Source organism: Liolophura sinensis, chromosome 10 (assembly GCF_032854445.1).
Source record: "Liolophura sinensis isolate JHLJ2023 chromosome 10, CUHK_Ljap_v2, whole genome shotgun sequence".
Lineage (NCBI taxonomy): Eukaryota > Metazoa > Mollusca > Polyplacophora > Chitonida > Chitonidae > Liolophura > Liolophura sinensis.
In genome coordinates, this window is record NC_088304.1 from 21,288,592 (window position 1) to 21,423,795 (window position 135,204).

Sequence of the window (135,204 nt, forward strand, 5' to 3'; positions counted from 1 at the left end):
ACTTATGAAATATGCAGCGTTGAAAAAGCGTTATAGGCATTAATCTAGGTGCCAATTTAAAAGATCTGCAAAGAAATTTTCCCTTATTTTTCCAAGCCTATAAAGACATTTTTCGTGCCAATTAGATTGCACCGTTGTTTCTATCTGTTATCTGTAGCTGTTGCATCCATACAGCTGACACACCGGTTATCATTTGAAGGCACAGTTTTGCTTTGACCTGAGCAAATTGAAAATTGTAACATTTTCACCAAATCATTGGTTTTTCATTGAGAGTTCATTGTATAGAAATGTAGTACAAAGAGGCCAACTTATTTTCATAATTAGGTGAAGTGTGTCCGGGTGCGCTAAAGACGGCATGGCGCTGGGGGATTAAAGGAAAATGGCGGCTAACCATTGTTTCCGCTGATCACCTTTTGTCATCAGTAAGTTTCCAACTGACTCTTTAAGAAGTTCTGTCAGGACTAACTCAGTGACGACGTGGCGAGGAGTTAAACATCTTGCAAAGTGTCACTCAAACCTCATATAAATTGTTTGCTGGCTCTCAAGCTTGCATTACGCTTTCTTATGCCAAGCAGCAAACCTCGATACAATTGCCGTCTTACACTTCTTGCCATGGATTCCAAACACTTTCAGTTGTTTGCAGATTTGCGGAAAGCAGAGCTGACCTTTCAAAAGGCATGCGAGCAAATTGTGTTTTTCAACAAGCACCTCGACGATCTCCAAATCCGATACGACCGTGCCAATAAAGAAGGAAACAAATCATTCCGCTACAGCCTTCGTCTGAAGATAGCCGCCGGAGAAGGACTCAGAAATGCTTACTACGAATACGCCTGCAATAAAGCTGATGTCATCACCGCACTTCGATGCAAACTAATTGGACAAGATGCTCACTACGAAATAGACTCCGACATGGACAGTGAATAGGACAACATGTAAAGTTCATCTGGCACCTCGCCTACATTCCACCAAAACGGCTCTTTTCAGAGCCACACAAGTCTTCAAGAAAAGGAACTTTGTAATCTGAAAGCATAGACAGAACACAAACGAACATGTATTTATCAAAGCACAACAATAAAGTCGCACACGCCAATAAAAATCAAAGAAACAAAACAGAAAAGATAAATACTTTATTACAGCAGAGTAGTCGAAGTGTATGGAAAGCCGCTATGAGAACTTATCTCGTTTAGTGCATTTTAAACACAGCAGAGTTGTGGTTTATAAAAAAAAACTGTGGCCTATTAAAACTGTGCAAAGCCAAAGTACACAAACTAAAAGACGACTCAACAGCATATCCCTGCGTGTTTAGAAGTATCAATTGCGTGTATTGCTTTGACAAGTACACAGACTTTTGCAGGAAATATAACTCATGTCAATGTGGGTGAAATTTTCAATATTTGGTTTTGTGAGACTACTTATGAAATATGCAGCGTTGAAAAAGCGTTATAGGCCTTAATCTAGGTGCCAATTTAAAAGATCTGGAAAGAAATTTTCCCTTATTTTTCCAAGCCTATAAAGACATTTTTCGTGCCAATTAGATTGCACCGTTGTTTCTATCTGTTATCTGTAGCTGTTGCATCCATACAGCTGACACACCGGTTATCATTTGAAGGCACAGTTTTGCTTTGACCTGAGCAAATTGAAAATTGTAACATTTTCATCAAATCATTGGTTTTTCATTGAGAGTTCATCGTATAGAAATGTAGTACAAAGAGGCCAATTTATTTTCATAATTAGGTGAAGTGTGTCCGGGTGCGCTAAAGACGGCATGGCGCTGGGGGATTAAAGGAAAATGGCGGCTAACCATTGTTTCCGCTGATCACCTTTTGTCATCAGTAAGTTTCCAACTGACTCTTTAAGAAGTTCTGTCAGGACTAACTCAGTGACGACGTGACGAGGAGTTAAACATCTTGCAAAGTGTCACTCAAACCTCATATAAATTGTTTGCTGGCTCTCAAGCTTGCATTACGCTTTCTTATGCCAAGCAGCAAACCTCGATACAATTGCCGTATTACACTTCTTGCCATGGATTCCAAACACTTCCAGTTGTTTGCAGATTTGCAGAAAGCAGAGCTGACCTTTCAAAAGGCATGCGAGCAAATTGTGTTTTTCAACAAGCACCTCGACGATCTCCAAATCCGATACGACCGTGCCAACAAAGAAGGAAACAAATCATTCCGCTACAGCCTTCGTCTGAAGATAGCCGCCGGAGAAGGACTCAGAAATGCTTACTACGAATACGCCTGCAATAAAGCTGATGTCATCACCGCACTTCGATGCAAACTAATTGGACAAGATGCTCACTACGAAATAGACTCCGACATGGACAGTGAAGAGGACAGCATGTAAAGTTCATCTGGCACCTCGCCTACATTCCACCAAAACGGCTCTTTTCAGAGCCACACAGGTCTTCCCGAAAATGAACTTTTTAACCTAAAAGCATAAGTAGGATATACACGAAGATTCATTTATCAAAGCACAAAAATAAAGTCACACCCATAGAAAGACAAGTTTTCTTTTTTAGCTCTTCCCATACATAACGCTTCTCTGCGTAAGGTAAAACTGTGGACATTTGAAATGTCCAAGCCCACAGAAATTAAAAGACGATATATTGCCAATACGCTGACTACTCTTATGTTCGTCTGACAGTTGCATTTGTAGTTTAAGGTGATAACTAAATTTCATCTTGTATAAATTGTATCGATTTAAATTATATTAATAGTGAAAACAAGGATAAAACAATCCTCCTGGAGTTGTGAACCCGCTTTTCCGACTAACGTATCATGTGCACATGTTGTAAATATTTGATGGGCTAAAAACTGATATCAGATAATTTTGACCATATGTAATCAACTGTAATATAATAAGCAGTGAATACTCACGTACAACTCGTTTCTGATATTTTAAATACGACTCACTGACCCGCTATTGGTATCCGAAGAAATGGTTTTCGAGTTGCGAATCAAGCTTTGTTTTCAATACCATGAGACTGAAAGGATAAAGATACTGTTATTGATTATTCTAGGGGTTTTATCACTCCGTTATCGGTTTTATGTACAGAATGCTCCAATCCTGACCTACATAACCATAGATTAAAATATGTGTGATTCGATAAATATGTGCTAGGGTCAGCAGCACACATCAAACAATGTAGAGCAGTAAACGTAATTTTTTTCGGGTAAAGAAAAGAAAGATTTTGTCCTTATAAAATTGCTGCTACATATTTTATTTTCCTTTAATTTAGAAACCTGTTAAAAAAAATTTAAGCAGGTGCTTTTATGTGCGCGATTGGCTAGTTGATTTGAACGGCATTAAACCAAATTACTTTTTTCCGCCGAACCAGTCCTTTGCCGCTAAGTAAATGCTCATTTGTCCTGAAGTAGGTAATCGTACAGTATGAACCTTAATCATATACCGCTGAAATGTTCATTAAGTGTCTATCAAACAGGCATCCAGTGATTTTGTTGTCAGTTCTGGTTCGTACTTAGATATGAAAGCAATTGAAGTCCTAATCCCGAGTGGCCGTTCCACTTGTCTTCAGTGTCCATTAACAATTGTCCAAGACATGTGGAAAGGCATAGGCTAAACTGAAGTTTCGGTGGCCAAAGCAATAATATGTTTATGAACTAGTACGTCATTACTTATTTAGAAACGTAACACATCAAAACTGCCACCAGAAAACATCTACACAATACTATGCAACGACAACCACATCCACAAAACATGGGATTTCTTTCTGTTTTATGTATCCTAAAAGAACATCTGCGGTCCGAAAGGAATTGTGTGCAAATCTGTTGACTTGTGTATTAACAGAGACTGAAGATATTTGCGGCGATCTATCTGCGGTGATCTATCTGTACAAATAAACAGGTAGTGGAGAGTGCCGTCAGTCTGGTGTGAGTCTGCCACATTCACCATGGCAACAAGTAGGCAATTGTTAGCGTGCGAAACTGCTTTTTTGTACGGTATTGTGCTGTCTGCTTTTTGAACACGACTATCTTTATGTAGCCTCAGATACACCACTGGGCTGGAGAGGCAATGGTGAAATCTCCACAAGCACAACACCCGAAGGCAAGGTCAAGGCCTCTTCCGGGAGCAATTTACATGTACTCTGGGATACCACAAGACTCTAACAAACAACAAGATCACAGCAATACCTCAGCAAAATGGAAATTTAGTGGGCCATTTTTTCCATACAAGAGTACAAACGCCAATTTCATCAAAGTGGGACTTGGAACGCCCTTTACGGACTACGAATGGTATATGAATGTCGAACTTGACGCTTATATTTGTAACACAAAGGCTATTATAACCAATGGCTATTCTCTAACATGGGAAAACACGGGAATTCAGCTATTCTGAAATCCAGTGGCTATCCATTTGAACTGACCGCCACAAGATGATTCCTCGCCATGGATGTTACCAAATTTTTCTGAGGTCCCAAACATCTTTGTAATAATGCACATATATCTGAAAAGGGTCACTGTATTGGCGACCGTGATCCTTGTCATTGTGACGAAATGTGCCACATCTACGGAGACTATTGTCGCACATATTCATGGTGAGTTCGTGCCCACCTATTTCAGATCGTATTGTAGCTGATAAATGTGAGAGGCGGAATATAAACGGCAAAGACCAAGCCACCCTCGTGTCTGTATTGAGCTCCCAGATCACCTACAGGAACGAATTCTGTGCTCATTGTTACAATGTCCATAACGCACACGCTTGGAGGCATCATGTTGCCTGTAAAACGAACACATCGGTGAAATCAGCCAAGTCAAAGGCCGATCTGTGGCGTCGTGTGTTGGTGGATAAAGGTTGTAACACTGAGTCCTATAAACCCGATGATGTAACTCCAAGGGAAGTGTTTCCTTTCTGAAGTGGACAAGTGGGACGAAAATCCAGAGCCTGTTATAGAAAACCTCTGTTTGTCCTTTAAAAACAGGGTGGACTATTGTGGAGATGATCCATTTTATACCATACATAGAACATATAGAAAACATAGATATAAATATTGTAGCGGAATTTAAGCAAGTAGGATTTAAGAAATAAATTTAACGCAGGGAAGTTTCATATATTCATTTCTTAATGAATTTTCACGGAAGTTTTGTTAAGATCGTTGTCTGAGGCCATACTAACTAATTTACAAAGTCAATATTTTGACAATATAGCGTTCATTTATTCTCGTAGGAAGTTTTAAACTTAAGTTTATCTGTTTCATGGACGAGTGATGTTGTTGTTGTTGTAGTAGTATCGGCGTTCCTACATATTTGGGATAATTATAAGTATTTTTCAGCAATGTAATGATGATAATGTAGAAGTTACGAAATTCTATGCCATTGCCTTATCTGAAAAGTATTTACCTTCTATTTTCGTTCCTGTTTCACACATAAAATATGATATGCATTGTCCTCAGTTCAACCTCGAAAGCAGAAGTTTGTGTTGCCGCCATTTTTGTACATTATGGTCATTAGGGTGTCTGTAGAACCCGCACTTACAGGCTTTTAGAAAGCGGACCAGGATTTTCCCACCACAGTTTGAAAAGGAATTTATCATTTAATACCCTTGTGTGGAAATTGCTTATACTTTTTGAGTAATATGGATAAAAATATGGACTTTTCAGACACTGACATTTACTATTTGGCTTCAAAACAAAGCCATTATTTTGGAGTTCTTTGGTTGCGATCGCGATGACGTCATCGTGTCATCTGTGTTTACAAAGTGTCAAAAATGTCTCTTGTGACCAATCAGAGTCTCCTGATTCGGTTCATAGCTCCTCTACACCATGTGGAAATGTATAAAATAGGCGGATTTTTCAGCGTCTGCAGATGGCCTTGGAATTGCCGAGAGTAGTCACCAAATTGCTGACAAGCGTTCGCAGTAAGTAGCTATTTTATTGAGAGTGGGAAAATTCTTGTACCGTGAATTGGGAAATAGTCCCAGTATCAGGAAAAGTGATTTGTGATCCAGTTTGAGAATTCAGAGACAGTTGACACTTGGTGGGAATCAGTCCAGGAAGCCGGAATACAGTGTCAAAAATCTGGGAATTTTCCCAGTCCCAAAATTCTGGGACTCATCAGTCTCAAGATACCTGAGAATCCAGCTCCAGGCTCAAACAAGTGGAACTTGTCTGAGATATCAAAAGTGGACCACAGAGACTATATACCAGAGTAAATCAACTGAACTTTGGTACCATAATTTGAAGCAGGAGTCTCATGAGACTTTTTCCCAGTCCCAAAATTCTGGGACCCTCCAGTCTCACGAAACCTGGGAATCCAGCTCCAGTGCCATGCAAGTAGAAATTATCTGAGATATCAAAAGTGGACCACAGTGGACTACATACCAGAATAAATCAATTGAACTTTGGCATCATATTGAGACAAGAGTCTTGTGAGACTTTGCCTCATATGACACTCATCTGGGGACCTCTGTCCCATATGACACTTAACTGAGACTCTGTATCATATGACACTTAACTGAGACTCTGTATCATATGACACTCAACTGTTTGGTACTTGTGTCAACTGCTGGTTCCTCCTCGTCGTAATAAACATTCATCATCTGATTCACTGAAAATCTGTTGTTGGAGAACTTTCATTTCGTAGAGGAATTTCAAATCTCATGCGTAAGTCATACTGGATAATAGCCCGAGTTCAGGGAATGTTATGAAATCGGATCCAAATAGTAGCGGCGTCTCCGAGTTCAGGGGAAAGAATCCTGATTGTTTGTCCATTTAACAAGCTTCGCTCGGCACGTTAAATATCAAACAGGATTAAAGTGATTGAATGGTGTCGCACTCATAGGTACCTGCATGCTTGAGAAGACATCGGTAAGAAACAAAAGCACATAAGACAAATACCAACAACATCTGAACCGCTACAATATAGAAACGTATTTTGCGCTGTTTGTCAACGGAGAAAAATTGAACAAAACCCATAGGCTGTTCCGAATGGAGTCACCGGCATCAAGGTCTTTGAACGTGTTTGTTGGATTTTAAACCCAAGATTCCGGACAGCCAGAAGCGTCCTCGAAGGAGTGAGTGAGTGAGTGCTTGGGGTTTAACGTCGTACTTAACAATTTTTCAGTCATATGACGACGAAGGAGTGATTAGAGTGCATGTAATGTGCCTCCTTGTTGCAGGACGGAATTCCTCCGCTCTTTGCTGCTTCACTGAGACGCCTCATCATGGCAAGAAAGGCAAGAAAGCCGCCCCGCCCGAGTTATTATACCGATACGGGTCAAACAGTCGTTGCACTATCCCCTTTACTGAACGCCAAGTGGGGAAGTTACAAATTCCTCTCTTAAGCTCTTAGGTGTGACCTGACGCAGGATTGACCCTGGATCTACCGCCTCCCGAAGCTCTACCAACTATCGGGGCGGATCGTCTTCGAAGGAAATTCGCGTGTGCAGAGCAGTTTCTGATCCTTTTCTCGGTTGGTCTCGGTTTTCTCGGTACATTGTACATTCTACTATGTAGAGATTTTACTAAAACTGATAAGTACAGAACGAGTTGTGCCAATCTATACATGGTTTTATTGATATCAGCTTTCGAGAGCATCCACTCCCATCATCAGATATTATAGACACAAGAGTTTGCATGGACAGATCTTCAAATATATACACAAGTAAATTCTGTTTAAAGCTATGTACAGTAACTGTCTACTAAACAAGGAAGATATAGAATAGGTGTTTAATACTAAACACGTTTAATACAACAGCCATACTGTTGAACAGAAGGCAAACTGGTTTAGCTACAACTAAATGGTGGACAACAATAGTGACTAGTTGAACATTTTAACGGGAGGGTCGGTTTATAAGGAATGTTTCTTTGCAAGCCAGGTGAGAACATTTCGTGGAAAACTTATTCATGCTACAAAAGTTTGAGGCTGTGGTTTTCATTGTAACAATGTTCTGCCACTGCGAACTGGCTACTGGACTTGTCTAGAATATGGTGTTCAGCAAATCGCGCTTATGTTTATTTTTCATGAAGCGGTATATTTATAATTTATTTATTTATTTGATTGGTGTTTTACGCCGTACTCGAGAATATTTCACTTACGCGACGGCGGCCAGCAATATGGTGGGTGGAAACCGGGCAGAACCCGGGGGAAACCCACGACCATCCGCAGGTTGCTAGTACACCTTCCCATGTACGACCAGAGAGGGTGTATTTATAAACACTTCAGACTGAAAACATCAAGATTATAGAGATATGTTTGGCAGAGAGAAGTTTGCTGCTTAATCCAAGAGACAAATAAGATGCTGTCTTTAATTCTACAACCCCGCTTTGGTGTATATCTTTTAAAAGATCCACAAAGTGTTTGGCGAGTTTGTAGTTGTATGAACCACAAAGCAGCAGAATCGTTCCGAGAGGAATATCGGCTTTGTGAACTATAAGTAACCCTTACATAACCGAGGTCCGGGGAGCAGTGGGCCATAAGTTGCCATACGTCTCCTGACTAATGACGTCATTTCTCTTCAGGTTACATAGAAAATTGCTCACAGATGCCCTCTTCTTGATTGTGTTTTGACTTGGTAATTGTCTGAATTTGGATGTGTCACTGCTGATCTGATACATTTCATTTAGATGGGTACATTTATCCATTACGACGACCCCATTACCTTATCCCGGTTTTGTGATGATGATAGTTGCATCCAGGCTAAGCCCTTGTTTAACTAGTCACTATTGTTATCTACAATTTAGTTGTAGCTAAACCAGTTTGCCTTCTGTTCAACAGTATGACTGAAATGTGTTCAGTATTACGCACCCATTCTATATTTTCTTTGTTTAGTATACAGTTATTGTACATAGCTTTGAACATAATTCACTTGTGTATATATTTGAAGATATGCCCATGATAACTGGCACCCGTTTCAAGACGTTTCCTTCAGATAGCGCGCCTTATGACAAATAGAACCCTTACAAATGAATGGTATTCATCATTGTGTTGCTTCAAACTCTTCCGGGATTTTTTTTTTCTCAAAAATGTCAAGGGGTATTTACGACGAACTAACTGTTTTGCTACGTCGGTTTCTCAAAGCAAGACTTCAATCTCTCCATTTTTCTACAACCTATCAGCGACATAGCTTTGGACAAGAACCGGAACACTTCAATAAAAAAATGAACACACTGACATAGAGACAACAACAAAAACATAAGCTTCCACTAAAGACTATTTCTCCAAAGCGATTAAGGACAATGGTAGGCTTAGTCCAGTCTTAAGTCATAAAATTTACGACGTCACCATTTCTCGTAGGTCAGTCGTAACATGAAAAATTTGCAAATATTTTGGCAAATATGGCCCATAGACGCTATACATACTGTGTATTTTACAAAGGAACGAATTACCAATAGCGACAATGGCAATACCAATGCCAACTTAGTTTGAGTATAAATCAATAGTTGTGAGACTATGGAATTTTGTTGATTTATTTATTTGATTGGCGTTTTACGCCGTACTCAAGAATATTTCACTAATACGACGGTAGTTGCGGAATGTAACTCTCTGTATCGAGCAACTCCATTCCGCAACTCATACGATGATGACCAGCATTATGGTGGGAGGAAACTGGGGCTATAAAATTTGTGCCGTAAAGCTAATATATTAATCCTCATTTTCTCTATCGAAATGTTCTCTGTATCAAGAGCCTTTTTTTTTTCTTGGGTTCAATTACATTTAGCACCGACAAAGATTAATATGAACAGTAAATTTGGCCATAATCTGAACGATTTGTTGCGTTATGTACAAAGGAGGTATGAAAACCTTACTTTGATGTTTGATCCCGGCGATATCAGTTGATACATGTATCAGCCGTATGGTTGTAATGGATGACCGGTATCATGATTTGATGGACTTTGTCCTCGATCACCTGTTTGTAAATTCAGTGTACCTGTATAATGTAGACATACATAGACAAAACGGTCTGATTTATTTATTTATTTATTTATTTGATTGGTGTTTTACGCCGTACTCAAGAATATTTCACTTATACGCCGGCGGCCAGCATTATGGTGGGAGGAAACCGGTCAGAGCCCGGGGGAAACCCAAAGCGCAGGTTGCTGGAAGACCTTCCCACGTACGGCCGGAGAGGAAGCCAGCATGAGCTCTACTTGAACTCACAGCGCAAAACGGTCTTTGAAGTGCAGTGAGTATCTAATATAGGCCTACTTAAAATTTCGTGAGAAAGTTTGCCAAATGTCATTATTATATCACATGTAGTTCTGGGTCAACCCCTGTAGCGACACTATGGCGTCTCTATACACTGTACATTGGCCTACGTGATATCAGCCACTTGCGCATAAACCACACAGAAGTATGGGTTGAGTCCAGAAAGATACTCAGCGTATATTGAACGTTTTTGTACATGTATGAAAACAACTGATAAACAACTAAAAAATCGTGCTAATGAAGACAATTAAAGGTTGCCGAAAGGCAAAGAAAACATCAGATGAGAGACAATTAAACACTGTGCAGGAAAATAGTTCGATTTTTTTTTTAGTATTTTTGCAACCGAGAAAAATGGTTCCAAAACATCAGATTCTACAGTGGTCTGCATGTAGTGTTCAGATGGTATCAGATACGTCACACCCACATTTGGTACCTAGAGGAGGATGCTCGAAATGATTTCTTTCACGTTACATTGAAAGCATCCGAAGACCTATCTGTATGTGCATGATCTGTTTGTGGCAAAAAAAAATATGGTGATGTGACGTCACTAGTCCTCATGTGGTCAGAAAAGTCCACCGCAGAATCTACAGTTTCCAATGAATTTTAATAGGTTGAAAAAATGCTTCTTGGTCTTTTATCTGACGTAGACGAGTTAGGGTTTCTTATGCCTTTAAACCAAAATCATTATTTATAACAGTATTTCGCAATACATGTGCGACGAGATCAGCCAATTACCCAACATACAAAAATGATGTTCATGTGTTTTTTCCTCTCCAAAGAAAAATCGAAAAAATATTGAAATCCACATTTACAACTAACTTTCGTACCCTTTCATCTGAATTTTACCTAATCTTTGTGTTTTTTATTTTTCATCCTTAGAGATAACAGTCACAGAACAATACATTAGTGCACATGCACTCTACTTGGTGATTTATAGATATTACAGAACAACTTGATTCATACTAATGATGCACTACAAGTTCAAAATTCGAGTTAAACAGATTGCCTAGAGCATCAAGCTGTGGCATACGCTGGCGCTGTGGCTTTCCTCTCGCTTCAGCTGCGTTAGGCCGATCACCGCTGAGGTCTCGAGCTCGAATCTATTCCTCGCTGTGTTCAGATCAGTTAAGTGATAGGCCTAGCGGCGTTGTGGGTTTACTGGTCTTTTGACCGCTGTTGTGCAAATGCAATATTGTGAGTACGGGTATTTAAAAATATCAAATAAATAAATGAAGAAATAAATCATGTACCGGGGTGAAAATATTATGAAAGTACATGTAGGCCTACATGTATAGTGCACAAGCTATAGCCTTTCTACGGTTTGAGGGATATTCATTTAGGTCTAATGTCAAAATGTCAGCTGACGGCTGTGTAGGTTGATATTACTGTACTTTGAATTGCAGATGTACATGAGTAGGCCTACTGCTCATAACCTATATAACGATGTCTAATCAGACGGTGCCTTTTTTTTTTATTGTGTATGTGTTACTTGTACGTGTTGACATGAGTGGAACAGAAATAACTATACCACATAAACTAATGACCCACAGCTGATGCACATGGAATAAATAGAATTCACTGAAGCCGACGATCTGATTGGTTAATCGTCATACAATGACACTGGTGCAGTGGCGTGTGTCGAAGTTATCTCCCTTTGGAATGTAGCTCGTCAATCATTTTGTCTAAAGTACATGGTCTACCTCAATTCAGCGGTCGGTCAATCTCACATCGACACTGTATTCGACGATACTCTGCAGAGGTCTCCGCCAAAATGCCCGTGATTTACGTCGACACAAGTTTGCGGGACGGTGCAGTACCGTCCGATTTCGAGACAAAGTTTACAAAGGTGATATCCGACGTTCTGAATAAACCGATCGAGGTAGGTGTAAGCTGTAAGTTCAGTGACCGGGTTATGGTGACCTATATAATAGGCGTATATCCAGCAACGGCCATCTAGATTTCTGTTCATCGCCAATGTACGAGCGTCGTAGTATATGTGGGTTGCACTTTGCTTGTAATCAGTGGGTATACATGCACATGGATGTGGGATAGAATTTTGTAGGCCTACTTATTAACGCATTCTGTTATACAATTTGTACATGTTTTTCGGCACAGTACCGGTAAGTAAAATAAATTTTCAATGCACATAGGGGCCTATATAGTCTTACAACTAATGCGTTACTTATTAGTGATGATAGAAGAATTCATAATTTGGAGCATCCGGAACATTAGGTGATAAATAAATGTGAGCTAAATGTGCGATTGTTTGCTGATTATTACAATTTAAAGTTCTACTTGACACTGAAACTATGATTTCTGATGGCAAGATGCATTGTGATTACTTTCTTCTTGTACAATTTTTGTTTCCGTGACAGGAAGCCCACAGTCTGCTATTAAAACATTATAATTGGCAACAAACGTGTTTATAAATTTTACAGTATTGTATATATTTTTTGTCTGTAGCATGTAGTGGTTTAGTACGGTCCACATTTCTGACTTTCGTAATAATCCTACTTGTATGTGCCGTGACATTGTACAGCGTCGAGGTAAAGGCGTAAACGACGTGCGACGTTTATGGGTGTGTGTACACGTGCGTGTCTATTTGACGGTGCATGTGCTTGAGCGTTGTCGACAGCTTAATGTCATCTAAACCTTATAACCTACGAGCGAGGTCCACCTGAGCGTCGTAAACCGCTTATATTCACACCAGTTCCCGGCAAAGAATGAGAGAGGGGTATCTACAATCTCCCTTTTTACAAGACCTCCTGACAAATCATGCCTCAGGTTCGAATCCAACTTTGGCTTGTTCAAGTTAAATATTTTTACACCCTTCAAGTGACCACAAATCCGGACAATCACTGATCAAATAAATAAATAAATTCAAGTAGAGGTTTATTTGCCAGGGACACTTATTTAGAAGATTAACTGGAATAGCCTGGTATGATTCTTCCATTGACGTTTACCTCATTGGGGTATACCTCATATTTGACTATTTCACCTAATTCCGCATCTTTTGGCACCTGATTAATGTGGGTCAGTGTTCAATTGTTCAATCAGCTTTTCTCAATTTACATCGTTCTAGACATCGATGACTGGGCGAGGTTGTCTGTTTCTATACCCAGCACCCACCAACAAATTTCAATTGGGCTTTAAGACGATTTGATCATGTATAGATCTGTGGCTTAGACCTAAATGTGATCTAAAGTATTAAATATGGTATTGTAATATAATGACCTTTTAATTATGTATAGTAGTGTTCGTAATTGGTTTGATCCATCAAAGGATACAGGCCGGTCCTCAAAGTTATGACAGCGGAGCGGTGAATTAGTAAACGCGGATATGGTTTAGAGCCCAGTGCCAAGTGTGTGCCGACTTCCCCTGTGGAAGTTTATCAGTCTGGATCGAGGAAACCGCAGTGCTTGTTGGCCAAGTGGGTTGGTAAAGGGGGCTTGTACAAACGGGAGTGTATATGGCTTCGCGCATGACTGTGGACCTACTTGCAGTTACCTTACTCCAAACCACCCATGACTCACTGGTCCACAGCCTCACCCTCCAAGATGCCAGTCAATCCCATAGTCCTTAGAGCTCATGCACTGCTCAGTACATTCCTTTCTGGGGTCTAACCTAGAAATTTCGCTAAAAAAACAGGTCGAACTGCACCTTATATTTAGTATGCACCTATTTCCTAAAACACCCGAAATGAAATCATATGTCGAAGATATGTCATATGAATCGAACTAGTCGAACCAACGTCCGTTATGTTTGGAATCTCTTTAAGAATGTAAAGGGGATGTTGGCAGGAATAAACTTTTTTATTATTTATTTTTATTGATTTATTATTTTACGCCGGTAAGTCAGAATTGATAATCTTCAAATTTTACGCCTACTGTTTGTTTTTACTTGATATCCCAGGGCAAGTCAGTGATAATATCGTGTGACATAGTGGATGAATACAAGCACATTTAACCACTTGGCCAAACCCGCACCCTGCGCATAATAGTGCATTCTGCAGCCAGTCACGCAACATGCCGTCCGTGCTTCCGAATATAGGCCTTATACTGCATTCGTTAGGACGGCGAAACGTACATTGACATCGCTATTTTGTTTTCTCATAGCAAAGAGTGAACCCTGCGTGCCACACAAACTGCGTTATTTTCATCACACGATCCTACATTTGGTTGGTCAGGTACAGCCTTAACGACAGCTTAATTTACCTGTAAACAGCATGCTGGTCTGCTTTTTTGTAAAGTTGTGAATGGGCTTCTCGTTCTGCAACACCCTGAAGCAAAGGTGTGTGTGTGTGTGTTTTTTTTGTGTGTGAATTGATGAAAAAATGATCAAGATAATCACCAGGAAAATTTGCATGTATCGATGCCTTGATGTGTCACAGGGCGCATTGGTCGCATTATTTTGACTAGCATGACGTTAAGATTGCCCTATAGAGCGAGACTCAGCGCTTCTTTGTGGCTGGACGTTGTACTGTACTATAAGCCACAGTGGCTATTAGTGAAGTACAGAGTCGAGCCGTAAAGAAGAAAAAATATTCTCATTACATTATCTTATCTATATTCTTGTAACTGTACACATATGTATCTACAAAACATTTGTCTGAATTATCTTTCAGCAAGTTTCCTCAGTTTTTGTCTATTTTTCAGAGAATTTCGATTATTCTGAAGACTGGTCAGCGGATTTGTAAAGGTGGCGATAGGTCAGAGCCAACGTGTGTTATAAAGATGCACGCAATAGGTGTGTTCGGGGAAGACAAGAACGCCGGCTACTCCAAGGAATTCTTAACATTTCTCACTAAGGAGCTCAAACTTGAAGCCAACAAGTAATTCCGATTTTTATGATTTGTTAATTTTAAAGCATATGCGCGGTGAACTAATTATTCTCTGTTTATAGATGACGTTGGTATAGGTGCATAAAACCGGGCGTAGATCGACCTGGCGACTGGAAGCAAAGGGAAGCAACTGTTAGCATACGATCGGGTGCTGATTTTAGTCGATCTGCACGTGCTTGCGAACAATCAGTCCTACTTTTCTGCGACCCCAAGCATCCAGATGAACTCAGTTGCGTCCATCTACGAGTGCTTGCGTCCAGTTGGTCACAGTTGTACCTAGTTGAGTCGATCTACGGGTGCTTGCGTCCAACTGGTCACAGTTATTCCCAGTGATACATTACGTGATGTGCTAGAAAATTTTCCAAGAAACTTAAAATTTTGAAAGAAAAGGCAACTCAAAGATATATTAGACATTCTATCCATTACATCCAGGCGTCGTGTACAAGGTCCCCACCCTCATGAACAGGTCACGTGTTCGAATCTGGACGTGGCTTTTTCGGCCGCGGCATAAAGTCAGGATGGTTGTCAAGCACCAAGCAAAGGTCGGTGGTTTGCTCAGCGTATTACCCATAAGCCTGACCGCCTCATAGGTGTACATTCTTGTGCATGGCGTTCCACACGAGTCATATAGTTCAATTATTTCTCGGTGTAAAATATCGCCTTTGTTGAGAAAAGTCCGGGATATATCGAGTGTTTATAAATAAATATCAAAGTAAATGAAAAATCGAACCCTGTAGAGTCACGGGTATAAGTAACGAGGAACGCGCATGTCTTATGAAGAAAAGCCTCTCCGCTCTCCAACCAGTCAGAGTAATAACACATCTAGCATGGTACACGATTTGAATTTTGTCTTAATTTCATACTTCATGACACACACACACACATCCTCTGTGTCCGATTACTTGGCAAGCTTAATGCACTGTTTTTGTTCTCTTTGCAGAATAACCATATTATACTTTCCCCTTGAAGGCTACATGACCAGCGGGTCCGTCAAGTTTCCATAACAACAACAACACCAAGCCTCATAAACCCAGTGATCACAGCAGAGGTGCGATTTAGGTCATTTTGTTCGAGCTGTTGTGCACAGACGGCATGAAGCAGCAATCCAAATAACACATGTGTAGCCTTCGATCTTTATATTATTCAATGATGGATGTTGAAATTTACGAAAATTCAGTTATTATGCAATGGAAATATGTCATTGATATTATTGCTCCGATATTCTTAGTATTCAGTATTTGTAACTTAATGTCTGAGTGTGGAATTGCTTGTTATTACATAGGCATTAAAGCAGTCCACTTTATTACGTCTTCTGTTTTTATTATCGCATCGATATTGAGTCATGTCCAGTGCCTAAGCGGGATACCTAGAATCAATACTGAGTCGTCCGACTCATTACCGCGGAAAACTTAGGGTCTATACTGAGTCAGGTCCGGCCTGTAGTCTAAGCGGGATACCTCTGATCAGTAAGGGGTCAGGTCCGGCCTGCAGCCTAAGCGGGATACGTCTAATCAAGAGTCAAGTCCTGCCTGTAGTCTAAGAGGGATACCTCTGATCAGTAAGGGGTCAGGTCCGGCCTGCAGCCTAAGCGGGATACTTCTAATCAAGAGTCAAGTCCTGCCTGTAGTCTAAGCGGGATACCTCTGATCAGTACGGAGTCAGGTACAGTCTGTAGCCTAAGCGGGACACCTCTGATCAACACTGAGTCATGTCCGGCCTGTAGCCTAAGCGGGGTACCTCTGATCAATACGGAGTCAGGTCCGGCCTGTAGTCTAAGCGGGATACCTCTGATCAATACTGTCAGGTTCGGCCTGTAGCCAAAGAAGCATACCTCTGATCAATGCGGAGGTAGGTCCGGCCTGTAGCCTAAGCGGGATACCTCTGATCAATACTGAGTCGGGTTCAGCCTGTAGCCAAAGAAGCATACCTCTGATCAATGCGGAGGTAGGTCCGGCCTGTAGCCAAAGCAGAATACTTCTGATCAATACAGAGTCAGGTCCGGCTCGTAATACCATTGCAACAGTACAAGGTTTCACCACTCGACAGATAAGTTTTCAGTAAAAAATCATTTCCTTCACCGGAAAAATTAACAGTCGTCATTTAAGTGAAATATTCACTGAATGGCGTGTAAAACACGAGTCCTGTTAAAACGCATAACCATACTCCTAACAGCGCATGTGTCGCCTTCTCCGTTTACTTTACGTTCTCTACGGTTACATCATTGCAACCACTAGTAAATTTTGTGGGTCACGGCGATGAGGCAGGAAGTGATTTCTTAAAAAATACACACTATTCGTCTCAACCTTTGTCTCCAATAATACTTTAAACACATGCATTCTCGTTATCTAGGGTATGTCCAGCATGATTCTAACCAAAACCTAACACAATTTTATTGATGAATGCTGATCATGTAGTTCCGCTGGAGGAGACAAGTGGTGAGGCTAAGTCTAAACAAGCCTACGTGCGTCCTACAGGCTCCAAAGTTCAAGCTTGTCTATTGGTGCATGGTAGTGATGTAAAGCAAAAGGAAGACAGCGACGCAGGGGCTGTATGAATGACATATGACTAACAACACAATCTTCTTTTTAGTATTTCTTTCACTACAGCGAGCACATTGCATACAGTAATTATTTATTTGACTTGCTTAACGTCTACCTCAAGAATATATGCCGTCGGTCAGTTTTATAGATAGAGGTAAACAGGGTGCCCAAGGTAAAGTACGGATATGCACACCATATTGGTGGAAGACAAATGGTCTTCAACGAATGTTTTAGAGATCACAAAAGCGTCACACGAGTGTAATCGACTGTTTGGTGTGCTATCACGGACATACAAACTGTGAGAGTGGGGTATTCACTTTAAAAACAAACGAAAGAGTGAGATCACTGTACAAAAAGTAAGCTGATCGTGTTATTATTTTTAGTTATTTAATCGGTGGTTTACGCCGTACTCAAGAATATTTCACTTATACAACGGCGGCCAGCATCATCGTGGGGCTGCTGGAAGACCTTTCCACGTCCGGCCGAGGAGGAAGCCACCATGAGCTGGGCGAACTCAAAGCAACCGCATCGGTGAGAGGCTCCTGGGTTATTGCGCCGCGCAGGAGTGCTAACCACCCCCGGACACGGAGACCCCCAGCTCAGCTTGTGATATTCCCGTTTTCTCGCAAACGTACCGCATTTTTGTGAAAATGTAGTGTATGCCGACATGCAAGGTAGTGAATCTATCTATTAGAACACGTTTCACAATAAGGATATGTGTCCCTGAACCTCTCTTAGGACTTGGATTTTGTCTAATGTAACTAATATTATTCAAATTAATTAATTCCACCTCACACAAAGTGTTAACCGAATATGTAAAATATTCCGTTTAATTTTTCAATTATGAAACTAGAACCCAAAGGCTGTGAAATGGGTCTGTTGCTCTTCTTCTGTTTTTATTTTTCTTGTAACTAATGACCAATTGTCTTCTAGTACAATTCATTGGTCTTCTCCACCCACAAAGGCCTATCAGTTATTCTGTCTGTAATGGAGGACCCGGTCCCACTTCATTATGACCTGACTTTAACGAGAATGCATTGCACCAGAACATCATATGACTGTAGACATTTTCCCGATTTTTTTTTTTTTTTTTTTTGCACCTAAATCGTTACCATTTCTATTTCTTCGGTAGAGTGAGTGTGAAAATCTTCAATATTTGTACAGCTGCCATATGTGGTAACAGATCGAGGCAACACATCAAAGCAAGATGTCGTGATACAATACATGTTTTGGTCCTTACATTGTATACTTGTATCTCAACAGTACAAATGCAGCAGAGGACACATAAAATACATGTACAATCTGTTAACCTTTTTTTCTCGATCTTTTCATGATTATACCCAAATGTTCATCACATATAGCAAACGTAATTTACAGCTCATTCCACAATTTAACACATAACTTCTTCAACAGACCATGAAAAACTTTGCATAATAAGATTATCGGCTTTCACGCAATTAGGAAAGTCAATTATTGGGCAGTAACTCAAGGGGTCAAGCAATGCTGCAGATAATTTTCAGAGGTAGTACAATATTCCCTACTTTTCCAATACACAGAGTCTGATTAAGCCTATCGCAGTACACATTTTTTGAAAATACTCAACACTTCACTATTTTGGGTCCACAGCAATACACCTGCACAGTGTACAGTTGGTTGAGTGAAGGGGATTGAGAAAATCGAAAGACACACATGCGCACACATGTGCATACATGTATAGGCCTACATAGACCTACATGTACCGGTACCATAGACCTACATGTACCAGTACAGAGATTCTTGTAGTCACATAGAGGACTCCAAGCATATGTATGTACACATCGATTGCCCAGAATTATGACTTGCCAAAACATTCTAGAATAAATTAATTATTTTAGGAATGAATCTGCATGACGCTCATAGGCCTACATTTATTTATTACACCTCAACCTGTAGGCCTACCCGGTTTATTACACTAACTGACTTGCTGACAACTTTATCTTCTCATTCTATTCTGATAGCAGGGGTTGCAGTATTATTTTATTCTATGGTAACTTGCCTAATGCGACTGGTAATTATTTTTTACATGTCGAAAAATTTCTGTATACACGAAAAACTGCCATTTTGGAATCAAAACATGATACGCTTGTCATATGCTAAACCTAAATCCTACACTAGAAGACAAAAAAATTATTACTTCTGTTGTATTTATTGGCAGTTTATAGTATAAATCTAAAGTGTTTCTGGACACTTGCTGTTCTCGTGATTGTTGTATTTCATTGCATTAGCTTCTCTCCTCAGAAAACACCGATACATGTACACATTGGAAACTGGATCCTCGATGACACTTTAACATAGCACAAATAACTCGGTGTACAATCGGTGTACAATTAAAACCATGCACTGGGAGCGATATTAGGAAGACTTATTGCAGTGCAGTAGAACTTGTTGTACAGCGTAATGACCCAGGAGCCGCTCACCAATGCGGTCGCTGTGAGTTCAAGTCCAGCTCATGCTGGCTTCCTCTCCGGCTGTAAGTGGGAAGGTCTGCCAGCAACCTGTGGATGGTCGTGGGTTTCCCCCGGGCTGTGCCTGGTTTCCACCCAGCACAATGCTGGCCGCCGTCGTGCAAGTGAAATATTCTTGAGTATGGCGTAAAACACCAATCAAATAAATCAATGCACAACATATAATTCCCCCCAAAACAATGAAGAAAACATCACGAAAGGAAACTAATATTTTACCATAACACACGGTCTATTTGGTTAAGTGCACTGACACGTCGTGCTCAGGTGAAAACTACTTCTGGCAATTTTTTCATGCTCTATAATGGGCATCTGGTGATTTTCACCAATAGGCCCATAAAAATGTTAAAACAAATTCCAGCTTTATTCCATTTACCGTACTGGTAATGACACGCGTAATTTAGCATATGCTGCTAACACATTTAGGAAACATCCCAGTTCTCGTGAAATGGTTGTTAAACAAATGCTGGTAACTGAAAATGTACAACGTTTTCCCCATCTGATTTACTGACAGATAACCCGATAGGGTCACTAGAATTGTACTTCTTACTGTGATCATCCCAGGTAGGTAAGCCCCAAGTAGGTTTATATTTTTGAGGCCTGCCTTTTTAATACACCAATTTATTGTAGAAACAGGAACAAGTGGGGTTCAAGGGGAGATAACTCTTATCATCATATCCTGTTTAACATGAATCACAAGGCTCAAAGATATAGGCGTGCATCAACTTTTTAGTTCATTTTCTTTCACAGCAGTTTTTAGGGCTGAACAACACACCAGTTACAATGGTCTCAATAATTTTTATGGAATTTTCAAAACCTGTATTTACATGTACGTCACAAATCCTTTGACAAGTACATATATTCATTGAACATACATGTGTCTACGAATCTGAATCTATAACATGCAATGTCTTAGTTTGACACTGGAATTCAAAAGTAATGAGTGAGTTGAAACGGCCAGTTTCTTCTCAAACTGATTACCACAACACAGCTTTTCACATAAAAGCTTCAACACAAAAATCGGCCTTTTTTTTTAATGTTATGGCACACAAAAATAACCTACATACTTCATGGCGCTATATGAATTAAGGTACTTTGTATCACGTGTTTATCACGACAAGGCTTCGTTATAAAGGTGAACTATCCTTGAGCTCAATGGTTAATTAATTGTTGTGACCTTACCATGGCCAACTGAAAGAATGGAAATATACATGCACATGTTTAACCATCACACACCATACAGCAGAGGTTCACGGCTGTCTTGTACATCTAAGGTTCATGGCTGGTGTACATCTAAGGTTCATGGCTGTAATGTACAGCTGAGGATAAGAACTGTGGTGTACAGATAAGGTTTACAGCTAAGCTGACAGCTAAGGTTCACAGCTGAGGTGTACAGCTAAGGTTCACGGCTGGTGTACAGATACATGCACATGTAAGGTGTACAGATACATGCACATGTAAGGTGTACAGATACATGCACATGTAAGGTGTACAGATACATGCACATGTAAGGTGTACAGATACATGTACATGTAAGGTGTACAGATACATGTACATGTAAGGTTTATAGATACATGTACATGTAAGGTGTACAGATACATGTACGTGTAAGGTGTACAGATACATGCACATGTAAGGTGTACAGACACATGCACATGTAAGGTGTACAGATACATGCACGTGTAAGGTGTACAGATACATGCACATGTAAGGTGTACAGATACATGCACGTGTAAGGTGTACAGATACATGCACGTGTAAGGTGTACAGATACATGCACATGTAAGGTGTACAGATACATGCACATGTAAGGTGTACAGATACATGCACATGTAAGGTGTACAGATACATGCACATGTAAGGTGTACAGATACATGCACATGTAAGGTGTACAGATACATGTACATGTAAGGTGTACAGCTAATATGCCCATCTGCAGTGCACAATTGAGGTGCTCAGCTGATGTGTACACCCGAGGTGCTCAGCTGAGTTGATATGTCATCTTTCCATAAGATATTCATTTTTCCATACTTTTTAGTCCACACCATGGCCTGAAAGAGGAGAGATGGTCAATATTTACCAGAAATAATGAAATTCAGCATATCCTTATAAGATAGAAGTTTAAAATGGCATATCACAGACAACGCACATATCATTACATCTGTGGTAATACTGTAGTACAAAACAGATTATAACCATGTCTGTAAGATGAAACAGCCTATACATGTGTAGATGAGCAGACTTTGGAATGCCATCAACCATGACAAACTAACTTACAAATCAAAACTGGTGGGTCACTCTACCGCAGAACTGTACAATTTTACCACAATTACCACAATACTCGTAAGAGATATGCTTAAACCTCTGGATTAACCCACTCTACCATGACTATCTGACATGTGCATTTACATGTGCAAATAAATGATTCAAACCAGGTGATTACAAGCAAATGAGTCAATACTAACTTACCATGCAAGTTTCCAGGTAAATTAATCCCTAACTTCAAGACTTCGCGGAATATTAAAATGACAATTCACTTCACACCAAACTGTCACATGTTGCTTCAGTCGAAATTAATAATGGATTACGGACACTGAACTATAATGTCATTATAATCATGTTTGCATTTCCTTCATTTTATATACAATGAATCACCCAACCTCATGTATGTGGAGTATCATGTTCACAGAATGACATTTCCAGGGGGAGATAACTCTCTCTTTGAAAGTACAACAGGCACAGAACTATAAAATTACTTCCCTTTGAGTCTTTTTAAACTGAAGGGTTTACTGCATCACCCCAGCCCAATTTTCTATTGAGCTCCAAGCTAATTGTAAGTACTGATCGCATTCACTAGGAATTATACACAGGTAACATTCTCTCCACGGGCCCCCGACAGATGGGACACTTCCTCGGCAGGGGCAGAGCCTGGGCACAGTCAGAGCACACGCATATATGGCCACAGTTCAACAGGATGATGTCACGCTCTTCTGTCAAACAGATGACGCAGTTGTTGCCCAGCTCTGGGTTTGAACTCACACTGCTGTCAGCAGCACCTGTGTTATGGGTTGTGTCATCATTTCTGCGACCACGACGACGTAGGCGTTCTAGGCGTGCTTTTTCTAACGCCTCCTGTTCCCGCGCTGCGTCTCGCTGCTGCTTCCATTGTAACATCAGCTTTCGAATCAACATCACAGAGATGGCTATGCCCAAAACTCCGAACACACCCACAAGAACTTTGTAGACAAACGCCTTGGACTCCAAGGTTTTGATCACCTCTGTCTTGCTCAGTGTGGTGAGGATATACTGCGCACCGTCTGTCGGGGGAGCCAACTTGATCTTCGAGGATTCTACCATGACTTTTCCAAGCCCCAAAAGACTTGCACCAACTGGCAGCATGTGCTCTGTTTCCTGGATTCCCTTTGTTACATCACCGAACAATCGATCAACGCCCCGGCTAAACATATTTCCAGAGTCAGCCTCGAAATGGGCGTGCGTCTCTGTGAGGTTGTCCAGTAGAAGGTCAGCTGATGTTGGGTCAACAACATGTACCTGGTGCTCGGTTTCACACATGTTGGTCATAGCTGTCTTAGGTAGTGACAAAACGAAAGGTACGGTGTTAATTGTGTCCCTGAGAATCTTACGCACATCAGACCTGCAGGAATAAACGACTGGAAGTCATCATATCAACAAGGCACTTTCAATTATCCAAATGGACTTCTCCAGAATATTCAAAATAGTCTGTTTTAATTTAAATACACATATCCAGCCAAGCTGCATAAAACAAAACAGTAACATTAATGCAGTATATTAATGCAATATAATGCAGTTACAAAAGCTGATGATCAACATAGGAATGTGATATGAAAAACTGAATCGATGACATTGATGAATACTCAAGAGTAAGAGTATTAAATACCTGCAGTACAAGTATAAGATACCTAGAGTATTTATTATTTATTTATTTATTTGACTGGTGTTTTACACTCAAGAATATTTTGACTTCTACTATGGCCGCCAGCAATATGGCGGGAGGAAATCAGGCAGAGCGCAGGAGAAATCCACACCAGTCTGCAGGTTGCTAGATACCTAGATTACAAGCATTAGATACCTAGACTAGCAGTATAATACTCTTAATCTAGGTAGCTAGAGTAAAAGTATTACATGCCTGGCTACATGTAGGTTAAGAGAATTAGATGCCTACAGCAAATTATTAGATACCTTTATACATGTAGATTAAGAGTATTAGATATTTAGAGTAAAAGTATTAGATACCTACTAGGTTAAAAATATAAGATACCTAGAGTAAGAGTATTAGATACCTAGAGTAAGAGTATTAGACACCTAAAGTGAGAATGTTAGATACCTGGAGTAAGAACATTAGATACCTGGCATGCTAAGAATAACTGTATTAGATACCTAGGGGAAGGCTATTGAATACCCTGGACACTAAGAGTAAGAGTATTGGATACCTACAGTAAAAGTATTAGATACCCAGAGTAAGAGTATTAGGTTCGAGGGGTAAGAGTATTAGATACTTACATTAACAGTATTAGATACCTAGGGTAAAAGTATTAGAAACCTAGATTAACATTAGTGGATACCTAGAGTAAGAGTATTAACTATCTCACCAGAATCCTTGCGTCCTTTTGGACTTGTGTTCCTCCAGGACCAAAGTCTGCACCACACCAGTGATGTCATCCTTGTACTGACTCCGCAGGACTCGACCAACAGGGGACACAACTCCCTCCACACAAGCATACGCTACATTTCCATCATGCTTCTGTAGGAGATCGTCCAACTCTGAACCACAGGTGACAGTCGGAGCAGACTAAAACAGACGTGACACTGTCCTTAATTCTTTATATTAATAAGCAGAACAAACAAATTTTGTTGATTTATAAAGACTGTAAATTGACAGGAAAAAAAAGAGAGAAAAATTTAAAAAAAACTTTTATGTTCCATGGAACTAAGGCCATGGTATTTTTTATTTGAATTGTGAATTGTAACGTCATACAAATATTAAATTTCACTTCTATAACGATAATTCAGTTTATAGTTGGAGGAACACAGAGCATTCCAAGAGCATCACTGGCCCTTGGCAATTAAGTGACAGATTTTCCCATATGTAGCATCCGGGTTTTCACCTGTCGAGTGAGCTTAGTGTGTTCACCTGAGCCAAATGATGTCCAACTGAGGTATGCAAACCTTGTACCTTAGCTGCAAGCATTTATCAACAACCAAACAAGCATATACATGTAGATGTAGAATACACAATAAATCCACACATTTGTTTACCAGAAATAAAATGCACGGGTAAATAAAAAAAAAGTTTAATTTCTGAGAAACATACAATATTTCATGTATAGCATGTCAGTCTTTTTCTTTGCTGGATGTTTATACAAATTTGTGACTTTCAGTTTCACAATAGTGTTTTGGCAATGTACATGATGGTGTCTATACTTGTACTAGCTAGGCTGGTCTGCATTGTGGCCAACTCCTTTTCTTATACTGTCGTAATGTCATTGGGAGTCTAGACTCTCAAAGTACTCAACTACAGTCTAGGTCGATTGTCTTTGTTAGCGAACAAGTCTTGTGGCAATAAAAGACAATGACCTAAAGACATGCTTTCCGCACTATAATAAATTTATTCTGAAGTGAGTAGAGGCATACAGTGGCGGTGTGGTGGGTGCAGAAAGCAGACCTTTAGGTTGGTGTCTTTTACTTGAACAAGAGTTTAATAACGAAGACAATAAGCCCAGTCGGCATTTCAGGAGTCCTGTGAGTTCATGCAGATATGCATGAGACAGAGTTGGGGTTCTCACAGGCTAACGTAGCTAAAAGTTGAGATTTTTCGGTACTTGCTAGCCTGAACAGACACCTTACATATCCACATGTCAACCCAATGGCGCCTTTACCATCTACCACAAAAATCACATCTTTTGGCAGCATTAGTTTGCGAGAGCCCCCATCCTGTTTTGTCCTAACCTGCGTGAACTTGCGGTACTCCTAAAATACCGACTGGGCTCATTGGTCTAGACCCTTGCTGAGTACGAAATTAACACAGTTAGCATCGAGCCTCCCAACGATGCTACGTAAGTATAAGAAATTTTGATTCTTTCGGGGCTAGTCAGTACATGGTGACATTTACAGACAGAAAACACCACACATTACTCGGTCACTCGGTTTGACTGTGCTAGTATCTCTCAATAGCATGCAGTAGCCCCATGTAGCCTGTAGCTTCCGATCCGTCTTACAGAATAGGTACCATTATGTTACACTGCAAGCCTATGGTCAACGATGAGCAGGATCGTTTGATGTCGTAAACTACACTGAACGCCTACAGGTTGCATCATATTAGTACGTAAAAGTGAAGGTCCAGTCCAAAGAAACCTATTTTACAGAGAGACAATCAGATATTCTAGTTTCGTTTTCATTCGTTTGTTTTCCCCCTTCAGATAGTATAAGCGTAATGTTGCCTGGCGGTTTCGTCGAAGACGAATTGACGAAAGTGAAAATAGCAGACGCGTGACTCCTTGGGTGCTACCATAAAAGACAGGGATGCTTACTTTGACCTGTACAACCGCTTCGTAACATCTCTTGTACACTTTATAGAATATGGCAACCAAGGCAGCGTCTCCGATGAGACAGAGAAGTTCTACTCCACTGGCAACCATAGTCATCAAACACAAAATTTTAAAATAAAACTAAACTCAAATTCCGTGTCAGAGTTTCGAAACAAATCCTTCGGACGGGTGTTTATTTACCCCAAGCGCTAAAGAGTTCCGTCGGGGGGGGATCACTCTGTAAGATAAACTCATGAAGTCTGCAGTGTGAGCTATATAGCTTACGTGAACGTAAACTGTGAACTCGGCTTACACACTGATACATTACTCATTATAGGGTATAATAATATGGTATGTTATAACACTACCATATGTATGCATATTAAACATTTAATCTCTAAGTTTTCGAATTATATTGATTTGAATTCTGCTGATATTATATTGGGTGTCAGGGGTCGTAGGAAGCAATTTCAAAGTGGGGGGAGGTGGGGGCAAGAGTCCCAACTAAAAAGGCGAGGGTCCAGGGGCCGCCAAGGCCACGGAAACTCTGAAGGAGCTATATGGCCTTAGAGACGATTTCCCGAATCTTAGATATGCCAATTGAGGTGTTACTGACTACTTAAGTCTGCCTGAAAAAGATGAAACAGGCGTTTAGCTCAGTTGTTCACGCTTTTGCCTGGAGAGCCACAGGTCAGCAAATAACATTGTAACAATTTATCCAGCATTCAACATTAAATGTATGCATGTCGGAGAAAGGTTGGTGTAGATTGACTAATACAAGCATTTAACTCGTATGGAGGAGAATCGGTGGAAAGAAACATCCATGTTTTTACTGGGCTTTTGGGGTAAATTTGCAGGCCTGTCCGTGCTGGCTTGCTTTCGATTGAAATCAATGTCATTAATATGTATACATACACTTTTTGATCACGCCTTTGGCTCATGTAAAAGGCGTGCGTCTGATATAGGTGAATTGTCAGTAAAGCACCAAAGTCGGTTACAACGGTTACTTATCTTTCCTTCACTGATGAATCTTGCAACCCGTCCTGATCCCTGAAATGATCTTGGAATGACGATAAACTATAATGAAATAAATAACTCAACACCGATGAGTGCATATATTGTACAAATATATTAATTATTCTGCTTTTTGGGCTGAATGGAACTGCAACGTCATCGCATTGAAACACAGTCACTAAACTAGGAAAAAGATTGTGTTTGGAGACAAATGAGCCCACTTTTTTGTCACATTACACTGTAGATGATTTGCCCTTCCATGGGACAATTGCATATAATAATATATGCTACTTCTGTGCACTGAAAGTTAAAACAAGCAAACCTACATAAACCTATGTAATTTTGGCACATTATCAGTTTGGAAAAACAGGTATATATAACTTCGTGACACTATATCATGCGATCTGGAAAAGCAAAATCTTTGAGAAACAATCAAAATTCACAACCTTTCGACAATTGCAGCCATGATTGCATGGATGCAGAAAATACAAAACCGACGTTGCAGAAAAATTGTTATTAAAAAAAAAGACCATTATTTCAGTACATGTGGCATGAACATTTGTACTTCAAAAACCGCCTACGCTAAGTAACTCTCATAAAAAGAAAGGAAAACAATAAAATGAACTATGTGTTAAACTTCATGAAAAACGTTTATTTTAAAGATTATTTTACGCCAAGCAAAACGCATGAGAAAAATTGCATTCCATGTAAACGTATACATTGGACACAATAGGTGCCAGTGCACAGCACGTTTCTGTCATGTAAATATATTTATTTAAAACTACATAAAGCAGCAGTTATAAATGCGTTGTTAGACCGATCCTATTTGCAAACTACTCTGAGGAAAGAAAACCGATCCTGACGTCATTTACTCCTATGAGCCATCATATAAACCAGTATTTCAAATGCATTTTACTCGGTTAAAAACAATCCTACATTTTCTTCAACAGTTTTGCGTGGAGTTTTGTCAAACATTCATACTTCATGCTGATATTTTCTTTTCTTTTAAACTGACGACCGCCCAAACATTGTTAAGCAGGGTAAACTTATTAAAACGATTACGAAACAACAAACACCACCACTGTGTCTTTAGATCTACAAAAAAATCTAGTATGCAATTATAGTTAATGGTTTCTTGTTTCTAGTTGTCTAGTTTAAACGTTTAAAATATTTGTAATTAATGTTGACACAAAAAAGACACAAAGAATGTCTTGACACGCTGTATGGTCAAAATATTTTCATAATCCGTAAGCATGAAAGTGGGACGGTGTTTGGAAAAACATGTTGGCGCTATATTAAGACTAATGTGCACTGAGAAAATTGCAGTTCACTGTGATTAGATTACCGAGAAAATATATTTGCGATAGCGTGATGTTTTATTCGGTGAGGAGGTTGGGGGGGGGGGGGAATATATGCTGGCCAAAGTATATAAAGCCAAGGTATATATGCTGGCCCCCTTGTCCCCCCCCCCCTGGTGTGTTAGAAACATTTGCTGAAGGAAGCTGTAGATATCAAAAGATATACTGTATATAGGCCTGCGAGAAAAGGATCTCTAAAATCAACGACAATTTTTGTAAGGGAACTGAAGAAAGTTAGGCCAAAAAAAAAAAACTCAACAATATTTTCACTCTTCAGGCATATTTTATGTCTCTTAATAGTCCCTTTATTTTTTTAAATTTCCTGTCATGGGTCGAAAATGATGTCAACTAAGTCTATATAGTAGGCCTATAAAATTACCCTCGCCTTAGCGGACCCGCTTAAATTGGCGATACCCATGGGGGCTCTTAGCCCCGTAGAGATGTTTTTATATGCAGCTATCATCATCGACGTCAAGGCAGCAGGCTGATTAATTTCACTTGGACCATAGGAACACAGCACCGGTAGTTTGAAACCATTTTTTCGCCCCAATAAGTAATAACTAATTAAGAAAACACTTTCGTACCATTATATATCTTATAGGCCACATCCTAAACTGCACATTACAATAACATAAAAATTTACCGTTTCATATAATCTGGAGTTTAATTACTTAGGTACCGGTATGTTGACGAATGTTAGGAAGAAACTGGTTCTGTATATTGGCAAAGGTTCCACATCGGCAGATCATGAATTTCTTTATTTATTTGATTGGTGTTTCGCACCGTACTCAAGAACATTTCACTTATGCGACGTACGGAGGCCAGCATTATGATGGGAAGAAACCGAGTAGAGCCCGGTTAAAACCCACAACCATCCTCAGGTTGTTTGAAGACCTTCTACGGCCAGAGAGGAAACAAGCATGAGCTGAACTTGAACTCTCAGCGACGGCATTGGTGGTAATTGCACCGCGCTGGCATGTTAACTACCTCGGCCACTGCATGAAGCCCCAGTCCATGCATGTAAGGTACATGTATATAAACAAAACTATATAGTACATAAGGCGAGACAATTTCACGCGTGGTAACAGCAAGTCTACAGGCTATACAATAGCATGCACGCACAGCTTTACGCAAAAATATTTGATCCATCAGGTTTTTATCACGATGATCCAGTTCTACTTTGCCTCTGTGACGTAACTTTATACATGTGATAGAACTCCTGCCGCCGGCTTCTGAACCACGTGGTTTGCAGCTGATTTGTGTAGGAGCACACTGAGGTCAGAGGTCAAGGTTACTCTATATGGCGCCATCTGACCTTATTGGGCTTCCCTTCCAGGTACACGTGAACTCAGCTAGACGGCAGTGACAGCGGTATATACTACTATAGTATCATGCCTGTATGGTACACGCATCGCAGGTAAGGTAATTCGAGTCAGTGTTATAGTGACATAATGTGCTAGATGTACCGGTACTAGCTATGATATAATATATGCTTGATTTACGCATACATACCGGTGACACCAACCGAATCTCAGTCTTCAGGCGGCTTAAATTAATTCGATGTTTTGATCGATAGAGCAATGCCTGTTACATGTACCCTGACTTGCTACCGCTGTACCTAGATCCGGGTGTCATTCTCACATATCATGGGTTATGTTTACCTGTATTTTTCAGGATACGGTGAATGCGGATGCCGGATATCCTAACGTAATATGTCTGCACGTGTCGGGTACACGTAACATGCATGTACGTGGTTTGCTATAGAACCAACATAAGGTAAGTACACGTATATGCACTGGTGTATAGCATGAACTATATATTTGATATCAGTGTCATTCAACGTTTAATTAGGCTTGTAATGTATGGTCAAAGTAATTACATGTATGTACATAAACAAGCATATTAAATAATAATAATGATAATAATAATAAAAATAATAATAATAATAATAATAATAATAATGATTAACTTATAACACCCATTTGTTTAAAAAAATCTCATATATGTGAGTATTGATAATTAACAATTTACATATATACTAATTTACTTTAGGTAAGTAACAATATCCTATTAAAGCTGACCTATTGCCAATCTTCTATAAACCAGACTGCCTGCTGGGATCTACTTTGTGTATGTCCTGATGTTAATCTTGTAAGTCACCTGAGTAATGTACTGCACATCCTGGGTCGTTAGTACCTGGTCATATGAGGCTACCATGTGGCTGTGCTCTACTTACACTGGGGAAGTTGGGAAAAGTAAAGGGGATGTGTGTGTGTTGGGGTATGGGTGGCGGGGGGGTGGGGGGTGGGGGGTAGTCTGTGAAGTGGCAGGTTGCTGGTCAGCTACACTCAGTACATGTACCAGTCGACTTGTAATACCTATATGTCACATCTACAGTACTTTAGATAATTTTTTTTTTACATCACTGACTGTGTAAGTATATACTACGTAGAATCAATATGGTTACATTGTTGTAAAGTAGAAAAATGCTTAACTTGTATAGTTTGCAAATATATCAGTTCTATATATATATATATATAGATATGTATACAATATTACATGTATGCACATAGCTTATGTACAAACTGTAAAAATGAAGTGGTTGCATTTCTTTATGTGTACATTGTATTCTTTGTATATATTTTGCTGAACTACTTTTAACAGTTAAATCCAACAATTGTGATATTTTTATACATTTTGTATAATGGTTTTTTTAATCAGTTTCGTGAATTATGTCTGTTGTTGAAATCTGTAAAAACAGGTGTAGTTTTTCTGTAAATTTCCAGTGTTAAGATAAACAAAATGGTTTACATACCACGTTGTTGTCTGTATCCAGAGCTGTTATGTGTTTGATTATTTATCAAATTTCATTGAATTTAAACCACATGTTTTACTATACTGTGGTATATAGGAGGTTCTCCTGATTTTCGAGGCACACTGCTAGACTGAAATGTAATGGTTTTGCATTGTCTATATTTTATGTTTTATTCCCCTGATTTTAATTATAAATTGGTATTGCATATGTTTTTTTTTTTTTTTTTAAGTTTATTATTCCCCTTTCAGAAGTGTATCAACATGGGTGACTCAGTGGGATCAGCACAGAAGAGTAGGCTGCGAATGATAACTTACCTCTCTCCCAGTGTGCCCATTGAACTGTTTGAGGTGCTGAGGGACTACCTGGAGGAGAAGCTAGATGTTGAGGCCAGCATCATCTATGAGTCTCGCTGGAGTGGCCCCCCTGCGGAGAGAGACCCAGACCCATTCCAGCGGGATGAAGTAGACATGGGTGAGATAGACATAAGCGTCTAATTTAATCTGGGCATATCAGCTTGGTTCACTTAAAAAAAAAAAAAAAAACTTTTAAATTTAACAGAAAGTCTGTTGTCTGAGCGATGCTAGAATGTATTCTGCTATTAGATTATAGATTATTAGAGAATTCTGCAGATTATTCTGTTAAATGTAGCATGCAAATTCTATTAAAACAACATAAAGATTCTATTAGATTAACAGGATGTCATGTTGAATATGACAGAATATTGTGTGATAATAACAGAATACACACTAGCACCACTCAGACAACAGACTTTTTGTTAAACTTAACACATTAATTATGTGAGTGTTGATATCTGGTGTGACGTCGTGTAGGAACGCTTGGCGTCACATGGCACAAGTTTCATATTGCATATCAGTTTTGTTGATACAGTCTGTGCATATCAGTTATGTTAATACAGTCTGTGCATATCAGTTTTGTTATACAGTCTGTGCATATCAGTTTTGTTAATCCAGTCTGGGTATATCAGTTTTGTGAATACAGTCTGTGCATATCAGTTTTGTTATACAGTCTGTGCATATCAGTTTTGTTAATCCAGTCTGGGTATATCAGTTTTGTGAATACAGTCTGTGCATATCAGTTTTGTTATACAGTCTGTGCATATCAGTTATGTTAATACAGTCTGTGCCTATCAGTTTTGTTATACAGTCTGTGCATATCAGTTTTGTTATACAGTCTGTGCATATCAGTTATGTTAATACAGTCTGTGCATATCAGTTATGTTAATACAGTCTGTGCATATCAGTTTTGTTATACAGTCTGTGCATATCAGTTATGTTAATACAGTCTGTGCATATCAGTTTTGCTAATACAGTCTGTGCCTATCAGTACAAAGCATGTGTATCAATGCCTGTATTGTGTCCTGATCTACTTAATATATCATTTACGTTGCTATGTAGTAAGATCCGCAATTTCAACCACATGGTACTTGAGATGTGGGTTCAATCCTGGTTTTCGTCAGTGAATTTCTAGATTCTCTCTGGTTTCATTTTTGTGGATGCCTGGTGACATTAGAAACCTTTAGTTAGAAGTTACAAGTTCAACTTATAACTAGAATGGTAAACTAATTGTAATTTGAAGTTGAGAGTTAGAACTTCTAACTAAAGGTCTCAAGTAAGCAGATGATACTTTTGGCACCCTTTGTACAACCTGCTGTTTTTATGACCAAGTCATGTTTAAACCAGTTCAGTTGGTTAGTGCACTAGCGCAGAGTAATGACCCAGAAGTCTCTCACCAATGCGGTCGCTGTGAGTTCAAGTCCAGCTCATGATGCCTTCCTCTCTGGCCGTACGTGGGAAGGTCTGCCAGCGACCTGCGGATGCTCGTGGGTTTCCACTGGGCTCTGCCCGGTATTCTCCCACCATAATGCTGGACGCCGTCGTATAAGTGAAATATGTATTCTTGAGTACGGCCTAAAACACCAATCAAATAAATAAATAAATAAATAAATCTTTAAACCTTATATCCCTGGCATTCCAGTAATGAAACAGGCCACGATAAACAACAATCAGCAGTTGTGATGATGTGTTTAAGGTTTCATGTGTGCATCTGGGTTCCTGCGTCTAATCAATGAAGGGCGTGAGAGCGTGGAACTGTGCCCAGCCGGAGCCGTTCATCAACACCCCAACAATAACAACAACAGACCCATTTACTTCTCAGATGTTATCATACACTCTGACAATAGGTATGTATGTCAGATAGTAGTTCTAACTATGTCTACATCATGTGTTAGACAATAGGTATGTACGTCAGAGAGTAGTTCCGGCTACGTCTACATCATTTGTTAGACAATAGGTATGTACATCAGATGGTAGCTCTAGCTACGTCTACATCATGTGTTAGACAATAGGTATGTACGTCAGGTGGTAGTTCTAGCTACATCTACATCATGAGTTAGACAATAGGTATGTACGTCAGAGAGTAGTTCCAGCTACGTCTACATCATGAGTTAGACAATAGGTATGTACATCAGATGGTAGCTCTAGCTATTTCTACATCATGTGTTAGACAATAGGTATATACGTCAGGTGGTAATTCTAGCTACGTCTACATCATGTGTTAGACAATAGGTATGTACGTCAGAGAGTAGTTCTAGCTATGTCTATATCATGAGTTAGACAATAGGTGTGTACATCAGATGGTAGCTCTAGCTACGTCTACATCATGTGTTAGACAATAGGTATGTACGTCAGAGAGTAGTTCCAGCTACGTCTACATCATTTGTTAGACAATAGGTATGTACATCAGATGGTAGCTCTAGCTATTTCTACATCATGAGTTAGACAATAGGTATATACGTCAGGTGGTAGTTCTAGCTACGTCTACATCATGTGTTAGACAATATGTATGTACGTCAGAGAGTAGTTCTAGCTACGTCTACATCATTTGTTAGACACTAGGTATGTACATCAGATGGTAGCTCTAGCTACGTCTACATCATGTGTTAGACAATAGGTATGTACGTCAGAGAGTAGTTCTAGCTATGTCTACATCATGAGTTAGACAGTAGGTATGTACATCAGGTGGTAGCTCTAGCTACGTCTACATCATGTGTTAGACAATAGGTATATACGTCAGGCGGTAGTTCTAGCTACGTCTACATCATGTGTTAGACAATAGGTATGTACGTCAGAGAGTAGTTCTAGCTATGTCCGCATCACGAGTTAGACAATAGGTATGTACGTCAGAGAGTAGTTCTAGCTACGTCTACATCATGAGTTAGACAATAGGTATGTACATCAGATGGTAGCTCTAGCTATTTCTACATCATGTGTTAGACAATAGGTATGTACGTCAGAGAGTAGCTCTAGCTACGTCTACATCATGAGTTAGACAATAGGTATGTACGTCAGAGAGTAGTTCTAGCTACGTCTACATCATGAGTTAGACAATAGGTATGTACGTCAGAGAGTAGTTCTAGCTATGTCTACATCATGAGTTAGACAATAGGTATGTACATCAGGTCGTAGCTCTAGCTATGTCTACATCATGTGTTAGACAATAGGTATATACGTCAGGTGGTAGTTCTGAGGGTAGTGTACTAGGACAACAGGCATTACATCTGGCATCGGTTTACTGTAACTTGACGTGGCCTCATGTCTAGTGTCAGCATAATGTGACTAGGTGTTTCTGTGTCATCGTACTCTGAGTGTGTGGGGCATCATGTCTGTGTCAGCGCAGTGTGACTGTGTGGGGCATCATGTCTGTGTCAGCATAATGTGACTGTGTGGGGCATCATGTCTGTGTCAGCGCAATGTGACTGTATGGGGCATCATGTCTGTGTCAGTGTAATGTGACCGTGTGGGGCATCATGTCTGTTGTTACCGCACTGTGACTGGGTGGGGCTTCATGTCTGTTGTCATGGTAATGTGCCTGTATGGGGCATCATGTCTGTTGTCACCGTACTGTGACTGGGTGGGGCTTCATGTCTGTTGTCATGGTAATGTGACTAGGTGGGGTATCATGTCGGGTGTCATATAATGACTAGGTGGGGCATCATGTCTGGTGTCAACGTACTGTAACTGAGTTGGGATCATGTCTAGTGTCAGCATATGGCAACTAGGTGGGGCATCATGTCTGGTGTCAGCGCAGTGTGACTGTGTGGGGCATTATGTCTGTTGTCACAGTACTGTGACTGGGTGGGGCATCATGTCTGTTGTCACGGTAATGTGACTGGGTGGGGTATCATGTCTGGTGTCAGCATATAGTGACTAGGTGGGGCATCATGTCTGGTGTCAGCGTACTGTGACTGGGTGGGGCATCATGTCTGGTGTCAGCGTATTGTAACTGAGTAGGGATCATGTCTAGTGTCAACATATAGTGACTAGGTGGGGCATCATGTGTAGTTTCAGCGTACTGTAACTGGGTGGGGCATCATGTCTGGTGTCAGCATTCTGTGACTGGGTAGGGATCATGTCTGGTGTCCGTGTACTGTGACTGGGTGGGCCATCATGTCTGGTTTCAGCGTACTGTGACTGGGTGGGGCATCATGTCTGGTGTCCGTGTACTGTGACTGGGTGGGGCATCATGTCTGGTGTCAGCATTCTGTGACTGGTTAGGGATCATGTCTAGTGTCTGCATGTAGTGACTAGGTGGGGCATCATGTCTGGTGTCCGCGTACTGTGACTGGGTGGGGCATCATGTCTGGTTTCAGCGTACTGTGACTGGGTGGTGCATCATGTCTGGTTTCAGCGTACTGTGACTGGTTGGGGAATCATGTCTGGTGTCCGTGTACTGTGACTGGGTGGGGCATCATGTCTGGTGTCAGCATTCTGTGACTGGTTAGCGATCATGTCTAGTGTCTGCATGTAGTGACTAGGTGGGGCATCATGTCTGGTGTCCGCGTACTGTGACTGGGTGGGGCATCATGTCTGGTTTCAGCGTACTGTGACTGGGTGGGGCATCATGTCTGGTGTCCGTGTACTGTGACTGGGTGGGGCATCATGTCTGGTGTCAGCATTCTGTGACTGGGTAGGGATCATGTCTAGTGTCTGCATGTAGTGACTAGGTGGGGCATCATGTCTGGTGTCCGCGTACTGTGACTGGGTGGGGCATCATGTCTGGTGTCCGCGTACTGTGACTAGGTGGGGTATCATGTCTGGTGTCCGCGTACTGTGACTGGGTGGGGCATCATGTCTGGTGTCCGCGTACTGTGACTGGGTGGGGCATCATGTCTGGTGTCCGCGTACTGTGACTGGGTAGGCATCATGTCTAGTGTCATCATGTATTGACTAGGTGGGGCATCATGTCTGGTGTCAGCGTACTGTGACTGGGTAGGGATCATGTCTAGTGTCATCATGTAGTGACTGGGTTGGGCATCATGATTTGCTGAATGTAACACATGAAAATAGGTCTAGATAGTTTGTTAGAAAGTACACATTTGATTACAGCAGTCCATGGTGTAACCAAAGCTTAAGGTTCCCTACTGGCATGGCTAGACTTTCATTTAGCAAGTATGCTGTTATCTTAGTTATGAATGTAAATAATCAATGATGTACTCTTTATTTCAGTTCCAAGTATAAGGACTTCCATGACCTAAAAGGTCACCGCTGGGCGATTAATGATGAAATTTCTCTGAGTGGAAACCTTATGGCATTAGCAGAACTCCGTAAAATGGGGTTTAATGCCAGTTTCTTTGGCAACATTCTCAGATCAGGTGGGTCATGGGTACTGAAAGTACCATTCCCATTATTCTTACGCTTATAAGTCTTCTGTGATGTGAGCAGTGGAAGATTTAAGTGAGTTAGGTGGAAGATAAAAGTGGATGAATGGCAAAATAGAAGAGTGAATGAGTAGTGTAATGGAAGAGTGAATGAGCAGGGTAATGGAAGAGTGAATGAGCAGTGTAATGGAAGAGTGAATGAGTTGTGTAACGGAAGAGTAGATAATTACTTTAATGGAAGAGTGAATGAGCAGGGTAATGGAAGAGTGGATGATTACTTTAATGGAAGAGTGAATGAGTACTGTAATGGAAGAGTGAATGACTACTTTAATGGAAGAGTGGATGATTACTTTAATGGAAGAGTGAATGAGCAGGGTAATGGAAGAGTGAATGAGCAGTGTAATGGAAGAGTGGATGAGCAGTGTAATGGAAGAGTGGATGAGCAGTGTAATGGAAGAGTGGATGAGCAGGGTAATTGAAGGGCAGATGGACAAGTGGTGTAATGGAAGAATGGATGAGTGGTGTAATGGAAGAGTGGATGAGTAGCATAAAGTAAAAGTGGATGAGTAGTGTAATGGAATAGTAGATGAGCAGCATAATGGAAGAGTAGATGAGTAGTGTAATGGAATATTGAATGATGAGCAGCGTAATGGAAAAATTGATCAGTTAGTATAGCATAATGGAAGTGTGGATGGACAACATAATGGAAAAGTGAATGAGCAGTGTAATGGAAGAGTGGATGAGCAGGGTAATTGAAGGGCAGATGGACAAGTGGTGTAATGGAAGAATGAATGAGTGCTGTAATGGAACAGTGGATGAGTAGCATAAAGTAAAAGTGGATGAGTAGTGTAATGGAATAGTAGATGAGCAGCATAATGGAAGAGTAGATGAGTAGTGTAATGGAATATTGAATGAGTAGTGTAATGGAAGGGTGGATGAGTAGCGTAATGGAAAAGTGAATGAGTAGTGTAATGGAACAGTGGATGAGCAGTGTAACGAAAGAGTGGATGAGCAGCGTAATGGAAAAATTGATAAGTCAGTATAGCGTAATGGAAGTGTGGATGGGCAACATAATGGAAAAGTGAATGAGCAGCGTAATGGAAGAGTGGATCAGTGAGTATAGTGTAATGGAAGTGTGGATTGGCAGCATAATGGAAAAGTGGATGAGCAGTGTAATGAAAGAGTGGATGAGCAGCGTAATTGAAAAGTGGATCAGTTAGTATAGCGTAATGGAAGTGTGGATGGGCAGCATAATGGAAAAATGGATGAGTAGTGTAATGGAAGAGTGGATCAGTGAGTATAGTGTAATGGAAGTGTGGATGGGCAGCATAATGGAAAAGTGGATGAGCAGTGTAATGAAAGAGTGGATGAGCAGCGTAATTGAAAAGTGGATCAGTTAGTATAGCGTAATGGAAGAGTGGATGGGCAGCATAATGGAAAAGTGGATGAGCAGCGTAATGGAAGAGTGGATCAGTGAGTATAGCGTAATGGAAGAGTGGATGAGTAGGGTATTGGAAGTATGGATGAGTAGCGTAGTGGAAAAGTGGATGAGTGGCGTAATGGACGAGTGGATCAGTGGGTATAGCGTAATGGAAGTGTGGATGGGCAGCAAAATGGAAAAGTGGATGAGCAGTGTAATGAAAGATTGGATGAGCAGCATAACTGAAAAGTGGATCAGTTAGTATAGCGTAATGGAAGTGTGGATGGGCAGCAGGATACGACCCAGTATTAACCCTGGACTTACCGCCCCAAAGTGGACTCTGTACCGACTGTGCTATCGAGGCCAATAGCGTAATGGAAGTGTGGATGAGTAGTGTGATGGAAGGGTGGATTAGTAGCGTAATAGAAGAGTGGGTGAGTAGTGTACTGGAAGGGTGGATGAGTAGCATAATAGAAGAGTCGATGAGTAGCATAATTAAAGGTTGGATAAGTAGTGTAATGGAAGGGTAGATGAGTAGTTATGAAACAGTGGATGAGTGGTGTAATGGAACAGTAGATGAGTAGCATAATGGAAGGGTGGATGAGTAGTGTAATGTAAGGGTGGATGAGTAGCATAATGGAAGAGTGGATGAGTAGCTTAATGAAAGGGTGGATGAGTAGCATAATAGAAGAGTGGATCAGTAGCATAATAGAAGAGTGGATGAGTAGCAAAATGGAAGGGTGGATGAGTAGCATAATAGAAGAGTGGATGAGTAGCTTAATGAAAGGGTGGATGAGTAGCGTAATAGAAGAGTGGAAGAGTACCATAATGGAAGTGTGGATGAGTAGCATAATGGAAGGGTGGATGAGTAGCATAATGAAATGGTGGATGATTAGTGTAATGGAAGGGTGGATGAGTAGCCTAATGGAAGGGTGGATGAGTAGTGTAATGGAAGGGTGGATGAGTAGCGTAATGGAAGGGTGGGTGAGTAGTGTTATGGAACAGTGGATGAGTAGCGTAATGGAAGGGTGGGTGAGTAGTGTTATGGAACAGTGGATGAGTGGTGTAATAGAATAGTGGATGAGTAGCATAATGGAAGGATGGATGAGTAGCATTATGAAAGGGTGGATGAGTAGCATAATGAAAGGGTGGATGAGTAGCATTATGGAAGAATAATATTATCCATAGCTCCATAGATGTCAAATATTTAAGTGTGTTTAGTTCTGTGTTGAAAAAAGAAAAAAAAAGAAATGAATGGATTTTAAGATGTAGGCCTATTGTTTCTCCTGCGCATCCCGTATAACTCCTCTATCATGTCGGTCTGTTTTCTCTGACAGGCTCTAACATAAACTCTCTACAAATGGTTCTGGAGAAGAAAGTGGATGCAGCCTCAGTAGATTCCACCTGTCTTCATAGTCTCATGAAAAAGGATCCGAGTTTGAAGAAGAGCATCTGCGTGATTACCTCCCTTGGTCCAATGCCTATCCATCCCACGGTGTTCAACACGAGGCTGTCAGGTAAGCCACGTGTAGTATTATGTCAGAGTTTAACGTTTCACCCCTGTGTGCCTTACTAATATAAATAACTGAAATTACAGTATCTATAGTTATTACAGTTGCAGGCAATATAGAACGCAATAAAAATTTACATGTATTTATTTATTTAACTGACATTTTACGCCAAACTCAAGAAGATTTCACTTTTACGATGGCGGCCAGTATTATGGTGGGAAAAACCTGGCAGAACCCAGGGAAATCCACAAACATCGGCAGGTTGCAGCAATATTTATTTACTTATTTATTTGATTGATGTTATACACTGTACTCAAGAACATTTCATACATACAATGGTGGCCAGCATTGTGGTGGGAGGAAACAGAGCAAACGCCAGGCAGATCCACGGGTTGCTGACAGACCTTCCCACGTATGGCCGGAGAGGAAGCCAACCACAGTTGGACATGAACTCTCAGCTACCACATTGGTGATAGGCTCCTGGGTCATTGCACTATGCTGGCGTTCTAACTACCGAGGCCCCACAGCAGTACATAAGTTAATAAACGCAGTTAAGAACAATAAGAGTCAGTCGCACAAAACTCTTCATATCTTTTATATATGCTGTTCACCTTTTAGATGATCTCAAGACAAGAATAACCAGTGCGATGTTAACAATGCACGAGTTCCCCAAGTGGAAAGAGAGGCTAGGAGAATTTAACCTGAGAGGATTTGTACCCACAGACATGAGTCTCTACCAGCTAGAGACTTCCCTCAGGGAAGTGGTCAAAAGCCTCAGCGTCAACACAGCCTACTATTAGATGTGGACGTTAAACAGAATTTGTCATCTGTACTGCATACAATACGTGTATTGGACCTGTGTCCTGATTATGAGGTCATGACCCTATGGTCAGTAAAGGAAAATGTTCATTTTCTCAAAAGTACAGAACTGGACCAAAACCCATACTTTGTTTTTTGAAATTTACAATTGTATGTTTTCTTGTTAACACACAAATGTGGACTATCAAACAATGTATGTGAATGTTGCGAATTGAAATTGTTATGGTTGCGTAAATTTTTGCTCTCCCACAAAATACGTTCCATGGAAAAATTGTGAACCCATCTCTTTTGTATTTTACTGTATTTTTATACACAATTAAATTACATAGCATGTATGTATTTTACAATTAGAAATGTTATGCAATTTGATATCACACTGTTTAAGGGCAATTTTGGTTGGGATTTACATATTGCTTTAGTATTGTTAAACACGGCCTACGTGTAGCTACATGTATGTATACCTTAATCATATACACGCACATATTTCCCAGTACTAGTGATTTGGCGCTCCATTAAGTAGATATTCACCACAATATAGCCCCCTGCTGGTAAAGTAAACGTATATATTAGGCTGTCTAAGAGATTATTTGTTGTTTGTACATTGTACATTTGATTAATTAATTTGGCTGGTGTTTTACACCTTAATCAAGAATATATCACTTATATTTATTTATTTGATTGGTGTTTTATGCCGTACTCAAGAATATTTTCATATTTTTTTGGAATTATTCTTCCCAAAATACACACACACCATCCACAGGTTGCTGGAAGGCCTTCCCACGTACGGCCGGAGAGGAAGCCAGCATGAGCTGGACTTGAACTCACAGCGACCGCATTGGTGAGAGACTCCTGGGCCATCAAGCTGCGCTAGAGCGCTCACCAACTGAGCCGCAGAGGTCCCATTGCACTTATAAGATGGGGACCAGAATTACGGTGGGAGCTAGGAAACCGGGCACAGCACAGGGGAAACCCACCCGCATCTGCAGGTTTCTGCGTAGCAAAGATAATCATACAGAACTATATCTTGACAATATAGCCTATGTACATGATCCAAAAGGAGAAATATTCTGAATAAAAAAACGAGAGGACACATTGCTGTTGTTCCAACAAGTTTTATTTGTACTCTTCACTAGATATACATTATTATGAACATGACATATACATAGCTGTACGTGCTGTAAGATTAAACTTTACTTTAAAAACTTTTATTTCCTTATAGAAATGGTATCTGATTGAGAATCAACATATTTATCGTTGGTGGCTTGAGCTCGTTAAAGAGCTTAAAGGCATACAGAATCGTTATTCACTGGCTGCTGTGTAATAGATGCATGTTTAGAGTAAGGTAAATGCTGTTGATTTATTTGGTAAGTACTCAAATGTGACCAAGGTTGAACATTTTAACCTAGAATCCCCTCTGTCAGCCAATTAGCACTTAAGTTTCCACCCACCATAATGCTGGCAACCGTCGTATAAGTGAGCTATTCTTGAGTATGGTGTAAAATACCAATCAAATAAATAAATCATTTATTCAGTATCCAAATGGAAAATGGAATCAAGGGACCATTCGCTGATTGGCTGGTACATAATATAGAGAAACCTAGGCTAAGGTGATACTTACATGCATATGTAGGTATTGTTCATGTGCCTAGTGCACTGATGTGTTAACCACACTTTGACAAAGAACAGATATTAACGTAAATCGGGCTACATGTACTAGTATGAATACTCGTGACAACAAAAATCACTGACTGCTCCCTGCAGACACTTGGCGATGTGGTCAGTAAAACAATGATGCAATGACTACAGCATCAATTACATAGAAGCCAGTTTAACAAAGCCCCACCATTCTGCTGCTGAGGTCGTATAAATTATCAATAACTCACTCGAACATGTCAAAGTGATGATTTATGAGGGAAGAATGCTGGAACATCACTGGTTGATGGTTGGCTTCAAGATGTTCAGAGTTAAAGCCATGACAATATTTTTCACTCCATATAATGGCCACAGGTCGTTTTACGGGTGGAGGAATCCAGTGCCCTGATAGGAGCTAGAATCCTTAACAAGGGCAAGGCTACACAGATCAAATCATCCACTGACATCTGGGTCTGTACAGTGACATGTTAATGCACTTTGGGCCTACCATTTTGCACTTTTGCGGACGTTTAAATTCTACGCGGCGGGCCATTGCGGTAGCGAATGATGCGCCGTGTGCAAAAGGTCCGTGCCTATTTCATGTCCAAAACCTCGTTCGATCTCGCATTGATAAAGTTCCGATTACAACATCATATATTACGGTGGCCTGTTAGTGTCATTCGAAAATGTTAACATTTTCTAATGATTTACCGTGGTTCAAGGTTTTTCTTAATGAACTCTTATTATTAGGAACAAACAATTTAAAGAATATGGGAAAGGGAATTGAATAACTCGAACAAAAATATTTGGGACAAAATAGATTAATTCAGGTATAAACTTCAAGAAACCGTGAAAGACGTTTTCTTCGTGTTGTGCATTTATTTTCTCCACCGGAGAAAGGCTTTCTCCGAGGTGGAAGCCTATGTAATACTTAGGATCTTCCTGAGATATTTGCAGTCTTTAATCTGATGAACTTACGCTTCCTGGGTAGCTCAGTCTAATATTTCAGATGGAAGCTAAGTGTCACATACGTTCCCACCGCGTAGAAAAACATATTCACCGCACAGAAAACGTTTACACCACAAAGAAAAGGTTTACACTGCAGATAAATTAAATTTAGACAATGGAGAAAACGTTTCCACTGCAGAGAAAACATTTTTCTCTGATTTTCAATTTTTTAGTTGTATTTATCAATTTTGGGTAAAATATTTTGTTTCTGCGTTAATTTCCTTTTGCGTAAGTAGCTTCTTTGTTCGCAATGATAAGTTTCATTACAATCCTCTGAATTATTGTAACTTTGTAAAAAAAAATAGTTAAGAATTTTGAATGGCACAAACTCAGCCAGCAAACACAGGTGGGCCCAACATGGTTCTTAAGTGAGCTGATCAGTGGGGCCTAATTGGGCTACCCAGCTAGGGAGCATGCCATTTTGGCCACAGGTTCCAACTGGGTCAAAAGTGGGCTGCCCAGTGGGTCAAACATGGGGTGTGGGCGGGCTGACACCTGTTTGTGTGTGAGCTTTCAGTAGGTCCCAGGTGGGCTACACATGGCATACACAGTTCCCCCTGCAACCATCCTGCCATACAAAAATATTCTCGTTCACACTGGCCATCATACCTTACTACTTGATTGTTGAACGATTGTTTTACGACGAACGCAGTGGTATTTCACTTAGATGACGGCTCTCAAATTTATGATTGCAGGAAACCAGGTACTTCCTGGGAGGAACCACAATACCTAAATTGCCAGGTATACCTGTCAAAAGTAATGATGTAAAGCTGCAGCAGATATAGCAAGAACCAGACTCAAACCAAATGCAGTTTTGAGACTTTATAACTGAGGAAATAAAAATTCCAAAAACTTCTACTAAGTATAGAATGGTTTTTCATTTGTGTCTCATTTAATTTCAGTCCTTCAATGCTGCAGTTAAGACAAAAAATCTGATATGCCTTATCAAAAATTACGTTTTATTGTCTGAGGTTTGGCACGAGATTCACCAAAACTGCTGTGACTGTATATTTGATTTTTTTTTTTGTGATTGGTGTTTTACGCCGTACTCAAGAATATTTCACTTTATATTTTGCTGACAGGCCTTCTCACATACGGCCGGAGAGGAAGCCAGCATGAGCTGGACTTGAAATCACAGCGATGGACTTGAAATCACAGCGACCGCATTGGTGAGAGACTCCTGGGTCATTACGCTGCGCTAGCGCGCTAACCAACTGAGCCACGGAGGCCCCGACTGTATATTTGGCTAATATTCAGCAATTCACACCAAAAGATCCATCAAAGTTAATAGTAATATTTTGAAGTTCTGTTGGCCTATTGTTAGTATCCTTCACCACCATGGGTGCAATAAGGGGCTGGCCGGATCTTCTTGCCCCTTCTTCCATTCCTGTCCCTGGAGCCGACAAACCACTGCGGGCATGCTTAAGTCGTTGTCTTGTACATGTTTCCGTCTGAGGATTCCTTATGGATCCTGTAAAACAGAAATGATAATAGCTTACTTGTTGTTTACTTTTGTTAACAGGTGTTCCTTAAAACATCTATCGATAGATCTCAGAATTAATTACACAACATTATACTCCATAGCTGTGAAATTTGGGATAGATTAAAACTGCATTACTACTGACACAGGGTCAATGACATCAGAAATGCTGCCTGCCTATCCCCGAAAAGTTCTTTCCCTTTGAAAATTATAAGAGGCTAACCCATGTCAAAATAACCTGGAATTAGAGGAAACCATACGGTCACTAGTTTACTTGTAATAGAACAATTATCATTTGCCTTAAAAATTCATTGAATGCAAGTAAGGCAACAGGTCCGAAGGGACATAACTCTGCAAAAATAGTACCGACATTGTACATTGTACTGAAGAATATTTCACTCATACGACGGCTGCCAGCATCATGGGTAAACCAGGCAGAACCTCGCGAGGAAAGTCTCGACGAAGTTTAGAGTAGGCCCTACATGTATTTTAATAAAAACTGAACAAAAATGTAAATATAGTTTGAACTCTCATGGGTTCATTTATGTGATGAATACCGGTACTTAAAAATCCTAACTGATATATCCCAAGGAACAGAAATGCATTGGTGCTACACAGCATATAAAAGGTATAACGTACATGAATAAAAAAGAGAATTCTGTAAATATTCAACTTTTTCAAGCCCTAAAACTTTTTTATGTTAAATTTATGCATACAATGATTATGAAAGTGACGCTAAAAATGATTTGTGTGATTAAAGAATGAATGAATGATTATGGCTTAACGCCACATCGGCAATAGTTCAGCGATATCGTGGCGAGTGTGATAAAGATGCGCGCAACATAAAACTGCAGATTATTCCTCTACAACCCATAGTTGTGTGAGAATGTTTCAAGATACTGGTTGCAGAGGTGAATGAAAAGGTTGAAGAAGTTGGGTAACATATACAAAAAGTAGAGTCAAAGTATACCGAATGGGCATACCCTAATTATGTTGTCATTTTGTAATACTGTAGACAATATTAAGATTATGATATATATATGATATTATGATATGTTATGATATAAGAATTGCTGCGAGTCGGGAATGGCTTGTATTAACACTGAGCTGTAAAATAATATTCCAAAAACAAAAGTAAACAGGGATGGGCAGATAACTCCGGCCTGAGTGTTTGCAGCTTATAATGCTTACAACAACATGGCAAAAATAGAGAGAAAATTACCGGTGCTTAAAAACGGCGTTCTGACCAGAAACAGTAAAAATAATGCCCATATGAGTTAAAGATGGGGCCCAGTTTGCGATTTCCACTCAGATCTTGGAGAGGTTGGTCGAACGCAAGATGGGCAAGACAGGCTGTGCCCAACTTGCAACCCATGTCCCTGCCCACACATATCCCAAGCCCAGCTACGCCCAGTTACGCTCACCAAATTCCCATATGGGCCCCAGTTACTTGTTTTGGCTGGCAAGGGGCCACCATACACATGTAATTGAACTCTTGCAGCATATTACATATTCGTTCGGATGCGCTGATTTTCTCGATTGATGTAATCAAACTCACTTGTAGAAACCAATTAATCAAAAATAATTCACTCATATCAGCATTTCGAAAAGATGAGCGTCGAATACTGTGACCGTAGTACCTTTCAAAAAAACGATTTTCACCGTTTTTCCAAGTTTGCGGTTGAATTTATCAGTTTTGTGTAAAATGTTTCTGTTTTTGCTTTCATTGCTCTTGCATAAAGTTCAAATCTTTGTTTATAATGAAAGTTCTCTGAATCATTGTAAATCAATAAAAAATGTTTAAAATTTCGACTGGCGCTAACGAGTAACCGTAGTGTGGTTGGCTTAAAGTTTTTTCAAGAGCTCCGTTACCAGACTGTTTTCAACGCGAGACAGGCGCATCCTTCGAGACTACTTGTCATCAATGACTGCTCCCTGCAAGCCCCTGTAGTGGCGAGTAAAACAACAAACGATGATTACAGAATGATCACAACAAAACTCAAAATGAAAAACCCTGGAATCTACCGTCGAGGAAATCCTGCCGTGTTAGTAATTCACTAAAACTAAGGACACTTTCATGGAAAGATCATGAATGGAGGTAAGTCCATGAGGAAATTTGTTCGTTCGTCTTGATGCCGCTATCCATACGTGCTTAGCCATTAGATGATCATATTTCGTTGCGGGGATTCGTCACAGGCCCTTTTGTAGATGGTCAGTGGTTATGCGTATAACTTGGTGAAAGTAAAGGTTGGAAACGTCGACCTGCCTAACGGCACTTTGACTGCGCTAAATGGACTCGAAATAAACTGATAAAGCATTCTGTAGTTGCAGGGTCGAGGTTTTCACTCCGGGTCGGTGGAGCGTTTGCCTTGATTTGGTGAACTACAGAGTGGATTAACTCTCATTTTGAGCGACACAGTTGCGAGAGTTACAGTGTGAAGTAGTCCTATACAATATCGACACAAAGTCACGGTCTGGAAGCAACCTGCAGATGACCGTGAGCTTCACCAGGGCTCCACCTTGTTTCCTTCCACAATAATGCTGATAGACCTCACAGGTGAAATATTCTTGCGTACAGCGTAAAAACACAAATGAAATAAATGAACTAAATAAATAAATATCCCAAAGTCAAAGTTTCAAAATATCAGCTTAAAACAGCTGTGCATCAGCATGACGGAAAGAAAGGCTGACAGGGATTGATGCCTTTGCTATTTGGCTGTACCGTAGTTCCAAATTTAGGACGTTTGGGGGCGTTATCCTGGTTGCATGCTGCTGTTGTTGAGGGGTAGGTGGATTTTGACGGAGAAAAATTAAACATGGTGATATGTCCAATGAGAAGTCAGAGGCATATAATACAGATTCATGTTGTGTATGACTGCTACATAGATGTGGAACAGCCTCAGATATTACTATCCCATAATGCTACAACAGTCTACCATATTTGATGATGGTAACCTGCAGATAGAAAGGTCAGATTCTATACATGGCGTTTCATGACCTACTGGCCCTTGTTACCTCCCCTGTTCTAATAACATACATGTCAAGCATCCAGACTACAGTAATAATAAGCTGCTTTTGTCCAGAGAGGTAGTCTAATGGCCGTCCAAAGCTGTAATCTGTCTCTTATGCCTAGGCTGGATGAATAACCGACAGAATGTGTTTGATAGCATCATTTAGACAAATGTGTGGGGTTAGACAGGCCGGCATTTCCAACCCTTCTTTTTGTAAAGGCCGAGGGTCTAGCATGGCATAAATAGTACGGGCGATGTACTGATTTGATACAAGGGCCCATGTACAAGATTTATCAGGCAAGCCAGGCTGAATATATTTTCGAGGTGATTGAGTGCAGTGAACAAGTCAGGCTTGTTCTTATTACCCTATTTGGTTCTGATGTCACTTCACTAACAGGCATTAATTGTAATTAAACGACAGGAAATATGCTGCGAAAATGAAAAATAACTGTGTTCAACTTTTTGTCATTTCTGTATAATTATCTTAAACATTGCACTTTGACAGTCACCATTTAACAGTTACATGTGCATTTCATGAATCTTTTAATTGGCCTGTAACTTTGTTTCGGCATATATGATGAGTTTTCATTCTAATTGGTGTGCAGTCATTCTATTGACCTTGTTGACCAACCATAACTGATGTTTTGGAAGATACATGTGCATTTAGTGGAAATCTTTCTCAACCCTAGTGTCTGCTCAATTCTTTAAGACTTTCTACACATGACTATAAAAAGTTTAGTCTTTTTTTCTTACAACTTTAGCACCCGTGTAAATACTGTCTTGGGCATAGGATATAGTTATTGTTTTGTGTGTTTTGTATTATTTTGTTTTTTTTTCTAATGTAGATCTGTGTGACACAACTTCAGGAAAGGTGCAAATCCCTGTGCCTCACACAGTGCAGAAACACTCATGGGACTGTGGGCTAGCCTGTGCTGTCAGTGTCCTCAAGTAAGATGATTTTAGAAATCCTCGATCCACGTCAAATGTTAATGTACAACAAACCTTTCATCCACGTCAAATGTTAATGTACAACAAACCTTTCATCCACGTCAAATGTTAATCTACAACAAACCTTTCATCCACGTCAAATGTTAATGTACAACAAACCTTTCATCCATGTCACATGTTAATCTACAACAAACCCTACATCAACATCAAACTTTCAATCACACCAAGCTCTTATCCACAACAAATCTTCATGAATCACCCAAACCTTTCATCCACATGAAACGTTAATCTACAGCAAACCCTTCATCAACATGAAACCTTTACCCATGCCACACCAAACTCTTCATACATCCACAAACTTTCATCTACACCTACCTTTTGATCACAACGACCCTTCATCCAGACCAAACCAATAGTGTTGTCTTAACACATTTCGAAGTTTATTAATTCATCAACATCAAAACTGAAATCAAAACAAAACTTTCATCAACACCAAACTCTTCATTTGAACCAAACCTCTATCCACACCAAACTCTTCATTAACACAAAACCATTCATCCACACCAAACACTTCATCAGCACCAAAGCAGTCATCAACACCAAACCCTTCCTCCACAGCAAATCCTAATCTACACCAAGCCTTTCATTACCAAACCTCTCATCCACAACAAACCTTTCATCCATAATAAACCTTTCATCCACACCGAACCTGCATCCACACCAAATATTTCATCCACTCTAACCCTACATCCACACCTAATCCTTCATTCATCTTAACCCTACATCCACACCAAATCTTTCATCCAGTCTAACCTGCATCCACACCAAATCTTTCATCCACACTAACCCTGCATCCACACCAAATCCTTCGTCAGTCTAACCCTACATCCACACCAAATCTTTCATCCACTCCAACCCTGCATCCACACCAAATCCTTCATCCACACTAACCCTACATCCACACCAAATCCTTCATCCACTCTAACCCTGCATCCACACCAAATCCTTCATCCCTCTAACCCTGCATCCACATCAAATCTTTCATCCACACTAACTCTCCATCTGCACCAAATCTTTCATCCACACTAACCCTGCATCCACACCAAGTCTTTCATCCAGTCTAACCTGCATCCACACCAAATCTTTCATCCAGTCTAACCCTGCATCCACACCAAATCCTTCATCACTCTAACCCTACATCCACACCAAATCTTTCATCCACACTAACCCTGCATCCACACCAAATCCGTCATCCACACTAACCCTGCATCCACACCAAATCATCCATCCACTCTAACCCTGCATCCACACCAAATCCTTCATCCCTCTAACCCTGCATCCACATCAAATCTTTCATCCACACTAACCCTACATCCACACCAAATCTTTCATCCACACTAACCCTGCATCCACACCAAGTCATTCATCCAGTCTAACCCTGTATGCCACACCAGATCCCTCATCCACTCTAACCCTGCATCCCACATCAAATCTTTCATCCACACTAACCCTACATACACACCAAATCCTTCATCCACACTAACCCTATTTCCACACCAAATCCTTCATCCACTCTAACCCTGCATCCACACCAAGTCATTCATCCACTCTAACCCTGCATCCACACCAAATCCTTCATCCACACTAACCCTACATCCACACCAAATCCTTCATCCACACTAACCCTACATCCACACCAAATCCTTCATCCACTCTAACCTTACATCCACACCAAATCCTTCATCCACACTAACCCTGCATCCCACACCAAATCTTTCACCCACTCTAACCCTGCATCCACACCAAATCCTTCATCCACTCTAACCCTACATCCACACCAACTCCTTCATCCACTCCAACCCTGCATCCACACCGAACCCTTCATCACTCTAACCCTACATCCACACCAAATCCTTCATCCACTCTAACCCTGCATCCACACCAAGTCATTCATCCACTCTAACCCTGCATCCACACCAAATCCTTCATCCACACTAACCCTACATCCACACCAAATCCTTCATCCACACTAACCCTACATCCACACCAAATCCTTCATCCACTCTAACCTTACATCCACACCAAATCCTTCATCCACACTAACCCTGCATCCCACACCAAATCTTTCACCCACTCTAACCCTGCATCCACACCAAATCCTTCATCCACTCTAACCCTACATCCACACCAACTCCTTCATCCACTCCAACCCTGCATCCACACCGAACCCTTCATCACTCTAACCCTACATCCACACCAAATCCTTCATCCACTCTAACCCTGCATCCACACCAAATCCTCCATCCACTCTAACCCTGCATCCACACTAAATCCATGGTTTTATCTCCACAAGACAGTAAATGTCAGTTACATGACAATGTGTGTGTTGAAAACAGCATGGTTCTAAACATGATACTCCAGGGGCCACACCAAACATGATACACCAGATGCCACACCAAACATGATACACCAGATGCCACACCAAACAATGAAACACCAAATGCCACTCCAAACATGATACACCAGATGCCACACCAAACATGAACTACCAGATGCAACACCAAACATTATACACCAGATACCACACCAACCATGATACATCAGATGCCACACCAAACATGAACCACTAGATGCAACACCAAACATGATACACCAGATGCCACACCAAACATGATACACCAGATGCCACACCAAACATGATACACCAGATGCAACACCAAACATGAAACACCAGATGCTACACCAAACATGAAACACCAGATGCTACACCAAACATGAAACACCAGATGCCACACCAAACATGAAACACCAGATGCCACACCAACCATGATACATCAGATGCAACACCAAACATGAAACACCAGATGCTACACCAAACATGAAACATCAGATGCCACACCAAACATGATACACCAGATGCAACACCAAACATGAAACACCAGATGCTACACCAAACATGAAACACCAGATGCCACACCAACCATGATACATCAGATGCCACACCAAACATGAACCACCAGATGCAACACCAAACATGATAAATCAGATGCCACACCAAACATGATACACCAGATGCCACACCAAACATGATACACCAGATGCAACACCAAACATGAAACACCAGATGCCACACCAAATATGAAACACCTTCATCCACACTAACCCTGCATCCCACACCAAATCCTTCATCCACTCTAACCCTACATCCACACCAAATCCTTCATCCACACCAAATCCTTCATCACTCTAACCCTGCATCCACACCAAATCCTTCATCCACTCTAACCCTGCATCCACACCAAATCCTTCATCACTCTAACCCTACATCCACACCAAATCTTTTATATACTCTAACCCTGCATCCACACCAAATCCTTCATCCACTCTAACCCTACATCCACACCAAATCTTTCATCCACTCTAACCCTGCATCCACACCAAATCCTTCATCCACTCCAATCCTGCATCCACTCTAACCCTGCATCCACACCAAATCCTTCATCCACTCTAACCCTGCATCCACACCAAATCCTTTATTACTCTAACCCTGCATCCACACCAAATCCTTCATTACTCTAACCCTGCATCCATACCAAATTTTTTATCCACTCTAACCATGCTTCCACACCAAATCCATGGTTTTATCTCCACAAGATAATAAATGTCAGTTAAACATGATACTCCAGATGCCATACCAAACATGATACACCAGATGCCACACCAAACATGAACCACCAGATGACATACCAAACATGATACACCAGATGCCACACCAACCATGATGCATCAGATGCCACACCAACCATGATGCATCAGATGCCACACCAAACATGAACCACCAGATGCCACACCAAACATGAAACACCAGATGCAACACCAAACATGATAAACCAGATGCCACACCAAACGTGATACACCAGATGCCACACCAGGCTGAACCAGATGTAATTAAGCTGTTATATGATACACCAGATGCCACACAAGGCCGAAGTTTTTCAAGTTTTTAGCCATGTACATGTATCTGTACAAATGTACCTTGGCTGTAAATTGTAAACGTAAAATGTAAATTATATGCAGAGATAGCTGTATAAATTTATTCTGTTTGTAATTTCTTATTATATTTTTGCAACATGTTGTAATGCAAGGTGAAATTTTATTCTTAATACTATATGATCTAGTCTCGACATGCATGTGAAAAGCTATTTTTGTTTTACGTAAGTTGCATGTAATTCAATTTATTATCTTAGGTTCTTGGGAAAAGACACTGATGAGATTTACAGTCGTGATCTGGCAACAATGGGGTGTGGTGAAAGGTAGGTATACACTAACCCAGCAAGGATGGAAAATTTGTTTACCACCAGACCGGCCCTGATGGCTTAGTTGGAAGATCCTCTGCTTGTGGGGGAGAATGGGGGGGGGGGGGGTCGGTGGTGGGGTGGCAATTCTGGGTTGGGTCACACCTAAGACCTTAAAAGAGGAAGTTGTAGCCTTCTCGCTTGGCATTCTGCATTAAGGGGAAGTGCATCATGGGTAAAGCTCGTTTTGCAGTGGAATTTATGCATGCAATTAGCAGGAAGATGACTCTGAAATGGTTCTTTGGTTCATTAAAGATGCAAGCGTTGTTATTATTATTATAATTATTTTTCTATATTCCATTCTTCTCTAAAAATGTTCCAAGCACTGCAGTATTGCTTTCTGTGGTGGTTGGGAAGGTTGAAGAATTAGCTATTACTGTATATTCCCATATGTATTAATTTATTTATTTGATTGATGTTTTATGCCGTATTCAAGAATATTTCACTTATACGATGGCGGCCAGCATTATGGTGGGTGGAAACCGGGCAGAGCCCGGGGGAAACCCACGACCATCCGCAGGTGAACTACATTTGAAAAGGGTCTCCTCCATATTTGGATAACCTCATTCAGCAAAGCATAAATGAATTGATGTAAGTAGTGACATACAAAGTTATATGAAAAGAACCCTAGTCTTTAAATGCTTGCATCTTACTTAAAATAAAACTACGTGCATAGCATTTTAATACCCACCTGTCAGTGATATCATGATGAGTGTTATAATCCAGTCGAATAGAAAAATGGACACAGCATGGTGCCTTGCCGTCTGTATTAGCTGCTGGGAGCTGAATAGTAAAGCCAAGGGAGATAATCTGCATAGCTTATTGCCATGCGGAGATTCATTTACATGATAAAAGTTCGTGCAAAACGTTAGTGTCGGCTATTATCGCCTGTATTTGTTCTTCTGTTTTGTATTATGTGCTTACTTAAAAATATTATGTGCTCGCAGAAAAAACATTATGTTGGAGAGAAAAGAAAAAAGAGACACTTACATCTTAACACGTGCTTAAGAAAGTGTAGAGTCACATTGTATAGTGTCTTAACTGGTGCTTAAATAATTTTGGAGGAACATATCATCTGCTGATGATACATTTGGATGTTGAGATACTTTCATATTAAGGTTTAATTTGCATGAGGAAGTGTGGATGTTATGGGACATTTTCACAGCACAAACAGGAACACTTGCCTGAGGGAAAATGTTTAAAAATATGCCTATTATGTTTCATGTGTCTCGTGTACCTGCATAAAAAAGACATCCTTGAACTCATTGCTCACTGGACCAAGTCCAGTAATAAGTACATGTGAACTTGGTTGAACTTGCGGGGAATCAGAAGAGTTCTTATTGATTTTAAACTTTTTTTTATGCAAGCAAACATAATACATGACATTTGTTATCGGGAACATTTTCCCTAATTATTTGTTAAGCAAGGGAATAACAGCAATTGAAATGGTGAAGTTATTTGAAAATCCAAATAAGATTTAGATCCAAAAACTGCTTAGAATGCGTCTCCGGCCGTCTCAGAACCAAGAGCTTCCATTTAGGCCTGTCTACCCCGGCCTGAGGGGGCTGGGATAGTGGAGTGGCATTTTTTCAGTTCTGTCTAAACCACTGAGTTGATGTAGTCAGCCAGTTAAGGTAATTTGATGCATTTGACTGGATACTGTGTAATAACATGTAATAGAAGGTAAGTATGAAATATTACCGGTAATGCAATCTCTGAATACTTCATTTGAATGTGTACAGTCTGTCTCCTAATTATAAATTTTGGTACATGTGACGATTAATACCGTTGATTTCAGTGTATGGACCATTGACCTGGCTCATCTAATGGCTCTACATAGCGTGAGACACATGTTTTGTACAACACTCCTGGGGGTGGATAAAAGCTACTCCACAAAGGTAATCCTGCCCAGGTATTATGTCAGTATAAATACATGTTCTGTTTATTTGCTATTTATTTGTTATACATGATACTGATACAATAATTCAGTTTTCCTCTCACCATACTGCTGGCCACTGTCATAGAAGTGAAATATTCTTGAGTGAAATACCAATCAAATAAATAAATAAATCATTGATTGAGCATAGGTTTGAATTCTGGTGCATTAAACTGTAATGAATCCTTATTCTACACCTAAACGTATCCGGAATTCTCTGCTCCGAAGTACAATGTGGGGGTACATCATCTCACGTTCACAATTCATGTATGCAGGTTTTCCAGCCCGCATGGTAACCTGTTACAGCAGGCCTTGCTTGTTTTATGCTTCTTTTTATAACCTGCTTGTTTCCAGACTCGTTTTAGAAGTGAACATTTACATGACAAACATTAACAGTTTTATGAAAATTTGGAATTTAAATAATAAATTACAAAGCTTCAACAGAATATTTCTTTGCTCTCCTTGCTTCCAGTTACTAATTATTCTGTCAGTTAAAACTGATGAATGTGGTCCCTCAAACATGTTAAAGAAGAGACAACGTCAGGCCAAAAGGAAGACATGCATTGCTTAAGCATGGCACGTCAATTTTAAAAAGCCTGATATCTTGGTTAAAGGGATACAGAATGGATTCTGATTGGCTGGTTGTCAGAGATAGACAAATTCAGGCAAAGGCTGCGAGATTTAACCCAGGAAATCCTATCTCCACTGTCAGCCAGTGTTGATTCTGTATCCCTTTAAATTTTGTGATATTGAATATTAAACACCAAGCATTACAACTGAGATATTGTTGTTAGAAGTAATCAGAATTGTTTTCATTGCGAATATCAATTTTAAAATATCTATTTCAACCAACTAGGTAATTATTTCTGTAATCTGACAGCGCACCTCTTTACGCTGATGCCATGCAGTCACTGTTCTGCCTTTTACCCATACGAGCGTGGAGTACAGATCACATGACATCATGTTGCCAGATCCTTTCGCGTAATGTGTGCCATCGCTTAGTAAGAATTCCAGATTAAGATATATGTACATACAGAGTTACCAACATGTCTGAATGATTTATTTATATTGATTGATTTAATCGGTCTTTTACGATGTACTCAAGAATATTTCACTTACATGACGGCGGTCAGCATTATGGTAGGAAGAAACTGGGCAGAGCCCCGGGGAAACCCACGACCATCAGCAGGTTACTGGCAGACTTTCCCACATATGACCGAAGAGGAAACCAGCACGAGCTAGACTTGAACTCATAGCGGCCACATTGGTCATTTTGCCGTGCTGGGGTGCTAATCCTCTCAGCCATGGAAGCCCCGTATTTTCTGAATGAAGTGGATGTGGTTGGATATATAGATGTATGTCTTCTTCCTTCCCCCTTTTGATTTAGACTAATTCTTCAACCGTTTCGACCGCCTCTGCAACCAATATTTTGCAAGATCCAGAAAGAACTACATGGGGTGTAGAGAAATAATTTGCACATATTTATGAAGCTGGCATCTTCAATGGCACAAACAAATCATTTTTAGTGTCGTTTTTATAATGATGCCATCTGCCCCTCTGTTTGTCAGTTGAAATAAAGACAAAACTTTACATGGCATTTTGAACTTCCATGCATATTGTGTTAGTGCAGTATTTATCATATTGGTTTGTCTCTTAGTCTGATTGTTTGTCTCATTGTTCTACATGTACAACTATGTGAAAATGCACCAACTCTGATACAGCGGCTGCCAAAATTCTGTACTGCATGTAGCTAATAAGTATGATATTTAGTTTGAAGGTTGCATTTGTCTTCTGCAGCTCTTGGGATTTGGTTTCTTGTGCTTCTCTGTTACAGTCATTCTATTCACGTCACTTCACAGAGGATGAAAGAAGAATCAACCAACTCTTTGAGGTCGCCAGCAATCATGGGATTTGCTTTGAACAGAGGTAATACGATAAGACAGCTGTTGTGTTCTACTGAAGAATTCATCCATTTTCTGCAGCACTTTTTACCCCTCAGACGATGTTGTCCTGTTGATATTATCAGCTCTGTCTTTGTGTCCATTAGGCCATCTGGTCAATTTTATTGCTATTAAACATTCTGTCTCCTAAACAGTTTACCTCAAGTTCACCAAACTTACATTTTTCGTACACTTTGTCATAAGGTGGAGCACTATTGGTTTTTCAAGGACAATGACCACATGTTCCACATGTATATTGTTGCCAATGATTAAAATATTTGCATATATGCAGCAAAGGTTCCACATGTACATTGTTGCCAATGATTTTCATATTTGTATATATGCAGCAACGGTTCCACATGGACATTGTTGCCAATGATTTTCATATTTGTATATATATACAGCAAAGATTCCACATGTACATTGTTGCCAATGATTATCATATTTGTATATATATACAGCAAAGGTTCCACATGTACATTGTTACCAATGATTGTCATATTTGTATGCAGCAATGATTTCACATGTACATTGTTGCCAATGATTATCATATTTGTATATATATACAGCAAAGATTCCACATGTACATTGTTGCCAATGATTATCATATTTGTATATATGCAGCAAAGGTTCCACATGTACATTGTTACCAATGATTATCATATTTGTATATATATACAGCAAAGGTTCCACATGTACATTGTTACCAATGATTGTCATATTTGTATATATGCAGCAATGATTCCACATGTACATTGTTGCCAATGATTATCATATTTGTATATATATACAGCAAAGATTCCACATGTACATTGTTGCCAATGATTATCATATTTGTATATATATACAGCAAAGGTTCCACATGTACATTGTTGCCAATGATTATCATATTTGTATATATGCAGCAATGATTCCACATGTACATTGTTGCCAATGATTATCATATTTGTATATATATACAGCAAAGATTCCACATGTACATTGTTGCCAATGATTATCATATTTGTATATATATGCAGCAAAGATTCCACATGTACATTGTTGCCAATGATTATCATATTTGTATATATATATACAGCAAAGGTTCCACATGTACATTGTTGCCAATGATTATCATATTTGTATATATGCAGCAAAGATTCCACATGTACATTGTTGCCAATGATTATCATATTTGTATATATATACAGCAAAGATTCCACATGTACATTGTTGCCAATGATTATCATATTTGTATATATACACAGCAAAGATTCCACATGTACATTGTTGCCAATGATTATCATATTTGTATATATGCAGCAAAGATTCCACATGTACATTGTTGCCAATGATTATCATATTTGTATATATACACAGCAAAGATTCCACATGTACATTGTTGCCAATGATCATCATATTTGTATATATGCAGCAAAGATTCCACATGTACATTGTTGCCAATGATTATCATATTTGTATATATATACAGCAAAGGTTCCACATGTACAGTGTTGCCAATGATTATCATATTTGTATATATATACAGCAAAGATTCCACATGTACATTGTTACCATTGATTATCATATTTGTATATATATACAGCAAAGGTTCCACATGTACATTGTTGCCAATGATTATCATATTTGTATATATATACAGCAAAGGTTCCACATGTAGGCCTACATTGTTGCCAATGATTATCATATTTGTATATATGCAGCAAAGATTCCACATGTACATTGTTACCAATGATTATCATATTTGTATATATATACAGCAAAGGTTCCACATGTACATTGTTGCCAATAATTATCATATTTGTATATATGCAGCAAAGATTCCACATGTACATTGTTGCCAATGATTATCATATTTGTATATATATACAGCAAAGATTCCACATGTACATTGTTGCCAATTATTATCATATTTGTATATATATACAGCAATGATTCCACATCTACATTGTTGCCAATGATTATTATATTTGTATATATGCAGCAAAGGTTCCACATGTACATTGTTACCAATGATTATCATATTTGTATATATATACAGCAAAGGTTCCACATGTACATTGTTGCCAATGATTATCATATTTGTATATATATACAGCAAAGGTTCCACATGTACATTGTTGCCAATGATTATCATATTTGTATATATGCAGCAATGATTCCACATGTACATTGTTGCCAATGATTATCATATTTGTATATATGCAGCAAAGGTTCCACATGTACATTGTTACCAATGATTATCATATTTGTATATATATATACAGCAAAGGTTCCACATGTACATTGTTGCCAATGATTATCATATTTGTATATATGCAGCAATGATTCCACATGTACATTGTTGCCAATGATTATCATATTTGTATATATATACAGCAAAGATTCCACATGTACATTGTTACCAATGATTATCATATTTGTATATATATACAGCAAAGATTCCACATGTACATTGTTACCAATGATTATCATATTTGTATATATATACAGCAAAGATTCCACATGTACATTGTTGCCAATGATTATCATATTTGTATATATGCAGCAAAGGTTCCACATGTACATTGTTACCAATGATTATCATATTTTTATATATGCAGCAAAGATTCCACATGTACATTGTTGCCAATGATTATCATATTTGTATATATGCAGCAAAGGTTCCACATATACATTGTTGCCAATGATTATCATATTTGTATATATATACAGCAAAGATTCCACATGTACATTGTTACCAATGATTATCATATTTGTATATATGGAGCAAAGGTTCCACATGTACATTGTTGCCAATGATTATCATATTTGTATATATGCAGCAAAGATTCCACATGTAATGGTGTTGTAAATGGAAATGAGCCACAAGGGTGAACTTGAAAGACAGTACTAGTAGAAATGCAATTTTGTTACAAATCTGCGACAAATGTAACATTATATCCATGGATAAACATTGCATATATTAGACTTCAGCAATTAAAAGATGTACATTGCTTTCGTTGAAGTTGTATATGCACCTGTAAATCTGCATGAAAAGTTGCCTTGTTGGGCAAATGTTTATGTAATGATGGTTGTGTAAGTGGACAGCTTAGATGTTAAGCCCTGTGCACACGGACAACATTTGTTGTCAACAAGGTGATTACCTGATCAATACACAAAAAGTCCTTGAAATTTACTCTTGTGCGGGTAACCACAGCAAGAATTCCTGAGTCTGGAAGACTTGATTGAAAGATTCAGGTCGTTTTGTTTTGGGCAACAAAAAATCCTGAAACAAATGAGCCGGGCACAAGATTTTGCTCCTCTACAGACAGTCTGGGTCTTGTGAGATCATTGTCGTCTACATCAACCAATCAGCATCGATGGAATTGTCATGTGACTACATACAAAATGGAAGCTGTGACACAACATTTTGAGGTCACAAGGCTGTACCACATGAGTGTCTTTCAGCTCTGGAATTTTCAGAAACGGACACAATGTTGCTTGAGTGCAAGTAACCGATATTCCAAATCGTTTGACACGGGCTCTGAAAATCTGATTTTCGACAACAAATGTTGTCTGGGGGCCTCCGTGGCTCAGTCGGTTAAAGCGCTAGTGCAGCGTAATGACCCAGGAGTCTCTCACCAATGCGGTCGCTGTGAGTTCAAGTCCAGCTCATGCTGGCTTACTCTCCGGCCGTACGTGAGAAGGTCTGTCAGCAACCTGCGGATGGTCGTGGGTTTCCCCCGGGCTCTGCCCGGTTTCCACCCACCATAATGCTGACCGCCGTCGTATAAGTGAAATATTCTTGAGTACGGCGTAAAACACCAATCAAAAAAAAAAAAAAAAAAAAATCAAATGTTGTCTGTGTGCGCTAAGTTTAAATCTACATCAAAAGTTGCCTGGTTGGGTATGCATAACGATGATGTATTGTTTATATCAATGTGCAGCTAAGATATGCATGTAGCAGACAATGTTACATGTGTGGATGTTATGTTCATGGTAGTTTCGCTACAGCGCACATGATGTATGTTTCCAGATCTGTCTCAACGGAGGACATCTTCAAACATCTCCTGTCTTCAAACCTTCTCATTGTTCTGGTAGACTGGGAACATTTAGAATGTGTCTGGTGTGATATGAAGGTAAGTTGTTGTTTTTATCACATTCCTTCATACTATTACCATTTCACCTGTTTATCAGTATGATTTATGAACCTTTTTTTTTTTAATTTATTGTCAGAGACAATGATTGGGCTGACCAATCGCAGAGCTTCACAAAGAGTATAATTTTATCACTGTGCACACAATGAAGGGTTGTGTCAGACTAGGGAGTTCAGTTGTCAGTTTATTTGATTTCTCATCTCTCTCAGTTTATCTTCCTACTTCCTAAATTACATATACATATACATATATATTATTCAATACGGTGTTGTTGATCTTTCAGATATGCCCCTCATTAAATTGTTTTAAGTGTTGCGGTGGGTCTTATCAAGGTACGTCATCAGCTTGTTTAACGTTGACTTATTTATTTATTTGATTGATGTTTTAAGTGATTGTCAAGAATATCTCACCTATAAGACGGCAGCCAGTGTTATGGTGTTAGAAAGCCGGCCATAATGCGGTGGAAACCCACAACCATCCTCATGTTGCTGGAAAAACCTTCCCACGTACAGCCAGAGAGGAAACCAGCATGAGCTGGACTTGAACACATAGAGACCGCATTACTGGGAGGCACCTGGGTCATTGCCCCGTTGAATTATTAAATGCTGAGGAAGCATCTGAAATTGTAGGAATACCGATGGTGGTATATGTATACATGTATTTGTAACGATGTTTCATCTTACTACTCGATGCTTTATTCAGATCAAGTCACTGGGAGTTCAAGTCCAGTTCATGCTAACTTCCTTTCTAGTTGTACGTGGGAAGGTCTGACAGCAACCTGCAGATGGTTGAGGGTTTTCCCTTTCCTCTCACCATAATGCTGGCCTCCGTCGGGTAAGTGAAGCACAATGTATTCTTGAGTAAGGTGTAAAATACAAATCATATCAAAAAATAAACATACAGTGTGGAGCAAAAGTCTGGACCCATAAGCAGTTTACTATAGAATTTGTTTTCATTTATTTTTAACATAATTTTGATCATTTATTTATTTATTTATTTATTTATTTATTTATTTATTTGATTGGTGTTTTACGCCGTGCTCAAGAATATTTCACTTATACAACAGCGGCCAGCATTATGGTGGGTGGAAACCGGGCACAGCCCGGGGGAAACCCACAACCATCCGCTGGCAGACCTTCCCACTTACGGCTGGAGCACTTGAACTTGAACTCACAGCGACCGCATTGGTGAGAGACCCCTGGGTCATTACGCTGAGCTAGCGTGCTAACTTGATCATTTAAGTATCATGTATAATTTTATTAATGTTCTTACCCATGGCAGAGAAGCTAACATTTCCAGAAAGAGTAGAACTTGTGTTTTTGTCTGCGAAGGTTTTATGCCTTGGTGTGAAAATTTTGTCTTGGACAGATGAATTGAATAACTCTGTTTTGAAATGTGTCTCCCGAGTAAGAAAGTGTTTGGAGGAAGGTGGAAGTCAGTTCGAACACTTATTGTAAACTGTAAATTGTGTTATGTAGTAAATTGCCTATGGGTCCAGATTTTTGCTCCACGCTGTATACACTGGGTCATAAAGTTTTTAGTCAGCAGTTTGCCATGTTTGGATAACACATGTATAATAATTTGTATGTGCAGTATTTCAGTTTTGTCAGTTACATGGTAACTACAAAGCTATAATACACTGTACAACCGCGTGCAATTAGTTACATGTATATGCATGTAAACAATGTTCATTACCTTTGAAGGTCTGCTAGCAACCTGCGAACGGTCATGGATTTCCTCCGCGCTCTGACCGGTTTCTTCCCACCATAATTTTGGCCACCATTGTATATAAGTGAAACATTCTTGAGTATGGTGTAAAACACCAATCAAATAAATGCATGTCAATAAGTATACAATATTCAGATGACAGTGATTAATATTTTTTATTTGTTTTGCTTTTTGGCAGGACATTTTATAGTTGTTTGTGGTTTTGACAGAGACCATGGCCATATATATTACAAGAATCCCTCCTATAGAAAAGGTAAGGGGACAGATTTGTGGGGGGGGGGGGGTTTCACTGAAAACATCTTTTTGAATAATAACGCCTCAGGCGTGCTATAATAACAGTTTGAGTCAGAAATTTAACACATTGAATAACTTCAATTACTTTTTTCAAGTGACACCACTTCATTCAGTGGTGAAGTTTTATTAATTTCTTATCAGCAAAAACTATAAGTGTTGGCATCAAAAGTGTCATTGTATGGCCTTTATTTGTTTCTAAAAGTTCATTTTTAAGTACTAAATTTTATGTGAAATACAGGATCTTGATTAATTGCTTCAGATACATTATAAAATCTGCTGTATGTCAAAAGATCAAAGAAAAATTCACGTGAAGCATTTTGTAAATACAATGATGAACAATAGTGAGTCAGTTACAAAGTCATTGCAGTGCTGGTTATTCATGCATGACGCTCTGATATGTGTGATTTCTTTATAGCTTGACCACCCTGATACAAGAGAAAAGTTTCTAAGCAATAACGATAGGTACCTCTGTGACACATCGACATCTCTCTGTGTCTGATATTAACTTCATTCCTCAACCATTTTGCATGAAAAAAAAAGAGCAACTTTCAGTGCAATTTGTTCACATCCTAAATTTAATTTTGGAAACAGTTGGGTTGACCAATTTCAGGAATTCATAACAGGTATAATTGTGTCAGTCTACACAGAATAAAGACCAAGAGAACATGCTTGAATAGACACAGTGCAAACGTGCAAAAAGACATTAGAATTACGTTTAGAATAGGTCTACTCAACATTGCTCACAATTACATATATTAAGATTAGGAAGTCAGCATGGGATGCCATAAAACTTGACATGCACCAGTGCTTAAGACGCCACCTAACTCAACTCAACTGGCTGTAAAGGAGTTGGTCGCAGTCACTGATAGCCATACGACTTTAAGATTGATTTATTTATTTATTCCTTTGATGTTTTACTCAAGAATATGTCACGGCAGCCAGCATTATGGTGGGAGGAAACCGGACTGACCCCAGGGGAAACCCACAAGCATCTGGTGGTTGCTGACAGACCTTCCCATGTACTGTTTAAGATTGACTAGCATACACGTAAAGACTGGAGAACAACTCCAGTTGAGTCGTGTCGCTAATTCGCATATAGGTGCACTTAGGATCCGACGCAAGAGTCAAGTTGAGCTGAGTTGGGTCTTAAGATCCCGTGTGTGCCAAGCTTTACCTGTAAATAAACACATCTTTAAATGTAAAGAAATTTATTTTATGTAATTATTCTATTTTTAGAACTATGTTGCAGCCGTATAGACAAGTTTGAAACAGCCAGACGAAGTCATGGAACAGATGAAGATATTTTATTTGTGTATCAAGAAACAAACTGTCAAGATTCACCCCTGGAGAAAGCATCAAATTCACACAATCCCATAGACATCTCTGCTGAATGAATCCAATAGGAAGTGTGTATTCACATGGAAAATTATGCTATTTTTATGACAAAGAAATATAAAAATATATATATATACATGTATATACACACACACATATATTTATATATATATATATATATATATATATATATATATATATATATATATATATATATATATATATGTATGTATAAACAGTATGTTTATTCAAAATTGCAGTCCACACACCAAAAATGTTGAAATCCAAAGACATTTTGAAATGTATGTATAATCTCGTATAGATACCTGTTGACTGAAGTGGTGTCTGTCCTTTTGTGAGAAAATAGTATTTTCAAATGTTTTATGATGTTAGTATTATTGATTTATGCTTTGACATATCAAAAGAAAATTATGTGAGAAAAAATTACACACCCAAGAAATGGGATTGTATTGATGTAGCTCACATATTCTCTCTGGCTTGTAGGACCTGTGCTGATGTAGCTCACATATTCTCTCTGGCTTGTAGGACCTGTACTGATGTAGCTCACATATTCTCTATGGCATGTAGGACCTATACTGATGTAACACACATGTTCTCTATGGCTTGTAGGACCTGTACTGATGTAGCTCACATATCTCTATGGCTTGAAGGACCTGTGCTGATGTAGCTCACATATTCTCTCTGGCTTGTAGGACCTGTACTGATGTAGCTCACATATTCTCTATGGCATGTAGGACCTGTACTGATGTAACTCACATGTTCTCTATGGCTTGTAGGACCTGTGCTGATGTAGCTGACATATCTCTCTGGCTTGAAGGACCTGTACTGATGTAGCTCACATATTCTCTCTGGCTTGTAGGACCTGTACTAATGAAGCTCACATATTCTCTATGGCATGTAGGACCTGTACTGATGTAGCTCACATATTCTGTATGGCTTGTAGGACCTGTACTGATGTAGCTGACATATTCTGCATATCCTGCTGGGTCTTACTCATGTACATGCAGTTCACATGACATTTTATAGCCTGTCATGCCTGTAGAGTGTAGTGATCATGTACATGTAGTTCACATAATCTGTAGAGCCTGTATTGATGTATGTGTATTTCACATAATCGGTAGAGCCTGTAGTGATGTAAGTGGAGTTCACATAATCTATAGAGCCTGCAGTGATGTATGTGTAGTTCACATCTTCATTATAGCATGTAGCTCCTACATGTATATACTGATATGTATATATGTTCTGTAAATAAATAGATCTACACATGTATATACATGTAGTATACTTTTTCTCTACATTGGTCACCTTTTCTATTTGAACATTTAGGCTGTGTGTCTTTGAAACACACAGCTACAGGCCTACTCCATGTACTGGTACATGTTAAATTTGTCTGTTTACACATCTTAGATAATTCATTTCAACATGCATGCTAAAGTCATCTTTTCTGTTTAACATATGTACACATGTTTTAATGTCTAGTCACATGTGTACATACATGTATAGCAGTACTTTATAAGAAAAAACGCATATAAGGAAACCATTTGTACAGTGTATATGTAGGCCTCTCTTAGCAAGTACATGCCTCAGTTTCATAGTAAAGCTAGATATTTAAGATTATGTCTATGTTTTGGACTAGCTGTGACTGTGCTATGGACTGTGACTGTGCTATGGACTATGACTGTGCTGTGGACTATGACTGTTACAGAGAGTGTCTATTATAGACAGTGTCTGTGTTATGGACTGTGACTGTGGGATTGATAATGTCTGTGGTATGGACTGTGTGACAGAGAGTGTATGTGTTATGGACTGTGACTGTGTGATAGACAGTGTCTGTGTTATGGACTGTGACTGTGTGATAGACAGTGTATGTGTTATGGACTGTGAGTATGTGATAGACAGTGTCTGTGTTATGGACTGTGACTTTGTGACAGAGAGTGTCTGTGTTATAGACATTGCCTGTGTTATGGACTGTGACTGTGTTATAGACAATGCCAGGTGTCACACACTGTGACTTCGTGGCAGGCTGTAAACATCCAAGTTACAGACAATGACTGTGACATTGTGTTTGATATAGACCCCATCTGGGTGTGCCCTTTTTCTCTAAAGTTGACACTTTAGATGCGTATTCTATTTTTATCCGTTTGCCTATGTCAACAGGCCTGTAATTTGTGGATTATTTTGTGGGTCTAACATGGGTTTTGCATACATGTTTTTTGTGTTACAACATGAATCAACATTTGTTGAAATGCTAGTGAGGTAAAAAAGATTTGAATTAAAATATCTGTGTTATGTGGTTGATTGATGTCTTTTTTGTCACTTAGGTGAAGTAATTGGACATTTACTATTGGCTAGCCAGGCTGATGCTGTATGAATATTTAATTGAGGATGGATAGCGGAGAATTAGCCCATGCAATCAGTTACTGACTAGCACAAAGATACACTAGTACTCTTCCTATGTCGTCTTATCATGCAGCAATCGCCTGTACTGCGGGTTGTCCTTGTAGTTGGCCAAATTGTCTAAACGGTTGGTATTTACATGTATTGGCCCAAAGTTATTGGTACCGGACTCTTGAGTTTGCTGGTTCATAACCTGGGCTGGTCTTAACCAGTTCTCGTCTATTTATTTGATTGATGTTTTACGCCATACTCAAGAATATTTCACTAATATGATGGCGACCAGCATTAGGATTTGAGAAAACTGGGCAGACCCTGGGGGAAACACACAACCAGGTTTCTGGCAGATCTTCCCACATACGGTGGGAGAAGAAGCTAGCAAGAGCTAGACTTGAACTCACACCAACTGCATTGATGAAAGGCTCCTGGGTCATTGTGCCACGCTGGCATGCTAACCATATCAGACACGGAGGCCCACCAGCCAGTTTTCAGAACTAAAATCTATGGTATGTTTAGAAAATAATCCAACTAGTAAAACTGTTAAATTAATAATGTAGGCCCACATGTAGATTTACGTGTACCAGTATTAAATTTACCAATAGATGTACTTTACACAAATATTTCACTTATATGGCGGCGGCAAGCATTATTATGGGTGGAAACCAGGCAGAACCCGGGGCAAACCCATGACCATCCACATATTGCTGGCAGAACTCCCCATGTAAAGAAACTTGCTTGAATATCAGTTTGTACAATGTGTATGTATGTACATAAATAAATATATATATATATATATATATATATATATATATATATATATATAAACAGCTATATATATATAAACAGCTATATATATATATATATTTGTCTGTGTGTGTGTGTGTGTATGTATGAATCCTCTACTGAAAAAATTTCATGTGTGATCAAACTGAATTGTGGTGAAACGTATAACTTTAGTCTGAAAAATATAAACAATAAAACAAAATATACTTGTTCTCTGAAACTGGTCATAAGTTAATGTGTTTGTTTTCTTTGTACCTGTAGTTCTCCGTGGACTGTTTATTCAACCATATTCTGACTGTGGCATTCTTTGTGAGAAAATTAGGGTGTTTCGCTAAAAAGGTGTGAAAAGGTTGACTTGAAGAATTAGGGCAGGCCTTTTCCAATCTTTGTACACGTTACAAATTAACACTTATTCGTGACTCATCCAAGTTGTGACAGTTGGATTTGTCCTGGGATCCAAACAGATAAATTTTTAAAGACCCTTTCTGTTACAAGCAAATTTACTTCCTGTGATTTTGATACGCAGAATGTTTGCTGAAGTGTGTAATGGCTCTGAAGTAAATATCGATCTGACTAGCTGATTAATTCTAGAATAGTGTTTATTAGGGCATAAAGGAAAGCGAAGCATGAACTGTAGGGGGTGCCAGGGGATAGGCCTTTATATCAGAGCCTTCAATCCGCTGCCCGATGGTTGGTGCGTTCCGGAGTTTAGTTCCACCCCGCTGCCAGCCGATGGAAGAGGTAGCCCTCAGACAAGTCCTGGCACTGACGTCTGCAGACTGGTTGTCCAGGATACACCGACATGACTGACAGCTTACACGTTAGGTAAAGTTTCATGTTTTCTTCTACTACATTTGTGAACTTCCTGTTATATTCACCCTCATAATTCAGGTATTTCTTTATCCAGGATACAGAGATGTCAAACAGAAATGTCTTATTTTCTAAAATTTTTCATGGCGACATGTCTCTCCGAAGTTTCGGGACTGACAACAACAACACGTGTGTGTATCGCAGGTTTCTCTGGTAACTGTCTTAACTGCCAAACGGTGCCATATGTCTTGCATTGTGAGAACTCAGAGAGTGTCAGCGGTAGCAGAGGAGACCAGTATTGTTGACGTACTGTAACCACATGGTATATATCTTAGTATAAGGATTAAGCTTAGCAAGGATCAATAAGCCAATGCAAATTATAATATCATCATTCTGTTATTTTAGTCCCATTAACGCATTCAGGAAAATTGGTTTAGGCGGATGGACAGTTTGCATTATCATTATTTTTATGACAATAATACAAGTTAATCGGAGCAGGTTTTATCTACTCCTAGTCCAGTCTGCTCACTCTGGTCACTCCACACATACTATATGTCTCTGAGAGTGAATTAAATTTGTGGCAGAAAAAAAAGAATCAGCTATCCCTCATCAGCAGATAATGTTAAGTTACAACATAGAGAGCAAGCCTTGGTTTAATGGTTAAAGATGCTTGACACAGTAGGTGCAGGTTCAAAACCAGCCTTGGACAGGGAATTTGTAGATAACCACGCTTTCATTACCTGTAGGACCGTGGTGACAGTGGAGGTCAAGGATATGCATATTTCATTTGCATGGCCTGAAGTTTGTTCAAAACCACTTGTCTTCCACTTTTACACAGTGCATGCTGTTTCTATGCATTAACATATATGGGGAACTTTTTTAGTAACTTGCCAAAGGCCAGTGGGCTTCTTCGGGCACTCCACTTTCTTCCACCCATAATGCCAACTGACTGAGTATGGCTCTCACGTGAATAAACAAGAAGGAAATAAATAAATAAGTCAAAAAACAAAGTGAACCTGGACAAAATATGACAACTGATAAGCCTTGAGCACTATTTACACGTGGGTATGTTACTACATGTGACTGTGACTTAAAAGTGCATATCTGAACCTGTAGGTGGTTTCACATGGGCTCTGTCCAAATTTCTCCCACCATAATTCTGTCTGCCATTGTAAAAGTGAAATATTCTTGAGTATAGCATAAAACACCAATCAAACAATGGTAAATATAGAAATAGATCTATGTGAACAAGAACTACTTGTATGACTCACGATTCAGATACAGGTGCGTTGCATATGAAAAACCTTTATGCTTTGTACATGTATGTGTAGATTTTCATTCACACTGACATACTGTCATATAGCATTAATGCCAGCGAAGGTCATTTCCTACATGTACATGAATCCTGCTGGCTATCTCTGTCGACGTTGCTCACCACACAAGTGTATGTATGTACATAATGTACATGTTACTTGTAATGTGATACCCATCTTAATTATAGCCCCATTACTTATTGATATCCTTCTCCATTGCTCTACAGGGGTCCAGATGTATTTGACAGCACATGCATGTACTAGACACTATACACTTCCAGCACTTATTGCACAGCTTAACAACTCAGTGAAGTACATGTACTTTTTGTGAGTTGTACCTGATACACTGTCCTTGATGTGTGGCATACATGACATGCATGTATGATGGAACTTGCATGCCCTTTTGTTGGCAGCTTCATGAAGATGATGAAGTATATGGCTGGCCAAACCTGTATAGGTTGTTTTCATTGATAAGTACTGTACATGTGTGTTTGCCAATTTACATGTAAGACATCCATCAGTGCGTACTTTCTGTTTTTAAACAAAGCTTGTTATTTGTACAGATCATGAATCCAGCTTCCATGGATCTCACCTTGATCCACTAGTCACGATGATGGGGCTAGTGTCACTGTTGTTGTACTGCTCGGCAGTAGCAGTGGGGCTTGTGCTCTTCATGTTGTTCAAACCCAAAGAGGAGGACAAGGAACGGCGACCTGTAGACGAATCCATGACCCAGGTGTGGGAGCGTGCTGAACCCTCCCTGTTGGCATTACTGGGTTTGAAGGACAATGCATTAACACGGTTTTTTGCTTTTGAAGACCACTTTCACACCTTTCGTGAGGTCAGCCGTGCATGTAAACGGGCAGGCCTGGAAGCTTGTAATTTGATTATCGGGGTGGATTTCACGGCCAGCAATGAATGGCAAGGACGTAAAACATTCGGCGGCAATAACTTACACAAGGTCATTCCTGGCAAGGTGTACAACCCATATCAGAAAGTCATCTCTATTTTAGGCGAGACTCTGGAACCTTTCGATGATGACAGGCTTATCCCTGCTTATGGATTTGGGGATACAACAACTTTAGGACACAGCGTATTCCCTTTCATCAGCGATGAAAAGCAATGTTTTGGCTTCATGGAAGTTCTAGACAGGTATAATGTCCATGCCAAGAAGGTCACTCTGAGTGGGCCAACAAACTTTGCACCATTAATTCACAAAGCAATAAACATTGTCAAAACCAAAGGTACATTCCACATCCTTATAATCATTGCAGACGGCCAGGTAAACGAGGAAACTCCCACTGTGGAGGCCATTGTGGAAGCCTCCCACTACCCGCTGAGCATCGTAGTCGTTGGGGTGGGGGACGGACCATGGGACACCATGGAGGAATTTGACAACCACCTCCCCAAGAGGAAGTTTGACAATTTTCAGTTCGTGAACTACCATCGAGTGATCAGCAAGTCGAAGAACCCAGACACGACGTTTGCCCTGCATGCTCTCATGGAAATTCCAGACCAGTACAAGACCATCAAATCTCTAGGTTATCTCGACCCTGACCGCCAGACACAAGAGTCCCTAGACATCAAACATCGCAGAACTTCCAATGAGGCTTACATCTAACATGGCTTCATGCCTGTAATTGAAACAGAGTACAGCAGTTAGTATGGTTACACTGGATACAAAGGTTTGCTAAGAATGTTTTGATTACCTACTAATTAATATTGTGTATGTTAATATTGTGGTCAACAGATACATGTATTTGGATTTGCAACAGTCCGAAGATAAATTAATAAATAATAATAATTCAAGAAATTATATATATATATATATATATATATATATATATAGATATATGAAGGTCAGTAAATGTCTCAAGTGGTTACAAGCAACATTGTATTTACACATAAGAAGTCAGTAGGTGTTTTATTTCCATTTACATATGGGTTACATTTTTGATCATTACACATTGTTTGTTGGTTACATAGGGCAAGGCTACATGTACAAACCGACAAGATAGATAGATAGAATACGGATATATGTCAAGGTCAGAAGAGGTTTTAATTTTAACTGCACTGTATGTTTTTCAAGGTCAGAGGATGTTTTAGTCAAGGTCAGAAGAGGTTAAGGTCAGACAATGGTTAATGATTGTCATGAGAGCTGCTGTAGATGCTTGGATGATTTATGTACAGTATGAAAGTCAGTAGAGAAGAAATATTTGTGGCTACATGTAGGTGGTTGATTGCATGATGATCTGAATCACTATGTTTTACTGAAAAGAAATAAATAGGACAGTAAGTGAAACGTTAGAACATGTTCAGTCATATACATGTACTTTTACTGTATGAAGCTAGATCAAAAGGTGTTTTATTATTTTCAAGCTCCATGGATATATATGTACATTTGCCTGTTTGTGTTTAATTGATTCAGTGTAACATCTCAGATTCTTTTTTTGTACAGTCACTTGTGCCGGTACATGGGTACAATGTGTTCTTAGACATTTTTCAAATGGTTATGACTTCAGTAGGAAGCAGCCTAGTGTTTGGACAGAGGCACGTGCATGTCATGGGATGCTTCGTTTAATAGGCCTTAGTTCTGTGACCTTCAGGAGGCTTCATAAGGTAACCTTACCACCTTGATCACTAGCTTACATGCAGATCTGAGTGGATGATACGTATATTGTACATTTGTAATGTACATTTATTGTTACAGTATCATGTTGACCAACATATACTAATACAATGTGGTGTGTTTGACTATACTGCTGTTTTTGGCTTGACCATTCACCCTTGCCGGTACAAAATAGAGCTGGACACTCTTTTTATTTTAAATTTACCTCAGTTCATTAGCTCTTCAAAGTTTTCTTCCTGTGATAATACAAATTTTGTAAAATGGAACTCACGTATATTGCGCAATAGATGTCAGCCATTGCAGATTTGGTACATATAGTTAGAGTAAAATATACTTACATGCATCTATCCAAGAACTACAGACTACATGCATTCTGCGATATGTTCTGTAGTCTCTCAGATGCCCCAAAATTGTTGTACGTGCATCGTGTATTCGATCACCATTTTATAGAAGCTGTTAGTTTTTCCACAGTTAATGATAGGCCTGGCAATGTTCAGCATCTTTGAACATCTTCAATGAAAGTGCAGAACAATGAACACTGCTGATTTCACATGAACTGTTCCCATATCGTCCCAAACACCGAGGTACATATGTACATATCACAGACATAGCAAAGAGACTAGATGAAAGAATTTCACACATAATTCAGGTGCACCAGTAAATGTACAGATGTATGTCTAGTTGGATTAACATAAATTTCCCCGTGTAGAACTGTAAACATGCATGAATGTTTTGCTACTTTATAATGATGAAGTTACATATACATGCACAGTAAGATTTCTTGAAGGGACCATAACTAAAGTGCATGCATATATATTTCTAAACCATGAATGTTTTGCTAGTTTAGAAAATACAAATTTTCATACACTGTGTAAAATTCCTTGAAGAGACCATAACTGCATGCATGAGGTGGTTATTACATGTACATGTACATGAAAAAAATTGTAAATCCAGGCATTTTCATATTTAAGCTGCAACTGAGAAGTTCTGGAAGTCAGTTTTTTTTTTGTCTGTAGGTCAGATGGTCAGATTTTGACATTTTGTGTCGTAATTAAACATGACATTTGTACCTTATAGTATAATTCACATGAAGAGGAACCTGAGACCACAAGAAATCCTACATGTACATGTATATTGTAGGAGGTTGCAGCTAGGGGAAAATTTCACTTTTTTATATTCACTCACAAAGTCTTGTGGTACAGTAAGCATAAAGATAAGCAGTGGGCTTTGTAATTGGGCAGTGATATGTGTTACAGTGTACATGTACATATATATGTATATATATGTATATATATATATATATATATATATATAAACCATGATACATATACTACACACACACACACACACACATATATATATATATATATATATATATATATATATATATATATATATACATGTACACTGTAACACATATCACTGCCCAGTTATATATATATATATATATATATATACATGTATTGTATGCCCTTGGTGAATACATTGATAAGATTCTGTTACTTAAATTCATTCTGTTACTTAAATTCATGCTTTAATTACATCTACTAATTGACATATTGTATTCTGAGCTTTGAGGTGCACGATGTACACTTCACATACCTGTACATTTAAATTCCTTATTCATTGAGGGGCATGATGACGTGTAAACTTTTTAATAGGTATATTTTTAGCACTTTTCAAAAGAGTGTAATCTGTTGAAATGAAAAAATTCTGCCTCAGGCATTAGGTCTGAGGAGGATGTTAGGCACAATATACATGCAGGTCATTCAGCCAGGATGTACTCTTAGATTATACATGTACGTGCATCTGTACTATAGTATACATATCTGATTTCAGTGTTCAACAGGCCTGACAAACAGCAGCACATTCTTCAAATTATAGACCTTTTGTTAAAAGTTACAAGCTGTAACTTCTAACTTCGACCTACAATTTGTTTACCTATTAAAGTTTGAAGTTACAAGTTGAACTTGTAACTTCTAACTAAAGGTCTCTATTGTTTGGCAGTGAACATGTGGATCTGTACACTTGTGCACACTGCATTCCCATGCGTATGTACATGTACATAAACCATGACACATACATGTATACTACACACAGTATTAAAACCATGCTCTATCTTATTTCTCTTCCTTGTGACACATCAGACGTGGTCACATACTTGTATGTTGCATGTGTTTTATGTATTTGCTGACATACACCCTGAAACAGGAATTGTATACCATTCTATCATGTCTGTACACGTATACTGCTGACTTCTAGTATGGTGCAGGCATAAGATACATGATACCGGCACTCACTCTACATGTACATCTATACAGAAATGCATGAACATGTATACAGAAATGCATGTACATGTATACAGAAATGCATGTACATGTATACAGAAATGCATGTACATGTATACAGAAATGCATGTACATGTATACAGAAGTGCATGTAGATCTATACAGAAATGCATGAACATCTATACAGAAATGCATGTACATATATACAGAAATGCATGTATACAGAAATGCATGTACATGTATACAGAAGTGCATGTAGATCTATACAGAAATCCATGTACATCTATACAGAAATTCATGTACATCTATACAGAAATTCATGTACATCAATACAGAAATCCATGTACACTGTAACACTGGCAAACTGCATGTACGTGTTCATACCAATTAAGACCTTCCATGTAAATATCTATCACAAGTACGTGTACATGAAGGTCAGTAGAATTAATTAGCTCAAATATACCATAAGATGCAGCGCTGAGTTTATAAATAACATGTTGTATTATGACGGTCATGATTAATGCTTCAGTTACACTGTGACAAGTTGTTGACAACTTCCTTGAAATGCTACATACAGTTTATAAATTTTACCTTTGCATTCTGGATTTACCCATTTCACAAATTGTTTGCATGATTCACTTTTTATTCACTGTTATATTCTTCCAGTGTGTTCATGGTGTTAGCATAATTGACTTTGCTATATTCATTGCATAATGAACATGATCTTTTACTGTATGTACTGTACTTGGCCACACTGCCATGCACCTTATTACAGGGTGAACGCAATTCAGCATCTTGATTTGCACCTGTGTTTCTTGTGGCCGTGATCTCTTGAGAAGTATTTGACAAGGGACTTCCAGATTTGGTACAAACATTCTTCTTATTGTTGATATGACCTGAGTTTTTTGTACCACCATTATAGTGCTGTGCCTTTTCTTCGTTTAATTGTTATGAGTATTGTACAGCACATATAAGCTAAATGTTTTGTGTTGTTACAATGTACACATGTACATGTATCTCCTGTCATTGGACATGTTGGAGAAGACATAGAGTGTGTATTGTATGTTTGCATCAAAGCGGATAAGGCAATAGGACCAGCAAAGTTGTACAAACTGCCTATTGAAGAATCCCTAGCCATGCTTAATGCAAAGATTAAACAGGTGACAAAGACTCGCTAGACATGCTAGGCACAGAGTTGAACAGCTAAATGTTTTGTGACCTAAGACCTTGTAGACATGCTAGCTACAGAGTTGAACAGGTGACCTAAGATCCACTAGACATGCTAGCTACGGAGTTGAACAGGTGACCTAAGATCCACTAGACATGCTAGCTACAGAGTTGAACAGGTGACCTAAGATCCACTAGACATGCTAGCTACAGAGTTGAACAGGTGACCTAAGATCCACTAGACATGCTAGCTACAGAGTTGAGCAGGTGACCTAAGATCCACTAGACATGCTAGCTACAGAGTTGAACAGATTACCTAAGACCCTCTAGACATGCCAGCTACAGAGTTTAACTGGTGACAAAGACTCACGAGACATGCTAGATACAGAATTGATCAGGTGACTGAAGACCCTCTAGACATGCTGGTTACAGAATTGGACAGGTGACCCAACACCATGTGGACATGCTAGCTACAGATTTGAACAGGTGACCCAAGACTCTCTAAACATGCTAGCTACAGGGTTGAACAGGTGACCTTAAACCTTCTAGAGATACTTAAAGTAGGGATATGAACATGTGGTCCAAGACCCCACCTCTCCACCCACCCAAGTGATGCTTGATGGTGAAGAGTTGAACAAGTGTTCAACAAGACCCCCTATTAAACATGCTTAAGGTACAGAATTGAACAGGAGACCCATGATGGTCTACACACCAGGTCAAGAGTTGAACTGTAGCCTTAGACCCTCTAGACATATGCTACATGCACGTGTAGGTAGAGAGTCGAACACGTACATAGAGATTATAGTATGGCCCTCAAGACATGCTAGGTAGACAGTTGAATGAGTGGCCTGAGACCTCCTGTATGATGTTCTATATTAGTTTAGTGAAACCATCCATCTAGAGAGCTGATACCGGTAATGTTCCAGTATAAGTGTAAGTCAGAAAGGCATGGTTTTAGTTAAATTGGGGCCTACATGTGTAGTTAGTGGTACATGCACAAACAAATGTGACCATAATACTGCTGATGTCTTTATAGTTTGACATGTTTGAGGGTGTGGTTCACTGGTGTGAATTTTACATGTAACAAGAGCCTTAAAAAAAAAATGTTTAGGTCATTCACAGTCTTTGTGGAAGCCTTAATTATAACAGTGCTACTTGTGCTTGAAAGAAAGTTGGAAAATGTACATGTATTTATAACTTTTGGTCAGAAGATTTTATATTGTATGGAAATATGAATGTCATTAAAGCATGTAGCCAACATGTTTTGAGAAATAAAATTATAGCTAGGCTAGAGCTGCCTGTTGTCTGTTTATATAGTAACTACAGTAATTCTTCAACCTTCTCGCATGTTTAAAAGGTATTTATTCAAGCATATTCTGAAGGCATTATTATGTGTAAACGGATAAAATTATATTTTTTATGAAGCCCTGAAATTGGCCAATCCAACCAATGAAGTTTTGTCTCTAAAATCCAATTATTAATGTGCACAAATTGCACTCCAAGTTGCTCATTCATATGCGAAAAGGTTGAGGAATTAAAAAATGTGAATGTGACACAAAGTTTTGGAAATCTGTGTATCAATACATGCATAGAGTAATGTTTAATGTAAATAAATATATAATGTTTTATTCCCTGTTTGAATTAGACTCTCTAAATATTGAATTTAATGAATGTGGTTTGGGTTTACGTGACAGTAAGTAATTGTGAATTTTGCAGACAATACAACATATACATGGATGTATGTTTAGGCCATTGTTTTAGTATTTGCATAAATCAAACCAGATTTTAATACACATATTTTATTTGTGAAAGAGCTGTTTTTCATATTTAAAAAAATGAGTACTTAACATTGTCATTTTGTCACAGTATTTATACATATTTGTATTTATGAAGTCAGTTTATGCAGCAGTCTGATTATACCAGTTGTGCTGTCTAAGTTTTCTTTTTTGATTGTGATGGTTTTTTTTTGTTTTACAGGTGATCTATATATACGAGCTAATATTTACATATAAATAGACTATATACTTAAATGTAAGAGTATAACCCCAGATGCCATTCACCAAAGGGGTCGCTGTGAGTTCAAGTCCAGGTCATGTTGGTTTCCTCTCCAGCCATAAGTAGGAAGCTCTGCCAGCAACCTGCGGATGGTTGTGGGTCTTGCCTGGTTTCCACCCACAATAATGCTGGCCGCCATCGTATAAGTGAAATGTTCTAGAGTACAGCGTAAAACACCAATCGAATAAATAAATAAGAATATAATATATATAAGTGTATCTTAATGTGATTCCAGCTACAGTATACTGTAATTCTTACCGTGCTACATGTACATGTAGCTTCCTTTTACAGTATGTACTGAATATGGTAACTCAGAATGTCGTGGATCTGCCGCATGCAGGTAATTTTATATCACGTACGTCTTATATATAGAGCAAAGACAATCTTACTAGATGTATGAGTGTTCTATATCATACATAATGTTATGCTCCAAAACAAATTAATGGTTTATTATGATTTTTCTTTTATTCATTTGTTGTTTTTACAGAACAGTCACTCGTGGTTTCATTTATGATGACTATGGTTTCAAATTTTATTTGCTTTCTTTTGGATTGGATAATTTTGCAACCATTTATTCCAATACTCATCAATTCAGACATATTTTTTTGTGATTTTCTCATAGATAAATCAGATCACAGAATGCTTTGATATTCATATACCCAGCCTAAAGTAATTCGTGTATAATTTCATGAAATTTTTCATGCTTTACTGTACAAACTGAAATACAGATGTTTGATTAGTAGATGCAAAATCATATTGATTTGATCTTTCATGATTTCACCAACAGTTTGACTGTATGTATACAGAGCAGGTGAAAAATTTCATGGAATTACAAGTGATTTGGTGTAAAAGTTTGAGTATGCCAAATCACTGTTATTAAAGTACATGTGCCTACATGGCAGTAGAGCATTTCCCAAATACGTTCTCAAAATATGAGATTGTTAATTAAAATGTGCACTGGGTGCATGTTTTTCATTTTTTTTTTTTTTTTTTGGTTTTGAAAATATTTAGATTTTTTATTAACTTGGCTATACATTTGATGTTAAATATCTTCCCGTGTAACGTATTCAGGAAGGACCTGGGTATTGCATCTTCCTGTGGCTGGTTAAGGTAGAGTCTGCACTTAAACAGCTTCGTAAAATCATGTGAGGCATCACCAACTTGATTTAAATGAAGATGAGATAATGTTCAAATGCTTGTATAATTAGTGGTATTAAGTGATATATTGATTTCACCATACTTGATGGTTCCAAATCTACTGCTGCATAGAATTTCCAACGTCTTCCTTGCCATTCCATTATTTTTAGATGAACTATAAAACTATAAAAATTGAAAGAAAGAAATTCTATCATAATTTATATTGATAATTGTTATATGCTATTTTGTGTTTCTTTTCACTGGGTAAATTATGTAGTCAAATGTTACATACAAACAAATGTGTTGTTTCAATTTTAAATACGAATAAAATATAGTCAAATGCTGAAGTATGGTAATGAGATTAAAATGTGCGAGGTCATTAACACTTAAAATGGATTATATAGCCCACCATGCTTTAAGGACTGGTTAAGTGAAAGTCAAAACTGAACTGTATTGTATATTGTGTTTAGAACGTTTTTAATGTTGTTGATCTTGTCTTTTCCATGGTGGATTATCTGTCTCATTTTTGGCATGTATATAAACTTATATACATGCACACATGATTCATCTCTCTCTTTTTTTTTTTTTTTTTTTTTTTCCATTTTTATATTCTCTTTGAAATTTTTGAGATTTTGATCTAATATATATATATATATATAATATTTAGTGACATAAAGTTTGATCTCGTACAATTGTGTCTATATCGTGTATTTATGTATGTGTATATCTTTTAAACTTTTAGACAGATTAATCTTTTTCCTGGTAGTTTAATTCTAAACAATTTGGAAAAGTCAGACTCCTTGAACAGTCATTTCTTTATTATTTCACTCCATTTATCTTTTTTGAAGGCTGTGCATGAAATCAATTTTCTTATTTATGACTAATTATACTGTAATTTCCTTGTGCAGTTGTATGGAGTATTGTTCAAATGCACTAATAACCAATTCACAACTACCCTATTTCACTAAAAGTTTGGTACAATATGTACAGATGCACTTCCAGGAGCACATGCATAAAGGCTTTAGAATGATACTTTTGATGCCAACATTTTAAGCTTTTCTTACAAAAAAAGTATTCAGAGTTCGCAAAAACTCTTAAATGGTCCTATAAAGTGGATGAATCAATCAGATTTAAGCATGATGTGTCATTTGAAAATTCCATACTTTAGGTGAAATATCATGTGGTAATTCAGCGAGAGTCATAGTCCATGCTTTCTTAATAGATCATGATCTGCTTATACTGGACTTGGCATTTGCACGCACTCTAAACGACCTAAAACTTGGCCCATAAAAGTGTTTTTTAGAGGCAAATAATGTTATGAAATATTATTTTTGGTGCTGAAACTTACAGTTTTCCAGTAGAATATCACCATGTGTTCCAAGCAAACCTCATAACACATTTTGAAACTGAATGGAACTCTCAGAATGAGGAAAAATGTGCAAGTTAGTCATGGACAAAGCATAAACAGTGTTTACTTATATATAGGCATGAATATCAGGTATGAAATTTGTGTTATTAGCCCTGAATATTAGCTTTGAAACTTGTGTTATTAGCCATGAATGTTAGCTTTGAAACTTGTGTTATTAGCCATGAATATTAGCTATGAAACTTGTGTTATTAGCCATTAATATTAGCTATGAAACATGTATTATTAGCCATGAATGTTAGCTATGAAACTTGTGTTATTAGCCATGAATGTTAGCTATGAAACTTGTGTTATTAGCCATGAATATTAGCTATGAAACTTGTGTTATTAGCCATTAATATTAGCTATGAAACATGTATTATTAGCCATGAATGTTAGCTATGAAACTTGTGTTATTAGCCATGAATGTTAGCTATGAAACTTGTGTTATTAGCCATTAATATTAGCTATGAAACTTGTGTTATTAGCCATGAATATCATCTATGAAACATGTATTATTAGCCATGAATATTAGCTAAATGTACAAACAACAAACAGAACATCACTTGTTATCATAAGCACTGCATTTTGGAAACATATAAATTAATGTAAGTTGCAACTGTTGTTCTCTGCACTTGTGTTTGATCTTTTTGATCTATTCTAGATTTGCATGTTTACATGTTCACGTTTTTGAGTCATTATTTTGCTACTATAAGATATTTTGCAGAAACTGTTACGAATTCTTCATATGTGTGGTTTACTATTCGATTGTGCGAATTACTAAGAGAATAAAGATTTTTTTTAAACAGAAGATTTGGTGTTGATTTAATTATTTCATTGGGGTTTAAAGCTATACTTTAGAACATCTATCTTTAGTTATTTATATATTTATTTATAAATTCATTATTTTAAATATAAATTTTTATTTAAATTAATAATTTAATTATTTTATTATTTATATATTTTGATTGGTGGATATTTACCTTATGCCACAGCTGTCAGATCTATATGTAGAGAAGCCATTCATAATTGTTATATGTAAGTGAATTGTAGAGGTGGGCTCAGACAAACATGAATTTAGTGACCATTTCTAAAGCTTTTCAAACTTCTAAAATTCATTTTCATAACTTTAGGTTCAACATATTTTCAAAGGCATGATTTTCAAAGCTCTAAAAATGATTTTTAAAGTAATTATGTATTAAAAATAATTTGCAGCTTTGAAAATTTTGAAGTTTGACAAGTCTGGAAAAAAATACAATACCCCATGACTCACTGATTTTTAGAGAAATGTTCTCTTCCTATTACAGCATGGAAACCATGTAGTTTATTGACTCGGTCAACACTTCATTTATTTTTGGTTTGAAACATGCACAGTTGTAAAGGAAATATTCTAGGCGACTCTATATTTGCCCAATCTACACTGGGACATGTGTAACATATAACTCTTATATTAGTCACAGATATAACTCTTCTATTAGTCACAGGTAGGACGAAGTAGGAAATACATATTTCACATATACACATATAAGAGAGGTTAGATTTGTAGGGGTTGGGAGGAGGCATGCAGGCAGTGAGTGCCAAAACCACGGCACATCGCCAGGTACTGCACAAAGCAGACAAGGTAAGTGTCCGTGCCGACCCAATCACCTTTGCGGTACGATGCGTTATAATGGTTCTCTGTCCCTTCATGGCAGTAGGACCCTCGAATGAATTGAACCAATGGTTACTGGTTTGTCTAAGTCATCCAGGGAAATCTCTCAAAACAGATCCTCAGTCACACGTCATCCTAGAAATTGATAGTGTGATTATGTGACCTTAAGTCTGGGGTGTACACCTCTACAGGTTACAAAACACCATTTTTAATTTAATTCAACATTTTGATTCTCAATTTTCTTATATTTCCAAATTGTAAGTACCTCAAATTTAACAAAAAAGTATAACTTTTTCGATGTTTTCTTTGTTGCACCTGATTATTGAGTATAATTAATTCACGAAAACAGGTTTGTGCTTGTTGTAAATAGACATGCCTCTGGTAAATGTTCGTTGTTTCCTGCTATGCGCCACTCTTGTGTAGACCTCCGCGAATACATGCAGTATAGGCCTTGTACAGACGTTAATAAAAACAACAGCCTTTATCACTATGCACTCTCTCATAAGATGAAGGAATTACTTCTGCTATAGCATGCGTTGGAAGCTGGGTTTAAACCTGCGACCTTACATGTTCTCCAGCCAGGACCAGAAATGTCATACATGTATAACGGGTGCCTTTTGACTCAATAACGCAGCTTGCGTTTTGACTCAAAAAGTCTGGGTCAATACCTGACCTAATTTTAGAGTTTGAAGTAACTATATAATGAAATTAAATGCTGAATCTTTAAATATTGACTGAAACCCATTCATTGCCATGATCGAGTCCAAGGTTTAATGCTGGGTTATGTTTTTAGCATGACCCAATCTTATATATACGTATGAACTTGGTTTAATCATGTCATTGGTATGACCCTGTCCTGCATTTAACTCTGGCACATGTTTTGTGCCTGATCCAGTGCTGCGCTTAATCGTGGCTAAGAAACAAATCCAAAACGTCCAGCGAAGCAACAACTTGTACTGTTTTCAAAGCCTTTGGTCTTACTTAACCCTGGTTTGATCCACGTCTCCTGGTTTAATTCGAGGCAGACACCCTAACCACTGGGCCACTTGCTGCTAATCATACGTGTACTTTGTTAATTCAAATGTTAATACTGACATAATTTGATCCTGCTGCTCTGCTTTAGACGGACACCTAATTTGGATTTATTTATTTATTAAGTTGGGTTTTATGCCTTCATCAAGAATATTTCACTTCTACAATGGCGGTCAGTATTATGGTGTGAGGAAACTGGACAGAGCCTGGGAGACACCAACAACCATCCACAGGTTGCTGCCAGACTTTACCAGATACGACTGGAGACTTGACCTCACAGTGACCGGATTGGTGAGAGACTCCTGGGTCGTGCTGGTGTAGCACGCTTAAACCACTAGGCCACGTACACCTTACCTTATTTGGACACACTGATGAGCATGGCTTTGTCACTTAAGTTAACTTGACGCAAGGTATTTGACCCTTGCTGTCAGGTTTGTCCTATTTAATTTGGAAGTACATGTAGTAACCCAAAGGAGCTCAAAAGAAATCCAACAAGTCCTGCAGGAAACCTGCATGTAACATAGCCTGTAGGAAACCTACGGTAAGAGAGCCTGAAGAAAACCCAAGGAAGTGCTGAGGAAACATACATTTAACAGAGCTAATAATTTAGCTCAAAGGAAATCTAACAAAGCCTGGAGGAAACCAAGTAACAGAACCTGGAGGAAACCTACCGTAATAGAACCTGGAGGAAACATACATGTAACAAAGTGCAGAAAGATTGCAATATATGAACTTCTTAGTTTGATTCATTTATTCATTTATTTCATGAAGGCACCCACTTTTTAATTTGACTTCCAAGACAGAACGATACTGGTTGAGTTGCCCAAATCCAGGGTTTCACAAAAAGTGAAAAATGCCCTAAGAATATGCATGAATAAGCATCTTGCAAACATGCAAAAAAGGTTGAAGAACTACATGTACCGTTACAACTTGATAACTTCAAGAAACTTATCAGGAATATCAAACCAGGGAAGTCACTTTATTCATGGTAAGATTTTTTTTATATTTCGTATGCAATTGCCTAAAAAAAAACCTTGGATCATAACACTGTAAACATATTAGTATTATCGGCAAGCATTATTAGTCGTGATGAGGTAGTTTAGTCGTGTAAAACGAAGTGAGTGCATCAGCTCACTGCAGTATAATACCCGAGAATTCAAAGAGTAATCACACTTTTACAGTAGTGTGAAAGCACAGTTATAATCTGAATAAGATGATTTTCTTGTAAATGGAGTTTGTGCATCAGTAAACACCCGAGAATTCCTAGAATGATTTTTCACAGTATTCTACACAAGAACATCCAGCATTCACGCTTTCACATTATTGTGCAAGACAACAGACAAGTTTTCCCACTTTCACAGAACTGTCCAAGAGAACATCCAGTATTCACGCTTTCACATTATTGTGCAAGACAACAGACAAGTTTTCCCACTTTCACAGAACTGTCCAAGAGAACATCCAGCATTCACACTTTCACATTATTGTGCAAGACAACAGACAAGTTTTCCCACTTTCACAGAACTGTCCAAGAGAACATCCAGCATTCACGCTTTCACATTATTGTGCAAGACAACAGACAAGTTTTCCCACTTTCACAGAACTGTCCAAGAGAACATCCAGCATTCACGCTTTCACATTATTGTGCAAGACAACAGACAAGTTTTCCCACTTTCACAGAACTGTCCAAGAGAACATCCAGCATTCACGCTTTCACATTATTGTGCAAGACAACAGACAAGTTTTCCCACTTTCACAGAACTGTCCAAGAGAACATCCAGCATTCACACTTTCACATTATTGTGCAAGACAACAGACAAGTTTTCCCACTTTCAGAGAACTGTCCAAGAGAACAGCCAGCATTCACACTTTCACATTATTGTGCAAGACAACAGACACGTTTTCCCACTTTCAGAGAACTGTCCAAGAGAACAGCCAGCATTCACGCTTTCACATTATTGTGCAAGACAACAGACAAGTTTTCCCAGTTTCACAGAACTGTCCAAGAGAACATCCAGCATTCACGCTTTCACATTATTGTGCAAGACAACAGACAAGTTTTCCCACTTTCACAGAACTATCCAAGAGAACAGCCAGCCATCCCACTTTCACACTATTGTTCAATAGAATAGGCTACGGGCTTCCCATTGTCACAGTTCTGTGCACGAGAACGGGCCGCGTTCTCAATTTCACAGTGTTGCATGTGCAAGAGAACAGGTCGCGTTCCCACTTTCGCAGTATTATGTAGAAAAACAGAGAGTGTTCCAGCTGCCACAGTTCTGTCTAATTTAGATTGTAAAGTAGAATGTTTGATCTACTCAAACAATATAACACGTTCCATTTTTCATCTTCCTAGGGTCTACAGACAGCAACATGAAGAGGATCGATCAGTATCCATGCAGAAAGTCATTTCCAAAGTCTCAAAACCTGCAAAAAGATGAAGGTGTTGCTATAAAACACATATGCAACAATTTTCCCATGATCTCATTATAAACCATGCTACATGGATCGCTAGATCAGGAGAATCAGAGTGCCTAGCACTGGCTGTGTGCATGCTAGTATGTCGTGTGCACTTCTTTGGTTCCATATCTGGAAATAACAGTATGATCCCCGTCTCGCGCACATGGGTCGCAGCACTAGAACGGTACCACCTGCGCGCGATTTGCACCGTCCTCGTGCCGCGGGCCGCCAGGCAAAATGTCCTCATCCCGCTTCCACACATTAGTCTGTGTAGACTGAGAAAATTATACTTCTTCACACCAAGCTAACGAATGTAATTTTGTCTCCAAAATCAAGTGAAAAGGTGCATAAATCTCGCTCAGCTTACTCTCCAAAAATTTAGTCCACGTTTGAGAAAGGGCTACCATTTATATAGGTGAGGAATCCATTTAATATATTTGGATCAACTCACCTACTGTGTAATTCAGCACAGTTAACACTTCACAGGCACCCAGTGAAGGAGATGGAAAGCCAGGGATAGTGTGTTGCCCACAAGCAGAATCATGGGAATTACCCCAAAGCTGCCCCATTTGCACTTGCTTGGATCTGGAAGGAAAGTAACAAAATCGTCATAGTACTATATAGACATATAAAGTGTCCCGTCACAGAGCTATCAGGCCACAGGAAGTACCATGCCCAATCTTCTCCTGGGAGTTAGAATACTGTACTTGTATATCCAAACTGATCAAGGAAACTAGATGTGCACAAATTAGCCAGAACAGTTAAAGGCCACAACAAAGGCTTGCCCGCCTATATTACCCATATGCATATCTCTGAAAATCAACAGAGGGTCACATAGTTATAAAAATGGACAGATCGTCTTGTAGTCAGAAGTATGGACAGAAGATCTCATAGTGAGAAGAATGGACAGAAAATATTGTAGTCAGAAGAATGGGCAAGCTGTGTTGTAGTCAGAAAAATGGACAGAAGGTCTTGTAGTCAGAAATATGGACAGACCATCTTGAGGTCAGAAAAACGGACAGGCCATTGTGTAGTTGAAATAATGGACAGAAGATCTAGTGGGCAGAAGAATGGACGGAAGGTCTTGTCAGAAGTATGGACAGAGGGCCTCGAAGTCAAAATAATGGACAGAAGGTCTTGTTGGCAGAAGATTGGACAGAAGGTCTCGTAATCAGAACAATGGACAGAAGGTCTCTTAATTAGAGGATGTACAGAAGGTCTCGTAGTCAGAGAATGGACAGAAGGTCTTGTAGTCAGAACAATGGACAAATGGTCTAGTGGTCAGAAGAATGGAAGGAAGGTCTTGTTTGTGAGAAGGTCTCGTAGTCAGAATACTGGACAGAAGGTCTTTTAATTAGAGGATATAGAGAAAGTCTCGTAGTTAGAGAATAGACAAAAAGCTTTCGTAGTGAGAAGAATGGACAGAATGTCTTCTTGTCAGAAGAATGGACAGGTGATCTCGGAACAATAGACAGATTTATTTATTTATTTTATTTATTTCATTGCTGTTTTATGCCGTACTCAAGAATAATTCACTTATACGACGGTGGCCAGCATTATGGCGGGTGGAAACCGGGCAGAGCCCAGGGGGAACCCACGACCATCCGCAGATTGCTGGCAGACCTTCCCACGTACGGCCGGAGAGGAAGCCAGCATGAGCTGGACTTGAACTCACAAACAATAGACAGAAGGTAGTCAGAAGAAGGGGTAAATGATCTAGTAGTCAGAAGAATGGACAGATCGTCTTGTAGTCAGAAGTATGGACAGAAGATCTCATAGTCAGAAGAATGGACAGAGGATCCTGTAGTCAAAAGAATGGAGATATGGTCTCGCAAACAGATGAATGGAGAGGCTGTCTTGTAGTTAGTAGAGTGGACTAACGGTCTCGTAGACAGGAAAACAGACAGACAATCGCGTGGTCAGAAGTCAGTGATAAGTATAGAGACAATCCTGTAGACAGACAGACTTATGTCTTTTAGTCAGAAGACAGGACAGGTCAACGGTCTCTAAGTCAGAAGAACAGAGGTCAGTCAAGACCACTTTGCGGAACCACACCCTGTACCTGGACACGCATCTTCCGGACACAAATCCTATCCATATACCGCAGGCATTGGATTAACTGTTCACATAGGCTAGTTTATTGTTTTAAAGCTGTTCTACAAACATTTCGGTCTGCCAGCAACCTGTGGATGGTTGTGGGTTTCACCTGGGGTCTGCCCGGTTTCCTCCCACCATAATGCTGGCTGCCGTCGTATAAGTGAAATATTCTTGAGTACGGCGTACAACACCAATCAAATAAATAAATAAATAAATATAAACATTTCACGTATCGGGTGACCACTTGACTCACGGATAGCTGGAAGCTGGGAGAGATTAAAGTCTACTCCAGCATTATTATTATCCCCAGCATTATGAAATGTCAAATGCCAAGACATTGTAACATAAATTTGCGAAAATGTGCGAGTCTTTGAGAAGTGTTTCATGTCAGCTGAACCCTTACATGCCTTTGTGATATATATACTTAATATTCTGAAATTAGGGTTCAATGTTCTACAATTTTTCAATTACACTGTATATGACATCAGTCAGGTTTATGGATGAATAAAACCAGATTCTCCACAGTAAACCACCAAGCACATATATCTAAGAGTACCTGACCAAATCCTTTTCCTTAAAACACCGCCAAAACAGTGAAAGTTTGACTGGAACACTCAACCTAAATGGTGGCAGGGAGCCTGCGCCATTTTTAACCACCCGATCAAGCAATGCTAAATAAACCTAAATCCGGCACTCCAGTCCACATACCTCCAGTGTAGTATCCTTTGGCATAGAGCACCCTGCTCACCAAATAGGTCAGCCCAATCGCTGAGGTCAGCCTCTACAACACAGACATGGAATAGAGCTTCCTGCATACAACGAAAGGTCAGCCTTATCACTGAGATTAGTCTCTACAATACAGACATGGAATAGAGCTTCCTGCACACAACAAAAGGTCAGCCTTATCACTAAGGTTAGTCTCTACAACACAGACATGGAATAGAGCTTCCTGCACACAACAAAAGGTCAGCCTTATCACTAAGGTTAGTCTCTACAACACAGGCATGGAATAGAGCATCCTGCACACAAGATATGTCAGCCTTATCACTGAGCTCAGCCTCTACAACACAGACATGGAATAGAGCATCCTGCACACAAGATATGTCAGCCTTATCACTGAGATTAGTCTCTACAATACAGACCTGGAATAGAGCTTCCTGCACACAAGATATATCAGCCTTATCGCTGAGCTCAGCCTCTACAACACAGACATGGAATAGAGCATCCTGCACACAAGATATGTCAGCCTTATCACTGAGATTAGTCTCTACAACACAGACATGGAATAGACCTTCCTGCACACAACAAAAGGTCAGCCTTATCACTAAGGTTAGTCTCTACAACACGGGCATGGAATAGAGCTTCCTGCACATAAGATATGTCAGCCTTATCACTGAGCTCAGCCTCTACAACACAGACATGGAATAGAGCATCCTGCACACAAGATATGTCAGCCTTATCACTGAGATTAGTCTCTACAATACAGACATGGAATAGAGCTTCCTGCACACACGATATATCAGCCTTATCGCTGAGCTCAGCCTCTACAACACAGACTTGGAATAGAGCATCCTGCACACAAGATATGTCAGCCTTATCACTGAGATTAGTCTCTACAACACAGACATGGAATAGAGCTTCCTGCACACAAGATAGGTCAACCTTATCACTGAGGTTAGTCTCTACAACACAGACATGGAATAGAGCTTCCTGCACACAAGATATGTCAGCCTTATCACTGAGGCTAGTCTCTACAACACAGATATGGAATAGAGCATCCTGCACACAAGATATGTCAGCCTTATCACTGAGATTAGTCTCTACAATACAGACATGGAATAGAGCTTCCTGCACACAAGATATGTCAGCCTTATCACTGAGATTAGTCTCTACAATACAGACATGGAATAGAGCATACTGCACACAAGATATGTCAGCCTTATCACTGAGATTAGTCTCTACAACACAGACATGGAATAGAGCTTCCTGCATACAAGATATGTCAGCCTTATTACTGAGGTTAGTCTCTACAACACAGACATGGAATAGAGCATCCTGCACACAAGATATGTCAGCCTTATTACTGAGGTTAGTCTCTACAACACAGACATGGAATAGAGCTTCCTGCACACAAGATATGTCAGCCTCATCACTGAGGCTAGTCTCTACAATACAGACATGGAATAGAGCTTCCTGCACACAAGATATGTCAGCCTTATCACTGAGATTAGTCTCTACAACACAGACATGGAATAGAGCTTCCTGCACACAAGATATGTCAGCCTTATCACTGAGGCTAGTCTCTACAACACAGATATGGAATAGAGCATCCTGCACACAAGATACGTCAGCCTTATTACTGAGGCTAGTCTCTACAACACAGACATGGAATAGAGCTTCCTGCACACAACATATGTCAGCCTTATCACTGAGGTTAGTCTCTACAACACAGACATGGAATAGAGCATCCTGCACACAAGATATGTCAGCCTTATTACTGAGGCTAGTCTCTACAACACAGATATGGAATAGAGCATCCTGCACACAAGATATGTCAACCTTATTACTGGGGCTAGTCTCTACAACACAGACATGGAATAGAGCTTCCTGCACACAAGATATGTCAGCCTTATCACTGAGGCTAGTCTCTACAACACAGATATGGAATAGAGCATCCTGCACACAAGATATGTCAGCCTTATTACTGAGGTTAGTCTCTACAATACAGACATGGAATAGAGCTTCCTGCACACAAGATATGTCGCCTTATCACTGAGGCTAGTCTCTACAACACAGATATGGAATAGAGCATCCTGCACACAAGATATGTCAACCTTATTACTGAGGCTAGTCTCTACAACACAGACATGGAATAGAGCTTCCTGCACACAAGATATGTCAGCCTTATCACTGAGGCTAGTCTCTACAACACAGATATGGAATAGAGCATCCTGCACACAAGATATGTCAGCCTTATCACTGAGGCTAGTCTCTACAACACAGATATGGAATAGAGCATCCTGCACACAAGATATGTCAGCCTTATCACTGAGATTAGTCTCTACAATACAGACATGGAATAGAGCTTCCTGCACACAAGATATGTCAGCCTTATCACTGAGATTAGTCTCTACAATACAGACATGGAATAGAGCTTCCTGCATACAACGAAAGGTCAGCCTTATCACTGAGATTAGTCTCTACAATACAGACATGGAATAGAGCTTCCTGCACACAACAAAAGGTCAGCCTTATCACTAAGGTTAGTCTCTACAACACAGACATGGAATAGAGCTTCCTGCACACAACAAAAGGTCAGCCTTATCACTAAGGTTAGTCTCTACAATACAGACATGGAACAGAGCTTCCTGCACACAAGATATGTCAGCCTTATCACTGAGATTAGTCTCTACAATACAGACATGGAATAGAGCTTCCTGCACACAAGATATGTCAGCCTTATCACTGAGATTAGTCTCTACAATACAGACATGGAATAGAGCTTCCTGCACACAAGATATGTCAGCCTTATCACTGAGATTAGTCTCTACAATACAGACATGGAATAGAGCTTCCTGCACACAAGATATGTCAGCCTCATCACTGAGGCTAGTCTCTACAACACAGATATGGAATAGAGCTTCCTGCACACAAGATATGTCGCCTTATTACTGAGGTTAGTCTCTACAACACAGATATGGAATAGAGCATCCTGCAGCCTTATCACTGAGGCTAGTCTCTACAATACAGACATGGAATAGAGCTTCCTGCACACAAGATATGTCAGCCTTATCACTGAGATTAGTCTCTACAATACAGACATGGAATAGAGCTTCCTGCACACAAGATATGTCAGCCTTATCACTGAGATTAGTCTCTACAATACAGACATGGAATAGAGCTTCCTGCACACAAGACATGTCAGCCTTATCACTGAGATTAGTCTCTACAACACAGACATGGAATAGAGCATACTGCATACAAGATATGTCAGCCTTATTACTGAGGTTAGTCTCTACAACACAGACATGGAATAGAGCATCCTGCACACAAGATATGTCAGCCTTATCACTGAGGCTAGTCTCTACAACACAGACATGGAATAGAGCTTCCTGCACACAAGATATGTCGCCTTATTACTGAGGTTAGTCTCTACAACACAGATATGGAATAGAGCATCCTGCAGCCTTATCACTGAGGCTAGTCTCTACAATACAGACATGGAATAGAGCTTCCTGCACACAAGATATGTCAGCCTTATCACTGAGATTAGTCTCTACAACACAGACATGGAATAGAGCTTCCTACACACAAGATATGTCAGCCTTATCACTGAGATTAGTCTCTACAATACAGACATGGAATAGAGCTTCCTGCATACAACGAAAGGTCAGCCTTATCACTGAGATTAGTCTCTACAATACAGACATGGAATAGAGCTTCCTGCACACAAGATATGTCAGCCTTTCCTGCACGTAATAATAGGTCAGCCTTATCACTGAGGTTAGTCTCTACAACACAGACATTGAATACAGCATCCTGCTCACCAAATAGGTTAGCCCGATCTCTGAGGTTAGTCTCTACAGCACAGGCATGGAATAGAGCTTCCTGCACATAATAATAGGTCAGCCTTATCACTGAGGTTAGTCTCTACAACACAGGCTTTGAATACAGCATCCTGCTCACCAAATAGGTTAGCCCGATCTCTGAGGTTAGTCTCTACAGCACAGGCATGGAATAGAGCTTCCTGCACATAATAATAGGTCAGCCTTATCACTGAGGTTAGTCTCTACAACACAGGCTTTGAATACAGCATCCTGCTCACCAAATAGGTTAGCCCGATCTCTGAGGTTAGTCTCTACAGCACAGGCATGGAATAGAGCTTCCTGCACATAATAATAGGTCAGCCTTATCACTGAGGTTAGTCTCTACAACACAGGCTTTGAATACAGCATCCTGCTCACCAAATAGGTTAGCCCGATCTCTGAGGTTAGTCTCTACAGCACAGGCATGGAATAGAGCTTCCTGCACATAATAATAGGTCAGCCTTATCACTGAGGTTAGTCTCTACAACACAGGCTTTGAATACAGCATCCTGCTCACCAAATAGGTCAGCCTCATCACTGAAGTTAGTCTCTACAGCATACACAGGGGATAGAGCTTCCTGCACACAAGATAGGTCAGTCTTATCACTGAGGTTAGTCTCTACAACACAGACATGGAATACAGCTTCCTGCACACAAGATAGGTCAGCCTTATCACTGAAGTTAGTCTCTACATGGAACAGAACTTCTCGCACACAAGATAGGTCAGCCTTATCACTGAGGTTAGTCTCTACAACACAGACATGGAATAGAGCTTCCTGCACACAAAATACGTCAGCCTTATCACTGAGGTTAGTCTCTACAACACAGACATGGAATAGAGCTTCCTGCACACAAGAATAGGTCAGCCTTATCACTGAGGTTAGTCTCTACATGGAGCAGAACTTCTCGCACACAAAACAGGTTAGCCTCATCAATGAAATTAGTCTCTACAACACAGACATGAAATGGAGCTTCCTACACACAAGACAGGTCAGCCTTATTACTGAGGTTAGTCTCTACAACACAGACATGAAATGGAGCTTCCTACACACAAGATAGGTCAGCCTTATCACTGAGGTTAGTCTCTACAACACAGACATGGAATAGAGCTTCCTACACACAAGATAGGTCAGCCTTATCACTGAGGTTAGTCTCTACAGCATACACAGGGGATAGAGCTTCCTGCACACAAGATAGGTCAGCCTTATCACTGAAGTTTGTCTCTACATGGAACAGAACTTCTCGCACACAAGATAGGTCAGCCTTATCCCTGAGGTTAGTCTCTACAACACAAAAATGGAATAGAGCATCCTGCACACAAGCTAGGTCAGCCTCATGGAGGTTAGTCTCTATAACACAGACATGGAACAGAGCTTCATGCACACAAGAATAGGTCAGCCTTATCACTAAGGTTAGTCTCTACAACACAGGAATCGAAATCACAGCGATGGCATTGGTGAGAGGCTACTGGATCATTACTGGGTCATTATTAGCTAGCTCGCTAATTAACTGAGCCATGGAGGCCCCGCTATATGTGTAAGTTGTACCATAATATATACATATTATGTTTTATTGGCATAAATATTACATTAAGAAAATTAGGATTCTGCATTCAAAGTATGTGGACACTACTTTCAGTTTTATTAATGTTAAACATTTTGTTTTCCTACCCACCTAGTGAAAAAAATTAATACCACCCAAAAATTCCTATGGCGTTGTTTTTGAAAACCTTTAGGACATAGTCCCACCATAATGCTGGCCGCCGTCGTATAAGTGAAATATTTTTGAGTACAGCGCAAAACACCAATCAAATAAATAAATAAATTATAACAGGATTTGCCAAAACGACAAAAATGTAAAAACCTTTCCAATTTGGTTCAGAAAACATCCTTGCAGTTTAAACTTATATTATGCTAGTGACTAAAAAACCCTTGTGTGACATACCAACTTTTGCCTGTTGGAAATGTGTTAGAAACCTTCTCAGACTATATCCCAGAAACCAACCACTACTAACATGATTAAGATGGTTGTATATATTTGTGTTGTACTGGATCCTAATACATGCATATAAGTAAGTAGCATGAAGTTAGCACTGGTTGCATACATTAAACTTTGCTTATTATACTTACGGGATATTGCAGTCCGCCAAACAACGTCAATATAATGAAACTTGTTTGATTTTCCAGCCTGGAAATAAATACATCACCTTAATTGAAGACAAATATGGTTTTTACAGTAAATGTGGTTTTAAAAAGAAAAAGAAATGATTGTAGATTGTAGAAATTCTGTACACACTTTGCGCTTTCCTCCCATACATTATCTTAAATTGGCATTTAGGCTACCACAATCTCTGCAGGTTTATTTATCATCAAGTGAATGAGGACTTCTTTTAATTATATATGACGAAATGTTTCAGTGTGGTTATTTGATGTGCCTGGAATGGATTAGTATCAGTCTAGGCTGATGTAGTCACAGCATGGGGAATAAGTTAACGGACCCTGGGTGTTTCAAACAATCACACCTCCCTAAAAGAGACAATATCACCTGTCATCTTGATTGGCAAACATGACAGATATAGGTACAAGTATATGGAGAGTATGTTTTTGTTTTGTGATAAGTGCAATGAAGGAAACAAATAGTTTGTCTCAAAGGCTGCTTTCAGTTCTACCAGAAGTTGGATTGAACCTGCATCTCATTGGTCCTCTTGGCCAGAAACAAACTCCCTGAATGTGCCGAACAACTACATGCAAGAACATGAATACACAGCACTGGTGTATACATCACCAGACTGTCTGAATGCACAGCACTAGAGTATATATTGTACAATGTCAGACTGTCTGAATACATAGCACTAGTGCATACATTCCCAGACTGCCTGAACACACAACACTGGTGCATACATGTACAATACCAGGCTCCCTGAATACACAGCACTGGTGCATACATCACCAGACTGTCTGAATGCACAGCACTAGAGTATATACTGAACAATGTCAGACTGTCTGAGTACATAGCACTAGTGCATACATTCCCAGACTGCCTGAACACACAGCACTGGTGCATACATGTACAATACCAGGCTCCCTGAATACACAGCACTGGTGCATACATCACCAGACTGTCTGAATGCACAGCACTAGAGTATATATTGTACAACGTCAGACTGTCTGAATACATAGCACTAGTGCATACATTCCCAAACTGCCTGAACACACAACACTGGTGTATACATGTACAATACCAGGCTCCCTGAATACACAGCACTGGTGTATACATGTACAACACCAGGCTTCCTGAATACACAGCACTGGTGTATACATGTACAACACCAGGCTCCCTGAATACACAGCACTAGTGCATACATGTACAATACCAGACTGCCTGAATACATAGCACTAGTGCATACATTCCCAGACTGCCTGAACACACAGCACTGGTGCATGCATGTACAATACCAGATTTTCTGAATACACAGCACTGGTGTATACATGTACAACACCAGGCTCCCTGAATACACAGCACTGGTGCATACATGTACAATACCAGGCTCCCTGAATACACAGCACTGGTGCATACATGTACAATACCAGGCTCTCTGAATGCACAGCACTAGTGCATACATGTACAATACTAGACCGCCAGAATACACAGCACTAGTGCATACATGTACAATACCAGGCTCCCTGAATACATAGCACTGGTGCATACATGTACAATAGCAGACCGCCAGAATACATAGCACTAGCGCATACATTCCCAAACTGCCTGAACACACAGCACTGGTACATACATGTACAATACCAGGCTCCCTGAAAACATAGCACGGGTGCATACATGTACAATACCAGACCGCCAGAATACATAGCACTAGCGCATACATTCCCAAACTGCGTGAACACACAGCAATGGTGCATACATGTACAATACCAAGCTCCCTAAATACACAGCACTGGGGCATACATGTACAACACCAGGCTGCCTAAATACACAGCACTAGTGTATACATGTACAACACCAGGCTCCCTGAATACAAAGCACTAGTGTATACATGTACAATACCAGGCTGCCTAAATAAACAGCACTGGTGTATACATGTACAATACCAGGCTGCCTGAATACACAGCACTGGTGTATACATGTAAAATACCAGACCGCCAGAATACATAGCACTAGTGCATACATTCCCAAACTGCCTGAACACACAGCACTGGTACATACATGTACAATACCAGGCTGCCTGAATACACAGCACTGGTGTATACATGTACAATACCAGGCTGCCTGAATACACAGCACTGGTGTATACATGTACAATACCAGACTGCTAAAATAGAGCACTAGTGCATACAATACCAGATTTTCTGAATACACAGCAATGATGTATACATGTACAATACCAGGCTGCCTGAATACACAGCACTAGTGCATACAATACCAGACCACCAGAATACACAGCACTAGTGTATACATGTACAATACCAGACCGCCAGAATACACAGCACTATTGTATACATGTACAATACCAGACCGCCAGAATACACAGCACTATTGTATACATGTACAATACCAGACCGCCAGAATACACAGCACTAGTGTATACAATACCAGGTTTTCTGAATACACAGCACTGGTGCATACATGTACAATACCAGGCTGCCTGAATACACAGCACTAGTGCATACATGTGCAATACCAGACCGCCAGAATACATAACACTAGTTCATGCATTTCAAGACTGCCTGAATACACAGCACTGGTGTATATATGTACAGTACCAGGCTGCCTGAATACACAGCACTGGTGTATACATGTACAATACCAGACTGCTAGAATAGAGCATTAGTGCATACAATACCAGATTTTCTGAATACACAGCACTAGTGTATACATGTTCAATACCAGTCTGCCTGAATACACAGCAGTAGTGCATCCATGTACAATACTAGACGGCCAGAATACACAGCACTACTGGACACAACAGACTGCCTGAGTGTGCTAGAGTGTCTGAATGCATAACACTAGTGCATATAACATCAGACTACATTTTTTAATGAATATCTACACTGTTATATTGTAACACTCAACTGTGCAACAGAAACTGAACAAACGCAAGACTTCACACTTGACAATACTTTATTAATGATATATCATTTCAGAATAAGCAAAGCCTACAACTCAGACATCACCAGTTACAAGTGATAACAAAATTATATGCATATATGATACAAACAAAGCACGCCTGAAAAATGTGAGTTTTTGATCACATGTTACAATTTGCCCGCAAACCATGATTCCTCTGGACTGATCTTAAAATTAAACTAAATCCCTATCTATTCTTTAGCATTCCTATTTCCACAATCTCCAACATTATATATATAAGGCACAGATGTTTATTTTTTTTATGAAGTGTGCATTTTAATACCTTTTATTTTCTGTCTATACATTTTTTATAGGATTCAAGCAGACGTTTCTGTTCACTAATTCTGTCAATGGACCACTAGATTAGCTCCAACATTAAAATTTCATTCAGAATTAAAACATATCATAGATTCTATATTCTTGCAAAACAAGATGCATTTCTATAAGCAATTTACAACAAACAAATCAATCTTTAAATTTCCTCATAATCACGGGCCTAACATACAGCCAGTCTCTCTAAATCTAGACTTAAACGTGCCAAATATCTCCAGTCCTGCAGAAGTTTCTAAACGCATGTTTGTAAAATCAGGGCTGCAGCTAAAAACAGATTAACAAAACTAACAGCAATTTTTCAAAAGCTGGGAACATTAGAGTTCTTAATGAACACCACAAAAAAAAAACCTCTGAGCAACAATTAAGACATACTAAATTTTATTACATGTATGTCTAGTACACGTACCTTTACAAAAAAGCTCTATAAAACAATCATATACTCACATTGCAAAACATGTGACAAAAAATTAGTACTACTTTAAAAACCTGACAATGTTTTATATAACCTGATACCGATTTGCTCAGTTCTGATCAATCAGAAGCTATCACACCATGCTTACTCCTCATCAGGTTCAGTGCAACATGGAAATGTACTGTCTCACAGTTAGTCTAGATTAGGCCATATTGAAAATGTTTGAATCAAGAATGTTGGAGTGTCCATACATCTGGGATACAACCACCAGGAGCTACCTGGACAAGCAATCTACCACTGATACCTGGAAACAGATAAGAGAAAAACAAAGTTAACTATGGTCAGATTTTTTGCATGCTGGACATGTATGGATTTTCAATAGCTTTAGTGTTTCAAGGAACTAAAGGCTGCACGTTAAACAAAATTAAATTAACAGTCCTAACAAAGGTGGTATTTTATTTATTTATGTGATTGATGTTTAATGCCATGCTCAAGAATATTTCACTTATATAACAACAGCCAGGATTGTGGTGGGAGGAAACGGGGCAGCGTCCCACGGAAACCCGTGAACATGTGCATATTGCTGACACCCATTTCCACGTAGCCCACATGAGCTGGACTTCACCTCACCGCGACTGCATTGGTGAGAAGCTCATCACCTTAAGTCTAACCACCTTGACCCCCTGCATGTCATAAAGACTGAGGAAAACAAACAGGGATTTTAATGGATGTGGTGCTTGAAGGAATTGAAGGTCATAAATTAAATAAAATTAAGTTAAAATTAAAAGGCCATGAAAATTCGGACATGAACGTGCTCACTGAATGCCAACATGCACTGTATATGTACTCACAGGATTTTCTGATTATCATGCTGAAGTATTCAAAAAATAATTCCCTTTCAGTCACTGTATATAACAAATATGATGCCCAACCCACTCTGTCCAGTCTCAAAATCGACATTTTCAGACTTCACCAACAATTCTTTTACCACATAATAGTTACTTATAGTCCTCTACCCCATGCTGGTTACAACCTCCCTGCAACATAATTACAATCCCCCTGCAACATGGTTACAATTCCTCGCTGTAATGACATGATGGTTACAGCCCCTTACTTCATGATGGTTACGAAGCTCCTAATGTTGTCAAGAGGCACCCACTTGAGCTGATGGGCACAGAAGGAAATGGTGTGTCCCAGGAGAAGTAGCATCGACAAGTGGCCCCAAGCACCCCACTTACGGTTACTGGGGTCTGTGAAGGAAGCAAAAAATAGCCAATGGTCACAAAAATAAACGCAATCATACCATTGACATCTAAATGGACCTGTAGCATCTTTTTCTTTCAAATTGAATGATGCTTTATTTTGTACCTAGCATTCACTGATGCAGCCTTGGATCAGATTTATTTATTACACTCCCACTTATTTTTCTTTTACTTATAACCTTGAGTATCCAGAATAAGTAACTGGCTTTTTTTAAATCTTTTCAGCAGTTTCAGATAATCTTCTTTATATTGGTTGGAGCACTGCCAAACTGCTCCAAGATCCCCAGATAAGCTATCAACCAAGGACCCACAAATATGGACTTGGGAAGGATGGGGGTGGGGGATGTACATGTAGAATTCCATGTCAAAGGTTGATGTTCGGGTTTTTATGCGAGGAAGAATCCATATTGAACTTTAAGAACTTCTTGGTGTAAAGTGAATCAGCAGAAGCTGGCCTGATGAACAGGACACCTCACCGGTCATGGGCCTTCCTCACCACATCTGACAGCAAAGTTTAAGGTTTGGGGTTGGGCTTACCTCCAGTGTAGTATCCCTTGGCATAGAGAACCCGACTGACCAGGTAGGAAAAGCCTACAATAGCTGTTAGTCTCTACAAAAAGAAAAGAACAACAACACAATGAATACAACATGGTTATGACCATTGAGGGTAACACTGTCCTCTAGAATGTATATGTATCATTGTGTGTTACACAATGGTGGTATAAATAACAGGGGGAATAAAAACAGATTGCTTGAAGTACACCATCACATGTATTTGAAGAATACATCACATGAAGAATACTTCACTTGCCCGACGGCAACAGCATAATGTTGGGTGGAAACCGGGCTGGGGAAACCCACGCGTATCAGCAGCCTCCTGACAGACCGTTCCACGTACGACTGGAGAAGAAGCCGTTCTGAACACCTGACACCAGTTTATCTAGTATCATCACCTCAAATACTTCAACCGTTCTGAACACCTGACACCAGTTATCTAGTATCCTCACCTCAAATCTTCAACCGTTCTGAACACCTGACACCAGTTATCTAGTATCCTCACCTCAAATCTTTCAGGAGTTCTGAACACCTGACACCAGTTCTCTAACCTCTCCTCTCAATCCTTCAGTAGTTCTGAACACATGACAACAGTTCTCTAACAACCTCCTCTCAAATCTTTCAGAAGTTCTGAACACCTTACACTAGTCCTCTAACCTCCTCTCAAATCTTCTCACAGAAGACAGATGACTTAATTTTGACTCGCTGCCCAGAGTAGAATATGCATCATTTCCAGCATATTAGTAAGTTCTAACTTACTGTGTGGAAACTCAGCAACATCCTCCACATCCATGTTCAGTTCAGGTTTTGATGCACCCATTTAAGTGAAGGTGGGAAAATTGCTTTACCTGAAATGTACCTTTACTACTTAACAACAAAACAGCAAAAAAATGCCCAAAACCAGTAGGTCATAGGTTTTTTTTTTTACCTAAAACAATCTTTGTGGATGAAGCCGCACTTGGTTACGAAGTACAACATCAGTGTAAATGTACAATTCACTGGCTGTGACTTCAGTGTAATGTGTCATCACTCGTGTCAATGTATGGCCAATGAGTCATGTATCTGTACCGGTCGCAGCGTAGATGTACGGTACCAAATACTTACAGGATATTGCAATCCTCCAATAACACTCAGCACAATGGAAGGTTGGCTGGTTTTCCAATCTGAAAAAGAAGAGCACATGATATATCCTACAATCAGTATACACACAATCAGTACACGGTGTAAATGCTATGAGCAGACCATTCATGGTGCAATCAGTACACACACCGGTGTGTAAATGCAATGAGCAGACCATTCATTGTGCAATCGGTACACACGCCAGTGGTGTAAATGCTATGAACAGACCACTCAACATGCAACCAGTACACACACTGGCGGTGTAAATGCTATGAGCAGACCACTCAACCTGTAATCAGTACACACAACAGTGGTGTAAACGCTGAGCAGACCACTCAACATGCAATCAGCATGTAATTTGCATCAATGATGTGTCACAGTAAGAACAAGCACACATGAATGGTCCATCCCACAGATTATATGATCATGCAAACATAGCATTATTCTACAAATGCACTGAACTCTGAGAGGACATATAATTTATCATCCTAAATAGATGAATGGACTCAACATGTAATTGTATTTTCTCATGGCAATGAAATAATGTAACTAGTTTGTAACAAAGTAACAGAATGGTTAGTTGAGTTAGAATCATCCTACCTGTATAAAAAGAAGAGCTGCCATTTGAACAAACAGGAAAACAACCGACACGATCTCGCTCATTATGCGCGTCTTTATGCACACGCAGCCAGGGAGTGTTTCTTACCAACGCAGTCATAAGTTCTTTTCAAGATTGTACAGGTATTTTTAAACTAGACATCACTTGGTTACAGCTCAGACATTTCTGAGACATGTCTGGATATGTGAAATATGGTGGTCATTTTTGTGAGAAAAAAATTAAAAAAAAGACAACAAACTATATATCAGGAGGAAGAAGGGTAGAATCAGGCCTCAATGGCCTGTGCCACATTTTCATTCAAACTGCTACATTTTATGACATTTTCATTCAAACTGGAGACCACTACAAATAGAGGAAACCAGTCACAGCCAGGCATCAACCAGTACCAGCAAAGTACAAAAGAAACCAGTCACACCAGAGGAAACACAGACAGCACAAAGAAAATAAAGGAAGTAGTAAGACCACAGAGGAAACCAGTACAGCCACAGTAAGAGAAAACACAACATGGAAGACATCAGAAAACGTGAAGAAAAAAAAAAAAAGGGAGATAAAACCAATCACTCCACATAAGAAACTTGTCACACCACAGAAAAAGCAGACAGAGCAAAGGGGAAATGGGTCGCACAACTGAGGAAAATTGCAACACCACAAGGGAAACCAGCCAAATCTCGGAGCTAACCAGTCACACTGAAGACAGTCACTTGATATGCGAAATCCGTTATATCATAGAGGAAACCAGTTACACCATAGAGAAAAACCAGTAACAACATAAGGCAAATGAGTCACACCAAAATAAGAAACCAGTTATACTACTAGAGAAACCAGTCACACCATAGAGGAAACTAGTGGTAGCCTATGAACTTTCGTACACTTCAGTGCTTAAGTATTAGCCTACTTCAGTGCTTAAGTATTAGCCTACAAGTATGAACTTATGTGTTCTGATGTGCTCTGATGGTAGCCTATGACCTCTAGTGGTAGCCTGTGTTCTGATGTGCTCTAATGGTAGCCTACGAGCTTGTGTGTTCCAATGTGCTCTATCGGTAGCCTGTGTTCTGATGGGCTCTATTGGTAGCCTATCAATTTATGTGTGTTGATGTGCTCGTGCAGAGACCTGCAAGAAGAATCCACGAGTCCAGCACTGACGCATAGGCATGTTGTATTGGAGTAAGTAAATAATGCTCGCAAGTGTCATACTTTATTCACTGACATACACTGTGTGGTTTTGAAAATTGTTAACAGTAGGAATAAAATAATCTCTCAAAACTGGCTGCTGGGGCTAAATTCACTGTTTCTGTGGAAATCACTTTTCTGTACAACTCCCCTGGTCGCAATTTAATCAGGGGGGCCTCCGTGGTTCAGTCGGTTAGCGCGCTAGCGCAGGGTAATGACCCGGGAGCCTCTCACCAATCCAGTCGCTGTGAGTTCAAGTCCAGCTCATGCTGGCTTCCTCTTCGCCTGTAAGCGGGATGGTCTTCCAGCAACCTGTGGATGGTCGTGAGTTTCCCTCGGGGTGTACCAGGTTTCCTCCTACCATAATGCTGGCCGCCATCGTATAAGTGAAATATTCTTGAGTACGGCGTAAAACACCAATCAAATAAATAAACAAATAAATAAATAAATCAATTTAATCAGCAATGATGTAGGCCAATCCTGAAAACTTCACCAACAAACCAGTCAGATTAAAAAAATACACCAGCTATTTGGGGTTACTTGTTCAAACCACCAGTAGCTGTGGCTTAGTTTACATGTCCGTCCACTGAAAGTAGCATACAGTGAAAGGTCTGCAGCCTGGTGACGCCCGATTCTGACATGAACATATGAGTTTTGGGTGATCGTCTTTTTTTTTTTTCAGTTCTTTTGACAGGAGGCTTACACGATCCTTGCAGTGATATGAATACATGATGTTATTTAGGCATTGGCTTTATACAAACGGGACAAATGGTAAGGCATTAGCATGAAGGATCAAGCAGAGGCATGGCCACACAAGACTACTGTCTGCCCATGTTGGGGTGCGTTCCTAGGCGAAGAAAGCGTGCTATAGCACGCAGAGGCACGGCCACACGAGACTTGTCTGTCGGTGTTGGGGCGAGGTCCTAGGCGAGAAGCGTGTGCTAATGCACGTGCTTTATTCACAAGAAAGTCACGTTTGTTTGTGAAATTTATGCGAAGATTTGGCCAGTTCACTATAAAATATCTGTTGCATGGTTCTACATGGCATAATACATGTGTAGATCAAAATTAGTGTGCCAACCGTCGACACCATTCAGAGACATGGATCGCATATTTTGTTGTCCAGAGGTAGGTTATACATTTCAAGATAAATTTTCCGCTTTTCACAGCTAGTATATGTTCAAGCTGAAATGCTGGGACTGTACCTTCACTTGCAAACTTGGATAGGCCTATGTCTGTAGACGGAACTATATTCACACCTTTCAACGATAATCTCTGATAAAACCCAGTAGAGAGTTTGTCAACCATCAGTGGAGCGTTATTCAGTATCTCGGAGCGCTACACAAGCGGTAAACAATTGACTTTTAACCTGGGCTGTACTGAATATGTGAAAATCGATTGGCATTGGAGATTTAGAACAGCTGTCTTACCCTATCTTGTTTTCTGCGCCCCCTTGGTTTAGAAATATGGACAAGAGTACACCAGAATCAAAGATAACAAACTATTCTAGGGGTCAAATACTCTTACTTCTGTTCCCCTTTATTTTACAGCTGTAAGTGTAATGGTTATTATTGTAATTTGGGTGAAATATGTATGGTTCCTTCACTGTTTTTATCTATTTCCATTATGCCCCTTTGCTTTCTGAACAATTCAGGAAACGGGTGTGGCTTTACACTAAATTTTGATGAGGGAAGGTTTCCTAGTTCAGCAACCATGGAAGTCAATGTGTGTATACTGTTTCTTTAGTGTTTACTGCATGAACTTTTGAGTTTATGGAACATACACTGACTACACTACAAAGGAATGCCTACCTGTCAACTTGTGGGCTCTCATGTGCTCCAGTGGAAGCCTATCAATCTACATGGTTTTGATGTGCTCCAGTGGTAATCTATCAACTTACGTGTTCTGATGTGCTCTCTGTATACAGTTGAACGTCTTGCTGGTTGGACTGTACATATCTGGATACTGCAAAACAATAAAGCAACACTTCAGTCATGTAAAATACAAGAAAATGCCTGTGCATATACTCCTAGCTCAAGACATTCTTAATTCGTGTCTGTTAATTTTAGGACTTCAATGACCTCCAACAATGATTTATTTTCAGAAGACCAAATGCGAGCCACGAAATTTGAGTGGTTGACATAACCAAGAAATTGGTTACGAGTTCCAAGCCTTGAATAGCCGATCGTTCGGTTTCGTCACAATGCAAAAACAAACTAGTTGTTCGCGCAAACTTGCTACGTGAACATTTGGCTAATAAAGTCATCTACAGTACTTCCTAGCTGTGTTTTTCCTTTTATTTACTTTCACTTGAGCAAAGCCTATTACTTTGTGTACGAAGTTTGTCATACTGCAGTACAGTCAGCCATCATACTTGTCCAGCGGAATCCTCGGGTAGCACAGTGGGAACATAGGGGGCCGCACCATGAACAGTGATCAGCATAGATCAGGGTGGATCAGGAAGTCGCTAAAAAACATGTCATACATGCTGAAAATAATGTGGCATGTGTTATATTCCTGTGTATTTTTATTTTCTTTTGATGATTAATAATTACTTTTATAGTTAGCTACTTGTAGTGTGTGTAATATTCAACTGGCTTATCGAGCCCTAACTGATAAAATGATTACATCCACAGGGCGAAATGATACAAGCATTGACATGAGGGAATGTCAGTGATGACCAACTCATGGAAAGTTGTTGAGTAGTAAAAGTTTAACTTCAGTTGAAATTGAATGTCACCTTTCTCTACTAACCGCTACTTTATCTGCCTACCTCTAGCTCACCAAGACCACAATACATGAGTGACGAATGCCGCCACCTAGCACGTGTTGTGTACATAACAAAGGAGATATATAGTCCTCATGCCCACAGCAGCAAAATGTGGCTGAAAGTCGAAACGTACGTTCTGACCAAAATATTTTAATATTTTGTTTTAACACAAAAGCCTTCAATGGAGTCACCTATAGGCTGTCGCTAAGTTAATAGGTCGTTTGTAGACTGGACTTGACAGCACATAACAGGAGAGAGCGCAGATGCATTGATAAACAGAGCGCTGACCTCAAGAAATTTGGTCAGAGCAGAAAGCTGGCGACTATGTATTATGTATTTAGTGCATAATGGCATTGAGTTTACAGTCATTAAAACACTTTGCAGCATCACAGCACCAAAAGATGAGGATTGCCAGCAACCTTGTGAGCGTAACACCCAGTTTAAGTGCTACATTTTGTGGGGATGTTCCGGTTGACAGATCAGGGTAACTGATTTATAGGTCTGCACAATTACACTCCAAGTAACCACCATGCAAACGATCGTTTTGTTTACGTCAAATTTCATGGCCTGCAGATGCATACAATTTTGTTCAAAGAGAAAGCAAGTACAAGGCAAGTGAACGTAAACTGGAGTAATTGTAATATAAACTGAACTCTTAACGCATGTATCAACTAGTGAAATTTGCAAACCCTGAGCCAGATCCCATTTTAAAATTTTGAGTCCAGTGATTTCCAACTCTGCCTATCTTACCTCCACCTCGTACTGTTTCCTGGCCTTGCCAACATTATAGGCCATCCACATGTTCACAAATGTACTGCCCACTGTTGTGAACAACACATAGCCATAGTTCTCTGGAAGCAAGTCTGCAAACTTGGACGATGACATGACTGGTTTGCTGAGAAAAACACAAAATATTGGTCTATTACTGCACTTTGTTCGCAATAACAACATTTCGCTAAAGATACATTGTGCAACCTGACACAAATCAAAGATTTTTCCATTTTAAAACATCGCTTCAAACAGCTCCGTTCAAGCTTAATGGGAGAAATGGCTGACAAGTATCAATCTGTCTTTACAACTGCCAAGAATCGCGTGGGACAAACTCTGACTGAATTTAGGTTGGCACAAACTTCACAGAATTGACATAGGTCCAGTTTTCGACAGAATGATTTCATCAGGCACAATCTAACTCACCGCAACTGCTTTGTCTTTATACAAAGACGCTGTTTACAGTATCACAAAACAAAAATACTTACACTAAATGAGATCAGATTATTAAAGTCTACAAAATGACAAATCCACAGAGGGGTCTTCGGTAACCTCGACCACACGCACACCTCGTCCTTGAGAGTGTCCAGCTGCACGCGTTAGGTCAGAACGAGGCTACAGGTAAAACGCACATTCCAGTCTGTACCCAGAGTTCCCTGCGTGTACATTGACGCCTTACACCATTGTAGCGGTCACTGGCCTGGGTCACTGTGATGAGACAGAAATAAAGTGATGCCAGAAAACACAAAAAGTCTGTCTCAACCTTTCGGTGATGTCGGACCCGAGTAAGGGTAGTGGTGTTCATACAGGTGCTCAAATATGCCCCCTTACCCCCGCCATCCCCACGCACACACATACTTTTTATGTGCCAGGGAGAATTTGATCCGACAGGAAATTTAATACTGTGTAGCGCATAATTCTAAAATTTAAAAGTTTCTGCATTGACCGTTCTAAAGGGAACAACAATCTATTAAAACTAGATAGAAAACATTATGCCTAGGCCTACTTCTTAATCAGACAGATTAAATGCACACAAGACTGATTCTTATTTACCTACAACTGCGTCCGGCTAAATATGCCGACACAACTATGGCTACTAGACCTATACGCTTACAATTTAAAGCTGCATTCTCTTTGGTTTTCACAAATAACATGAATGAACAAAGTAATTGAAAATCATACCATGGTAACTTTTGAAAGTCTTTATTTTCTGTTGATAAAGTTCTTTAAGGAAGCCTTTTACACTGTGAAAAAATTTCACCAACCGCGGTTGTCACAGGCCTATAGACCTCTTTTTATTTTGATTGGTGTTTTATGCAGTACTCAAGAATATTTAACCTAAATACGACGGCGGCCAACATTTTGGTGGGAGGTAGGCCTATATGAGGTTGTCATATATATGTCGTGGCCCCAATGTTACATTTGGAACAAGCACTCATAAACACGGCGCACTGACTAGACGCGTCTTTTTTAAACTATGTCGCTTTTACCCCTATGTAGGCCTACTGCTTATAAATTCCTGTTTCTCGGTGCCTCAACATTGAATGGAAATATAATTATATTCACGGAGACTCCGGGCCTCGAGCAGCCCCTGGGCCATTGCCTTGGGTGCAAAGGTAATTACCTTTTAAAAGTTTCACTTTTAGAGTGTCACTTTCATGGCTCTCTGTCCTTCAGACCCCAATCTATCGATGCCCGAAAATGGCTGAGATCTTATTTAGGGCAATCTAGACCTTTCGGTGGCCCAGTGGTGAGAGCGTCCACCTCCAAATAGGCATACCCCGAGATCAAACCCGGATCGGGTCATACCAGAGACTTTAAAGGTGGTGGTAACTGCTGCGTTGCTTGGCGCTCAGCACTGAGAGGTTCGAGCAAGGAAACATGGCACGACCGGTGTCAGTATAATGTGACTGGATGGGGTGTCATGTGTGGTATCTTCGGCATGATGCTTCAGCGGCGGTAGTACTTGCCCTGCCGCATGATATGTACACACACCTACTGACTCCTCGTCGCCATATGACTGAAACATTGTTAAGTACGACGTTAAACACTAAGTAAATACATATATACACATGCATTCGCTTTATCTAAGGTATGCACAACAGATCCTAAGAAAAACACTTGAAACAATTTTATTGCTTAATGCTGATTAAATTGTTCCGCGCGAGAACACCAGTGGTGAGGCTTAGTCAAAAGAAGCCTATGTGTGTCGCACAGGCTCCAAAGGTTAGGTTAAGCTAGTCTAGCGGTCGTAGTGATGTAAAGTGAGCGTAGAGAGCGAGACATGCGCTGTAGGGAATGAAAATTTGTTAAGTATATGACGTTCAACCCAAAACACTTATTAATTCATTCATCTGTTATGTTAGTTATTGTAATGTTAACTACTTAAATGCTGGTACAGCTGGATGCCACTGTATGTACAAACATTGTAGACTGTATACACAGAATTTGTTTGTGAAAGTACCTTAGGAATTACTAGGTATACCACGATTATATTCAATAAGATTATGTTCAATTTTCATTTGTTCACACTGATTTTACAACGATTATATCCATTTTGTTTACAGCAATTTTAAGAGATTCCCACAACTCTTCTACAGACTTAAACACAATTATAACCATTTGCTGTGAAAGCAAATTGTTAAAATTTGTACTTTTGCCAACTTTCTTTGTTTTAATAAATTTTTATAGATACATTTTAGAGAAACATTCTTGAATAAAATTTGTTTATTTGTGCTAGGTTTTATTCTGGAGCATGTCCTTAACTATTCTCGTGTGTAGTATATCATTAAGAGGAATACGTAATAAAAGGATGTTCTGTTAATTGAGGTTTTTGGTTGATTGTTCAAGGCCAGTTCAGATCATACCAAACACCTGAATGGAGAGCTAACATGTGGCTAATGAAACCGGCTCTGCCCGGTTTCCTCTTGTTACAACGCTGGCCACCGTCGTATAAGTGACATATTCTTGAAAAACAATCAAATAAATAAATAATAATGAAATACATATCTGAGTTAATGGTACATCTGTACAATACATTTCCTAAACAGGCCCACAGTACTGTGGAGGCAGATCTCAGTTTATTACCATCTAATACTTAGAGAATTCACTAGCATAAATTACGTGTCAGTCAGCTTGCTGATTTTCATTGCCAATTTGTGACATATACCTTTGGAAGGGGCTAAAAGTAGAATATACAGCAGGAGAGCTCGAATTAATTGTGAAACACATCATGTTTCACGCTTTTTTTCGGTTGTTTTATTTTGTAATAAACTTTGGTTACTAAGAATGTACTGCATGGCTTTTGGTTATACTAGAAAGATAAGATCATTTCACAGTAATCTTTATCTTCATTCTCAGATTTTCAAATTTTTAAAAATTTGTTCGAATTTGAAGGTACGGTGTTTGATGAAATTTATTTAATTATTTGATTGGTGTTTACGCCGTACTCAAGAATTCTTTCACTTATATGACAGCAGCCAGCATTATGGTTGAAAGTGTTTTATGGAAAATAACCAGAGGCCTACAGCCTGAATTTCTGATCTACCTTTAATAGACTCATGTGTTCATAATAATTTCCATTCAGAGTCAAACTATTTTTAACACAATAAGAAAACACATTTACCTATATGTATACAGAAGATTTCATTTCGTTCACACTGGCATATAGAGAAAAAGGGATGAAGCATTATTATTCTTGTCAGACTATAGCCCGTTTAAATTCTAGCTGATTGAGTCTCCATTGGTCCTCATTAAACAGCAGCAAACTTGGTTGCAAATTCAACCAATGACTGACTACATGTATATGCATATACATTTTACAAAAGCCGAATCTTCGTATTTTTTGCGTGACAAACATTTGTACGGGGTTTCTTCTAAATCACTTCGTGTTACACAAACGCAAAAAGAGTGATATAGTGTTACTGACCAATTTACGTTTTTTGTCTAAATTTTGAAGCCAATATTTTGTCGATCTGTAAACCCATATATACCTCTGTATGGATATATTGTGTTTTTTTTTATATTGTGAGTTGCGAAGCGTTACAAACACTTTATACATAAAAGGTATTTGTGTGACTAGGTTATATGGTTATATACTGACCAAAAAAAGAAACTTCACATAACTTACTTAATGTTCCAAACATTCCAACACAGAACAAAGTGTGCTGTTAGTGGATAAATCCAAACAATCCAATCTAGAACAAACTGTGTTGCTAATGGATAAATTTGGTTCATGGAGGTACCACAAATTACGAGAAGACGTGAGCGCACATTCCCGCAGGAAGCTCCCAAACGAATACGCTATACCGCCACGAAATCGATCAGCTTCCTGTGCGCTGCATTGGCGGGGAGTGGGGGATCGGGGGGGGGGGGGGGGGGGGGGGGGGCGTTCACCACCCCGAGGCCACGCCCGCACTCTTCCGATGGCAAATCATAAAACGCTAAATACAACCCTATTCCATTCTCTGGTTCCTGTGCAGGTGAAATTATGCCTAACAGAGACGTTCATTACGGCATTACGGTTTACCTGTGTCAGAATCAGCCCAACATGCTGTAAGGACGTAGGGCAGGAACACAGGCCTCCAGCAAGCGCTTTTGTGTGGTGTGTGCAGTTAAGCGACCCCTTAACAGTGTCTTACTGGATTACGTAGGCCTACCCCAATTACGTAGCCGACTTTGATTATCCGCGGCATGTGTCGTCACATGTGGCCATTCTGAGCTAGAGCGATCAGATTTCATACCCTTTTGATGCACACGTGTCCTCAGGTTGTGAATTGTCCACCTACTGTACCTAATGGCACCTGCAACAGCCACCGAATACTGGTTAGCCTAGAATCTATTCTTCGAAACCTATATGGACGTTGCGCGTCAATAATCGCAAGACCAAAACGACGTTTAACACAAACCACCAAAGAACTAGGAAAGTGAAGTAAAGTGCGAAAATAGGAAGACAAATAGAAGCTGTCAGCAGTTTTCATTGACGTAAGGAAGACGCAAGGTATGTTCTAGGAACTTGTTCAAATCAGTATTCAAACCGTGTACCATGCTGGAATGTAAGATGTCGATAAAAAAATATGTGTCTCAGTTGCGCTTGATTGCAACTGTTCATATATCCAAAGTGGTGATCAAATTCAAGACGATGAATACAAAACCCATAGCCCCGGATTAAGCGGAATTAGACACAATCATGAAGTTCCAGAGACTCGGGACTCTGTTCATATTCATTTACAAGAGAATTATACTCATTGTAAAATTTAAGAAACTTAGAGTGAAGGTGTTTGATGGAATAACCTTGACACACAAGTTTTTGCTGTAATAACCTGTGACGTTCATTGAAATCTTAGTACAACACATAGACTCTAACAAATGCTTCACGGCGGGACATGCACACGCGATATGCAGGGCCCTTTGGTATATTGCTGTCCAAGTAAGGATAATTTACAATGTAAAAATTGAAACTTGTCGTACAGTCCGCCAACTGTACGTTCATGTTCAACATTTGTAAGGCGTGGTATGAGAATTTTTTCCAAAGATTGTCAGCGTTTTTTTTTTCTCCTAATCACCAGCATATTTTGCACATGTCCTTGTGCTCAAAAGAGCGTACCGTATGCACCTAGTGTTGTTCACCACAGTCGCAATGGTTGGAAGCGTCAGGTTTAACCTGGCCGTTATGGTATGTGCGCTTATTAACTACTTTATGCCAGATGTAGGCGAGTTGCGTGACACCAAGAGAATTTCAGTGCCATAAAACTGTGTATGAGTGAAATCTCACACAAGGATCTAAGCTTCTGTGGTAAAATAATATAAAGCTGACATACACCAATTCAGGCTGAATACCTTTCTCCTTCTTTTTGGAAAAGGATATGGGAGGTGCTATAAATCAAGGTTTAATAGCCTGTGTGCATTGGAGCAAAGATTCATTCAATGTCTTCCAGTGAATAAACATTTCGATATCAGGTTTGTTAAATCTACTGTCCCATATTAAACTATAAGTACATGCATGTTCATACATCTTTATGCTTGGTTTCATAGTCGGTGCACTTTATACGTATAGGTAAATTAGACACAAGCCTCCTGGTAGAGGTACTTTGTACGTAAAGGAAGATAACTTACTCGTCGTATTCCTTGTGGGTGTTATAATTTACACCTACACTAAGGTAAATTACTCACCGTCCACCTTGTGGGTGTTATAATTTACACCTACACTAAGGTAAATTACCCACCGTCCACCTTGTGGGTGTTATAATTTATACCTACACTAAGGTAAATTTCCCACCGCCCTCCTTGTGAGCGTTGTAATTTACACATACGTTAAGGAAAACTTCTCACCGTGCTCCTTGTTGGTGTTGTAATTTTCACCCACTCTAAGGTAAATTAACCGTCGTCCTCCTTGTGTGTGTTGTAATTTACACACACGCTAAGGTAAACTACTCATCGTTCTCTTTGATCCTCTTCGGGAGCAGTAGATCCAGGATCAATCTTGTGTCGATTCACACCTAAGACTTTAAAAGGAGGAAGTTGTAACTTCCTCGATTGGCGTTTAGCATGAAGGGGATAGTGCAACGACTGGTTGACCCTTATCGGTATAATGGCTCGGGCGGGGTGGCTTACTTGCCTTCGGTAAGTCGTCTCAGTGAAGCAGCACTAGATAAAAGAGCGATGGAATTCCGTCCTGCTACAAGGAGGCACATTACATGCACTCTAAGAGCTCCTTCGTCGTCATATGAAAAATTGTTAAGTATGACGTTAAACTCAAAGCACTCACTCCTTCACTCGTCCTCCTTGTGGGTGTTGTAATATATATCTACACTATGGTAAATTGGCCACCATCCTCTTGCATGGACCTGGATTCTACAGGTGTACTATGCATCCCCGAGTCCACAAAGCCATTTCTGACCTAAGTCAAAATTTGAAATGCGAGCTTAAAGCTTATTTTGGTACTTTAGAAATTAAAATTTTATCCACGTTATCAATGTTACCTTAACCTCCAGTAACAAAAACTGAGCATTGTCAAGAGGTTTTTAATTTTGACCTAAGTCACAAATGGCTTCGTAGAATCGGTCCCAGGCCCCTTTACATTGTTTTAATCTCATGACAATAGAGCATTTCCAGACTAGTGACGTCTAATGAATTGCAATTAAAATAACTGCATATTTCTGCTTAAGCCATTATGTCAGGGAACGTGTAATCTGTCACTATTTAAATATTTACATGACATATACCGTATTTCATCGGTTATGTGTGACCATTTGCAAGTCATCACACTGTCCTTATTACTCTGGTCTTACTCTTTCTGCCGTCTGTCTATAATTATACTGTAACTTATACCTGCGCAAAGGTAAATTAGCCAGCGTCACCTTCCTGGGTGTTGCTGCTTATACCTTTAGGAAGGTAAATTAGCCAACGCCAATGTGCTCGTCATGGTTGTTGTACAGCCGGATCCTAAGCCCGACGATCGGTGTATGATGCGCGGAATGTACGAGATAATGGTCCGACGGTGAGCAAATATGCTGACACCATCCGCATATCATCCGGCCATCATATGCGGACGATGGTCGGGTCATGTCACTATGATCGGCGTAGGACTTTACGACATTAACCGGTCTGCCATTCTGTTTTCTGACTTGCATATCAATTTTTACTTCCCGGAAAAAAATTGTGATGGGTGTGTGAAGGCCCTTCCACCTCCAATTAATGTACACTAGTTTTGTCCCACAACCTTCTGTAGGCAATAGTCATTATGAAATTATGTAAATCTGTTCCGATGTCATGGCTGTGGACGAGCTAGAATCAACTCTGTTCTGCATGTGGGAGGTACGTAATGCCCAATACATATAAGTATCACGCAGTATTTGTTGAAACTATGAAACTGTTCCATCCTTGCCAGTCGAGTTTGAATTGGAGCAGTTTTGCAATCCCTAAGATCACACTGGTATTTTCATTTTATGCTTCCATGCATTTAGTAATCACTTGTCGAAAAAGACTCGGTGACCTTTCAATCCTCGTTACTCAGAGGCACCTGGTTAAAATGGCGAAGATGATCACTTCCAGCTGTCTAGAATGGAGTAGGACTTAAACAGTAACCTCGAACGCTGGACAAATTGTATACATGTACGTGTTGCAGGCTTCCTCTGGACTTACCATGGCCCGGTTATGTATAAATCCGTCAGATGAAGAACTCATCAATATAAGTTGTCAGCACATCTGCCACAGAATGGCCGTTATGCTACAATGCAATATTTCATAACAATTATAAACTCTGATCAAGATACGCGGATCATCTGTGTATGGTTGCCGGAGGATCGTGTTACCATAGGAAGGGGAACAAGATGGGCGTATGGTCCAGGGACTTTCATCGCATCGTGGCGTATCGTAGGACCACGGTGGTTATGGGGTTTATGGTCAGCATCCTCATTTACACTCTGGCTCCATTGGCTCTCATCCCACGTACCCACTGGTTTGCTACTGGATCACAGGTGGTCGTCTGATGCGTATCGAGTGTTCAAGTGATGTGTATCGGGTGTTCAAGTGACGTATACTAGGTGTTCAAATGACCTATTTATTTCGCAAATTCCATTTAAAAAAGGGCTACTTTTTAAAATAGATTTGGTATTTCTTGTTTGCTGCTGCTAGCATATGCACTAGAATGTTAGTCCCGTTACACCCTTCTATGGAAACCGGGTAAGGCCATCATCATGCCATCGTACTATCTATTCTCGGTACTGACATTTTTCAACAACAACAACGCTGTGTCGAGCATTACGCCCTTTGTCCTAACTATCTAAAACAAGTAAAGATAAACATGTTTCCATTTTCAGAATGGTGGAATTTTAATTGTTTAAGTCAATTTGTTATTTGCAATAATCAGAAAATATCTAAGAAAGCTTCTAAATTCTAAATTTACGTATCTGCACAAAATAATTTATTTAAAGCCGTAAATATTACACCGCTGGGGATTTTTTTTTTGTCCTGTGGTATTTGTTAAGAGAAATAGCCTTGCTGAGAAGTATCATTTTCCTTGAGTTCCCCAATACACCAAGCTCTGCAGGTAAAACGTATTTGAAGACTACATAAACATAAAAATTTCCAGCATTCTTTCAGGCTAACGTAGGTTGACTTATTGGTTATTAGAAAAACTTGCTAATTGGTTAATACGAACATCTTAAGAATCTTCATATAAGACCACATTTATATCGCTAATATATAAGTGAAATACACAGTTTTACAAGCGTATATATGTGCGTCGCATAGTTTTGATTAAGGTGAATTTTAATATTTAGATAAACTCGTCCAACTTGAGTCTCTAAAACGTCGATTTCATCAAACGCTTGACTCTTGCCAAACAATTTATTTATTTATTTATTTGATTTGTGTTTTACGCCGTACTCAAGAATATTTCACTTATACGACGGCGTCCAGCATTATGGTGGGTGGAAACCGGGAGGGTCTTTTACATGTGTTTACAGTGTGAATATTACATGTCGGAGTACAAAGGGGAACAATCTCGTGCTCCTAGAAATAAAATCATACCATAGTAATAAACACGATGTCATTGTCAGCAGGAAATGACGCTCTAATTTCTTGTGGTACTCTTTTGTTTATTTGTTGATTTTTTTACATTCTCATAGCAACATTCCCCCCCCCCCCCCCTCCCTCCGGTATTGCGTGGAAACAGTCATTAAGATCTTTAGGTTATTTATAAGAACTAATGATATTTTACATCCAAGCTTACAGTTATATTTATTAATGTTGTAAACATCCATTATGTGATCGTCTGAGACATTGGGCTTAAATGACAATTTCCCTAAAGTTTGTGGAGGTTTAACTACGTGTACTGTCAATTTTTTTCTCTTTGTTTATTACCTGTAAATCATAAATTATCTGCGCTATAAAGTTGGCCTACATCTTTGTAAATTGTTTGAACCATTTGAAGATTTGGGAATTATTATACTGACAACTGAATCATTGTCTGGTATTTTTTATCATATCTGCCATGAGTACATTATGTAACCAATATTACTCATTAGCTATTTCCCACCTTACCATCCCTTATTTATGAAAGCTTTTCATAAATAACCTAGCTGACACTTAATTAACTTCAGTGAATCATGATGCCATGATAGTTGTCTACACAAGGAAACGAAATCAGCGAACTGAAAATGAGCCTTTATGATATGGAAGCTGGGATAAACCATCTTAAGTTAACTAATGAATTCGTTCGATATACTGATGAAAGTGTTTATGTATTGGATTTAATTACAACGGATTGTATTGGTTACGTAATGGACCGTGGGGTTGCCTCACCAATGGCTAATCTCTGTGAACTCATGTATATATCGTTTATTTTCTATATTAGTTTGTGTATATATGGTGTTTTATTAAGAAGAAATCCTTGTGGCTATTAGGTTCTTGGAAAATGAAAATGGAAATGGAAACGAAAAGGGAAATGGAAAGGGCAAATGAAAGGAAAAATGAAAATAGAAATGGGAAATGAAAGGAAAGGGGAAGAAAAGGGAAAGGAAAGTAAATGGAAAGGAAACGAAAGAAAAAGGAAATGAAAATGTTTAGTCTCCAGTTTTTTGTTTGGTTTCTCATATCCATGTATGGCTTTCATAACCCTAGCAATGCATATATTTAAGATAGACTTTTGCGAATGAAATGTCTCAAATAAGATTTTCTCATGTAACAATCTACTTTGCCTTTTGACATAAAGAATAAAGAGAACTCTTTTGAGTATACTATAAAATATCAGTATATTGTTCCACTCATGTAACAGCCATCAGTTTTATGTGTGGAAATGGAAATAAAAAGGGAAATGGAAAGGGAAAATGAAAGGTAAAGTGAAAATGGAACTGAAAATAGAAATGGGAAATGAAAATAGAAATGGGGAATGAAAGGAAAGAGAAGAAAAAAGAAAGGAAAGGAAATGAAAGGAAATGAAAGGAAAAGGAAAGGAAAAGGAAAGGAAAAAGGAATTTAATGGAAATGAAAATGAAATGAAAATATTTAGACTCCAGTTTTTTGTTTGGTTTCTCATATCGCTGTATGGCTTAAAATATCAGTTTTGTTCCACTCATGTAACAGCCATCAGTTTTATGTGTGATATGATGGGGAGCAAATCGTCGAGTGGGCGAAAGTCAGCCATGAATTTTTCATTAGCCAAATTCAGCAGTCATTACTGTTGTCCAAAGTCAAAGTATAACAGCAGCAGACTTAGTTCAGTTATGCGATTGCTTTTGGGTTGCGTACAAAATTGATTTGGATTAATGTGAAATCTGGTATTAAGTCTTAAAACAGTTTTGAACAACCGGGCCCTTTTAAGTAACATGTATCACCTGTTTAAGACAGCTCTTGCCCCTTGGACAGCCGACCACAAAATACCTGCAGCGACAGCAGCTTTTTGTAGACAACAATTTTTGCTTTTTGTGTAGGCGAAGTGGGGTGTTCATTGCACGCATGTCTACCCAAGCAGAACCTAAGCAGACAAGCGGGGTTACATGTATTTTCCTGTTCTCTTCTTTCCAATCTTTAATGTTATTTGTATATAGAATGAAGTCTTCTTCTATTACTACGGTGGCCCATATACGACATTTTCCTTTTTTCTTAGGTTTTGTAACCCTTTCTAGGTTTTCACCCAGGTGGAAACCCACGTGATACAAAAAGCCTCATTCTCGTTTCTGTGGGCAGAATGATGATGAGCTACAATATGTAATAACTTCAGTGGATGAGATAAGTCAGGGAATTCCACACGGCCTCCCTATAGAGTCCCAAAAATTTTATTTGTAGCCAAAAGGATTTCATTTTCCATTAATCACCCGTCCAAAAGTTCGGCTGCCCACGGAATGGAGAACACGGTTTCTTGCATCACGTGAGTTTCCACCTGGGTAAAAAGGTTTTCATCCCAGTGAACCCAGGTGAAAACGTTTCCACCCAGGTGAGAACCGTTTCCACCCAGGTGAGAACCGTTTCCACCCAGGTGAAAAGGTTTTCAACCAAGTGGAAACCTAAGAAAAAGTTACAAAAGTTAAGAAAAAGGGAAAATGTCGCATATGGGCCACCGTAGGTTACACACGATAAATTGCGATCACTATATAAAGTTGAAAGCCTTTATTTGAACCATCGTGTAATCGTCTGCGAGTGGTGAGTCGGTCGATGGATCGAGTTTTTAGTCAGCGCACTCGTCTTTTTCAAACGGTTTGAAGTAACTCACAGGTGAGAATTACTTTTCTAGGAATATATTTTGTAAAGAAATGTCATAAGTTTGATAGCATTTTTTACTCTACATGGCGTGGGTAAGCGTAGCGAAATTCAGCAGTCATTACTGTTGTCCAAAGTCAGATTTAGTTCAGTTATGCGATTGCTTTTGGATTAAGTACAAAATTGATTTGGATTAAAGTGAAATCTGGTATTAGGTCTTAAAAGAGTTTTGAACAACCGGGCCCTTTTAAGTGACATATATTAACTGTCTAATTATTATACAATGTTGAATTTAACATTCTTTATTAGGGAAATATTTACATGTATGATGATACGTTTTCCTCACGCCATTAAAACACGTTGCTTGAAGAGAGCATTTTTCAGGGGCCTTGGAGTCATTCAAAGTTAGTATACGACATTCTGTATGTTTGTTAAATTCGAAAATTGGTTAAATCCAAGTACAGACTATCCATATACACATTTACAGCACCAGGTTACACACATGGCACGTACACTAAAAAAAATTAATCTGTTAATTTTAACCGAATGTCTGTTATCTGAGTGATGCCAGAATGTGTTGTGTTATTATAATATAATATTCCGTCATATTCAACATAATATCTTGTTAATCTAATAGACCCCTTTATATTAAAGTAATAGAATATGTGTGTTATATTTAAGAGAAAAATCTATCGCGATAACAGAATACATTTTAGTATCACCCAGACAACCGACTTACCGTTAAATTAATAGATTAACTTTTGAGTGTACAGTGTAGTATACACCTGGCGGAGGTATGCTCTTTATGTGATCCCACAAATACCTCGGCAAGGTTGACCTGTAAGAGGATTCGCTACATAACTCTTTGAGTATTACATGTCGGAGTATAAAGGGGAAAAAATCTCGTGTTTCTGGAAATGAAATCATGTCATGGTAAAAAACACGATGTCATTGTCAGCAGGAAATGACGCTCTAATTTCTTGTGGTACTCTTTTGTTTATTTGTTGATTTTTTTACATTCTCATAGTAAAAATCCCCCCCCCCCCGGGGTACTTCCCCCTCATGCTATATATATAGTATTGTGCCTTTCCTTGCGCTAGTTGTTATTGCGTGAAAACAGTCACTAAGATCTTTAGGTTATTTATAATAACTAATGATATTTTACATCCAAGCTTACAGTTATATTTATTAATGTTGTAAACATCCATTATGTGATCGTCTGAGACATTGGGCTTAAATGACAATTTCCCTAAAGTTTGTGGAGGTTTAAGCACATTTACTTTCAATTTTTTTTTCTCTTTTTTTATTACCTGTAAATCATAAATTATCTGCACTATAAAGTTGGCCTACATGGGAATTATTATACTGACAACTGAATCATTGTCTGGTATTTTTATCATATCTGCCATGAGTACATTATGTAACCAATATTTCTCATTAGCTATACACATGGCGATCGTAATGAAATGTGGTGATGTACATACAAACCCGGGACCCCCCAAATCGGCATAATTTTCCTTGTAGCCGTTCTAATGCTCGGAGTTTACTTGCCCAAGGTGATGATCAGCTCTCGTCTTATTTTATGCTCCACTATGTTATCAAATAAAAATAATTGTAATGTTATTTATGTTAGTGAATCTTAGATTAGTGATGATGTTCCTGACGATACAGTTAATCTATTTGGGTACCGTATTGAAAGAAAGGACAGAGACAGACGCGGAAGTGTGGCAATTCTCTTAATATGACTAGATGTAAGGATCAAACGCGTGCTGATTGTAGCGTGCTATCGCTCACCTAACCATCCCCTATTTATTAAAGCTTTTCATAAATAACCTAGTTGACACTTAATTAACTTCGGTGAATCATGATACCATGATAGTTGTCTACACAAGGAAACGAAATCAGCGAACTGAAAATGAGCCTTTATGATATGGAAGCTGGGAAAAAAAACTCTTAAGCTAACTAATGAATTCGTTCGATATACTGATGAAAGTGCTTATGTATTGGATTTAATTATAACGGATTGTATTGGTTACGTAATTGACCGTGGGGTTGCCTCACCAATGGCTAATCTCTGTGAACTCATGTATATATCGTTTATTTTCTATATTAATTTGTGTATATATGTTGTTTTATTAAGAAGAAATCTTTGTGGTTATTTTTTTTTTTTTTTTGGTAGGTGTTTTACGCCGTACTCAATGATATTTCACTTATACGACGGCGGCCAGCATTATGGTGGGTGGAAATCGGGCAGAGCTCGGGGGAAACCCACGACCATCCGCAGGTTGCCGGCAGACCTTCCCACGTACGGCCGGAGAGGAAGGCAGCATGAGCTGGTCTTGAACTCACAGCGACCGCATTGGTGAGAGGCTTCTGGGTCATTACGCTGCGCTAGCGCGCTAACCGACTGCGCCACGGAGGCCCCTCCTTGTGGTTATTAGGTTCTTGGAAAATGAAAATGGAAATGGAAATAAAAAGGGAAATGGAAAGTGAAACTGAAAGGTAAAGTGAAAATGGAACTGAAAATAGAAATGGGAAATGAAAATAGAAATGGGGAATGAAAGGAAAGGGAAAGAAAAGGGAAAGGAAAGTAAATGGAAAGGAAATGAAAGGAAATGAAAGGAAAAGGAAAGGAAAAGAAAAGGAAACGGAAATGAAAAAGGAATTTAATGAAAATGAAAAGGAAATGAAAATAAAATGAAAATATTTAAACTCCAGTTTTTTGTTTGGTTTCTCATATCGCTGTATGGCTTTCATAACCCTAGCAATGCATATATTAAAGATTGACTTTTGCTGATGAAATGTCTCAAATAAGATTTTCCCATCTGACAATCTACTCTGCCTTTTGACATAAAGAATAAAGAAAAGTCTTTACAGTATACTATAAAATATCAGTATATTGTTCCACTCATGTAACAGCCATCAGTTTCATGTGTGATATGATGGGGAGCAAATCGTCGAGTGTGGGCAAGTCAGCTATGAATTTTTCCACATATGACGCATAGATTTGCACTGACTGGAGCTTGCAAAATGCACGACAGAGGTACGTGATGTCAAGCTAGCGAACTTCACGTAAGATCAAATCATATGTCATACCAGTGGATCGCTTGGACCATTTACAACATTGCGCTCAGAACTGTGGAGCCGGTAGAATCTGGGAGATTTTCCGCAGGTTTGAGGGTACAGTAGAACCAACACCGTGTAAATCCTACACTAAAAAACAATCTGATAATTTGAAAAGTCTGGTGTCCGTGTGATGCTATAAGGTATTTTTGTGCTTTTAGATATGTAATAGTACATGTATTTTATGCAACATAATATTCTCTCCAATACAATCTCTATGTTAAATTGATAGAATATAGCCTACATGTGCTATATATTTAACAGTACAATCTGCTGCAAGGACAGCATACATTCTAGGATCACTCCGATAACATTTTTCTGTTAAATTTAACATATTTATTTATTTATTTATTTTTGAGAGCAGCGATAATCTGACAGGTGAGGGAAACAATTATGTAAAGTAGCTTAGAGGTTGTGCTGGCTAAAATTTAAGCCCTAAGGTTTCAGTAGGAAAGTTGAGGAGAGTCGGAAAATGGGAATGGTGACGGTGTGGTGGAATGCTGAGGGTTGGGGCGGGGGTGGGCGGTGTTTTATGTGGCGGTGTCCGTTTTCCGCTAACCGTTCTCGTCTTTCAGTGAAATATTCTTGAGGGTACGACCCTAAATTCTAATCAGTAAATTAATCAATACATCGATCCATCTATCACCCGAAGAGATCACCCTTCACTTAACCTCATGCATGTGCGTCAGCAAAGAGATGTGAAGATAGTCTTGTATTATCACATTCCTATCGAGGAAGAATGTCATGACCTCAGTGATATATTTATTTCCCGGTTTGACGTATTATTGTCCCTCATCAGTTCTACACATTAGGTATCAACTCTCAAGGTAAGTCAATCATTCTTACTGTTAACATCTTACAAGTGTTTTTCGGCCTTTTATATCCTTTACAGAGCGAAGGAAAAGATGCGGTCGGTATAAAGTAAACTTGTATTGACGACTTTCGTGTATGTTAGAGCTGTCTGCGCATGCTTATAATACACGCCATGAATCATGGTGGCCAACGTGGTTACATTTAAATCTCCATGTCTTAACACAAAAGGACACAAGCCAGCGGAGTGCAATGAGCATCTCACCAATGCAGTCGCTGTGAGATCAAACCCAGCTGATACTGGTCTCTTCTCCGGCCGTGTGTGAGAAGATCTGTCAACAAACTGTGGATGATCGTGTGTTTCCCCCGTGTTCTGCCCGGTTTCCTCTCACCATAGTGCTGGCCGCCGTTGAAATATGTGCTGAAATATGTGCTGAAATATTCTTGAGTACGGTGTAAAACACCTATCAAGGAAATAAATAAATCAAAAAGAACACAAATTATACCATGTTACCCAGCTACTTTACACAAACTTTGTGTCTTTTTGTGTCCTATTTTCCCCAGACTTAAAAATGAATGAAAACAATGCTTATATATACTGAAGATTTTTGGCATCATTTAGCGCAAATCGTACCGAATTTTTCCTACTATAAGAGAATAGTCAAAATAATTACCTTATACATAATATCAACCTAATCTATGCACGTGTTTACGGCGTTCAAAATTGGTATTAAATTTCTTAAATGTTGTAAAGCGGGCTGCATTATCTTTTTCAACAAAAAGCAACTTTGGAATCATTTTTACCGCTATCAGTTGCACAGATACCCGTGTGATATTTACCGAAAGGCAATAATTTGAGCTATTCTTAGTAAACTTTGATTTAATTAGTGAATAGGGATTTTTGGGGTATGGCCTCTTTAACATTATTGTTATTAAATTTAGCATGCACTTTAACTGTACTAGTTTAACGTTACGTGCTGTGACAATGATGAAGGGGAGTCTATCATCAGAATCATTATCATGATGGAATAGGTCAATATATATTGAATTTCCGACACTGAAATAAAGAGAACAGTGAAAATGTTGGCTCGAGTAAGACTCGAACTCACGACTTAGGGAGAGGCTTGACGCCATAAGTCGTAACTTAGTCTCACTCGACCGAGCATTTCGATTGGTCTCGAAACAGTGTTGGAGTGTCTACATATGCCAGAGTCGCTGCGCTATAAGTATTCTACTGGAACGACTTGCACGAAGCACCCGTGTCTTCAGCTGTAGACTAGAGTTTCCTCTGCAAATGGCCAAAGAGATGACATTCACTCAACTTACCCACAAATTAAGTCAAAACAACCTTACTCTCGTCAGCTATCGATTAAGCATTCATCAAGGGACAAAATATTGTTATAAAGATTTCTGTTTAGCGCTTGCCGAATGAAAGACAGTTGTTACAACAACGACAACAAGCTTTCCTTGGCACATAGGCCCTATGGGCAGGGATAGCAAAGCCACATTATCCCCATGGAGACATAGCGAATTTTGAAGCCCGTCACCACCGTAATGCCACCAGTCCATAAATACAAACTTCCTAGGAAAAATTCACTTACCTGTATGCTAAAGCATAATCAAAGCACTTTCCCCTTATTCTGGAAGGGCCAAAAATGTACGACACTGTATACTGCACAATTTGTACCTACATTTAACTGATTCTTTAAGAACGAAAGCTTAACAAATAATACCATTCTTCCCTAAAACGATACTTAAATGTGTATTCACAAAAATTCTTAGCAAAATAAGAAGGAAAAAGAAGGAAAATTCTTCAAAGTTAAGAATTTATCAGGCATCGTGCTAACTGCAAAACTCTTTAAAAATATGGACAGCGTGTTGTCAGGTGAACATCATTATATTCATTCAAGCAATCTTTTCCGTCCTTAATTTGGCGTCGATAAGCTGTTGTTGTTAAAATTAGTAAAATTTAAGAAATTCTTTGTGATTTAAGTGTCCAAAAATCATTGCATGAAATTTAAAGGTGGAGAAAGCATTAAAATTTCAGAAAAAACAATGGAAAAAGTTAGTTGTGAATGTGATCTTCAATATTTTATTCGAATTTTTAAGAGAAAAAGACACCTTAGTATGATGTTTGCATAGTGGGTATTTTGGATCGCCTTTTCGTATAAACAGTCTTTTTTAAATAATGCGTTTAACAAATATATGTGCCTTAGAGTTCCGTCTTTTCAGCTAACAAATGTTTTCAGCCTTGATTTTGATCACATTTATATTGTTAATACATTCATAAATGTTATCATAATATAAGTTAAATGCATATGTTTGGAAACAAACATTCAAATAAATTTATTTGACATCCATCACATACTGATTCAGAACATTATTATGCAACGCCGACAAATACCGATATGTAGTCCCAAATATCAATCATACAAAATATTTTCAAATACACTTTTATCCTGAAAAAAAAACCCCCAAAAATATTAAAGACCATATTTGCAAATAAGTTCTGATGCTTATATGATTTGACATCATTTTTCTGTTTTCCCCTTTAAGAAATTCTTAAGCATGAAGAAGATTGTGTGAATAGTGCTTAATGCGCGTTAGGAGTGTTGTTCTTATAAAAAAAAACCTTTTTGTAAATATTTCTTGGCGTTAGGAAATTCTTAAGAATCTTTATGAATACGGGCCCTGGTTGCCATGTGCAATGTGCACTTATAGCGCTGCGTGCGGAATGCCCTGCAGCCTACACAGGTGACATGAGTTCAGTCAACCAAACGATACAAGGCTAAAAGCTTATCTGATCTGACAGCTTCTTAATCACGGCTGGGTAACCCTCAGTGATACCTTTCTTAAATTTAACACATCTCTAGAACTGAACACGCCTTCTTCACTTCAGTTTTAAAAATGCAGCTAAACGTATGTGCACGTGCAAAATTAAACACGGTCGACAACTGTCAAACGCTTGTGTTGGAAAGCATTGCTGGCGGTGAGCTCACCTGGGGCGTGGATATCCGGTCGTTCGTGAGCAGATAATGTACTTGTCATAGATAAAGTACTGCTAATAGATAGTGTACTTGAAACAGATAATTTACTTGCGGTAGACAGTGCAATTGTAGCAATTGTAGCAATTTTGTTCGGAATAAAAAGAAAGTTACTTAGAGATAAAAAAAAATGTGATGATTGCTACGAGGCCATTATCTGCTGCAAGTACATTATCTATTACCGGTACATTGTCTTCTACAAGTACATTGTCTGTTACAGGTACATTACCTGCTACAAGTAGATGTACATTACCTGCTACAAGTACATTATCTATTACCGGTACATTGTCTGTTACAGGTACATTACCTGCTACAAGTAGATGTACATTGCATGCTACAAGTACATTATCTATTACAGGTACATTATCTGCTACAAGCTGATGTACACTACCTGCTACAGATACATTATCTATTACAGGTACATTACCTGCTACAAGTAGATGTGCACTTTACATAGTCTGAGATATTAGTTTTGCTCTTTACCATTTCAAAATTCTTGTATATTTGTTCCAGTTCAGGCTGTATGTTTCGTTAACTGTTGTCATTTTAGTGGGAAAATGTCTATGACACCGGGGTGTTGCTGTATCATATACGTGTGCATGTATGTGTATGATCATTGGTTTTCCCACCGGGCTCTGCCCGGTATCCTCCCACAATAATGCTGGCCACCGTTGCATAATTGAAATATTCTTGATATCAAATAAAATAAATAAATAAATAAATAAATAAGTGTGATCACTAGGCTCGAGCAGGACTTCGCTTTAAAACCGTATTACAAACACATCTGTTGAGAATAAATGAATTTTATGGCTTAGCACCACTTTGGCTGTATTGATTTATTTATGAAGGTTTATGTGGAAAAGTAAATGAGATAATTTTATTGAAGACATTTTCCTTATTACATTTTCCTTATTATTATTATTATTATATATATATATATATATATATATATATATATATATATATATATATATATATATATATATATTTAATACATTGGTAACATGTATATATATGTAATATATATATATATATATATATATATATATATATATATATATATATATATATATATATATATATATATATATATATATATATATATCAAACAGAGTATGAACACGTGACAATATGCATGCTGAGCATGACCTCACGTTAAGCAATGCATGAGAGAGTGTCTGATACCTACTGCATTCGGTTGATTCAGTGATGAAATCTTATACATTAAATTAATTGTAAGCATGTTACCAATGTATTAAATAAATTATACTAGTTGTTACAATGTTGATTTGAATTAAAAATGAAGCATATTAGCGTCAGGAAATCTCCCTCTTTTTCAAAAAGATGAATGGGTATAGAACGTTACTGATCAAAATGTTTGAAAATTTTACTGGTTTTCCTAAATGTTCATTTAATCGGATAATTTACATAACCATATAGTCTACAAGTTTATCTTTCCTTGCCCATAAAGTACGGTTATGTGGTCTTCTTTCTTTCGCTTATTTTAGTTTTTTTTCGCCTCTTTAGAAATAAACACAAAAAGATGCCCAGAATTTAAAAGTGTTGGCCATGTGAAATCGAACTAAGCAGGGCCTTTTCAGAAATATTGATAATTATAGAATTTAAAATATACACGTCGATCCGAATTCTGTACACAAATTTCAATATTTGTAAGATAGCGTGGTTTAGGGCCATACTTGTTAAATATAGCTTTGTGAACAAAATCCCTTCATTGCCACGGGGTTTTTTATTGTATTATTTTTGTAAGTATTTTATTTCTTGCTTTCTATTATTGACCTGATCATTCAAATACCAATGACGTATTGAGATTAAATTAAAGATATACAGTAGACCTATAGCCAGTATACATGTACCTACTGTTCCAAATGTTTTACTAACCAATCATTAATACCATATTTATAGTAGCTATGAAGCCCAAGGGAATTAAATAGTTTTCTTTCATTCCTATACAGTGACAGATCAAATGATTAAATGAGAACAAACACATACACATTTAGATCTGTTGTTTTTATTTCAGATGAAGCCTTATGACTAACCTCAGAGCATATGACCATGACGACAGCAAGAGGTAAGTCTTTATACATACTACACATGACCCACACCATACACTGGTTATGGCACTTACATCTGAACTTTTTTTTCTTGTGGGGTCGTTTTCAACCATAGGGCAGTCATTCTTACAACGACGTAATGTAATGTATTCCAAGATTGAGAAGCCACAAGGCACGATGTCCTATATAATCGACGTTGTATGCAGATATCGGACAGACCAGTGCATGACTAAAATGAAATAAAAGACTTGCGGTATTGTGAATATAACCGGAGCAGCGACGACCATTGACTAATGGTTACACGTAACCGGTGAAATGTAACCTCTTGTCAATTTACCTCAGTTAGGCTACACCCACTCTGTGCGAGAGATCTTAGCAGTAATACAACCCATGAAGTGATAGATGAACTTCACCCAGTCAAGGCAATCAAACCCCTACCCAAATCGACTAGCGCAGTCCGTGAAGTCCGTGGGTGTAGCAACACCGGGTTGCAAAAGTCACTTTCCCACTGAAGGTCTGGCCAAATGTTACATGTACATGCAAATGGGGTAATGTGTAATTTTGTGACACTTTCCACCCTTCTTCTATGCCATAAGAGACATAGTTGAGACCCCCTGCTGCTAGAATCCATTTGGGCTCAGTTGGTTAGCGCCGTCGTATAAGTGAAATATTCTTGAGTACGGCGTAAAACACCAATCAAATAGATAAATAGATAGAATCCATTTGGCCGTTCTAACCTCCAGACTGGTAAAGTTTGAATTGTTCCATTAAAGGACAAGACAGCACCCGGCTAAAGCACATTTCAGTCGAAAACAGGATAGTCAAGCTTTCTAAAAGTATCATACTTTATTGTTTTAATGAGAATTCACCGAATAACATGTTGAACAAACTAGCAATACTGCACAGACGGCTGGTGTGAATCAATCCCACCCAACATACTCTCTTTAAGAATTGTAAACAGAGTGTTGGGTGGGATAAAACAACCCATAACCCTGTCCGAAGATGAAAAAATAAATTCCAAACATTACAGATTTGAGTTCTCTGATTCGAAAGTTTAAACGGCTGGATTACTGTTGAAAGATGGTTTACCAATGCTGGCTTTGATATAATATTACATTTCGGTCGTTTTAGAGAATCGGTAGATAGCAAAAATACGGTAGGGTTAGAGTCGGTTTTGTGGTGAAATTTTCGCCGTGAATGTCTATATGGCCGAAGCTGAGGATTACGGTAGGAACGTTCAGCTAGCTTTGAGGTAACCTAGTGTAAGTTGATTACAAGCCGTGTAATTTTCAACGGTGGTGTCACAAATTATGTCAGACAGCAGCATACCGTCTCAACCCAAACCGCATTCATCTCCCCAGCAGACCTTAGGCCTCCTCAGGCACGCTGTTCAAATTATACAAATACATTAATGTCGTTTTTGTTAGCGTTTATTCAGCATGCAATTGCTAAATAACAAACATCAGAGTCAGTGGAAAATTTATTAGGAATGCCGAAGGTTTATGGGAATTAGAAGAGGACATCTCATCGCACAATGCTTAAACTTAATTAAAATCTTATGATATGATTTTTTCTCTGAATTTATTAGAACTGAAGAATTTGCATTTTGCCCTTTGTCTTTCTCGCATACAAGGGATGTTCTTCCTTTTTTCTTTGATGATATACAGCCTAGGTGCTTACATAGTGGTTCTTAGATTTATTTCTATTTGTGTCAGAATTGAACAGGAATCCAGTTGTACAACAATCCTATTGTAATTTTGTAAACATTTAATATGGGTCAGAATTACCGGCACCAGCACAACCCCTCCTTAGATACGACCTGAACCAGGAATACCCCGGCCGTTCATCTGCAGGCCACACATAAACTGTATATATGATATAGTAGGCCGACTGTATGAACAGATCAAAGCAGTGGAAGGAATATCCTTCCATTAAATCCAATTTCCGAGAAAGCTGTTTGTCACGTGGTCCTTCGTCGCCGAAGTTCACAAATTTAATCTGCCATAGGCTACTGTTTAGACTGTTGTACAGGAAATACCTTCGACGTTAGAGCGCCAGAATAAACGTGACGTCACCCTGTTGTCGATAATGGGGACGCGCTGAAGCTGTGACAAGACGAAGTTTCGCTAACCTTTACTGGGTTGAAAAAAAATACTAAAAAAATATTTAGTGCGGTTTAAGATACTTTGAACGGTTGTCTTTCAGTGGACATAAATATTAGTCAGGTGCTGTCTTTCACTTTAATCCATTTCTCTGAGGAAAAAAAAATTCAGGGTGTAGTTTAGCGTTTTCTCAGAAACTTGAACAGAATAGTTTAACTGTTACTCACGATATGATATATAAACTCTCAATGAAATAAAGCCAGAGAGAGGGCCAGTAGTCGGAGAGTGAGAGTGGTGAGGGCAGTCGGAAAACATCGAACTTAAGGGCCAGAGAAAACAGCTATCCAGTCAGCCATGGTAATTTTCCGCCATTAATAACATAACGTAGGGTTACACATGCGCAATTCAAGATTTGCCCGCGAACTAAAGAGTGAAGAAGCAGTGATTGGCTAATACCGCCACACAGACATTTTAGGTTGTTGGTGCACTATAAATTTCTGTACTGTTAGTTTACACCTAACTAAAATATATCAGAATTTTGTCTCTTTTGGATACAACTAAAAACATTTTGCGTCAGTGAGGTCCCAGTGGAGGTCACCAAGGTAACAAAATGCTATAAATTCACTTCCAGCAACCAGAGCTCAAAAAGATAGTGGTCATGCCAGGTTGATTTTTTATCATGTTGTAGAGAAAAGTGCAAGCTGCATGTAGGGGTATGGCACTGTGCAACGCGAAAATTAGGTCATCTATGTTTTTTAAATTGAAGTTGACAAATTTACTACATAAATAGTAAGAAAAATCAATGCGGTCGTGTAACCTATAGCACAGGCACACCCTTATAAAACCAGTGGAGCCCAAGTATTAAAAATAAAACTTTTCGATACTTGATCTGATTTGTTGTAGATGTTATATGTACATGTTATATCGTCCACTCAGTTATTCTAGAAAGCTGAAAATGCTTTATAAAGGAAAAGGTTCCGTTTTATATGCGCTTCTAGAGCATAAGTTTCACTTATTAAAGGGACGTAGATTCTTGAGTACGGCGTAAAACACCAATCAAATAAAGAAATCAAATAAATTAAAGGGACGCCCGTATCAAAGTGGTAAGAGAGCGTGATTTTTCTTAAGAAGTATCTTTCGGTTAAGTGATATCTAATCAGTACTTTTTAAAGAATTAGTGTTCAGATTTAGATACCGACCCTAATTATAAAGATTATAACCTTTTTATACAGTATGTTACCGGGAGGGCTTCCATGTTTTCAGGCGTTGACTTTGATCTTTGTCCAGGCATTTCCAACCGCACTGGCAAAACGCACTGGTAAGCTTAAACTTTGCCCCACACTGTACAATTCGTGTGTTTATTTTAAGATGTAAAATATATATATTATTTTTTCCCTCTGTTCGCCTCACAACAAATACCAATTCTATTCCCCAAAGGATTCCAAATTCATGCCTATTTGCGATGACATGTTAATATCGGTATTCCGAACAGAGTCGTGTGCAATATAAATGCATCTAGGATGTAAACAGGGTTTTACTGTCTATCAGTTTTCCGTTCAATAAATAGTATTTTATAAGTATACTGTATGCTGGTGCCGTTGTAGAAATTCAGCTGTATTTCTGTCACAGCTTTCAGCATTAAAATAGCGAGAGCAGATACGACTGTTTTCGGTGTGTACCAAACCCATTCTTTTTTTTATGTAAATCCACGCCTTCCTTAGGGCCAAATCGGCTGGAAACTTGAAAAAGTTACCCCAAAATTCTTCGACAGCCTGTTTATACAACCGTATGCAGAACAGCAAACCATTTCGTGAAGAAATTCGATATACTTGTTTTCACTATTGTAGCTTTTTTTTTTAAACAGTGAACTAAGTTTATTTCATATTCTTGTGATAAGTTCGTATTTTCTGTATCTAATTATGCCTGCTGGAGCTAACCAAGGTATGCAGGTCTTGGCAATTGGTGGCCGTTCGAATTTCAGATCTTCTGGTCCCCCAAACTCACTTGGCTCTCACTATATTCTTGTGATAAGTTCGTATTTTCTGCATCTAATTATGCCTGCTGGAGCTAACCAAGGTATGCAGGTCTTGGCAATTGGTGGCCGTTCGAATTTCAGATCTTCTGGTCCCCCAAACTCACTTGGCTCTCACTTGGCTCTCACTTGGCAGTAATTCCAATTCTCAAGGCATTAAAAACAAATCGTGATAATGCATTGAGTAGGGAAGAGGCCAGTCAAAATGCCGACATAGGAGCCTTAATTAGTGGCTTTTGTAATACTACCATAGTGTTGGACGCCGTCGTATAAGTGATATATTCGGCGTAAAACACCAATAAATTAGGGCTTAAATAAATAAATACATAAAGGAGACCGTCCAGAGCCGGGGGAAACTGACGACCATCCGCAGGTATGGTGTGGTTAATCATTTTGTTTATTATTTGTGTAGGAGGAGGCAGAAAACTCTGCATGTTATGGCGGCATGGCGGCCAGATTCACTTCCGCGGGGTAGTTAGTTGAATACACAAACTTCGTACGCTTCGTTGCATGTGGCGGTCAGATTCACTTCCGCTGTGTCGTTAGATGAATACACAAAGTTTGCCAGCTTCGTTGCGTGTGGCGGCCAGATTCGCTTCCCCTGTGACGTTAGAGGAATACACAAACTTTGCACGCTTCGTTGCATGTGGCGGTCAGATTCGCTTCCGCTGTGTCGTTAGATGAATACACAAACTTTGCTAGCTTCGTTGCATGTGGCGGTCAGATTCACTTCCGCTGTGTCGTTAGATGAATACACAAACTTTGCCGGCCTCGTTGCATGTGGCGGTCAGATTCAGGAGGAATACACAAACTTCGTAGGCTTAGTTGTGACGGCGTGGTGGCCAGATTTAAGTCCACAATGTAGTTAGGCGAACATACTAAGATTCGTACGCTTCGTTGTGGCGGCGTGGCGACCAGATTTACGTCCACATTGTAGTTAGGCGAACCACCAATCTTCGTACGCTTCGTTGTGGTGGCGTGGCGACCAGATTTACGTCCACAATGTAGTTAGGCGAACATACTAAGATTCGTACGCTTCGTTGTGGCGGCGTGGCGACCAGATTTACGTCCACAATGTAGTTAAGCGAACTACTAGTTTTCGTTGTGGCGACGTGGCGACAGATTTAAGTCCACAATGTAGTTAGGAGAACTACCAGTGTAGTTAGTCGAGCTACCAATCTTCGTACGCTTTGTTGTGGCGGCGTGACGACCAGATTTACGACCACATTGTAGCTAGGCGAATACACTAAACTTTGTAGTACTGGTACGCTTGTTTGTGCCTCAAGGCTGTGTATGTGGCAATTAGACCTGCTCATTACAGAAAATAAAGCCATGTCTAACGCTGAGGAGACATGTGTTTTTATAAGTGTATGCAGCCGTATAATCTGATAAATCTGTTGTCTTATTTGAAGTGACCGCTAACAAGATGCCTGTGGCGAAGATTAGTGGATCAACAGAAGGGCCGTACAAGACCCTGGTGTCGGTGGGATACAGTAAAATAGCTATGATGGTGAAAGATAACAAACAGTACTCACTGAACGACAAAGACACGATCGTGGAACAAACAACGAGAACCAATGAAGACGAGAACCGAGTTACGAGAACTGGTGAAGACGACAACCAAGTTACAAGAGCGGATGAAGACATGAACCAAGTTACCAGAACTAATAAAGACGAGAACCAAGTTAAGAGAATCAGTGAAGACGAGAACCAAGCTACGAGAACCAGTAAAGACGAGAACCAAGTGGCCAGAAACAGTGAGCTCATTTCCACAGGAGAATCGAGGCAGCTGCCCACGAAACTACGGAACCTTATTGACGGCCATGTGTCCATTGACACCCTGCACTGCACTGCCATGGAGGTAAGTGTCACCGTCTTGTACCCTATGGTAAGAACTTACAAATTCATTAAAGTATAAAGAAAACATTCTGTGCAGAATTTTAGAATATTAAAGGGAAAGAAAACGCAAAGGTGAGGTGTACTCTCGTTGAAAGGGAACTATACACTGTCCAAAAAAATAGTTCGATTTATTGATTTAAAATGGTTTAAAACATCAGATTCTACGTTGGCCTGTGTTGACGCAGAGGGTATCAGTGATGTCACATCCTTGAAATATGTTCCTTGTTTCAAAGTTTATTGAGCTTAAGCGTTCATAGGTCTATATCTATATATATTTTGAATGATGCAATCTAGCTGTTTGCGTGTGTTAAGTGGTAAAAATCACTGGTCCCAATATGGTCAGAATAGGTCATCGTAAAATGCAGAGTATCAGATTTATTTTAACAGGTTGAAAAAAATTCTAAAAAAAATATTTTTATTAACAATGTTTAATGGTCTTTTATCTGACATATACGTCACGTTAGTGCTTTCTTTTCCTTTAACAATGTGGTTATTTTCTGTTAACTCGATCAGTAGTCGTGGCGACGAGAATAGCGCGGGAGTTGTAAAGACTAGGTTGATGCTTTTGCTGGTCGCAAATCCCACGTTTTGGTTGTTCTCTGTGGAAAGGAGATTTTTTAATGAACTAACGTCACCACATCAACATATTCTTTACAATAGTCAAAAGCATTTCAGGGAATGTTCCAGTAGTGTGAAACCTTGACTTAAACATAGTCTTCAAAACTCGTGGATGGTCGTGGTTTCCCCAGAATTCTGTCCACAATAATGCTGGCCGTCGTCGCGTAAGCTAAGTACGGCGTAAAACACCAATTAGATAGCTAAAAAGACAACTACAGTCTCTTATAAACTAACCAAGGTATGACTGTGGACTTAATTTCATTGCATTTTTTTCCGCCAACGGGTTTCCACGGTGTTACTG

General features: G+C 39.2%; 6 protein-coding genes across 7 annotated transcripts; 4 read left to right on the forward strand and 2 right to left on the reverse strand.

Annotated features, from left to right (window-relative positions):
- Positions 1-11,849: 11,849 nt before the first annotated feature.
- On the forward strand, positions 11,850-16,309 carry LOC135476813 (D-dopachrome decarboxylase-like). Its single transcript, XM_064756944.1, has 3 exons — positions 11,850-12,045; positions 14,822-14,997; positions 15,947-16,309. The coding sequence occupies exons 1-3, from the start codon at positions 11,938-11,940 to the stop codon at positions 16,008-16,010; spliced, it is 348 nt and encodes a 115-aa protein (XP_064613014.1). The 5' UTR covers positions 11,850-11,937; the 3' UTR covers positions 16,011-16,309.
- Positions 16,310-21,839: 5,530 nt separating this feature from the next.
- LOC135476246 (mitochondrial ubiquitin ligase activator of nfkb 1-like) lies at positions 21,840-26,788 on the reverse strand. Its single transcript, XM_064756197.1, has 3 exons — positions 26,617-26,788; positions 24,679-24,878; positions 21,840-23,702 (listed from the first exon to the last, which is right to left on the reverse strand). Exons 1-3 carry the CDS (start codon positions 26,728-26,730, stop codon positions 22,901-22,903), a joined length of 1,116 nt encoding a protein of 371 aa, XP_064612267.1. The 5' UTR covers positions 26,731-26,788; the 3' UTR covers positions 21,840-22,900.
- A 3,544-nt stretch (positions 26,789-30,332) lies between these two features.
- LOC135476247 (uncharacterized) lies at positions 30,333-41,610 on the forward strand. Of its 2 annotated transcripts, XM_064756198.1 has the most exons (7): positions 30,333-30,402; positions 30,660-30,761; positions 32,049-32,271; positions 33,850-34,000; positions 37,326-37,471; positions 40,235-40,414; positions 41,027-41,610. In XM_064756198.1, exons 3-7 carry the CDS (start codon positions 32,061-32,063, stop codon positions 41,206-41,208), a joined length of 870 nt encoding a protein of 289 aa, XP_064612268.1. In that variant the 5' UTR covers positions 30,333-30,402; positions 30,660-30,761; positions 32,049-32,060; the 3' UTR covers positions 41,209-41,610. The 2 variants fall into 2 exon arrangements, with proteins under 2 accessions (XP_064612268.1, XP_064612269.1); XM_064756199.1 differs by lacking the exons at positions 30,333-30,402; positions 30,660-30,761 and adding an exon at positions 31,304-31,418.
- A 5,700-nt stretch (positions 41,611-47,310) lies between these two features.
- On the forward strand, positions 47,311-65,818 carry LOC135476584 (protein GUCD1-like). The gene is made up of 10 exons (XM_064756657.1): positions 47,311-47,445; positions 49,204-49,306; positions 53,554-53,619; positions 55,460-55,559; positions 57,432-57,523; positions 61,556-61,658; positions 61,960-62,008; positions 63,583-63,657; positions 64,935-65,104; positions 65,664-65,818. Exons 1-9 carry the CDS (start codon positions 47,436-47,438, stop codon positions 65,090-65,092), a joined length of 756 nt encoding a protein of 251 aa, XP_064612727.1. The 5' UTR covers positions 47,311-47,435; the 3' UTR covers positions 65,093-65,104; positions 65,664-65,818.
- Positions 65,819-69,015: 3,197 nt separating this feature from the next.
- On the forward strand, positions 69,016-72,059 carry LOC135476827 (uncharacterized). The gene is made up of 2 exons (XM_064756958.1): positions 69,016-69,056; positions 70,918-72,059. The coding sequence occupies exon 2, from the start codon at positions 70,965-70,967 to the stop codon at positions 71,973-71,975; it is 1,011 nt and encodes a 336-aa protein (XP_064613028.1). The 5' UTR covers positions 69,016-69,056; positions 70,918-70,964; the 3' UTR covers positions 71,976-72,059.
- Positions 72,060-97,973: 25,914 nt separating this feature from the next.
- LOC135476157 (glutathione S-transferase 3, mitochondrial-like) lies at positions 97,974-107,594 on the reverse strand. Its single transcript, XM_064756080.1, is given in 8 exon segments — positions 97,974-99,046; positions 99,857-99,992; positions 100,542-100,614; positions 101,664-101,699; positions 101,701-101,722; positions 105,368-105,432; positions 106,988-107,132; positions 107,494-107,594. Coding segments are annotated over 7 exon segments (480 nt in total). The 5' UTR covers positions 107,123-107,132; positions 107,494-107,594; the 3' UTR covers positions 97,974-99,033.
- Positions 107,595-135,204: the final 27,610 nt, after the last annotated feature.

Excerpts from the sequence above, each read along its gene's own strand:
- LOC135476813 (XM_064756944.1), top strand. The coding sequence starts at position 11,938 with ATGCCCGTGATTTACGTCGACACAAGTTTGCGGGACGGTGCAGTACCG. Across the intron at positions 12,046-14,821 it reads TTCTGAATAAACCGATCGAG|AGAATTTCGATTATTCTGAA; the intron begins GTAGGTGTAAGC and ends TCTATTTTTCAG. Across the intron at positions 14,998-15,946 it reads CTCAAACTTGAAGCCAACAA|AATAACCATATTATACTTTC; the intron begins GTAATTCCGATT and ends TTCTCTTTGCAG.
- LOC135476246 (XM_064756197.1), bottom strand. The coding sequence starts at position 26,730 with ATGACTATGGTTGCCAGTGGAGTAGAACTTCTCTGTCTCATCGGAGAC. Across the intron at positions 24,879-26,616 it reads AAGCGGTTGTACAGGTCAAA|TCTGCTCCGACTGTCACCTG; the intron begins GTAAGCATCCCT and ends CGTCTGTTTTAG. Across the intron at positions 23,703-24,678 it reads AAAAGGACGCAAGGATTCTG|GTCTGATGTGCGTAAGATTC; the intron begins GTGAGATAGTTA and ends TTATTCCTGCAG.
- LOC135476247 (XM_064756198.1), top strand. The coding sequence starts at position 32,061 with ATGGGTGACTCAGTGGGATCAGCACAGAAGAGTAGGCTGCGAATGATA. Across the intron at positions 37,472-40,234 it reads TGGCAACATTCTCAGATCAG|GCTCTAACATAAACTCTCTA; the intron begins GTGGGTCATGGG and ends TTTCTCTGACAG. Across the intron at positions 40,415-41,026 it reads GTTCAACACGAGGCTGTCAG|ATGATCTCAAGACAAGAATA; the intron begins GTAAGCCACGTG and ends TTCACCTTTTAG.
- LOC135476584 (XM_064756657.1), top strand. Across the intron at positions 55,560-57,431 it reads ATAAAAGCTACTCCACAAAG|TCATTCTATTCACGTCACTT; the intron begins GTAATCCTGCCC and ends TCTCTGTTACAG. Across the intron at positions 62,009-63,582 it reads TTGCGGTGGGTCTTATCAAG|GACATTTTATAGTTGTTTGT; the intron begins GTACGTCATCAG and ends GCTTTTTGGCAG.
- LOC135476827 (XM_064756958.1), top strand. The coding sequence starts at position 70,965 with ATGATGGGGCTAGTGTCACTGTTGTTGTACTGCTCGGCAGTAGCAGTG.